Here is a 144179-nt window from a genome sequence, read left to right as displayed (position 1 = left end):
CTCGCACTTCCAGAAGGTTCTTTAGGGTCGAGCGCTTTAAGCCAATATAGCGCTGTTCCATCTGTGGCTACTCTCATTCTGGATCCAAGGAAGAGGACCAACCCACCACTGCCACCAAATGTGGTGGTATACCCTCCTGAAGCTGTGCTAATACCACCTATGGCCACCCCTTCCTGGTTGTGATAGTTTCAGAGTGACAATGGCTGCCAGTGATTATAGTTATTGCTGAAAGGGTAACCGCAGTATAACCCAAACACGAGCAAAGGCTTAGTGAAGGATGAAGAATATCTGTTTATTCCGAGCCAAATAGCTCACATTTATACAGAATCTGGTACAGTAGACACTACCCCAAACACACCCACAATGTAGCTACAAAATAAATTGTCATTGTGACTTAGCAATAATGTAACAAATATGAAAAACCATAAAAAATATATATTTCCCACATAGGAATCCCCACAGTCTATACATCCTCGGATAGCCTGGATCTGAGCGCCCAACATATTTGAAAAGCACTCAGATCCCACGAACACAGCCGAATCGCCACCGGGGTAAAGTTCTGACAGGATATAAAGTACCGAACGCAGGCGGGATGGAATTTTAGCGTTGTTCGCGAGGTTGAGTGTCCAATTTTAGTTCCATGCACTCGACGACCAAGCACTGCATGCCGTGTTCAGGCATGCGAACTGCAGCCACCCAGATGAACACTTGGAACACTGCTGGCAGAATCGTTACAATAATGTTTAACAAGGTCCTGGGTGGTGTTTAGTTCATGGATCTGTTCGGTTCCCAAACAGCACAGGAAACCCAAACGAGTCTTTTAAAAATATTTTGCAGTTCTTTCTGCAGGGACCATAGTAATGAGGCATGAGGGTAACTGGCAGTCTCCTCCAGGAGCTTGGGGCGAGACAAGTTCGCCACACTGGGTAATCCCTAAATACTGGACTGTTAGGCGTGCCTTGAGGATTAATTTGGAAACCACTAGATTAGGCTGTCATTAATGGAGAAGATGTATTACCAATGGGAGAGTAATTTATATAGATTCCCTTGAAAATACTTTTTATGTGTTTTATGTAGTTTATGTAGTTATGTGTAGTTTTATGATTTGTATCAATTCTGCGTTACCATTGTAATCTTTGCATAGTTTAAACCCATTGGTTCATTAGTGTGATTGCACAGTTGCAGTTAAACTCGCTAATTTACACAATGTCATTTTCTTTTCGCCTTTCAATATTTATAGATTAGATGCAACATATCTTTGGACATTCTTGCTTTGCCATGATGATCATGAAATGCTGTCAACTGTCACCAATCTGTTTTTTAAGACATTGCTAAGCCGCTGAATTTGAAGAAGCTTTACAAATAAAAGAGGATACAAGCTGACTAATAAACACATTTAAAAATAAATTAATCCATCCTTGTTATCAATGTTTTGATTGACAAATAGCAATTGATGAATTAAAAACTGATGACATGACACTGGAATAGCAGAGTCTTTGTGATGTTTGAAGCATTTACACTGGGCAGTGGCAGAGATTTTGTTTTGTACCTTTTTTGAACCTTATCTATGAGTGTTGGGTAGGAAAGTAGAAACTTAACCTTTATGAAGCCTCATTGTATAAACTGAATATAAAGACAGCTGCATATTTATATAAGGACATTTAAACTATGTCATGGTTTTACCAAAGTGTGATTTGATTTTAGAATTATTTTAATTTGATCAAATATAAGATTCGGGGTTATTCACTAAACATTGAACTGCTGGGAATTGACCAGGACATTTCACATTGTAGGCTAAAATAGGCAAACTTGGAGATTCTATACGTCACATATTTCTGACTTAAAGGGACACTATAGTCCCTAAAACAACATTAGTTTAACCCCTTAAGGACACATGACATGTGTGACATGTCATGATTCCCTTTTATTACAGAAGTTTGGTCCTTAAGGGGTTAATATAGCAGTTTTGGTGTATAGGTCATGCCACTGCAGTCTTATTGCTCAATTATGTGCAATTTAGGAGTTTAATCACTTTGGTTATGCAGTCTAGTCACACCTCCCTGCATGTGATTTATACAGCTTTCCTAAACACTTCCTGTAAAGAATCATTTAATGGTTACACTTCTTGTTTAAGTTAGAATGTATTATCTCCTGTGCTGTATATAGCTTGCTAGACACTGCAGGAGCCTCTGGTATATAACTAAAGTTCAGTTTACAGAGCAGGAGATAAAAACTTTTAAAGTCAGTTAAATCTGTTTGAAAGTGAAACCATTTTGTGTTCATGCAGGCTGTGTCAGTCACAACCAGAGGAGGAGTGGCTAGGGCTGCATGGACAGAAACAATAGTGATTTAACTTCTAAAGGCAGTGAATTGAATAGTGAAACTTCAGAGGCATGATCTATACACCAAAACTGCTTCATTAAGCAAAATTTGTTTTGTTGACTATAGTGCCCATTTAAAGGGATCCTTTAAAAAACCCGTTTTCCTGGCACTATAGGCTCTTGGAGTGCCTCCCTCAGGGCCCCCCTCCCTCAGTGCTGACGGGGTTAAAACCCCTTCAACCACTTACCTTAATCCAGCACCAGGCTCACTCGGCGCTGGTGACCTCTCCTCCCCCTCTGACATCAGCTCCCGAGTGGAGCCGAATGCGCATCAGGGAGACAGCCACTAGAGGCTGGATTAACCCTGCAGTGTAAACATAGCACTTTCTCTGAAACTGCTATGTTTTCAGCTGCAGGATTAAAACTAGGGGGACCTGGCACATTGAGCTGAAGTGGTCTGGGTGCCTATAGTGGTCATTTGACTACTTTTGTTGTAAATGTGAAAATTCCTGTTTATATCTCATCAATTAACTCAAATTATTAATTCTGACAAGGTTATTTGCTTTTTAATTTAATTTTCAACATTTATGGATATGTTACTGTATTATTTTTTCTCTTGGATATATGCATAGCAGCTCAACCCACTTGGCTGTTTAAGACAGTAAATAAATTATAAAAATCCCCAGTCTTTTAACAAGCTCAAATGCTAAAAAGGAAAAGGGTGGGGGAACAAACTGATGCTGCCATGGACGGAAAAGAAAATATGGGTAAGAATGATGAAATGTTCCATATTCCTTGCTAATCCATTGCAGCATCACTACATGGTAATACCCACGCTAAAATAAGGGAGGGAATTGAATAAGCTCAAAATAATTCAAAAGAGACCCAAAATATAGAAAAAAAATATTATAGAATTAATATACTTCTCCCCAATTTGAGAAGATTTATAGACACAGACATCCAAGGCATAATGCCTATTGTTAAGTTACAGCTGCCCAGGATGAAGACAAGGATCTCGTAGAATGGGCTCTTAAACCAGGAAGGAAATAAATGCTGCTGTCTGTTTGAGCTCTGAAAGTGAATTCATGTAAAGGACCTACAATCTCCTTTTTAAATGTCTTCTTTAAGATATAGTCACTTCATAAGGGTCTTTGTCAACAATGTTAGGCCTATAGCTGGTCTACAAACTGTAAATGCAACAATGCCGTTTTTACATAAATTCATGTCAATGCAACAATCCACAGGTTCCTTGAAAGAGGCTTCATCCAGAAGTAAAGCAGTATTCCTCCCTAATCTAATAATAGCAAGATCAATTTTGGGCCATGTTCCCAGAAAGATGAATCCTCGTCTGTGAAAGGATATATTCTGGTCACCTTCTCTTGAATGGTTACTTTCCTATGTGTTTTTTTCCCATTCTAAGGAGTAAAGGTCTTTTGCCTCATGCACTGGGAATGATGGTCTTTTCTTCTTCAGTTCCAGGAAATATGCGAAAAGATGGTTTATCCTGAGACGGTTCTTCCAATTTTCAAATATATCAGACATCCTTGATTAATCTTTCCACTGTCTTTATGTCCATTAAATCCTTTGCTTAATCCAATTCATCAGAAGAAGACAGACCTTTAAATTCTTCGCTGGTGAGATCAGAATCGTAACCATCAGATAGAGAGTCATCCCATTTCTTATGTATCACACATCTAAAACGTCTGCAGGACCTATGGAAAGGAAATAGAAATTACCTGATCTAACAATTTACAAAATCCCAGAGCAAAGAGTCTAATGAATTGAGGACATACAGAGCAACAATGATGTGTATCCACAATAATACCGCTACCCATAGGATCACAGTGTTTAATAAGGATCCCGTAACTGAGGATAAACCTATCCCCCGGGGGATTTTCCTAAATGGGGCTACATACTGGGGGGTTCCAATAGAGAGAGGCTTAACTCTCTTAGGCAATGCTAAATAAAAGTTAGCTAAGGCAAGCTAAAATACAAAAAATAGGTAGTAATACATTTACTGTCTACAGCCAACACGACAGGAAAAAAAAGACTGGAGCCATAGGGAAGGGGATGTCCTATTTAAAATGTATTTCCTGTCCTCAGCCAAGTGAGCAGAGCTAACCTTGTAGTGATGCTTCCATGAATTATCCAGGAATTACACTTTACAGAGTTATTCACTGTAACGGATCGACGGGCACCCCGACTGGGTACCTCCGTTGAAGGATACTCCTAGCGCTTCCTGAGGACTCTAAGCACTGCAGCAGACACCACAACCACCGGAGAACCGGAGAAGCATACGAATGCTCTCAAGCATCTGAATGCTGTAAACAGCTGAACAGGAAAAGCATACAATCAGCTTACACTCCTGGCAATCAGCATACAATCCAATTCCCCTAATAACGAGACGACACTTCGTTTTGAAGTCAAGCAGAACTGACTGTACTGGCACATACAGCCTCTTTTATTCACAATCCACAAACATAGTACTGCCCACAGGGTTTTGAAATACAACCAATCAATCCATACAATACACACAGACACTCCCACACAAAATCCTCCCCTCTGCCTGTGATATGATTATTGAACACAATGGGTAATATAATTATCACAGGCAGAGAAATACAGTTTTTACAAAATAATAATAACTTCCAAAATATACATGCCATTCACATACAACATACATTTTCAGAATCAGCATGCTTGAAATATACACATACTCAAAAATCAGGGCAATCGGTTCAGGGCTTAAAAGGTTAAGGGAAAGTCCTATTTGACCAAATGAAGCATGGCTTTTCTGCCCCAAACCAGTTCCACAGAGTCTTCTATCCTGGAGATAATTGGGAAGTAATCCCATTATCTCCAAGGACAGAGGCAAAACTCAATTAGCCACATGGTAGCAAAACACAATAAAATACATAAAAATATATAACTGTGCAGCTATTGCATAAAACAGGTACATTCAGGTACATATCCCCAGATTGCTTAGATCTGAGCGCACATTATGACTGAATGGCGCTCATATCACATACATACAGTTCAATTGCCATGGAGCCAAAGTCTTTCACATAGTCTTTCGTTATACAAATGGGCTCCATGGCATAGCTATCTGGGGTAACACTGCTCACATAGGGAAAGTACAGAATGACCCGGCTTTCGGGTCTTTGCAGGGGAAAATCCAGCATTTCAACATGGGGCCATAGTCACAGGGCAGGAGGCTGGCAATCAGTCTTCTCCAATGCCCAGTGGCGAGGCTGGTTTCACCACATTCACTAAAATGCAAGTGAATTCAAAGTGCATTCAAAGTGAATTTCAACTTTAAGGCCAAAGTAGCTTAGCTGGAAGCATAACTGTCTCAGAGAATGTTTACAGTTTCTACTTTGAAGTTGAAATTTACTTTGAATTCTCACTTTGCTAACTAACCCTGGAAAGTGTTAATTACTGTGAATTTTTTTAGTGAATTCAAAGTTGAATTCATTCATTCATTAATGTACTACGAGACACAGATGGAGCTGTAGTTATTGTTTTAAGTGTCAAATATTGTACCCTGTTTGTTAAATATAAGTGATGTTGGAATCCATGATTGTTTTTTATGAATAATACCTGTCAACCAAAAATAATGAAGAAAAAAAAGTACATTTCAAATTGTAGCACAAAATGGCTGAATTGTTGAAAGCTTTATATACGTTGGTATTTCAAAAAAGAATATCGGAATATTGAAAGCAAGTTAATTTTTTGCTGTAAAGAGTAATATGTGCAAGCCAAGGTGCACACACACACATCTTTCTCTGTCTATCTCTCTGTCTGTCTGTGGGCCACCGTGACCCTGAAGTTATGCTGGCCCACGGTGGCAGGGGTCAACAGGGTGTGTGTGTTAGTGTCCTCTGTAAGTGTATTTGTGTGTGTGTGTCAGTGTCCTCTGTGTGTAATTACATATTACCTGGTCCTGCTCAATGCCATTGTGTGATTCTTTAAGTTGCTGTGATGACTGTTCCTGTTGCTGTTCCTGTGGTGACTCTTTCTCTCATTGCTCTGTTGTGATCCTTGTTTTTTAATCTTTATCATTTTCATGTGTACATAACATATAATGTATCAAGTAGAAAACAGACACCGCGATTGAACAGTGTCAGGATCGGGACAGGGATCCAACACGCAGAGTACAAACAGTAGCCAGATACGTATACCGGACCTTAGAATGGCCGGACTAACGTAAGTAGTACAGTAAAGAATGGTCAAAGACAAGCCGAGGTCGAGGGTAACAGAAGACAGGTAAGCGAGAGACAAGCCGAATCAAGGGTAACAGAGATAAGCAGAGTAAGGTAAACAAGCCGGGTCAAAACCAAAAGGGATAATAGAATACACAAGCACTGAGTGACTAGAACAAGCTAGAACCACGACAGGGCAATGAGCTAATGAAATAAGCTATGTTAAATACCCTGTTCAGAGCAGTAACCACGCCTCCGAGGCTTCCTGATTGGTCCTGCAGCAATTGAGTGACAGGTCGTTCCGGAGGAGTGTCCTGATGACAACTTCCTGCCTAGATGCTGTAAAAGGCAGTCACTCCCTCGCGGCCGGCCTTGCATGACCGGATAGACCGTGGGGAAGGGAGCCATCAGGCCGTCTGGATGGAGGAACAGCTAAGTCTCTACCTATTTCGGAGGTAGAGACCACAGGTACCCTGACAGTACCCCCCCTCTCAGATACGCCCACCGGGCGGAATACACCAGGGCGAGAAGGGCATCGAGAGTGAAACGCCCTGCGGAGACGGGGAGCATGCACCTCCTCCTGAGGTACCCAACTTCTCTCCTCAGGACCATATCCCTTCTAATCGACCAGATATTGCAGTTTCCCCCGGGAGATTCGAGAATCAACGATGGAATTGACCTCATACTCCTCCTGACCCTCCACCTGAACTGAGCGGGGAGGGGCGATCGTGGAGGAGAACCTGTTACATATTAATGGTTTTAGCAAGGAAACATGAAATGAATTAGGAATGCGTAAGGCATTAGGCAACGCTAAACGATACGCAACTGGGTTAATTTGAGACAGTACCCTGTAAGGTCCAATATATCGAGGAGCAAACTTCATGGACGGCACTTTTAACCGAATGTTTCTAGTACTTAACCATACTCTATCGCCTGGAACAAACACCGGTGCTGCCCTTCTACGTTTGTCAGCGTGTTTTTTAACCAGCGTAGAATTGTGCAGAAGGATTTGTCGAGTTTGATCCCACAACTCTCTTAAATTGGCAACATGCACATCCACCGACGGTATCCCTTGAGAAGAAGACTCCGAAGGAAGGATGGAAGGATGAAAGCCATAATTCAAGAAAAAAGGGCTAAAATGCGTAGAATCACAAATGAGATTGTTATGTGCAAACTCCGCCCAAGGAATCAAACCGACCCAATCGTCCTGGTGTTCTGAAACGAAACAACGTAAATATTGTTCAACTTTTTGGTTAGTGCGTTCAGCAGCTCCATTGGACTGAGGATGATAGGCAGAGGAGAAATTCAATTTGATGCCTAGTTGGGAGCAGAATGATCTCCAAAAACGGGAAACAAATTGGGAGCCTCTGTCAGAGACAATCTGGGAAGGTATCCCATGCAAACGGAAAATCTCCCTGGCGAATATCTCCGCTAATTCGGGCGAAGATGGGAGTTTAGGTAAGGGAATGAAGTGAGCCATTTTAGTAAATCTGTCTACCACAGTGAGGATGACAGTCTGCTTTTTAGAGATAGGCAAATCAACAATGAAGTCCATTGCCAGGCAGGACCAAGGCTTTTCAGGAACCTCTAAAGGGTGTAGAAATCCGCATGGAAGCGAATGGGGTAGCTTGGTCTTGGTACAAACTTCACATGCCCCGATGAATTCTTTAATATCCTTGCGTAAGTCAGGCCACCAAAAATCTTTAGAGACCAGCGCATAAGTCTTGCGGATGCCAGGATGCCCAGCCACCTTACTGGTATGGAGACAGCGTAGCACCTCCAGTTGGAGAGCGGCAGGAACGAAGTGTCGATCCCCAGGGGTCTGTTTAGGTGCCAAATGCTGAAACTTCATGATCTCAGAAAGCAATGGAGAGTGAATCCTGAGATTCGTGTTCGCGATGATATTCCCCTTAGGAACTATGGAGGACAGAAGTGGTTCAGTTATAGTGGATGGTTCATATTGACGAGACAATGCATCGGATTTAGAGTTCTTAGAACCAGGTCTATACGTAAGTACATAATTAAAGTGAGTGAGGAACAAGGCCCAGCGAGCCTGCCTGGCGGACAAGCGCTTCGCCTCCCCAATATAAGACAAGTTCTTATGATCCGTTAGAATAGTAACAGGGTGTAGTGTCCCTTCCAGTAAATGTCTCCACTCCTTTAAAGCCTTAATGACCGCTAACAATTCCCTCTCCCCGATGTCATATCTGCTCTCAGGCCCAGAAAATTTTTTAGAGAAGAAACCACGGTTTATCCACCCCTAACCTTTGAGACAGAACAGCCCCAACTCCTGTCTCAGAAGCATCGACCTCGAGCAAGAAAGGCAGAGTCGTATCAGGATGAACTAGAATGGGAGCTGAGGCAAAAAGTTCCTTGAGAGTCTTAAAAGCACCAAGAGCTTCCTCAGACCAGAACTTAGTATCAGCCCCTTATTTGGTCATATTGGTAATAGGCGCAATGATAGAGGAGTAACCCTTAACGAAGCGCCTATAGTAGTTGGAAAACCCAATAAACCTTTGGATAGCCTTGAGTCCTTTGGGCAAAGGCCAGTCTAAAATAGATTGGAGTTTACCAGGATTCATTTTAAAACCTTCCCCAGAAATCACGTACCCCAGGAAGTCTACCTGAGCCTGATCAAAACTGCACTTCTCCAATTTGCAGTATAGACCATGTTGCAGAAGTTTGTGTAACACCTTTCTGACCTGTCTATGGTGAGTCTCAATCTCCTTAGAGTGTATTAGTATGTCGTCCAGGTAAACAATAACACAATCATGCTGAAACTCCCTAAGTACCTCATTAATCAAATCTTGAAATACTGCAGGAGCATTGCATAGTCCAAATGGCATAACAGTGTATTCGTAATGGCCATACCGGGTATTGAATGCCGTCATCCACTCGTGACCTTGCTGGATTCTCACCAAATTGTAAGCCCCTCTGAGATCTAACTTGGTGAAGATTTTGGAGCCCTTAAGACGATCAAATAACTCGGTAATCAGTGGGATAGGATAGGCATTTCTGACAGTTATTTTATTCAAGCCTCGGTAATCGATACAAGGTCTCAGCGTGCCATCCTTTTTCTTAATGAAAAAGAACCCAGCCCCGGCCGGAGAAGAAGACCTCCTAATGAATCCCTTTTCTAAATTCTCCCGAATATACTCCTCTAGAACCAAGTTTTCCTGAACAGACAAGGGATATACATGACCCCTCGGAGGCATAGTCCCGGGTAGAAGCTTAATTTTACAATCAAATGACCTGTGGGGCGGTAAAGAATCGGCATTCTTCTTGTCAAATACTGCCTTTAAGTCCAGGTAAAGGTCTGGTATCTGTCCTTCTGTGGACTGAGTAGGATTCTCCGGTATGTTAATGTTAGCTAATGGAGAAACCTTGCCTAAACACCTCTCCTGGCAGCCCTGGCCCCACGAGAGTATCTCCCCTAACTCCCAATCGATAATAGGGTTATGTTTCTTCAACCATGGGTACCCCAGAACTATGGGAACGGAAGGGGACGAAATCAGCAAAAGAGATAAATTCTCCACGTGTAGGATACCAACATTTAAATTAATGGGTACGGTCTCACGAAAGATAACAGGATCTAGTAGTGGTCTACCATCTATGGCCTCAACGGCCAAGGGTGTCTCCCTTAGCTGGGATGGGAAATTGTTTTTAATAGCAAAGGCTTGGTCTATAAAATTCTCAGCAGCACCGGAATCTATCAAAGCCATAGCCCTGACTACTTCCTTCTCCCAAGTTAAGGAAACTGGTAGCAGAAGCCTGTGATCTTTATAATTAGGAGTAGAGGACAAAATAGAAACATCCAAGGCCTGTCCTCTAGAGAGACTTAGGTGCGAGCGTTTCCCGGACGGTTAGAACAGTTCGAGAGTAAATGCCCTTTGGCTCCACAATACATACACAGACCCTCTCTTCTCCTGTACTGTCTTTCCTCCTCAGAGAGGCGGGTATACCCTATCTGCATAGGTTCAGGAAGCAAAGATACTGTGGAGTCAGGACTTGGAAAAGCGGGGGCTAACCTAAAAGAAGGTCTCCGATTCCTCTCTCGAGTGTTCTGTCTCTCTCTTAAACGTTCATCTATCCGAGAGATGAACGAAATTAAGTCCTCTAAATTCTCAGGGAGTTCTCTAGTAGCAACCTCATCAAGGATTACATCAGATAGTCCATTCAAAAATACATCCATATATGCCTGCTCATTCCACTTGACTTCTGACGCCAGAGACCTGAACTCTAGTGCATAATCCACAAGTGTTCGGTTCTCCTGTCTCAGGCGCAACAGTAATCTGGCTGCATTCACCTTTCTACCTGGAGGGTCAAATGTTCTTCTAAAAGCAGCTACAAATGCATTATAGTTATACACCAATGGGTTTTCGTTTTCCCATAATGGGTTGGCCCATCTCAGAGCCTTCTCAATAAGTAGGGTGATAATAAATCCTACCTTAGCCCTATCTGTAGGATAGGAGCGAGGTTGCAATTCAAAGTGGATACTAATTTGATTTAAAAAACCCCGACACTTCTCAGGAGCCCCGCCATAGCGTACTGGGGGGGTAATGCGAGAAGAAGCACCCACTGTGGCTACCTCTAGACCTGAACCGACAGGAGAAATAGGGGTATTATGTATCTCCTCTGGTGGGTTATTGGCACGAGATAAAAGTGCCTGTAGCGCAAGCGCCATCTGATCCATTCTATGATCCATGGCTTCAAACCTAGGATCAGGAGAAGCAAGCTGACTGTTTGTACTTGCAGGATCCATTGGCCCTGTCGTAATGTCAGGATCGGGACAGGGATCCAACACGCAGAGTACAAACAGTAGCCAGATACGTATACCGGACCTTAGAATGGCCGGACTAACGTAAGTAGTACAGTAAAGAATGGTCAAAGACAAGCCGAGGTCGAGGGTAACAGAAGACAGGTAAGCGAGAGACAAGCCGAATCAAGGGTAACAGAGATAAGCAGAGTAAGGTAAACAAGCCGGGTCAAAACCAAAAGGGATAATAGAATACACAAGCACTGAGTGACTAGAACAAGCTAGAACCACGACAGGGCAATGAGCTAATGAAAGAAGCTCTGTTAAATACCCTGTTCAGAGCAGTAGCCACGCCTCCGAGGCTTCCTGATTGGTCCTGCAGCAATTGAGGGACAGGTCGTTCCGGAGGAGTGTCCTGATGACAACTTCCTGCCTAGATGCTGTAAAAGGCAGTCACTCCCTCGCGGCCGGCCTTGCATGACCGGATAGACCGTGGGGAAGGGAGCCATCAGGCCGTCTGGATGGAGGAACAGCTAAGTCTCTACCTCTTTCGGAGGTAGAGACCACAGGTACCCTGACAAACAGTAGATGAAAATCATTCCCAGTCACAAAGCAGCATTGATCACAAATGGAAGAGCATGCAGGAATAACATTCCTCTCTCTGTAGTCCCAACTTTGAATATAATATAGCAGGAGTGTGGAACTGCACTCAATCCCATTTGACATGCATCTGGGTGCAACCAGACCAGTCCCAGTACCAGGAACCAAATACTTGATGAGGAAAAATAGAAGAGAAGTCCAGGCACTCCAGGATATAAAAAGGCAAATTTATTGAATCCACTGCCACTCACAACGTTTCAACCTACAAAGACCGTGTAGGTTGAAACGTTGTGAGCCCTTCCAAGTGTCTCAATCCTCCCTCTATCTCTTCCATGTGTCTCATCCCCTCCTGCACCTTCCATTTCTCTTAATTCGCCCATGTCCCATCCATGTGCAATTTCCCCCCAATACCTTCCACGTGAGAAGCCCCCCCAGTCCCTCCATATGTCTCAACCACACCCGAAGTCCCTTCCATGTGTCAGTTGCCCCAGTCCCTCCATGTGTCAAATTCCCCCTGTCCCTTCCATGTGTCAATTTCCCCTCTATGCCTTCCATGTGTCAACCCCCCCAATCCCTTCTATGTGTCAATCCCCCCCAGTCCTTTGCATGATTCAACCCCCTTAGTCCCTCAATGTGTCATAATTCCATCCCAGTTCCTTCCATGTGTCTCAGCCCCCCCGTCCCTTCCATGTGTCAGTCCCCCCCAAATCTTTTCCATGTGTCAACCCCCCCAGTCCCTCCATGTGTATCAATCCCCTCCATTCCCTACCATGTGTCAGCCCCCCTAAATCCCTTCCATGTGTCAATCCCCCCTCAGTCTCTCTATGTGTCTAAATTGCCCCCAGTCCCTCCATGTGTCAGTTTACCTCCGTAGTCCCTCCATGTGTCTCAATCCCCAACAGTCCCTTCCATGTGTCAATTTCCCTCTGCGCCTTCCATGTGTCAATTCCCCCCTGTTGTGTTAATCCCCCCAATTATTTTCCATGTGTCTCAATCCCCTCCAATCCCTTCTATGTTTCAATACCCCCCCCCAGTCACTTGCAGGAGTGAACCCCCTTGGTCCCTCAATGTGTGACAATTCCATCCCAGTCCCTTCCATGTTTCTCAGCTCCCCCTCCTTGTCCCTTCCATGTGTCAATCCCCCTCAGTCCCTCTGTGTCTCAATTGCCCCCATTCCCTCCATGTGTCAGTTTCCCTCCCTAGACCCTCCATGTGTCTCAATCCTCCCGTAGTCCCTTCCATGTGTCAATTCCCCAACTAGTACATTCAATGCTTCAATTCCTGCTCCAGTCCCTCTATGTGTCTCAATCCACCCCGTCCCTTCCATGTTTCTCAATTCTTCCACAGTCCCTTCCATGTGTCAATGTCAATCCCCTCGTACCTTACATGTATCAATTACCCCACAGTGCCTTCCATGTTTCTCTTCCCCATCCCACAATGTACCTGCTCTCGCCCATGTAGAGTGGCTGAGTGGATCTCAGTGAACACTTTCTGTCAGAGCAGTAGAGGAAAATAGAGGCCCCTCTACCCAAAGTCTGCTCGGCTATGCTACATGCTGTGACTGACAGGAGGGTAGTGCTGTGCTGTACTCTCCCCTCCTGATGGTCACCCAGCAACTGTGCCACCCGGGCCGTTGCGGCTGTGTACCGGCCCTGACGTTATACTGGTCCACGGTGGCAGGGGTCAACAGGGTATGTGTGTTAGTGTCCTCTGTAAGTGTATTTGTGTGTGTCAGTGTCCTCTGTTTGTGATTATATTTACATTTTCTGATTTTTATACTTCAGATTAGTCGCATTATACACTCCTCCTCCATACACAGTATTCACATTTATTTTTACATTTTTCTTTAATACCTTTAATCAGACTTGTTCTCTAATATGGGATTAACTTAAATATCTGGGTTTACACGTTTCATTTGGAATTTAAATCTATAGAAATTACTTTCTTGAGGCAGGGGTACTTAAGATTTCAGAAAAAAGTTCAGAAACACTGTTGTATGTGATAATAATTAGCATTATACATAAAAGAACAGGTGGTATTCTTAGATTCATGTTCTGTGGGATGGAGAGAGAGAGATGGAACACAGAGTGCACAGAGGGACCAGAAGAGAGGTTGGAGTATCGAACAAGCAATGGAGACCGTGCAGCTGGTATAAGGAGAGACATAGCAGTAAATATATGTTTCATGTGATTTAGAAATTGCAAGGGACTAAGGTTTAATATATTGCAATTTTATCACGATTGCAATAAATCACATTGCCCTAATTCCTGCCTAGGATTTTTATATTTTGCCAAAAATAAAGAAATAAGAATAATCAAATTTACAGGCCAAACAGAGGTCAAACATACCAAATTCTAAAAATATTATGTTTTCAAACAACATTGTGCTTCATGCCATTTAACAATGATGTAACTCTATAAATCAGCACAATTTAAAGCGGAACGGTCACCGCTTGGGGACTTGAAATCATTTACAAAGACCCCCGATGATGATATTGCCACTGGGGTACTGATGGCTGAGGGGACAGGGAGAGGTGAATTTAACTTACTTGAACCTGTCCCTTGCAAATGCCACCATCCTCATCTGGCCAGAACTCTTCTGCTAATGGCGCTTTAGTGCCAGGAGCTGACATCACTGCATTGAGGTCTGTGGAGGAAGAAGTGTTATGCGTAGGAAAAATACAGAGACAAAGCAGTCTCTATTTTGTCTCAGTATAGCTTTTGACTGGGATGGAATTTATTTGATATTTCATCACAGTCAACAAAAGTTTTTCATAAGGATTCTATCTTCATGAAATACTTAAGTGGAAGGGAGAGAGGTGGTAGTGCCACTTTAAATGAATTTTGAAGCACATTTCCTGAACTGTAATATTATTGTACACACTACTGATATTTATACATTGCGGATAATTAAAGCACTCTCTGTCCTTTAAAAATTGCATATATAGTGGGTTCAGTCAACAAGAAAAATGAAAATCATGGTTGAATATAAACGTAAAATAAAATGCCAAAATCATTTAAATGAGGCTGTTTCTCCAAGGAGTTAAAAGGGCTACATAATGGGCAAATCAAATTCAGTATGCGAACCATCAGGGACATCCAGACTTGGGCCTGGTTTGTACTTGTATGAGAGACTAACTAGGAACACAAGGTGCCGTAAAAAAATAATATCACGGCCCCCTCACCTCCATACAGCGTGGCCGCATCCGATCGCTGTCACGCTGTCAAAATAATAAATAACTTACCTAAGGCAAGTCAGCTTGCCATTCAGCACCCTCGTGGCACGGTCCCCGACTGGTGTGGCGTGCTAATGAACGCTGGCTGTTGCGGTCCCACGAAACAATCTAGCGCCGCCTCCGTCCTCAACAAAGATGGCGCTGACGTGCGTGTAACGTCATGCAAAACGACACGCATGCATGTTTTGGGGTCAAAGGCTGTGTACAACCAATCATAGCCTTAGGAGGGTTATTTAAACTTAAAATAGTATTTGGTCAGTGCCCTGTCGTGGTTTCCACTAGTTGGTTAACAGAGAGTGCGTTCCTATTCTAGTTCTTTTCGGTATTTGACTTTGGCTTGTATTTTGACTTTCCCGCATTTCTGGTATCTTTGACTTTTGGCTTGTTTCCTCGTTGTGTCTCTTTCTGTGTCCCTGACCTCAGCTAGTATTTTGACCATTCTTTATTTACGTTAAGTCCAGCCATTTTAAGGCCCGGTATACGGTATCCTTGTTCATTGTGTACTACATAGTTCTGGGTGTTGGGTCATATAGTAATCGTGACAGTTATGTGTGTTTGAATGTATGTATTTGTGTGTAATGTTGGCATTTAAATGCACTTGTATGTATGTACTTTTGCGGAACTACCACGGTCGCATGTTGCACGGTCACTGTGTGCCACTGGCATCACTTTAGGGTTGGTGCAAAGTGCACTGACCCTGGGCACGCAGTCGCTGGGTGACCGGCAGGAGGGGAGAACCCAGCACAGTGCTCCCTTCTAGCCAGTCACGTTGTGTAGCGTGGCTAAGTGGAGCGCGATCTGAAACGGAAGTGCTCACTAAGAGTGGGGAGCCTGTAATCTTCCAATTCCTCACTGCTCCCTTGTGCGCTGTTTAGTGATGCCGGGGCTGAAGTTACATCATATTTCGGCTACTGGCATCAACACATGAAGTGCAAGGGAGCAATGAGGAACTGGAAGAACATCCTCCCTTGCCTTCTCTCTTTCCCCCGGTATATTTCAGCAGAGTAGGCACAGGGCCGGCACGTCCATAAGGCGGCACAGGCATCCGCCTTAGGGCGCACCGGCCCGGGGGCGCAAATGTTCGGGTGGCCGGCAGGAGGGAAGCGCAAAGCTCCCCTCTCCTGCCGGTCACTTCTTGTAGCGTGGCCGAGCGCCAACCTGCAGTGCCGCGGACTGTGTGGAGGGGGCAGGGATATGAACACGTCATATCCCTGTTCCCTCTGTAGCACACAGCGCGGCTGGCGCCCAGCAGGGGCGGAGCTACCGCCGGCCCCCTTCTAATCAACATGGGAGGACTTCCTCCCAAGAAAACTGCAGAGAGCAGGAGAAGGCAGAGAGGAGGGGTGCTGGGCAGGACTAGCTCCAACTCCCAACTACCGCAGGCAGCACTCTGGATCCCAGTTAAGCCACCCTCCTGTGTATGGCTAGAAAAGTGTATATTTTGATCAGCATGTGTGTGTATCTGTGTGTGTGTATGTCTGTCAGTGGGTGTGTGTGTGTCAGTGTGCCTGTATGTCTGTCAGTGTGTCTGTGTGTGTTTCTGTCTGTCAGTATCTTGTGTGTGTGTGTGTCTGTGTGTGTTTCTGTCTGTTAGTGTCTTGTGTGTGTCTGTGTGTGTTTCTGTCTGTCAGTGTCTTGTGTGTGTGTGTCTGTGTGTGTTTCTGTCTTTCAGTGTTCGTGTGTGTATGTCTGTAAGTGTCCATGTGTGTATGTCTGTCAGTGTGTCTGTGTGTATATGTCTGTCTGTCAGTGTGTCTGTGTGTATCTATATGTCTGTCAGTGTGTGTGTCTGTGTGTGTGTGTGTGTGTGTGTATGTCTGTCTGTTAGTGTGTCTTTGTGCGTGTGTTTGTGTATGTCTGTCAGTGTGTCTGTATGTCAGTGTGTTTTTATCTGTATGTCTGTCAGTGTTTGTGTGTATCTGTTTATCTGAATGTGTATCAGTTTGTGTATATGTGTATCTGCATGTGTGTCAGTGTGTGTATCTTCGTGTATGTGTATCATAGTGTGTGCGTGTGTGGCAGTGTATGTGTATATGTGCATACATCTCAACATTCAAACACCAACACTACACACAAATAAACACCTGCATGCAAACTTCAACACTACATACAAACACACCCCTGCATTCAAATGTCAACACTACATACAAACACACCTCTGTATCAGACACCAAAATTATATATAAACACACACCTGCATTCAAAAACCAACACTACACGTAAATGCATGCTTGCATTCAAACGCAAACACTACATACAAACTCACCCCTACATTCACACAAACATACTCTATACAAACACATGCTTACAGTCAAACACACAAATCCTGCTCCGTGCTAAATACAATCCTGCAAGCATGGGGAATCGGTAGAGCCCCAGCTTTCAAAGCATTGTTGAAGTTGCACGACAGATGGGGATCTATCTTTTAGCCATCCTGTGTACATACACAGACCGTCATACAGAGACATACAGTCTGTATGTCTCTGTATGACGATCTGTGTATGTATTCAAAAGGAATAAACGCAGGCAACACTCTAATAGTAATAATGGTATATTTATTGATAGGTGAACAACCCCAAAGAAAGTGCAACGTTTCGGCTCAGCAGAGCCTTATTGCATGATTAAGGCTCTGCTGAGCCGAAACGTCACACTTTCTATGGGGTGGTTCACCTATCAATAAATATACCATCCTTACTATTGGAGTGTTGCCTGCGTTTATTCCTTTTGAAGACTTTACTGGTGGATCCAGCGATGTCTGTTTGACACGGAGCATCTACCACTGTGGATGGCCGGAGCATTTACACGGTATTAGTGTGCAGGGTTCTTTGTTTGTCTGTGTATGTATGTCTCTGTATGCCTTGTCTGTATGTCTCTTTATGGCTGTCTGCGTATGTATGTCTCTATATGCCAATCTCTATGTTTCTTTATGTCTGTGTCTGTATTTTTGTGTGTGCCTGTGTCTGTATGAATGTATGTCTGTGTTTGTACGACAATGTACCTGTATGTGTAGATTGTATGACTGTGTTTGTTTGATTGTGTGCATTTTATGACTATGTGTCTGTATATCTTTGTGACTGTGTGCCTGAATAATTATGTCTGTGTGCTTGTATGGTTGTGTGTCTGTATATTTGTGTATTTGTGCATGTATGTATTTTTGCCTGTATCTATGTCTATGTCTATATGGGATAAAAAGAGAGATAGAAAGGGGCTGACGGGGAAGTAAGAAATACATAAGAGGGGTTGTATGAGACACACTAAAGGGGGGTGTAAGGCACAAAGGGACCAGAGGGGTAAGAGAGTGGATATGCAACACTAATGGGGGTAAAATTCAAAAGGGGGGCTACGAGACACAGAGGTGAAGATGCATTCGGGTTTTTTGGGTTCGGGGGGCGTCAAAATGCATCTTCGCCTGTGTAGTCAAAAATCCTAGCACCGGCCCTAAGTAGGCACATGCTGTCCAGGTAAGCAGCTGTCTATTTTGCCTTACTAAATAAGCGCCCACTTTAGGGTAGCGCCCTAAGGTGGCCAGACTTGGGCTACTTCCTCGACCCCGTTTGTGTTAGTAGCTTTATGGAACATTATACTACTGATCTTTCATTTTATATCAAAAGTTGCACTGAGTACATTTTAAAAAAACACAACAGAAAAAAAACATTAATACCCTTGTTCCCCTCCACAACCTGCAGAGATTAGGGGCTAATCTATGGATTGCCCAAACACCGCCTACGATTTAGAATCCAGCATGAAATAAATACTACTTTTTCCAGTCTAGACAATGTTTTCCATAACTCTCATCTATTACATCTTCTTAGATAGGATTCTAAAGACCTCTCAAGAGCACAGAGATTCCCAGCTTTCATGTAGGTTTCTCAGCTGGCCATGACAGAACTTAGTTATGAGATCATTCCTGTGTCACTGAGATGAGAGACTCATCCATTATATTGTAAAGAACACTCCACTGTTTTGTAGGTGTTCCAGGTTCATGTGTTTTTGTTTTAAGTTTTAAAATTATTTTTGTTTAGTTTCAAATTACTTTTGATCTTTATTAGTTGTTTTTTTAATATATGTTTAGATTGCACTACTGTATTTTTTCTGTAGGTCATTATGTGGGCTTTTTTGTTTTTGTTTGGTTAAGGTGTTAATGTCATCAAGATGGTCACACTTAGGGTGCATAATTCATTGTTCACAATATTGCCATTTAATGTAATTTGTGTAGTGCATATATGAATTGACCACTTGGTAGAGATCAGATGACAGAAGGGGTAATGTAAATTGCATAGGAATGTGAAAGGCTGAGTGACATGCAACAGAGGGTTGTAGTCAATGGAGTATATTTGAAGCATGGGCTTGTCACCAGTGGGGTACCTCAGGGATATGTACTTGGACCCATTCTCTAATATTTTTATTAGGGATATTGCAGAAGGTCTTGATGGTACGGTATGTATTTTTGCTGATGATACTAAGATATGTAACAGGGTTGATGTTCCAGGAGGGATTAGCCAAATGGCAAATGATGTAGGTAAACTAGAAAAATGGTCAGAGTTGTGTCAACTGACATTCAATGTGGATAAGTGCAAGATAATGGACGTAAAAACCCAAGGACCCAAGTGGCAGCCTACAGATCAGTTAAGTGAGAGATGGAGGGCAGACTACAGATCAGGTAAACGAGGGATGGGGGTGGGCAGCCTACAGATCAGGTAAGTGAGGGATGGGGGGGAGACAGCCTATAGATCAGATAAGTGAGGGATGGGGGTGAAGACAGCCTATAGATCAGGTAAGTGAGGGGGGGGGGGGGAGAGAGAAAGCCTATAGATCAGGTAAGTTAGAGATGGGGTGGAACAGCCTATAGATCAGGTAAGTGAGGGATGGGGGAGACAGCCTACAGGAAGGGTCAGCAAGGAGCAGGAAGGTAAAGTAAGAGAAGGAGAAGGAACAGCAATGAGCAGGAAAGGACATCAAAGAGCAGAAAGGATCAGCAATGAGATGGAAGGGGCAGAAGGAGCACAAACGTAAAGTAGGAGAAGGAGCAGAAATTAGCAGGAAGGGTCAGCAAGGAGCAGGTAGGGTCTGCAGGGAGCAGAAAGGAATAGAAATGAGCAGGAAGGGTCTGCAAGGAGCAGGAAGGGTCTGCAATGAACAGGAAGGGTCTGCAAGGAGAAGGATGGGTCTTCAAGGAGCAGAAAGGGATCAGAAAGAGAAAGGAGCAGAAGGGGCGCAAAATAATCAGAAAGTAGCAGAAAGGTAAAGGAGCAGAAGGAGCCAAGGAGGAGAGAAGACAGTGTCAGAAGAAAAAGAAGACTGTGTGAAATGAAGGAGAAGAAAAGAAGATTGTAGCAGGAAGGACAAGTGAAGTGAACCCTCCACCTTATTCTGGACACCACATCATAAGGCTTTGGTACCTGGGCCTGGCAGGGAAACTTTGGACCTTCTCATCTCCCCAGGTAAAAAAAAATATCAGTGTTAATGTGTTCACTTTTATTTACTGAGTGTCAGGAAGCACAGAGTGCCGCTGGGTAGGGGTGTCGCAGATTGGCTAGAGCGGTCAGCTGGCACTCTAAGCCAATCAGTAGCTCCCCATTCATAAAAAAAAGTAAAACATTTTTATGAACCGGGAACTAGCGATTGGCTTAGAGCATCAACTGACCACTTGTCAGGATCGGGACAGGGATCCAACACGCAGGGTACAAAGAGTGGAAAGGTACGTATACCGGGCCTTAGAATGGCCGGACTAACGTACCGAGAGTAATAGAGAATAGTCAGAGACAAGCCGAGGTCGAGGGAACGAGAAGACAGATAAGCGAGAGACAAGCCGGGTCAAGGGATAACAGAGATAAGCAGGGTAGTACAACAAGCCGAGTCAAAACCAATAGAGCAAACTAGAATACCAGAGCACTGAGTGACTAGACAAGCTAGAACCACGACAGGGCAATGAGCTGAAGAGAGAAGTAAGCTTAAATACCCTGGCTCCGGATGGTAGACACGCCTCTGACAAGTACCGATTGGATATCGGACACTTGAGTGGCAGGTCGCTCGTGATAGCGTCATGACGTCACGTATTGAGCGTCCCGCTAGAAAAGGACGTGGATTCCTCGCGGTCGGTGTTTAAGTGACTGGATGAACCGCGAGGAACGAAGGAAACAGCTCGTTTGGAAGGATAAACTACTAAGTCTCTACCTCTTTTGGAGGTAGAGACCTCAGGTACCCTGACAGTACCCCCCCTCTCAGATACGCCCACCGGGCGGAAGGAACCGGGACGAGATGGGAAGCGGAGGTGAAATGCTCTGCGAAGGCGGGAAGCATGAACGTCCTCCTGAGGTACCCAACTCCTCTCCTCAGGACCATATCCCCTCCAGTTGACCAGATATTGCAATTTTCCCCTTGAAATTCTGGAATCAATGATGGAGCTGACCTCGTACTCCTCCCGACCCTCCACCTGAACAGGACGAGGTGAGGAAACCTTAGAGGAGAATTTGTTGCAAATAAGAGGTTTCAACAAGGAGACATGAAAAGAGTTAGGAATGCGTAAGGCAGGTGGCAGAGCAAGGCGATACGCAACCGGGTTGATACGAGTGAGAACCCTGTAAGGACCTATGTAGCGAGGAGCAAATTTCATAGATGGAACTTTCAGGCGAATATTCTTAGTACTCAACCACACCCTATCCCCAGGAACAAAGACAGGAGCCGCTCTTCTATGCTTGTCAGCGTGTTTCTTGAACAACGAGGAATTATGTAACAGAATTTGCCGAGTCTGATCCCATAATTTCTTCAGGTTGGCGACATGATCATCCACCGACGGTATCCCCTGAGAAGAGGAGACCGAAGGAAAAATTGAAGGATGAAAGCCATAGTTCATGAAGAAAGGGCTAGAGCGAGTTGAATCACAAACAAGGTTATTGTGTGCGAACTCCGCCCAAGGAATCAAACCGACCCAATCGTCCTGGTGTTCGGAAACAAAGCAACGTAGATACTGCTCGATCTTTTGATTGGTACGTTCAGCAGCTCCGTTAGACTGAGGGTGATAGGCAGAGGAGAAGTTCAACTTGATTCCCATTTGAGAACAAAAGGATCTCCAGAAACGTGAGACAAATTGAGAACCTCTATCAGAAACAATCTCCGAAGGAATCCCATGTAGGCGAAAAACCTCTCTCGCAAAAATTTCTGCCAATTCAGGAGAAGTCGGAAGTTTAGGTAATGGCACGAAATGGGCCATCTTAGTAAATCTATCCACCACCGTGAGAATAACAGTCTGTCTCTTGGAAGCAGGCAAATCTACGATAAAGTCTATGGACAAACAGGACCAAGGTTTCTCAGGAATGTCCAAGGGGTGTAACAGACCACAAGGAGATGTATGAGGTTGTTTAGTCTTGGCACAAGTCTCACAAGCTGCGACGAACTCCTCAATATCTTTTCGTAGTGAAGACCACCAGAAATCCTTGGATATCAGGGAGTATGTCTTGCGAATACCAGGATGGCCAGCTACTTTACTTTCGTGAAAACATTGTAAGAGCTCCAGTTGGAGTTCAGGGGGGACAAAGTTTCTCCCCTCAGGAGTGTTTCCAGGTGCCAGATGTTGTGACTTCAAGATCTGGTCAAGTAGCGGAGAATGGATTTTGAGGCTGGTATTAGCAATAATATTGCATTTGGGTACAATGGAGGACAAAAGTGGTTCAACAGTAGCAGAAGGCTCATATTGGCGAGATAGCGCATCGGCTTTAGAATTTTTTGACCCAGGTCTGTAAGTCAGAACGTAATTGAAATGGGTAAGAAATAACGACCAACGAGCCTGCCTGGAGGACAAACGCTTGGCCTCTCCGATATAAGACAAATTTTTGTGGTCCGTTAGAATGGTAACAGGATGTAATGTACCTTCCAATAAATGTCTCCACTCTTTCAAAGCCTTGATAACCGCTAGTAATTCTCTGTCACCAATGTCATATCTGCTCTCTGTACCAGACAATTTTTTAGAGAAAAATCCACATGGATGTAATGGTTTATCAACACCCAACCTTTGAGATAGGACAGCACCTAAACCAGTCTCTGATGCGTCTACCTCAAGTAGGAAAGGCAGGGAAGTGTCGGGGTGAACTAAAATTGGAGCGGAAGCGAAAAGCTCCTTGAGAGTTTTGAACGCAAGAAGAGCTTCAGTAGTCCAATTCTTAGTATCAGCCCCCTGTTTGGTCATATTGGTGATAGGCGCGATAATTGAAGAATAACCCTTAATAAAGCGCCTATAATAATTAGAAAAACCAATAAATCTCTGTACGGCTTTAAGACCTTTGGGTAAAGGCCACTCTAGAATGGACTGGAGCTTATCCGGATCCATCTTAAATCCCTCCCCAGAGATCACATAGCCGAGAAAGGTTACCTGGGTTTGATCAAAGCTACATTTCTCCAACTTGCAGTACAAGCCATGCTGGAGAAGCTTGTGCAAAACCCTCCTGACTTGATTGTGATGAGTCTCAATCTCACTAGAATGTATGAGTATATCATCTAGGTATACAATGACGCAATCTTGCTGAAATTCCCTAAGAACCTCATTTATCAGATCCTGGAATACAGCTGGTGCATTGCATAACCCAAAAGGCATAACTGTATATTCATAGTGGCCATATCGAGTATTGAATGCCGTCATCCACTCATGTCCCTGCTGGATTCTCACCAAGTTATATGCCCCTCTGAGATCTAACTTGGTGAAAATTGTAGAGCCCTTCAAACGATCGAAGAGTTCGGTGATCAAGGGAATCGGGTAGGCATTTTTAATGGTTATCTTATTTAGGCCTCGATAATCAATACAAGGTCTTAAAGAACCATCTTTCTTTTTAACAAAAAAAAATCCAGCCCCGGCAGGAGAGGAGGACCTCCTAATGAATCCCTTGTCTAAATTTTCGTGAATATACTCCTCTAGAACTGAGTTCTCTTTCGTAGATAACGGGTATACATGACCTCTGGGCGGCATGGTACCAGGAAGTAGGTTAATTTTGCAATCAAAGGACCTGTGTGGGGGTAAGGTATCGGCTTTCTTTTTGTCAAATACTGCCTTTAAATCTAGATACTGAGGCGGAATTTGTGTCTCTGTAGGATTGTCAGAGTTAGCCGAGGTATTGGTTAAGCCGAGAGGTGAGACCTTCCGCAAGCATTTCTCTTGACAATTCTGTCCCCATGAAACTATCTCCCCTGACTCCCAATTAATAATAGGGTTATGTCTCCTCAACCAGGAGTACCCCAGGACTATGGGAATAGACGGAGAAGAAATGAGCAGTAAGGATATGTCCTCTCTATGTAGGATGCCAACAGTTAAGTTAATCGGTATGGTCTCACGGAAAATAACAGGCTCAAGTAACGGTCTACCATCGATGGCCTCAACAGCCAGTGGTATCTCTTTTAACTGGGATGGAATAGCATGCTTGGCAGCAAAACCCTGATCTATAAAGCTCTCAGCAGCTCCAGAATCGATTAGTGCCATAGTCTTTACTACTCCCTTTTCCCACTTTAAAGAAACGGGTAACAGAAGCCTGAGCTCTTTGTAGTTGTGAATAGAGGACAAAGTAGAAACACCCAAGGCCTGTCCTCTAGAGAAACTTAGGTGCGAGCGTTTCCCGAACGATTAGGACAATTTAGGCGTAAATGACCTCTGACTCCACAATACATACATAAGCCCTCCCTTCTCCTGTACTGTCTCTCCCTCTCTGTGAGATGAGTACTGCCTATCTGCATAGGTTCAGAAATACGTAAGTCCTCGAACTCAGAATTTTGAAAGGTAGGCGCTAGTTTAAAGGAGGGTCTACGGGTCCTATCTCGAGTGTTCTGCCTCTCTCTTAGGCGTTCATCAATACGAGATATAAAAGAAATTAAATCCTCCAAATTCTCAGGGAGTTCTCTAGTAGCGACCTCGTCAAGAATTACATCTGATAACCCATTCAGAAACACATCTATATAAGCCTGTTCGTTCCACTTAACTTCTGCCGCCAAGGACCTGAACTCTAGTGCATAATCCACAAGTGTTCGATTGTCCTGTCTAAGGCGCAACAGTAATCTAGCTGCATTGACCTTTCTACCAGGAGGGTCAAAAGTTCTTCTAAACGCAGCTACAAAGGCATTATAATTATAGACTAGTGGATTATCATTCTCCCATAAAGGATTGGCCCATCTCAGAGCTTTCTCAATGAGTAAAGTAATAACAAATCCAACCTTCGCTCTATCTGTAGGATAAGAGCGGGGTTGTAATTCGAAATGGATGCTAATCTGGTTCAGAAAGCCACGACACTTCTCCGGTGACCCGCCATAACGTACTGGTGGGGTAATACGGGAAGAAGCACCTACAGTGGCTACCTCTAGACCTGAGACTGCAGGAGAAATAGAAGGAGTACGTGTCTCCTCATGTGGGTTACTAGCACGAGACAAAAGTGCCTGTAGTGCTAAAGCCATCTGATCCATCCTATGCTCCATGGCGTCAAACCTGGAATCCGAAGAACCAAGCTGACTGTTTGTACCTGCAGGATCCATTGGCCCTGTCGTAATGTCAGGATCGGGACAGGGATCCAACACGCAGGGTACAAAGAGTGGAAAGGTACGTATACCGGGCCTTAGAATGGCCGGACTAACGTACCGAGAGTAATAGAGAATAGTCAGAGACAAGCCGAGGTCGAGGGAACGAGAAGACAGATAAGCGAGAGACAAGCCGGGTCAAGGGATAACAGAGATAAGCAGGGTAGTACAACAAGCCGAGTCAAAACCAATAGAGCAAACTAGAATACCAGAGCACTGAGTGACTAGACAAGCTAGAACCACGACAGGGCAATGAGCTGAAGAGAGAAGTAAGCTTAAATACCCTGGCTCCGGATGGTAGACACGCCTCTGACAAGTACCGATTGGATATCGGACACTTGAGTGGCAGGTCGCTCGTGATAGCGTCATGACGTCACGTATTGAGCGTCCCGCTAGAAAAGGACGTGGATTCCTCGCGGTCGGTGTTTAAGTGACTGGATGAACCGCGAGGAACGAAGGAAAGAGCTCGTTTGGAAGGATAAACTACTAAGTCTCTACCTCTTTTGGAGGTAGAGACCTCAGGTACCCTGACACCACTCTAGCCAATCTGCAGCACCCATGCCTGACGTCAACCTGCACTTCCTGACACTCCGTTTCAGAAGCCGAATACCACTGAGCGACCTGGAGATCTGGAGCTGGAGGAAGTCTTTAGGGTTAAACTATTTGAGAGGGGTTTAACCCCTTAAAGGAAAGAGAGCACCCAAGGGCTTCCTGGCATCATAGCATTTCCATTTAGATGATGGTGACCATCTTGCTTAGAGGAACACTATAGTGTCAGGAATACAAACATGTATTCCTGACACCATAGATGTGAAAATGTTATTCATCCTGGCTTTATGTGATAATGACTATGCCGCTTCCCATTCGTGACACTGTCAAAAAAGCATGGATGTCATTACAATTATGCCCCTCCCCCCCTGGAAAAATTCCTGTGGATGCCCATGAATGTGACGGCAGATAAAAACCATTCGGCATAATCTAGTCTGCCAAATTTTCTAAATACTTTAATTAGTCCCGGGCCTTATCTTAAGTCTTGGATAGCCTTTTGCCTATCCCACATATGCTTTAAGGACCACTATAGTGCCAGGAAAACAAACTCGTTTTCCTGGCACTATAGGGTCTCTAGGTCCCCCCCCACCCTCAGGGTCCCACTCCCGCCTGGCTGAAGGGGGAGGAAGGGGTTAATCATTTACCTTTCTCCAGCGCCGGGCTCCCTCGGTGCTGGGGAAATCTCCTCCCTCTTCCGACATCAGAACTTAATAGGCATGCGCTGCAAGAGCCGCGTGCGCATTCTACCAGTCCATAGGAAAGCATTTCTCATATTTGCAATTTCCTAACAATTCTAATTTTATTTAATTATTATTATGTTATGTAATAAACATGAATAGAGCAATGAAGTACTAATAGTCATGTAAGTGGCTTTTACTTGGAAAAGTCTTATAATATAGCTTTCATGAAATTTCTAATGTAATTTATAACAAACCAGTGTTATCATTGCTATCACATCTTTCTCATTATGCATCAATTATTATTATGTATTTATTTGTTTTGTTTTTTTAAGCAAATTCCAGTTATTCATGCTGACACACTCCACAACAGCCGATATAGCCATGTAGGACACACATACAGGGAATGCTACACTCTGGGTGTGAAGGCTGAACCGAGTCTGAATTGCCAGATACAAACATGGCCGCCTCGCTGCCTCTTCCCTTCTGCGGCGTCACGCGCAGGTCCCGTCACCGCGCTGGGCTGTCACGCTGTCAGGATGACGCGGTGTTGGAGGATGCCGAGGCCGTGTTCGGTGGTGTAGCTTCCCGAATCCGACCGAGCCGCCCGTGCCCGAGGGATGGCGGACCCGGAGCAAGCTGCCCCCATGGACGGTGAGTCCTTAGTGTTCCTCAATGGCTCCCCTGCCAGCGGGGAGAGTCGGATAACGGTGCGGCCTGAACGCACCCTCTCTGTGTACCTACCTCCTGCTCCACTAATAATAATAATAATAACATGGGTAGAGTGGGGGCTCCCTGACCCCTATACATGGAGACCTGGAGATACGCCCTCACACCTGTATGTGGGAGACCAGGTGAGCCTGGGATACAGCGCCCTGCGTGTGATGGGGATTGGGCTCATTAAGTGTAATGATGCTTGACTTGGCTTCTTCAATTCTTCTTTTTAACAATAAATCTATTTTAAGATTATTTATATATATATATATATATTGTTGCATTGCTTCTTAAATTTAATATTCTATTTTATTTTTCTTTTAGAAACAAATGTTGCCATATTGGACTGGGCATTTTTTATTTTTTTATAAAGTTATATGTAAATAAAAATGAAACCTTTTTCTTGGAGAGTTTTATTTGAAAGGGGTTAAAACACAAACCCTTCACCTGCCGGATAAGACCAGGTGTGGCTCATGCTGCCCAGACGGCCAGCAGTACCAAGGTTAGTTGTCAAACAGTGCTGAAACTGTTTGGCGTCTTACAGTGGAACGTCGCCAGGGCACTACAGGCAGTATAACCCTTACAGAGTGCTGTAGTGGCTGTGGTGCTTGTAGTGTTCCTATAAGACTGACATAACCTCGTAGGTATTGTATTTTTTATAACCGCTGCCTCGCTACCTTTTTATACTTACCCTATATATAACCACACTCAGATCTTTGTCTCCTTAAAATCATCACACTGGATGTTATGTCTTTTTAAATATGAGTAGATCTAGCCACTGATTGTTTTTGTGTGACTGCTATTGCAATAGTGGAAACTGTAGAAGGGAGTAAAAGTAGGTGATAATTTATTAAAGGCTTCCTGACAAATGATGCGTGTATCCTGAGGCCATGAACAAGTAAATATATGAGGAAGACAGTAAGCTTTTTCAGTAAATATTGAATTATCAATAGACTTCCTGAATGATTGGTCCAATGCTAAAACCATTTGATATAATGCATCACTAATTGTCAAAGTATTTTTGGCTGACTATTAAAGTATTCCAGGCAGGCTAAACCTGTCTAATTCAAAAGCTGTGTGAGCTATCACACCTAGGGTGGTTTGTGGCAAGATTGGCATGTAGTTAATAATACACATAATATTATGTGTTAATAATTATAGCTATGGTAATTGTCATCTGGCGTGCGTTGTTGCACACATGAATTTGTCATAATGCTTTAGCAGTATGGGGTGCAATGGTACGTTATTGGTACATGTGTACCTATGCTATAAGTGTTCTAAATTTCAGGGTTGTGTTTTTTTTTTTTTTTATTTGTGATTAGCATTAGTCCGTTACATATCGACTAGATATAAAAAAAAGTCTTCCTTTAAAAGAAACACTCTAATCAATCCAGCTCACGTAGAGGTTATGGTGCTGTTGGTCCTGTGCCATCCCCTCTCTTTCTAAGCAGTCAAACTGTTTTAGAATAGTTTTACTTATTACATGGAGTCTGCATGATGTTCACATAATGTATGAATGAACTGTAATTCGTAATGTAAAAAACAGGTTGCACATAATAAATGGTATACAACACTTGACAATTTAGGGAAAATTAAATACGATTTAAAAAAAATGTATGTCCTTATTTATAATGGTCTCAAATAGGTCCATATGAAGAGAAAGTTCCCTATAGGATGAACTGTTCCAGTAACAGTCTGATATCCTCAACTGTTCAGCGAATGGGATATGTAAAACAAATAAACACAAAATAGGCCTGTGATAGTGTAGTATTTTCAAAAGTGGAGCATTAATATAAAAGGAAGAGGAACTACACTCTAAAAAGGCTAGCGCGAGATCAACCTGCATGTGGTGGCATAATCCTTGTCAAGGATGTAGCAGATGAGTAAACATGCAGGACATGCAATGAGTATGGTTGTAGTCAGTCTGGAGCATCTCACAGGTTAAATGTGAAGCATATAAAAAATATCAATAGTGTACTTTTTTTTTGTTTCAGGTGGTCTAAATGAGACCAGTCAAAATCACTTAAAAACGCAAAGCTTCACAATCCGCTCAAAGAAAACCGCAGGGAGTGGTACGATTCTTATGTTTTTTGGAGGATTTTACTTGCCATGTGAAATTAGCATGGGTAGTATAATCCCCCACCTAGGATACTTGGAGATAGTACTAGATGATGTAATGCCAGCGGAAACCTCAAAATAGTGATGCCAGAAGAGACTTCAGTACCAGCAGAGGAAATGTAAATTGTAGGAATGACAATATCCACGTGAGGTATACTAGTGAACACTAGTATTTAATATGGGTAAATATAGTAGACATAAAGGAATAAGAACATTAAAATCAAAAGGATCTGTAAATTCACAATGACTTTTGTCCACAGAATCTTTTTCAAGTGAAGCAGTTTGCTTTAATTGTATCGTAGTCCTATAATCACAGTTTTGACTGCTCATCATGGACAATGTAGTTTTTTGTATAGGAAATAGTTCTCAGTACAAAATATCATACATTTCCCATATATGACTGGTTAAAATCTAATTTCTTCCCCCAAAATTAACACAATTTTTTAAATGTATTTTTTTAGGCTTTTTAAAATATTTTTCATGTGTCAGTAAGGCTGTATGTATCATGAGATTCGTATTAGTTGGTCACTGACCATGTTTTTTTTTATATATATATATATATATATATATATATATATATATATTTTAACATTTTTTAGATGCCCTATAAATTTTCATTCTCCCTCAGGACCTCTGTTTCTTCACTTAAAAAAGCCTATTTGGCGAAACGCGTTGTGAATTTACGGAACCTTTTGATTTTAATGTTATTGTTTTGTCTATTTTGCCCATAGAAAATACCAGTGTTTGCTGCTATACCCTCTGTGGATTTACAATATTTAGGCTGGTCTGGAAGTCTTCTCTGGCATCACATACTATATTGACAATTCCTCTAGCATTACACCTGGTTCTATCTTCATATATCCTAAGTGGGATTACACCACCCAAGCCGATTTCATAGAGCAAATAAAATTGCTCCAAAAACCCTAAGTATATTTAAAAAAAATTTCCTACACATTGGTATAAGCGAAAAGCCCCATATATTTTTCTCTTTTTAGGTTTGCAACTTTTGTCCTTCTGACTATTTTGGAAGAAATCTGTCTACCTATATCTGAGTTGGGGGTTTTACCACTCAATGCGGTTTGCTTAGAGCTGATTGTAGGGCATTGTGTGCTTCTCGTTTGTGAGCGGGTCCCTTGCCGGGTGATCGGTCGCCTCCCTCATGCTGCAGGCTCTGCTTAGTTTTAGGCTGCATGGCCGGTTCAGGCTCTTGTAGTGCGGATCGGCACGGGACAGGTATCATTCTGTTCCCTGCTGGGTCCTATGTCACCTTCCAAGCTCCTTAAGTTTCTGGCTTCTGTTGTTTGGGCAGGATTAGTGGGATTGTGTCTGCTGGTGCTGGAGCTTTCAAAAATCACGTCCGGCTATCAGGCCCTGCCCCCATTTTCTGTTTTTTATATTGTGAATTTTGCCATCTGTTGGGGTTTGAGGGAATCCCAGTCATCAGTTGCTGTCCCACAAGATAGTGCTGTATCTATTTTTTTCTTTTTTTAAAGTTCAGTTTATTAGACTCTTTGGAGTAAAATAGATTTACTGCTGATGACATTTTATTAATAAGGTGGTATTTGTAAAGGATGTTTTACACTTTGGATAGCACAGTTTCTGTGTTTGTAGTCTGGCTGGTTAGGGGGATGTCAATGGAGAAAGATCAGAGCAGGTCGGAGCTAGGGATTATACTGCAGAAGATGAACATTCAGGGTATTGGATGGATGGATATATATATATATATATTATACAGTGGAACCTCGAAACTTGAACTTAATCCATTCCAGAAGGCTGTTTGAGTTCCAATTTGTTCGAGAACCGAATCAACATTTCCCATAGGAATTTAATGTAAATTTGTAAAATCTGTTCCAGACCCCCAAAATTACATGGATGGGGATAGGTAACTGTTCTTCTGACATTACATACAAAAGCATATAAAATGGCTGTATCAGGTTCAAAATATCTAATACCCCTCTTTCCTCTCCTTGTATCCTTATGTCCATAGTCCCTCTTCCCTTACTTGTGTCCCTTTGTCCTCTGGTATCCTTCTCATATTTTCCTCTTTCTCCTTGCATAATAATTCTGTCCATATTGCTTCACCCTTTACTTGTGTCCCTTTGGTTTTCCTCTCCCTATATTCCCCTCTATCTCTTTACATAGTCCATCTGCCCATATTTCCTCATCTCACACTAGTATCCTATGCTGCTTTAGTGGTTTCATAACATAAAATCAAAGTAAATTGCACTTTGTTTTAAAACAGCGCGGGGTGGAAGAAATTACGGATCCCTTCACTTCTTCCTGGTACACCGGCGCTGTGTGGGGTTTGAGGAGGGAACGGGTCGACCAATCCACTCAATGAACATTTTAAACTACTGATAAGTCTTTGTGTGATGTTTATATTATATTGGGTGGATTGACTCGTTAATCAGAAAGCCATGGGAACATTTGGCCTGTGAACAGGAACACCGCATGAGGGATGTGACCCCCGTTTTTAATGCATTATAAAAAATATGGTATTAAAACAAATGATGAAAAATTGTCTTTCGTACTCCTGAAATTGCAGCACTTGCACAGACCCTTTCAAACTCCACCTATCATGATTCTCTCATTCTGTTCTATGCTGGGGGGGAGGTTATTTGTTTTCAATAACTAGATGAGTGGCACTGCAGAACGAGGGCTGTGGCTGTTGATTCACAGTATGCTTTGGTTTTGTCTGTATGTAGAGAGGGCCTGAGAATCTGACTGCACATATAAATGGGTTGGTCTATCTTCAGAGCCAGGGAGTAAGATGTCCATACACATTTTGGATGGATCGTGGGTGTCTGTGTAGAAAATAAAATTCCTTCTTAAAGGTCATAGAACCAGCCATATTTTGCATAGATGCCTGAAAGAAACAGATTCAGCCTGGTGACTGTGGGGTGCAGGTAAAGGTTAGTTTTACCTGCCTGAAACTGTCCCTTGTGGCCTCCACAATCTTTGTCTTGCAAGTCCTCTTCACCACCTAACTCTCTTTAGTTACCAGGAGCCGCATCAGTACTGTATTCTCACTCACGCATGAGAGTAAGACACTTAGGTCTGAATGATCCTGCAAGACTGGTATCCTTCATAAATCGATACCTGAATCACACATATCTGTAACTGTTGTTATGGGAAAAGAAGTTGACGACAGAGCTTCGCATTTTGGCAACTTTTGTCAAACTCATAATTTACCATAAGACAAGGTAGTCCCCGCTTTCTCTCATGGGATCTTTGGATTGTGTTGGCATTTATTTTAAATACCAGTGCAATCTTGATGAGTATTTCATAAAGAATGTATATTTATAATATACTAGAAAAATGACAGATCTGCTTCAATAAGCTGCATTTATAAGCCACTGTGTGCTTCATTGCAGGAGTAGGAGGACTCTGCACCATAACATTTTCAATGATTCAAAGTTATTGAGCTTGGTGAACTTTTTATCTGATTGACACTAATCTACAAGGGAGATTTTGCAATCTCGTTTCTACAGAAATTTCTTGATGTACGTTTTCCATATACACCCCCGCATATTACTTTGAGTGACTGAGAATGCACTGGAAACATTTAGGAAATTTTATTTACTAATATCGTTTAATTAAATCAGACACTCCAGGCACCATGATTCCCTATGTTTCTTGCATAGGCTATGGTGAAACTCTTTCTCCCATTGTCCTAGTTATTATAACTGCACCAATATGTTCATACCTAGGATCAACTGATTGCACATATCTGCGCAAATTCTTGTAGTATTATTATCGCCATTTATATAGCACCAACAGATTCCGTAGAGCTTTACAATATTATGAGATAATTACAAGAAAACTTACAGAAACGATAGGTTGAAGAGGGCTCTGCTCAAACGAGCTTACAGTCTATAGGAGGTGGGGTATAAAACATATTGGGACAGGAAATAGCAATCAAATAATGTGGGTGTGAAGCAGAGCTGGAGGAGAGAGTAGAGTGCTGCCCTATAAGAGAGAGCAAGAGACAGGTATGTGAGGTAGAGGTTAGTCTGGGAGGCCATAAGCTTTCCTAAAAAGAGGGGTTTTAAGGCACTTGTACAAACATTTGTTGTTTCTTTCTCTGCTGGGAATACAGGAACAGAAATCTGAATGAAAAGCAAAAAGCAGTGAGTTGTGAAAATCTTTACTACTTCCTGTTCTCACAGAAACTGCACATTTGATCCCCCTCCCCTTTTTGTAATGCATTATCTCCATAGCGCTTGAAAGTATGGGAGATTAGAGTGTAATTTAAGTCATTGGTTACAGTGACACGTTAACTTGTTTCTTAAAGGGATATCCCGGGCACTATAACCACTTCAACCCAGTGAAGTTTTAAGGTGTGATGAGGTGCCACTTACCTTCGTACCTGAGGATATTAAACAATTAATGAACAAACACCAAAGTTTTGCAGATGGTGCCCAGCTGTTTCCTTTGTTGGTCAGGCGTCAATCAAGAAGCCTTCTGACAGGAAAGAGAATGCGAGCCGACACTCTAAACCTATCACTAGCACCCTGTTCAGCAAGGTGGATTTGATTTAAATCATGTCGCTTTATATCACTAATCCATAAGACTCTATTTAAATGATTTTGAAAAGTGCAGACTAATTCTTTTTTCGTTTTTTTGTAAATATGATTTTTATTTGCGTTTGCAAAGGTGAAAAAGTACTGAGCAGTGAGACTCGCAGGTCTCCATTGACAGAGTTAGTTTGATAACGAGTAAACATCATGCGATAGCAAGAGTTGGTAACAGTATTGGGAGCAGTCGACATTTGGGCTCGCAGGCCGTGCAGACTAATTCTTAATGGTAGTTATACATTTTAACGGGACACTCTAGGCACCCAGACAACTTTCACTCATTGACGTGGTCTAGGTGCAGATTCCCTATTGCACTTGGTCCTGCAGTGTAAAACATTGCAGTTTTAGAAAAAACTGCACAGTCGCTGTCTACAAGAACAAATGCAGCAACAGTAATGGAGATATATATATTTTATTTTTAATATAAAAACAGTTCAAACGTTTACTGTCCTAAAGCCTTCACAGCACTTCTAATGATGTTTCATTGGCCTTGCATTTATGTGCTTTACCCATATTTAGAGGAACATCATTAAAATAATCACAAGCTGTGTCTCTTATGGCCTGCTGCCGTTTTGCTCCTCAAGGGAGGAAATTAAGCACCTAAACCTATGTGAACCAAGATCCCAAGGTTTGTAAGCTGCTCAGGTTTAAGTTTCATTCTACTGCTTGCCCCTCCCTTCTCACACTTACAGCCTGGTACAGATGCATTTCACTCCAAACAATCTTGAAACCTAGTACTTAAGGTAATGTGTTCATTGTTTGAACAATGGGATTAAGGTCTTTTCCTGAACTTTTTGTTTATTTTATGTTCGTTTTACTTGCATGTTATCTTAGCTTGAATACCTTAGATTAGTTACCAAAAATGTAAATATTGCATGGATATGCAGTCCTATACTGCATAGCTCTATTTCATTCTGAATAACCTTTGAATTATAATGTATTGAATTATAAATATGAAACTATCTTTAATTTTTTTTCCTCCAAAAGCTTTTCATTAAAATATAATTGACTAAAATAAAAAATATCCAATTAAAATCTTTTTTTTTTTCTTCTTTAAATCCCAGTTTCATCCACACTTGTAGTCATTATTTCACTAAATAAATGCATATATTTGTAGAATAATTTTTTGGGGTTTTCCCGTCCCTGTTTCATTTTCCTGGAGAATTTCACTAGCCACGTATGTCCCACTGCGGCAGTCCAATTGCAGACTTTCTGCGGTGGTCCAATTGCAAATATTTGCAAAGAACTTGCTCTCAACATTTGCTGACTCTTAGTTTAGCTTCACAGAGCTAAACAAGCTAGGAAGTAACATGACCAGTTGAATGATTGAAAGCTAGCTCTGTAACAATGTTAATTTATAAAAGTGCCAATTTCTTTTGAAATCGGCACTATTTGTAAAATGCAAAACAGGATAAACTTTTCACACATAAAACATTTCAGCAAGCTATAATGCTTTAGGTGTCTGGAGTGTCCCTTTAAGGGATGGAGTTAGGATGGAGTTACCAGATCTAAAATTCATTGAACTTTTTGTATAACATTTTGGAGCACAGAGTGTAAACTATGTTTTGAACTGCTCAAGTTTCTTCAAGGAGCTGGAAGCTTTACCTTTCTAAGAATGTTGCAATATGTTGAATGTTGCCTTCACAGTTAAGGACTTGTATGACAACATTCCAAGAACAATTATTGCTGTTCCTTAACCCCTTTAAGCCAGTGCGCATACAATGCCGTCCTATACTAAGTGGATTTAAATTTAAATTTGATGTGTATATTCATGTTATACTTTTTACATAATTGTGTGATTTTATTTTATTATAAATTACAGTTTGAGGGACCTAACTGACAAAGCCCAGATAAATTAATTTGCAAGCCCAATATTTAGCCCTGTAACCTTTCAAGACGCCATAAAACCTGTACATGGGGGGTACTGTTGTACTCGGGAGACTTTGCAGAACACAAATATGAGTGTTTGTTTCAAAACAGTAAAACTTATGGCGATGATCTCATCAGTAAAGGTGCACTTGGTGTGAAAAATGCAAAAAACTAATCTGAACGCTAACTTTGGCGAGGTGTTTGTGACTCAGTGGCTACTTAAAAATAAAAATAGACATACTCCATGAATGCATGGGCTGTCTACTTTTGCAAATGGTATGCCATGATGGGGGTAATTTTCATTCCTGGGCTGCCATACGGTCTCAAAGGCAACATAACCAAATCTGTCAAATTTCAATGTGTAAATACTTAAAAGGGGAAAACCCTATACTAGACATGGGGGTACTGTTTTACTTGTGAGACATGGCTGAACACAACTACGTTTTATTGCAGTACGAATATTATGACATTTACAGTTAAAAAGCCATGCAGAACTAGGAATATAAAATGTCTTATTTTAAAGGCTTTTGGTGCACCTTTTTTCACACACAAAATCGATTTTAAAGGGAGAGCCTCCACAACATAACTACTAACAGCTCAGTATAGTGGTTATGCTGCCATTAGTATGACAAAGGGGCCCCCTGTTCAGCAGAATCTATATGATTCCTACACCTCTCTGTCAATGTTAAACACAGATCTGCATACCAGTCAAGCCATAAGACTTGCTTTTCCCACAGAAATCTCAAATTTGTAGTGATGTTACTACTGCAAGAGATTTTGGGTGGGCATATGCAAATGAGTTCAACAAAGAATCAAATCTTTGCCTCAATATTCCATTTTAAACATTGATTTCTTGGAGTTTGTGTTTTCTGTATACAACAGCTTTGAAACAACTCCTGAAGAGATGCAAAGCCAGTGAACCACTCATGGACAGCTGTTTCTTTGCTAATGCAACTTGCCAGCATGAGGTTGGTTACTGACTTGCGGCTTTGTTTAACTAATTTGCATATACCCATCCAGAATCCCTTGCAGTAGTAACATCAGATGACCACTAGTGGTGCTTCACAATGTGCAGCGCAGAATGTTTCTCATAGCGATGCATTGATTCAATACATCTCTATGAGGAGATGCTGATTGGCGCAGCACAGCAGCCTCCCAATGCTTTTCTACTGTAAAGCATTGGATTGGCTGAGATATTTTTGCTGTTCTCAGCCAAGGAGGCAGAGCGGGGACGAGGCCAGCCATGGCAGACCTGTGCACTGCTGGAATAAAGGTACGTTTTTATTACCTTTTCACAGGGGAAAAGTGGACTGGCTACGTAAATGTGTTTTGAACACTTTTAGTATCCCTGATACTGAATGGTTCTTTAAAGGATCACTCTAGTGTCAGGAAAATAAATTTGTTTTCCTGACACTATATAACCCTTATTTCAACCCCTTCCGCTGGGCTGAAGGCCCTTCAGCTACTAACTTTAATCCAGTGCCAGGCTCCCTCGGCATTGGTGACCTCTGCTCCCGAGTGGAGCGGAATGCGCATGCACGGCCAGAGCTGCGCACGCATTAAATACGCCCATAGGAAAGCATGAGGAAGACAGCCACTAGAGGCTGGATTAACCCTGCAATGTAAACATAGCAGTTTCTCTGAAACTGCTATGTTTACATCTGAAGGGTTAAAACCTGGGGGACCTGACACCCAGACCACTTCATTGAGCTGAAGTGGTCTGGGTGACTATAGGGGTCCTTTAATACTTGTCTATCAAGCTTATATTTACGCATACCCTTGTCCACATAACTTCATAGTGTGCAGATACCACACTACCACACTCTGTTTGCTTACTTTTAATACCCCCATTCATAAATTAATATTCAACTTTATAGCAAATGTTGTGCAGATACTTAGCTTGGTTTGCTTATTTTAATATACCACTCATATACACCTATAATTATCCTTTTATATACTATTACTTCATTGCTAGAGGTCAGCGTAGTACTACTGTTATTAATAATTGCATCATTTTATATTCTTGGGAACTCCGACTTCTGTTTCTTTTAAGCCACGTACCTCTAATTTTAGATGTTGCTACAATTCTAATAAAAAGGTGGTGTAATCTTGACATGTACTGCCAACTTTTCATAGCATGCTTGTTCTTGTGGTAATATCTTTATTATATATGCACTGCAAAATAAAAAAATGTAAAAAAAACAGAGAAAAAGTTTAGATGCACAAATCGTTACATTTTTTTAAATGTATTTATTACTTTTAATACAGTTTTTTTTTATAGTTTATACAAGGCCAGCTTGAGAGCAGCAGATCTTTTATTTCTACAAGTACAGATGCAGCCTTTCATGAACAAACCTTAGATTCAGACCTTGGAAGGCAGTCTGCTATAATGAAAAAAACATGCAAACGTAATGATACGTACAAGTTAGATGAAAGTATATTGCTCATTAAAACTCTCTGCATGAAAGAGACAAGGCATTATTTGCCCACATTGTAACCACATTGATTAATTCATTATACAGAGGCTATGCACATATATATATATATGTGTGTGTGTGTGTGTGTGTGTGTGTGTGTGTGTATAGCCTCTGTACAATGAATTAATGAAATATATACATATATACACACACACTGAAATAAAGACTGTTTTTGCCTCAATTTATACAGTGCGCTTTTTATAAATACAGGATTAGCCAAACCAATCCTGCTACTTTTCAATGCTCTAATCATAAAACGGACACTCTAAACACCATAACAACTACAGCCCACTGGCCATAGTCATCTCAATTTTTGTTTTAGAATGGTCCCATAGGCATCCATGTATAACTTAATGATCTCCAGCAGGAAACTGGAGCTAAACTTCCAGGAAGTAACAAGAGCAGTTGTCTGACAGCCAGACAGTGTCACAAGGCAAAAGGGAGATTTTAAGCTCCCTTAATTACTAATACTAAGCAATCTGTACTTAGTACTAGTAAATTTGTCTGAAAGACCTATTTTGGTCTTTCAGCCTTTTAGTAGGTGGCTCCCTATATTCTGAGAGAGGAAGAAAGGATGAATCAATAGGCAAAAGGTAAATTTGGCATGACAGTGCCGCTTCAAAGAAGCATGTAGCATGTGACCTGGTTTGCGATGAATGTGCTTCTGTCGCAAACTAACTTGGTAAGCAGATTATAATTTTAGGATCTACGGCATTCTACTGCTCTTCCAGTCAGTCAATCCTCGTCTCGTTCCGCTAGCAAAGAGAGGTCTATATTTAGGATTGAGTGACATGTGCCGGATTGGCCAATTTTTTTTAAAGTAGTAGTACATTAAATATATAAATTTCAATTAGATTTCAGCTAGCACCTGTATAGATGAAATGCAATGTATTTTAATCTAATCCTAAACAGTGTGTGTCATAACTTGTGCACTTTAAACCTCTCATGAAAGAGTATGATTAATGCTGTTTTTCATATCGGAAGAGAAGTACATACCTTCTACATTTTACACATTAATGTTATCACTGCTAAGACACATAAAACACAAAGACCTCTGTATTCTGTCACAGTTAGTGTTCCCTGCTGGTATTTAACATAGCTTTCATTCTCAGACTTAATCTCAATTTATAATCCGCTTTGGCTGTGGATTGTAAATTATAATAAACCAAGGTAATTGTGACTTTAAAAAACGTTCTCCTTTTCATCCAACTTATGTTTATTCACTTGCATAAAAATATTTTTTTTATATTTGTAACTTAATTTTTTCCATGCAGCAGCTTTCTCAAACTCCTACCGAGTCATTTACTAAAGTAAGAATTGAATGCATTCTATTATTGATGCAGGCCTGCGAGCCTAACCTTTATTTTTTGTATGCACCCCAATAAAAACTGATTATTAAAAAAAAAAAAAAGAATTGAATGCAAAATTAATTTCAAATTTAAGGCCAAAATAGCTAAACTGAGAGCTCCACTATACTCCAGTTTGGCTGCTTCTGCCTTAAATTTGAAATTCACCTAATTCCTGACGACTCTAACTTTAGTGAATAACCCTACTAGTGATTCCACGGCTATAGCCTCTAACAGCCATACAAAGCACAGCTGCATGATGTTCTTTAGCTGGCATAAATCAACACAGCTCCCATGCTGGTCAAACTGAAGTGATGCAGGATGATGAGGTGTTGTGGCATGCATCCCTGCAGAGTAAGTTGCTTGAGAACTGTGCTGATTAGTATTAGTTAAAGAACAGCACCATATATGACTGCTTCATAACATTTGACACCAGAAATGATACTACCACCAGCTGACAAAGGTAAACGAGCAGGAAAGGCCTCATCAAATATTAAAACGTGGAAAGAGATGGCTATGGAAAATGGGACAATAATGAGTACACAGTGACAGGTTGAGAAAAAAGGGTGAAAGCAATATACAGAGAAATGAGTAGGGGATAATGTTGCCATTTGCCAACTTTTCCTTGTTGTTAATACGCATTTAAGGTGGCAGATATTAAGAATTTCAAGTGCTAACCTCGCCAATCCTTATCTATTATTTATGGGTCTTTTTTGTCAATGCATATAGTATATGTGCTCCCTTGCAAAGTGGTCCTTGGCTGTGTCAGCATTGAACTATATTGTGGCATTGATAGCCAAATCATTAAAGGGATACTCTAAGCACCAAAACAACCTTGCCTTAATGTAGTAATTTTGGTGTATAGACCATGCCCCTGTAGTCTCCCAGCTCCATCTACTGCAATTTAGGGGTATACCTTGTTAGACAACTTATTCTCTGGGAACATTCCCCGAACATAGATTAGAGCAGGGGTGGGCAATCTGTGGCCCTCCAGATGTTTTGGACTACATCTCCCTTTTTGCTTTGCTAGCATTTTGGCCCTAGGAGCATTGTGGGAGATGTAGTCCAAAACATCTGGCAGGCCGCAGATTGCCTATCTCTGGATTAGAGGGATTCCCTGTTCTGATGCGTTTTTTTTGTTTTTGTTTTTTTATGTTCAGGGAAATTTACGTAGTCAAACCAACCAGCTCTCTAACATGGGGAATTCCTTGAATCCCAATGCTAGAGAGCTGGTCATACGTGTGACACATCGTAAAGCAGGTAGGTCATTAAGTGAGGGCCACCTGTACTGCCTAATAACACCTCTAGTGGCAGCCACTCAGACGGCCACTAGAGGTGCTTCCGGGAGCACTGACGTTCAACATTTCCTTAATTATATTAAACTTAAGTTTCATTTGTGTGTTCAGGTGTGTCCTGCATTTCGAGGTGTAAGCTATGAGGCAAGCAATCTATTGTATAACAGGTGTATGGCTAGTGATTCACACCTAATAGAGGGCAGGGTGTCTTCAGGCTCCATTAGGTAATATAAATATATTGGTGTTCAGGTGTTGGGTGCTTTTCACAATGACATAACAGATTAATTGAATAGTCAGTTGTTTAGATCTGTGGTATCTGCAGAATTAAAATTCGTAACCCGGGGGCGGGGCCTGGCTGCTGAACTGAGCGGACGCTTGATGCTCCAGCTCCTGCTTGGCACGACAAGTAAGCAAAACTAAGGGCACAACACAACCTCGAAACGCCAAATAAAAGACAGATAATGAGAGGGGAAGCACTACTGATCACCCTGACACCAAACACGCTAATCTTTCCAATGACGGCACTCGAGGGATGTGGATGGCCTACAAACGTGGTCGGTGCGGAGGAGGCGGCCGCTCCTCCGCCGCCATATAAGCCTGCAATCCTGAAACAAGGCTCTTGCCCCCCCCCAAGGACCGGTGGGGGTTATCCCGGTCGACCGTCCTGGTGCCCAACAGCGACATCGTAGGCCCACAACCCACGAGGGCAGTGGAGGCCATGGGCGGGAATCCGGGCGCTACACAGACACGCTCACTCGACCAAAGGCTGGATGAAGTGTTTGCTGCCTTCTGGCTTCGCATAGCTGAGAGACAGAAAAGCTCTCCTCCTCTTCCTCAGCAATCCACGCCGTCACAGAGCCGTGTAGGGGACCCACTCACGCTGCCGACAACAGCTGTACCGCAGGGTCGGAAAGCTGAGCAAAGACCTTCTCTGCCGGGAAACAGAGATTCCAGCGCCAAGCACGATACCCCTGCCATGGAGTCAGCCCCACACTTACCCTACATCAATCCCGCACTGCTGCGGCCCAGGGGAACACAGCGGGGAATTAAGCGACAAGCCTTGCTGAACTCTGACTGGATCCCTGCATCGACGGACACTAGCCCCCTGCCGCACAAACATGGCAGATCCCATCGTGGATCGCTGCGGCCCAGAGGAAACCAACATAGAGACGAACGGCAAGCCTTCCTGGACTGTGCTCGGATTCCTACATCGGTGGACACTCACTGCCTGAAGCTTCAACAAGGCAGATCCGGCATCGGTTAAGCCTGCTTCATCCTATGAGGTCTCACGCTGGCCATAGGGACGGCGCCTTGTTTTACATTTAATTATATAATGTGTTACTCAGGTGCCATCTGTGGCGATATACTCAACTGTATTCCTCACCAAAACGTGTCCCCAACTAATACCTATCATTTATCAGCAACACGAGCATCTAGCCATGTTTGCTTAGCTTGTTGCCGTCCTAGTTTAAAAAACAAAAATGTGCAGAATTATAACGTGCCTAGTTCAGGACTATTATTTTGTGTTTCATGCTTGACTCTGATGTCTGATAACTGTCTATCTTTACTACACTTAAACTTTAAAAATGTGCCTTTATCTCAAATATAGATGGTACAATGTTTTCCTCAAATATTATTATTGTGTCATAGCATGTTCCTGTGCCACACCATATATTTGTGATGCTTCCCTTTACCATGCATTGTTTTGCTTTGCTCTCGCCTGTAATTGTGAACGTAACTTCTCTTTTAAAAAGGTTAACTTAGCCTATACCGCACGTACAGAACGTACTTATATATAACGACCAATCTAAGCCTACACCACACAGATTGCATATTTTTTTTCGGACGCCAAAATGTTTGAATTGTTATAATTCTAATAACCTCTTAATTTTCAAGCCTTTTTAGTAAAATGTAAAATTCCTGCTTATAAACATGTTATACATCGCTTAGACAGGACCGCTAAATCTGTCTATGTTACAAAAAAAAAAATTGGTGCTGATTTTTCCTCATGCTGACCAACTGTTAATGAATGTCTGATTATATACTTGTCACTGCTGTCGGGGCATGACGAGCCCTCTTGTTATACCTTCATGCACTTCAAAAATAAAGAATTAAAAAAAAAAAAAAATTCGTAACCCACCGTATACATGCTCCATTTAATTTATGATTATTGCATTGAGGTTCATGTGATATACTGATCCACTACAGCCTGACAGCTACTTACTGATCCCTGGTTAGAGTATTGATTTAAAAACAACAGTGCAAGTTTAGATCAACGCATAATGTGTATGTGAGATTATAAGACTAATTGGCCACGTGTGTTTTTAAATTGCAAAAATATGGATTTGAGGACTGACATTAGAAATTTATGTGATGCCTTTATATATTATACATTTGTTTATATGTCCTGTGCAAATACATATTAATTGTTCTGATCCATACATATTTATCCTGATACATGCTTTCTGGATACTTGTGTTCAGTATCAGACAAGTGTTTTGCTTTTGTGTTTTATGTTTATTTAATTTTTGGAAATGTTCGGTAAAGTTTAAATTATCAAATGTGGCTCATTCAAAAGTACCTCCTGACTAATGAGTAGCCAGTCTACTTCAATGTCTACTTTTATGTTGGAATTCCAGTTAAGTTCCAATGCAGTAAAAGCGTAATACAAAGTAAAAGATGAGGTTGACTAAAGGAAGGAGCTTCCGCTGTCAAATTTAGTCGATTGTTGAAAAGAGGCATATTTTCACAAATTGCAAGATTAGATATCAGGAGGATCACTTACAAGATTGTCCATAGACCTCTGTCCTTACTCTTGCACAGGAGTACAATAGTGCTCGGGATTGATGCGGAAGAAAGATTAACCCAAGAGTGAGCCTTTAGATTATGTTAAAGGATGGTGGATGTTGCAGTTCTCTAACATCTGGGGATTTATCATTTGCCCACTCCCGTTCTATACTTCTTTATGCATACTGTTCTGACGTGGACATTCAAGTAATTGCAGGGCTACATGCAGCTACTAAATCTGAATAAGCAAACATTCTATGTTGGCATACAGTCAGTGTGGCACTGCCATTTCCCTCACCTGCAAAATTAGTATTTCGTAAAGATAGAATCATTCTGAATCCTATTGACTGTGTTGGAATATCACTGATATTCCAACCCAGATGGTGACTCATTCAAAATTAGATGTTACAGTACAATACACATTTCAATTTCATTGGTTATATACCCTGTGTTCCAGGCCAACATCAATCCAAATGGAAAGTTTGGTCCTATCTCCTTTTTTGTACTTGCCACCGAAATAATAATTGCATCTATGAATTTACCATTTTCCCATTCCATAGATGTCACACTTCTTACTTGTGACCCAATTATAGCGGACATCTCAATCCCTTCCCATATAGCTTAAGTTACGCCAATCATGTTTAGGCTTGATTAGAAGGTTGTGCTTGTCCCGTTCTAAATATAATAAAAATGAGGCTTAATTATTAATCTGTGGGTAAGTATTATGTTTCTTTTGGATATGGTACTGGAACACAAGGGTTTTATTGAAGACTAATGGCTATTAACATATCGATTAAGTTTCAAGCTATGTGGTCGAAGTCAGTTTACATTGGAACTAGACATACAGGCAGCTCATGTGTGGACTTTCATACTTTGCAGAGTAGTTCTGTTGGGGTAGCAGCTTCAAAGAGGAATTAAGCGTGTAACCCTTCTGACCTCCAATACAATCAATTCAAAATTGTAACTTTTGGTCTTTTAAAGTGTTAACACATTACAAGTGTATATTGTGTGTGTGTGGGAAGAAAATGTGATTTATTGCAAGTTATGGATCCACATGCAATTCCCCTTAAATTTATTTATTTTTGTTTTGTTTTTCTTTCATTTAGCAGCTTCTCTCCTTGAACGGGTAGCAGAACTAGAGAAAAACAATGCAGAATTTCTACGCACTAAACAGCAACTTGAGCAGGAATTTAATCAAAAGAGGGCAAAATTCAAAGAGCTGTATTTGGCAAAAGAAGGTAAGTAAAGTTTTTTTTAATTGGGCTATGTCATGTTTTATAAAAAAATAATCTGAATAGTTATGAGCAAGCAGGGCCGGCGCGTCCTATAGGCTAAGTAGGCGGCCGCCCAGGGCGCCTACTTGGGGGGGGGGGGGGGGGGGGACACAGGCAGTGGTTTTACTGCTTGTCTGGTGGCCCCCCTATCAAGTGGGATTGAATATATATAGCAGGTCACGTTACCAGGCGCTAGAGAGCACTTACTTGTAGAATAGCGCTTTGTAGAATGTCGGTCCTGCATTCACCACAGCCTGCTAAGTCAGGACCCCTCTCCCAGTCAAGCAGCGGAAGGGCGCGTAATTCACTCGCTCCCACCCCTTGCCCTGTACGTGGGAACAAGGGGGCGGGAGAATAACGGGAAATGGGGCTTGGAGAAAAAGTGTTGGCCACCGGGCGCATTAAAGAAGACAGGAATGAAGAGCAAAGTGCAATAAAGATAAGAGAGAATGCACAGTGTTTCATAGAATGTGTGTCAGTATGTTTCAGTCAGTATGTTTGTGTATGTCAGTCTGCTCGGGTCTGTCTGTCTGTCTGTGTGTGTGTATGTATGTATGTATGGGTCTGTGAGTGAGTTTTTCCCAGTACATTTGGCCGCTCACCTGTCCTGCTTACTGCAGTTGGCTGAACAAGAAAAATACATTTAAAAAAGAATATTATATGAGGATTAGTCTTCCAGTCATGCCTTGTTGGCCTAGTGTCAGATCCAGTGGTCAATAGTGCATAGAGTAGTGATGGCTAACCTTGACACCATAAATTGTTTCTGGACTACATTTTCCATGATGCTTAGTGTAACGGATCACCTGGCACCCTGACTGGGTACCTCCGTTGAAGGATGCTCCTAGCGATTCCTGAGGGCTCCAAGCACTCCAGCCGACACCATAACCACCGTAGGCTCCTTCAGAGAGCTTGACAGGAACAAGCTATTACAAGAGCTTAGGAGTGATATAGCAAGAGAGTATGACTAGCATAGCAATCCCTTGTAGCAGATTCCCCCAATAAGAGACGGCACTCCAAATTGAGGGTGATGTAGAACTGAAGTTTTAATGAAAATGTGCTTTTATACATAGTACCGCCCACAGGGTTTTGAAGAACAACCAATCCAACACGTACAATATAGTAAAACACTCCCATTCATTCCCAACAAATCCTCCCCTCTGCCTGTGATATAATTACTGAACACAATGGGTTAATGTAATTATCACAGGCAGGAAAAATATACTTTTCATACATGTACTGTAACTTTAAAACTATACATTCAATCTTCAAATCTTACAAATTACATATTAATAATCAGCATATTTTAAATATAAACACTCTCAAAAATCATACAAATCCCTCCAGTAGATAAAAAGTTAGACGGAAGTCCTTTATGACCGACCTCAAGCACATTTTCCTGCCCAAAACCGTTCCATAGATTTGGCTGTGCGGTCGGTCAATTTCATGCTGAAAAAATGACTAAGTCCCATTCGAATGAGCGTTCGAATCGCTGAACGGGACTTAGTCTCTGTGGCTGAAAACTCAGTGGAGGAGACGGTAAGGGTCAACGGTGTTCGGCTAAATGTGTAGCAGATTTCAGTTCCATGAATTTGGCTGCACACACTGCTGACCTCGTTCGCCTGAATAAAGATGGCCGCTACCACGTGTACGAACGGCGGCCCCCCAGCGGTTGGTAATTTACCTACAGCAGCCTCCCAGCCTGGGAGGTAAATTTAGCCGCACACTTCCACTTCTGGGCGGTCCGCCTGTGTGGTACTTGGTTCAGTATGCCCCATTTACTGAACCAAGTGGGAGAAAGCCAGGCACAAAGGATTTTAAAGGTCTGGGGACATAGTCTTAAAGGGGCATTGTCACACAAAGTCTCAATATGTCCCCAGACGGTTCTTAAAGGGCCAGCACGGTCCAATACAAGTCCATAAGCCCCAATGCTGTTTTTAAAGTGTCAAATCTCCCAGGGGCCATAGTCACAGGGCAGGAGGCGGGCAAGCAAGCCCCTGCAAAAACTCATGGCAAACTCCCTTAAATGGGTGAGTTTGCCACACTTAGCTAGCGTATAGAGTCTAAAAGCTAGCTGAGCATCATGGGAAATGTAGTCCAGAAACAATTTATGGTGTCAAGGTTAGCCATCACTGGCATAGAGGGATGTAATATAGTATCTGTTCATATTCAGTGCACACTACACACCATCACCTGGTAGCTAAAACATGCACACCTATTCTTTCTCTCAGCACTTTGAATTCGCAAGGTGTGTACCCGGAATCTTTTAGGAACACGTGGCTTATATACCTTGTATATATTTCACTTTCATTTGATCTACTTTTGTCATTGATCCATTATTTGACTGGTCCAAAATAGTTAAATTACAAAATCATTGCTATCAAGCAAGGAATGTTTGAGTCTTGTCAAAAAGCTACGAGAGAGGCCATACCGTCAGCTGGTAGAGACATACTAGACACGGCACTCACCAAATAACCCAGGTGCTCTGAAGCCAGGGCTGGCCAGGCCTCCCTTGCAAGATATGCAGAATAAAAGTTCAGACACTCCTGGAAAACAGAAATAGCAGCTTTATTGGGGCAAAAGCAGAATGGGTCTTTATCAAGTTTGATAAAGACCCGGTTGGGTCGAAACATTGCTGCTTTTGCTCCAATAAAGCTGCTATTTCTGTTATTCGGCGTGCCTGAACCGTTATTTATTCTGCATACCCTCACCTTGTAACACATATGCAATAATCACATGTATCTATATTACTAAAAAATTCTAAATGCTACCGATATGGAAGGGTATTAAAAATCTTTTGCTCCCTGTAAAGTGAACTTTGAAAACCCTGCATTCTCCTCCTCCTTTTCTTTTTTTTCTTCCCCCCCCCCCTTCCATCCTGGCTTTGAAAACTGTTTTTCTTCACTTTGAGATGACAATAATTAAAATAGCGCTGACTCTGATAAATGTCTGTGGTAGCTTCCTCTAGCAGATAACAACTTGCAAGTCAGAGAAAATGAAGATTGAATTTCATTTGGAATTGTCACATCCTGTTTACCTAATAAGAATGCTTTCTGCACTCACGGGGTTAACTTATTTCCAGTCACAATTTACTCAAATTAAAGGTAGAAACTGAATGATTTAGAACCAGAGTCTCTAACCTAATGTAACTTGTGCACAGATACAGGGATATGCCATTCTGTCATGTTCCTGTGCCCATTACACACTGTAGCTGTGTCCCGTCCCCCGGCCCCCAAGACTCTGCTCAGGCACCCTACATTAGTGGGAAAACAGCCATGAACAGAGTTGCCAGACTGTTCAGTTACACACTGGACATCTTCTAGTTGTCAGGTGTCTGGTTAATTTTTATATTGCCTGTTTCTATTGAATTCTTGTGTCCTTCCACTTGTGTTTAATTCTGTCTGGATTGGAAGATGTGTTGGTAATGTGTATTTTCAAGTACAAAGTGTACATTTTACTTTTTTTTTCTCTTTCAGTTTTGAGCAGTATAGAATATGTTTCAGAAAAGCAATTTAACTTTCCAGACCACTATAGCACTTTGGATTGCTGAAGTGCTATATATGTGAAGACTTGTTGTGGGGGGGGTTTTTGTGTGTGTTTTTTTTTTTTCGTTTGTTTTTTCATTTTACAAAAAGTGCAGATTTCACTATAGAGTGATCCATTTATAAAGTTACCTGGTTACATCCCCTGGCTTTCCGACAGCTGTTTCTGTTACTTTCTGGTTGTTTAGCTTAGTGAAGCAAAACTCAAGAATTTGCAATTCCTCAGAGCACGTACCTTGCAAAGACTTCTAATCTCATTGAACTGCATTGGGAAGTCTGTGATTAGACTGCTACAGAAAGTCTGGGGATCTGCCTATTTTGCAATAAGTTTGTTTTTGTTTTTTTAGATATATTCCAAATGAAAAACGCCTAAATGTGAATTTTTTTTATTTTTTTTTTATTTTTTTCACATTTCTTTTTATTTTTTTATTTTTTTTATTTGGGCAATGGAGTGTCCCTTTAATATAAATTTATTGTGACCCTTTAACTAGCTCTGTGGCACATTCATGTTTTAAAGGGACACTGACTGTAAAGCCACAACAGCCATTGTAGTGTTTATAGGGCTGTAGCTCCATGTCTAAACAAGACCTTTGCCAATAACCAGTACTCTTAACAATGGTGCACCGCTCTTAAGCCACACTGATAATGCACAAGTGTATTAAAAGTAGTTCTTAAATTATGAAGCCTCATTATGTCCTTACTAATTATAAGCTGAAAGCATGAGCTAACCTTCTCCCAGCCTATACTTGCCATCCAGAAAGTGCAAGTGTGGTTTCCTGCATTATCTGTGTAGCAGAAAAAGAAACAGGCTTCAGGTGCCAGGGAGAGCTTGAGTTTTTGACAAACATCCAAACTCATTTGACATGGTATAGTAGGAAAGGGATTTAGGGGTGATTATTTCTGATAACTTAAAGGTAGGCAGACAATGTAATAGAGCAGCAGGAAATGCTAGAAGAATGCTTGGTTGTATAGGGAGATGTATTAGCAGTAGAAAGAGGGAAGTGCTCATGCCATTGTACAGAACACTGGTGAGACCTCACTTGGAGTATTGGACGCAGTACTGGAGACCGTATCTCCAGAAGGATATTGATACTTTAGAGAGAGTTCAGAGAAGGGCTACTAAACGGGTTCATGGATTGCAGGATAAAATTTAGGAAAGGTTAAAGTATCTTAACATGTATAGCATGGAGGAAAGACGAGACAGGGGGGATATGATAGAAACATTTAAATACATAAAGGGAATCAACACAGTAAAGGAGGAGACTATATTTAAAAGAAGAAAAACTACCACAACAAGAGGACATAATCTTAAATTAGAGGGACAAAGGTTTAAAAATATCAGGAAGTATTACTTTACTGAGAGGGTAGTAGATGCATGGAATAGCCTTCCAGCTGAAGTGGTAGAGGTTAACACAGTAAAGGAGTTTAAGCATGCGTGGGATAGGCATAAGGCTATCCTAACTATAAGATAAGGCCAGAGACTAATGAAAGTATTTAGAAAATTTGGCAGACTAGATTGGCCGAATGGTTTTTATCTGCCGTCATATTCTATGTTTCTAGTACAATGAAAGAAAACTCAACTGCTGGAGTGAACCAGACTAGTCAAGTGTACAACTGGATATGGTGAACGAAATAATACTGATAATGTGACAAATACCGTCTAGTGAGAACACCAGTAAATAGTAGTGAAAATCTAGCCAAAATGGCTTACCTCTATGTACAAAGAATGATGCCTATGAGCCTACAGAGCTCCCGAATAGCTAACTGGCTAGTGACTTTAATAAGTAGAAAGAAATGGTCAAGTCCAGAGCTAGGGGCCCATAGAGTAGGTATAAGTCAAATGACGAACATAGGTATCTGGGGTGCTGTCACGTCCAGCTAGACACGGTGCTTAGATCGTGCAACTGCAAGAGGGTCTATGAACTTGGTAACCAGTTTAGTGTAGTATCTGGTCGGCGGTATACCAAGCGATAGTCCCACTGTCAAAGGGGGTGTCATAAATGAGTTAATGAATACTTAGCATAGATGACATAGGGAAACAGGCATGTAAATAGTACCTCCCCCTATACAACTCGATAACTGTAACACTGAACAAATAATGGTTACAGTATATAATCGAGAGGCCCCAATTAATACTACTGAGGTATGCTCAGCAGATACAAAGCGTGACCCAAACCCTAGTACAAATAGGAGGAATAAAACACACAATAAGGGTGACTACATGTGCATAACCATACTTAGTGTGTTGGTTGCCTACACATGGTGATAGAGATCCCTAAGTGAAAAATAGAGTGAGTAGAACAAAGAGCCCTTAGAGCCCAAGGGCTCTAAGGGCTCTTTGTTCTACTCACTCTATTTTTCACTTAGGGATCTCTATCACCATGTGTAGGCAACCAACACACTAAGTATGGTTATGCACATGTAGTCACCCTTATTGTGTGTTTTATTCCTCCTATTTGTACTAGGGTTTGGGTCACGCTTTGTATCTGCTGAGCATACCTCAGTAGTATCAATTGGGGCCTCTCGATTATATACTGTAACCATTATTTGTTCAGTGTTACAGTTATCGAGTTGTATAGGGGGAGGTACTATTTACATGCCTGTTTCCCTATGTCATCTATGCTAAGTATTCATTAACTCATTTATGACACCCCCTTTGACAGTGGGACTATCGCTTGGTATACCGCCGACCAGATACTACACTAAACTGGTTACCAAGTTCATAGACCCTCTTGCAGTTGCACGATCTAAGCACCGTGTCTAGCTGGACGTGACAGCACCCCAGATACCTATGTTCGTCATTTGACTTATACCTACTCTATGGGCCCCTAGCTCTGGACTTGACCATTTCTTTCTACTTATTAAAGTCACTAGCCAGTTAGCTATTCGGGAGCTCTGTAGGCTCATAGGCATCATTCTTTGTACATAGAGGTAAGCCATTTTGGCTAGATTTTCACTACTATTTACTGGTGTTCTCACTAGACGGTATTTGTCACATTATCAGTATTATTTCGTTCACCATATCCAGTTGTACACTTGACTAGTCTGGTTCACTCCAGCAGTTGAGTTTTCTTTCATTATTCTAAACTATAGGGGTTAAGCCCCAGGACACCCCTGGAGTGTCCCAATAGGTGCTCCTCCACCAGTGAAACGGTCCATAGTTGTTTGGACCCTCCTCACAGGTGGAACATTTGGTATATGTTTCTAGTACCTATAGAGTTAAAGCACTATATTGAGCTGTTGTGGCTATGGTGCTTGGAGTGCTCCATCAACCCCCCATCTGTGGAATTCTGCACTAGTTCTAAAGCAAGTTTTCTAATATTTGCGCAGAAGCAGAAACCATATCAGGAAGATGATGACCATGCCATTGGGTCATATCACTTCCTCTGGTGTTGAGTCGGGATACCATGCAGATGCGTAATGAATTCATGCCAGAACAGGGGCATTTCATATGAATTTAACATTGCATTCTATTTTTAAACTTGGCATACTGAAATGTCACATGAGGTAAGAGCCTATGCAAAGTTACTTGTCCATATCTTATCTATTTATGAAGTTATAGGAGTGAAAAATGTGTGGTCTTGTAAATGTTTTTAAAATGTATCTCATTATTTCAGTAACCAAGGGATCAGGAGTTATAGTAGATTCAGTAAAACTGGTATTCCTAATTACAGTAATTTCGTTACCACAGACGCAGGGTGCAAGAGAATGAGAACTACAACAGCTCAAGTAGCTTGCCTTTTAGTGGGTCCCCGCTCAGATCTCAAGCTGGTTTTAACTCCTCTTGTGCCATTTCAAAGTCAGCCTAGGCCATATTCATGCCAGACTGATTCAATAAAAAAGGAGGACCAGATCCAAAATGCAGGCTATCTGTTTCTCCACGGGAGATACAGCCAGCCCAGATGATCATTTTGGCCTTTGTTAGGCCTCATTATTGAGGTATAGCTGATACCCTTCTAAGCACAGTGAGCATGAGGTCCATGTCTGGATTAAACTTTAAACTTGGGGAGAGCAAAAAACAAGATACAAGACAATACTGAGAAAGAATCTTAGATTTATTACATCACAGATCAGAACTTTTCTCAGAATGACATGAAAATTCAAACATTTGTAAAAAGTGCCTTAAAGGGACAATATTGTCACCATAACCACCACAACTGCTGTCTATAGCCTGTACCTGCAGGCTGAGCACTGTAAACACTCCCTTTCCAGAGAAAAGGCAGTGTTTCCATTGATGGCTAGTAACACCTCTAGTGACAGCCCCTCAGGCAGCCACTAGAGGTGCTTCTTAGTACAATGCTGCATGGAGACGCTAAATGCTATCCATAGGGATGGATTGATTCAATGCATCTCAATGAGGAGGTGCTGATTGGTGCAGCTTTTTGCCGTACATGCACAATAGCTTCCCACTGCTTTCCTATGGGAAAGCATTGCATTTATTTATTTATTTATAAAATATTTTACCAGGAAAGATACATTGAGATTTCTCTCGTTTTCAAGTATGTCCTGGGTCCACAAATCATTGCATTGTTACAGTTAGTGTACAATAAAATACAAATACAATATTAATATACAATATATACAAAATTTAACATAGAACAGGTAGGAAATATATAATCAACAATGACAGGTACATTCTGTTTTCAAGTATGTAGAGAGGGATCTCTTAAAGGACTTTAAGCTTAGGGAAGATTTTAATTTGTGTGGGAGGTCGTTCCACAAATGCGGTGCTCTGTAGGAGAAGGAGGATCGGGCTGCTTTCTTTTTATATTGAGGTAGACTAAGTAAAGTGTTGGTACTGGATCGGAGGTTATAGGAAGTGGGAACAGCCGGGGAAAGCATTGCGTTCAGGTAGGGTGGGAGTTTCCCCGAAAAGCTCTTAAACACAAGGCTGGAAAGATGAAGGGTGCGTCTGGATTCCAGCGACAGCCAGTTTAGTTCTTTTAGCATGTCACAATGGTGGGTCCTGTAATTACATTGTAGCACAAATCGGCAGAACGAGTTATACAATGTGTTGAGTTTATTAAGGTGGGATTGCGATGCAGACAGTGGCGTACACACAACCCATGGGGCCCCGGAGCGAAAACTGATCCGGGGCCCCCCCTCCCCCTGTGCGAGCGCTTCTCTACGCAGGCTGGGGCCGCAACACATGGCGGCGGGCACCTGGTCGCAGGGCTGCGACCCGTGCGACCGCGGTATGTATGCCAGTGCATGCATAAACACATACACTTAAAGGACCACTACAGACACCCAGATCACATCAGCTCAATGAAGTGGTCTGGGTGCCAGGTCTCTCTAGTTTTAACCCTGCAGCTGAAAACATAGCAGTTTCAGAGAAACTGCTATGTTTCACTGAGGGTTAATCCAGCCTCTAGTGGCTGTCTCATTGACAGCCGCTAGAGGATTTTCTGCGATTCTCACTATGAAAATCACAGTGAGAAGACGCTGAACGTCCATAGGAAAGCATTGAGTAATGCTTTCCTATGGGCGGTTTGAATGCGCGCGTGGCTCTTGCCACGCATGTGCATTCGGAGCTGAGAGGCGGATGGGAACGGAGAGATCCCCAGCGTTAAGGGAGTCCGGCGCTGGAGAAAGGTAAGTGCTTAAGACACACACACTCTCATGAACAGACGCACACATTTACTGACAGACACACACTCAGTGACAGACGCACACAAGCATACTCAGTAACAGACACACACACTAACACACACACTCACTAACACTAACACACTCACTAACACTAACACACTCACTAACACACACACTCTAACACTAACACACACACTCTAACACTAACACACACTCTAACACTAACACACACTCTAACACTAACACACACTCTAACACTAACACACACTCTAACACTAACACACACTCTAACACTAACACACACTCTAACACTAACACACTCTAACACTAACACACACTCTAACACTAACACACACTCTAACACTAACACACACTCTAACACTAACACACACTCTAACACTAACACACACTCTAACACTAACACTCACTAACACACACACTCACTAACACACACACTCACTAACACACACACTCACTAACACACACACTCACTAACACACACACTCACTAACACACACACTCACTAACACACACACTCACTAACACACACACTCACTAACACACACACACTCACTAACACACACACACTCACTAACACACACACACTCACTAACACACACACACTCACTAACACACACACACTCACTAACACACACACACTCACTAACACACACACACTCACTAACACACACACACTCACTCTAACACTAACACACTCACTCTAACACTAACACACACACTCTAACACTAACACACACACTCTAACACTAACACACACACTCTAACACTAACACACACACTCTAACACTAACACACACACTCTAACACTAACACACACACTCTAACACTAACACACACACTCTCTAACACTAACACACACACACACTCTCTAACACTAACACACACACACACTCTCTAACACTAACACACACACACACTCTCTAACACTAACACACACACACACTCTCTAACACTAACACACACACACACTCACTAACACTAACACACTCACACACACACTCACTCACTAACACTAACACACTCAAACTTTTTTTTTGTTTGTTTTTATTTAATCCCCCCAGCCTCCTTACCTGTGGGAGAGCTGGGGGGATTCCCTGGGGTCCAGTGGTGTTGCTGGCCCTGCTGTCACCCGGCTGGCTGGCGGGCGCGCGAGGGAGCACTGTCCCCTGGGTGCTCCCTCTTCAGCTCCCTCGCGCGCCGCGTACTGATACCGGAGCCGGAAGATGACGTCATCTTCCGGCTCCGGTTTCAGTGCGGTGCGCGAGGGAGCTGAAGAGGGAGCACCCAGGGGACAGTGCTCCCTCGCGCGCCCGCCAGCCAGCCGGGTGACAGCAGGGCCAGCCTCGGGGGGCCCGGAGGTGGCCGGCTCCTGGGCCCCCCAGCAGAAGAGGCTGGCCCTGTGGGTACATACCTGGGTCGCAGGGCGGCCGGGCCCCCTGGTGGGCCGGGCCCGGTCGCAGCCGCGACCCCTGCGACCCTGGTATGTACGCCACTGGATGCAGATGCATATACTACATCCCCATAATCAATGATTGGCATCAGCATTTGCTGTACAATCTTTTCCTTTACTGAAGGGCTTAGGCAGGATTGGCTGAGATCATCAAGATTGAATATCTCCGCCATGGAGGTGGGGCCAGCCACTGCGAGACCAGAGCAGCGTGGTGAAAACGGTAAATTTAGACACCTTTTTACTGTGACCGCAGTGGGACTGGGAACTTAGTTTTACAATGTATTGGTGGACACTATAATGTGCCTTTAAGTTGCTTTGTGTGATGCATAATAAGGAGCAGTCTAAAGAGAACACTTGTTTTTCTGAAGACAATGAGGTTTTAACAGTTGATAAACATACAGCTATGAAATTGTTAAATGATAGTATACGTAATTTGGGTGGAATGCCAGTCAAGAAAAATATTTAGAAAACTAATCAGTGTGAAAAGACACTGCAGAAAGTAAATTAAACTATTAAGAGGACAGTTTATGATGTGAGAAGTGAAGAATCTCCAGTGTCAGTCAGTGCATAGAGTGGGGTGATAAAACAGCTGAAAGAAAAGTTTACATGACATCAGATGAAGCGAATGGGTCCAGGTACTCTGTGTTACCTAAAACTTGGATTTAGGATCAATTCAGAGTTTGGAGTAACTAAATGGCAATAAAATATTAATTTTACATTCCCATGCCCTGTACTACTTAAAGGATCATTATAGGGTCAAGAACACAAACATGTATTCCTAACCCTATAGTGTTAAAACCACCATCTAGCCCCTAATGCCCCCCTAAAAATAGCAAAATCTTACTGTATTCAAGACTGAAGTTGTAACTCTCCATGCTGTTTGACTCAGAAAAACAAGCACTCTGCTGACCTCATCAGAAGTGGTAACCTGATCCAATCACAATGCTTCCCCATAGGATTGGCTGAGACTGACAAAGAGGCAGATATGGGGCAGAGCCAGCATGATTCAAACACAGCCCTGGCCAATCAGCATCTCCGCATAGAGATGAATTGAATAAATGAATCTCTATGAGGAAAGTTCAGTGTCTGCATGCAGAGGGTGGAGATACTGAATGTTTGGATGCAGTTTAGGCAGCCCTGACCCAGGAAGGATCTCTAACAGCTATCTAAGGAGTGGCCAGTGAAGTTATCACTAGGCTGTAATGTAAACACTGCATTTTCTCTGAAAAGACCGTGTTTACAGCAAAAAGCCTGAAGGTAATGCTTCTACTCACCAGAACAAATTCAATAAGGTGTAGTTGTTCTGATGACCATAGTGTCCCTTTAATGCATTGCAACATACACTAGAAACTGTACTAATTTCTGTATCACTTGCACATATTGGAACGCTAATAAAATCCTTATCTCTTCAATTGACTTCAAGGTGCATTTGAGCAATCTTCACTCTGCAAAGATCACAACAGAATTTAAATTTGTAATATGACATGTAAGACAGAGCAGGTTTAAACTTGCTGGGAGTAAGGAAAATACTTTGAAAATACTATGTTTCTGAATTTAACATGGCTCCTGGTCTCTCTGGGGAACACAAAGCTCTTAAAGACCTTTCCAAACACAACTAAATCACTTGTAGAGGTGCCCTGGTTACCGAAATATTGAATGTTAACCAGAGCTTTAAAAAAAAAAAAAAAAAAAAGCAAATATTGCACCTTTATAACTTTGTAAATATAGAAGATATGGACCAGCAATTTTGCATAGACTTATACACCAGGTGGCCCTTTCAGTATGCCAAATAAAAAAACTTTAAAAAAAAAAAATGAGGTTGAGAGCGTTGTTGATTTGTCATGAAATGGAACCAGTATAGACCGCTTGCTCCCTTTTAAAAGGCTCTAGTCACCCAGACCACTTCATTTCATTGACGTGATTTGGGTGCAGTGTCCCTGTCCCCATAACCATGCACTGTAAAACATTGACTGTCACTAGAGACTATTACACAGCACTGACTTAATAAAACTGTCATGTGACCTGGTAGCCCCACAGGGGAAAGCATTGATACAATGTGCATTTGATTCCCAAAGCTCCTTTACAAGATGTATTGGATTGGAACAGAGGTGAGCAGCATGGAGATAGTCTCTGCAGGGATTTTGTCCTTTTGATGATCATAAAATATTCTGCATTAGTGCTTCTAATTTTCCCTTACCTGTGTTTGACTACTTTTCTTGCAGAGGATCTTAAGCAGCAACATGCTGCTGTACAGGCTGCTCAGGAAGAGATTGCTCAGCTCAGTCTTCAGTTAACACAAGCTCAAGCAGACATGGAGCATATCAGGGCCATAGCCACTGTGTCTGAGAACACCAAACAGGAAGCCATAGATGAAGTGAAGAAGCAGTGGCAAGAAGAAGTAGTGTCTCTTCAAGCAATCATGAAAGGTGGTTGTTCTCCGTTGTTTTCTTTGAATTTTTTTGATTAATTTTTTTAAACTTCAGTAGGTTTTCTGGTTTAGCAATAGTTTTTAAAGTACATTTCAGAGTCTTAGAGTCAACCCCAGAAAATCCCAGACATGGTCAGAAACAGATGTGAGATGTCAGCCCATTGTAGTTTTAGTACTATCATTCTCCAGGTTCTGTGTCAGACAATTTTCATGCAGTTTAACACAGAGTATCCCCAAGTGCCTTCAGCTTAATATATCAGGCCCCAAACAGGTGGACACCAAAGCGTGCGCCTGGAAATTGCGTTTCGTAAAATGTATTTATTAAGCTATGTGCAAATGGGTAGGGACAAGACATCCTAATCTATTTTGTACATACTGTTAGTACTTCATCAGAGGCCAATACATACTCCCTTGGTTGCCTTTCAGTCTGCCCCCTTGCTTACTACTTGCTATACTTCTACATTAGCAATTTCTTCCAAATGAGAAAATTTGGACTGCATTGATTAGCACAATGTGTCAGCTGCTGCCATTTGCCAAGATACAATATATTAAAATTATTCATTTGTTAAATAGCGTTTTCAGGAAAGAAGCCCCACATCTTAGTTGTCTATTAAAAAAAAAATGTATCTCAGTTCATTTGCATTTATTATATTTAAGTAGGCTAATATTCATAGTTCTTGAATACCCCCTGCTTTTGGTATGGCCCGAATGTGCTCACTTTCCTCTTTTCCCCCAATGAATTTCCAGAGACAGTGCGTGAGTATGAGCTGCAGTTCCATCACAGACTGGAGCAAGAACGTGCTCAGTGGGGTCAGTACCGGGAATCGGTAGAAAGAGAGATTACAGAGCTCAGGAGGCGGCTATCTGAAGGACAACAAGAGGAAAATCTAGAAAACGACATGAAGAAGGTATGCTAAGTCAGTTCTCAGGCTGTGATGTATGTTTCCTTCAATGTAGTATTATGTTGCTATATTGTAGTATTTTTATGCAATATTAAGATTTGTAATACAATATTTGCCGACAATTCTTCTCATCCGGCATTAAAAACGGAGTAATGCTTTAGCCATAGGTTCCTAGTGTTTCTCCATGATCATCAGTATTAAGTATCTCACAATAGCTGAAAACTATCCTAAAATTGAATTTCATTGTTTTTCATTTATTTGTTTAAAAGGGGTGGAGAGGAAGGATAGTGGTTACCATTTTTTTTACAGCGTAGTAAAATAAAAAAAATAAAAAAAGTGTGCTTGTTTAAACTAGGTGATTCAGAAGTAATGTTAAAGTATAGATATGGTTTATTTTTGTTTTTCTTTTCAGGACTGTGACATTCTGAACTGTTTTACTAACAAGGCAATTGCTCAACATTGGTCCTGAAGCAGTTAAAATGGGAAAACTGTCTGTCACTTATACATCCTTACCATTATAAGTATTTTTGTTTCAGGCTCAAGAGGATGCGGAAAAGCTGCGTTCAGTTGTAATGCCCATGGAAAAAGAGATTGGAATATTAAAAGAGAAACTGACAGGAGCAGAGGATAAAATAAAGGAACTGGAGGCATCTAAGGTTGGATATTAAAATGTACCTTCTGTTATATGCTGCTTCCTGCAAATATCAGATGATTTGCATTTACTCATTGTATTTCAATTGTATGTTCCATAGTGTCCTTTCAATGGGTAGTTTTTAACATAGAACAAGGAACTTAGCTGCTTTTTTGCAGATCACTGGTGAGATGTTGTCATATATATATTTCTGGAAGTCATTTTTGTATTTGCTGGTTAATATATGTGAAACGAAACATCTTGCAGTGGGGATGGGCTACTGGGCATACTTGTTTAGCACTAAAGGGACACTGTAGGCACCCAGACCACTTCAGCTCATTTAAGTAGTCTGGATTCTGTGACCCTTTTGCACTTAGTGCTGCAATGTAAAACATTACAGTTCCAGAGAACTACAATGTTTACATTGCAGCACTAAGTCTGCCCTCTGTGGCTGTCTAACAGACAGCCACTAGAGGGCTTCCAAAATCGTAACAGACTTTTGGTCCGTTATCTGACGCTGATTGAATGTTTTCCTATGGGGAGGTCTAAAGCACGTGTGGGGGAGGAGCGTGGGCGGGGCCTCACCCAGCGCCAAGGGACATCGGTGCTGGATTCAGCTAAGTGGCCGAAGGGGTTTAAACCCCTTCAGCCACGCGGGAGAAGGGCACCCCACGATCCTATAGTGCAAGGAAAGCGGGTCTGTTTTCCTGGCACTATAGGATCCCTTTAAAACATTAAAAATGCCATAATCACTTTAATAAGATAAAGCTGTTACAGTGCCCCTTTATCTGCAATGCTTTTGCAACTTTTATTTATTTATTTTTTATTTATTTTTTTCAACTTTAAATTTTTTTTCTTCTTGTATACTCACTTCTCTTAACTTTTTTTTTTTTTACAGTCGAAAGAGATGAATCATTATCTCGAAGCTGAGAAGTCTTGTCGAACTGACCTGGAAATGTATGTTGCTGTTCTCAATACACAAAAATCTGTGCTCCAGGAGGATGCTGAAAAGCTGAGAAAAGAGCTCCATGAAGGTAGTGATTACTGCTATGTTTCCTTACAAATACCAGATTGTGTTACTTTATTTAGAGCCTGTTTTGAGTCAGGCAATCTACATCTGTCCTTAGTGCCTGTCCTCTACCACTTAAAACTGAACTATCACTTTTATGTAAATTAGAAAATTGAAAATAATGTAACTTGTTAATTTTTTTTTTTCTCTCCATTTTGCATTAAATATATATTAAAGGGATACTCCAAGACGTGTAGTGGTTAGGATGCCAAGAGTGCCTTGAATCCATTTCTTGGTAATGGGGCAAACTATATTGCAGTGGTTTGCCTTCTTATTGGAGTCCTGCTAGGCACCGGGTCTTCTCTACAGGCAGGCTAACTGTGTGCAACTTTGTAGAAGCCACAGAGTTACCATCAGCCAACTTGGAACTCTTGTTCTTTTGGGCTTATGACACACCAGTAATGCTGCCGGAGGTAGAGGTACATTTCCGGCAGTAAACTATGTATGTGCAACACTTCATAATGAAACACTGCACAGACAGACTCCAGGTACCATGACTACCGAACACCACTGAAGTGGTTATGGTATTTATAGATAACCCTTAAAGATATAGCAGTTGATATTACTGTCCAAACCAGAAAGAGACATTGGAGAGGAAGAAACAGAATCATTGTTTCATCATATCTCTTTCTGCTTTTTCTATACTTATTGCCTGATGCGAAAGGCACAGCATATGTGGAGGAGTGAAACGGTACCAAGATTGAGGCACGCATTAGATGGAGTGAGCAAAATGTATTGGCACAATAAAATGTGCAAAAATGCGCTCTACCACTTAGCCCTTGATACTTAAAAGCGTTTAGGAGATCCGATGGCCTGAGCTTGCAGGAGTGTAAGAGCTGAGCCATATAAACAAATATAGTTACATTGTTATTATCTGGTACATATAAAGTGTTTTGTCTTTTTCATAAAATGTTCCTGATAGCTCTAATCTATTCATGTACATTGAAAAAAAGTGTGAAATATTGACACATATTAATCTCATAATTAAATAAAACATTTTTAAAAATCAGTAATAAGATAATGAATATCAAATAAAAAAAAAAGCTATTCAAAGATTTTTTTTCTTTAGAACATAGTTCACTCACAGGATCACTAAACATAAAAGAAAAAATGAAACAATTATATGAACAATTAAAACCTACAATTATCTACAAGTAGATATAAATATCCACTTCAGTGTAAATATATTATTCTACAAAAGCTAAAAAATATAGATATGTGCACCGGTTTCACCCCAAGTTATATAATCATTTTTGTCGCAGAATGGGAATCTAAATAAGTAAGGCTTTTTGACACTGTCGCACATAGAAGGCTTATCAATAAACTTCAATCTTTAAGTTTGGATTCCAATATTGTTTAATGGGTTAGAAAGTGGCTGAGTGACAGGCAATCGAGGGTTGTAATCAATGGAGTATATTCGAAGCATGGGCTTGTCACCAGTGGGGTACCTCAGGGGTCTGTACTTGGACTCATTCTCTTTAATATTTTTATTAGTAATATTGCAGAAGGTCTTGATGGTAAGGTATGTCTTTTTGCTGATGATACAAAGATATGTAACAGGGTTGATTTTCTTTGAGGGATAAGCCAAATGGCAAATGATTTAGGTAAACTAGAAAAATGGTCAGAGGTGTGGCCACTGACATTTAATGTGGATAAGTGCAAGTTAATGCATCTTGGACGTAAAAACCCAAGGGCAGAGTATAGAATATTTGATACAGTACTAACCTCAACATCTGAGCTTGTTTGAGCAGGGCCTTCGTCTACCTATTGTTCCTGTGTCATTATGCAATTGTCTAATTTATTGTACATTTTACCCCCCCTTTATAATATTGTAAAGCGCTGCATAATTAGTTGGTGCTCTAAATACCAATAATAATAATCTGAGGAAAGGGATTTAGTGTTGCTTATTTCAGATGACTTAAAGGTAGGCAGACACTGTAATAGAGCAGCAGGACATGCTAGCAGAATGCTTGGTTTTATAGGGAGATGTATTGGCAGTAGAAAGAGGGAAGTGCTCATGCCATTGTACAGAACACTGGTGAGACCTCACTTGGAGTATTGGACGCAGTACTGGAGACCGTATCTCCAGAAGGATATTGATACCTTAGAGAGAGTTCAGAGAAGGGCTACTAAACTGGTTCATGGATTGCAGGATAAAACTTACCAGGAAAGGTTGAAAGGATCTTAAAATGTATAGCTTGGAAGAAAGACGAGACAGGGGGGATATGATAGAAACCTTTAAATACATAAAGGGAATCAACACAGTAAAGGAGGAGACTATATTTAAAAGAAAAACTACCACAAAAGGGGACATAGTCTTAAATTAGAGGGGCAAAGGATTAAAAATATCAGGAAGTATTACTTTACTGAGAGGGTAGTGGATGCATGGAATGGCCTTCCATCTGAAATGGTAGAAGTTAACACAGTAAAGGAGTTTAAGCATGGGTGGGATAGGCATAAGTCCAGGGACTAGTGACCGTATTTAGAAAATTGGGCAGACTAAATGGGCCGAATGGTTCTTATCTGACGTCACATTCTATGTTTCTAAGAATTTTTGGTCTAATTGCCCATTTGGCGAGATCTGTAATTTTTTTTTTTTTTAATATGTATTTCTTTATTTTTATGTAGTCTGCCACTTGCTAGAGCAAGAGAGGCAGCAGCACAATCAGCTGAAACATACATGGCAAAAAGCAAATGATCAGTTCCTTGAGTCCCAGAGATTGATGATGCAAGATATGAAGCGCATGGAAGTAGTCTTGACCTCCGAACAACTTCGACAAGTAGAAGAAAGGAAGAAGAAAGACCAGGTTCGTAGAGACAATGATTATTATGGTCAGAAAATTGACCAGCTCTAATATTTACCAAAGGGCATAATACACCACAAACATTACACTTGGAAACTTTTGCTAAAAGTCTTTTAAATATACTTTGAAACCATACTTTTATTTACTGTTAAATTACTCGTTTTTGTTTTTCATTGAGGACCAGATGTGAGGCGTGGGCATAGAAGGAAATATGATTTACTAAATATAATAAGCCCCTATTTTACAGTTGCACCATGTACTATTATTGTGCCCAATGTTGAGCAGCCTAGACCCAAGTCATTTACATTCATCCACTCTCTATATCCAAAAACAGTGCCTCCAAGTAATCTCCCTTGTTCCACAACCTCCCAATGACGACTATCAATTAGTTTGTGTCAGGCAGAGTAGAAGAATTGAGAATTACTTTCAAAAGAATGGTTTCTGAAAATAGTGTTTACTTAAAAATAACGTATTATTCCCGTGAAGAAAAATAAATTTTTAATATGTGCCTATGTTATAATTATTTACTTTGGTTCAGATATACAGAGTAAAGAACATTGTATGTACAGTCAAAATCACAAGTGAATACAGATATCCATCAGACATTTCAGTGGAAGAGGAACTTGCAGTGTGGGAGGTGGACATTAACCTTGCAATTTAATATACTTTTCTATATTCATATCTTCAACTCATTTTAGCAAGAAGATGAGCAAAGAATGAGAAGACGAAAAGAAAGGAAACAAAAAAGGGAGGACGCAGAGGCAAAAGCATTCGAAGTGGCTTCCCAGGATGAATCCCTTCCAAATCTTTTAAACCAAGAGGTTAGTTTTTTGTTACCTTTTTATTTATTTAAATTTGACAATTTTATTGCATGTACACGAGGAAGCAATATCATACATAGGAGGTTCCAGGCACATTTTATAATAGATGCAGTTATAGCGAATTTCAGGAGAGCAATACATGCACAACAGTGTCTACATTGTTCTTCGCAATAATCAGAAACCTGTTAGTCAGGTACCTGCTCCATCATCTCATCTCAAATACATGCACATTTTTTTTTTTTTTTAACCATATAGGTATAGTGGAGAGTACAACATAGGAAGTAAAAACAATAGGAGAGATAAGGGAAATGGGGAGGAGAATGGGGTGGTAACACTGGACATATAAAGGGTGTTGGTCCGGCCCCGGCACTTTTTGTTCTAAAAAAAATTTTTAATTGTATAATTTTCATGTTTTCATACGTCCAGGTTTATTTGTTTTATCAGTGTTGCTTTGTCTGGTGGGTGCGTGTGTTTCCATGTTTCCACAGTCTGGAAATCACCAGGAGTGCAGAAATTAGTATGTGGTATAGTAACGCCTGGTTGCATTTGGGTAGTCTATCAGAGGACATGAACAGGAGTCAGAATTAGCTGGAGCTGTATAGTAGAATTTATTATCCGGGAGACCGCCTCCCAGAAGTGCCCTCTTCTGCAGCACAAACCAGACGTGGTTGGCCATATACGGTGAAGCCGAGCCAGCACCATATACCATTTATATAGGATTTTGTACTGATACCTTTATGTATTGACAAAGCCTTGTCTGATTTATTTTTCCCCAAGTCATAACCCAGGTCCCTCGTCCACAAGTCCAATACAGGGCTCAGTGGGGATTTCTGTTTTTTTCATTAATAATGAATAGCTGAGGGAGATAATCTTTCTCAGGGGTTTGAGTTTCAAGCAAGTTTGCTCAAATGATGACCGTTTGTCTTGAATCACTTGGGTCCCCTGTGTTAACCCAACCTTTGTCATATAAGATTTCAGCTGTAGATAGGAAAATAGTGCCCTGCTAGGCAGGTCAAATTGGATACGTATGTCATCGAAAGATAGTAGTTCAGTCCCTTTATAGATGTGGTGCAAATTGGTGAGTCCATGTTCCTCCCATGTCTTATGTTGAAACTTGGTAATTAGGTGGGCCATAATTTTCATTGGTGTTGCCAGGGATATGGGGTGGCATATAATTAATTTGCTCTAATGTACATGGCTTGGCGATCGGCTAACACTCACAGCCAATAAGCTGGCCCAGCAGGGCTTATCTCAGATCAGAGCTGGAGCTTCTGGTTCTCCGTGAAGGAGGTGGGCTGGGCTTGGCATACCCCAGGTAAATTGTCAGACAGTTGTGGGTTAGAGCTCCAGGGACCTCCTGCACTATAACCACTACAGACTTGGAGAATTCTTCAAGTTTGGCACTTTTGGACTAACATTTGAAATTCACATTGAATTACATTAACATTATAGGTACCCAGACCACTTCATCTCAATGAAAAGGTCTGGGTGCCATGCTCCATTTTTTGTTTGTTTGTTTTTTATACTTTATTTTTGGGGTGCAATATCAGTACACAGGATAACAATGACACATTACTGTCTGGATCAGAGTATATAAATAAGAATGTAACACGTCAGGATAATTTGCAAAGTTAAATTTACACAGTTAAAGTTTTAAACAAGAAATAGAGAAGTCAGGCTAGAGATGCATGAATTGACATGTATAAAGTTGACAAGCTTAATATGCTTGAATAAACAAATCCAGTATGGATAACATTAGTAGTAAGATATGCATTCAAGAGAGAGTCAAAAAGTTAAATATTTAAACCACTGGGTGCAGATCATTCACAATCCTATCGCACCGCGTGGAATATGAGTGAATAAGTGCAACAAAAATAATAATAATTTGTGGGGTATGGGAAACAAGGCTGTTTGAGATCTGCTCCTGCTGTTTTACTCCACCACTGAAAACATTGCCATTCTGTAGGGTTGTTTTAGTTGTAATCTTTCTACAAGTTTTTGCTAAATTTACAAGTTTTTGTAGAAAGTGCATTGATGATCTCGATTGTGGGAGAGGTTTTTTTTTTTTTTTTTTTTTTTTTTTAATTTGTAGATACATTTTATATAGGGAGAAATATCTGTCTCTGTCTATATATCTCTCCATGACTGCAGTGCCTGACTTTTGTTTGACGTGGTTGCCATGACTTGAATATCTAGTTTCAAAAAGTGCACCAGTGTTGTAATGCTTACGTTCGGTGTTGGCATGGCTGCCTCGCAATGCAGGAAGCCCTAGGCAACAATGACACTCGGTCATAGTGATATAATTTTAGATTATAAAGTTTTCTGCTTCTAGTCAGGCATAAATGTTACTTTCCACTGCAATCCTGGAGGGCACACAAACTTAGGATAAACTTCTACTCTCCAGGGCTGAATTTTTTTCTTGACAGTCTTTGAGTAGAAATTGAAAGCCCTGCTTATCTGCATTAAAGAAAAAAGGCACCGCTGGTAAATAGGGACAACCAGTTACCCTTGCAACTACCAAATATGACCGAATCTTAAACCCCTGCCACCCATTTATTTATAAACTTGCATTGTGCGTTTGCACATGAATGACACTGTTGCTAATCTTATATTTTAGGAACTGACGAATAGTACATACGGCTCAATTCGTTCCTTGGATGTGGACATGGTGCTGAACGAAGGGGACTCTTTTAAACAGGAAGATTTGTTTAAAGATGGACTTCGACGGGCGCAGTCAACAGACAGCCTTGGGACCTCTGGTCCATTACAGACAAAAACACTGGGATTTAATACTAAAGCAAAATCAGCTGGAAACCTTGATGAATCAGATTTTGGGCCTCTAGTTGGAGCAGATTCTACTTCAGAGAACTTTGACACTTCTTCTATTGGGTCATTACAAATGCCAAGTGGATTCATGTTGACCAAAGATCAAGAGAAAGCAATAAAAGCCATGACTCCTGAGCAAGAGGAGACAGCCTCTCTTCTCTCAAGTGTTACTCAGGTGGAATGTGCATATGTTCCACCCTCTGGCTATCGCATAGTGAGCGAATCTGAGTGGGATTTATTACAGAAGGAGGTGAATTGCACATTGCCTCACTATGCCTATTTATCAGTCACCTGCATGCTATTGCAACTTCTGTCCCAAAATTACTCTTTATACATAGCCACCTTCTAAATTGTTCTCATACATCCTATATGCAATGCAGTACAGAAAGTTAAGCTTATTTGTCATAAGGAATGATCTCAGTCTGTGCAGTTTTAGTCCTACTTTGTTCGTATTTGTATTTTGGCTACACTTTTTATGAGTAACGTCAGTAGGGATATATGTAAATCTTATGAGATTTATGGAGCTATCAGTGCAGTTATTTTTTTATTATTTTTTTGTAAAAAGTGTTTTATGTTAACTGAGAATGCTAATAAAACGTTCCCAGTCAATCTGGCCTAATTAAAGGTAAGGCAGCAATGTACTGTTTATCACAATTCATCGGTATCTCTCATCTGGGGCATTTTTCAGGTGCAAACGGCTGGGAATAAGCTGGGCAGACGCTGTGACATGTGTTCCAACTATGAGAAGCAGCTGCAAGGAATCCAGACCCAGGAGGCAGAAACCAGAGATCAAGTGAGGGCTTTAACCTTAAAACTCTCTGCTGTAACTCAGAGTTAGTGTAATACTATGGCACCTGTGCAATTAGAGATTTCCAACTCCACTCTGTCTCATAGATTTACTGTTCTATTTAAAATATCATACTTTGCATGGCACTGGATAATCTCACAAGGGAAAGACCTGATTTATGTTTGTAACTAATGGCTTAGGTTTTGCTACATATGGATTTGTAGGCCCATGTTCCCTTTTTAGAGACCAATGACATTTCATGCTGCCATCACACCTTGGTTTCTAAACACCCTAAGACAGCGTGGAATGTTAAGATATCAATTATATATTTGTGTTGTGCTTTCAGTGTTAAGTGGAATGTTCGATGTTTGGTATGGATTTCAGGTTAAAAAGCTGCAAGTAATGCTCAGGCAAGCAAATGACCAGTTGGAGAAGACTTTAAAGGATAAACAGGAGCTAGAGGAATACATGAAACAGAGTACGGATGATACCAGCGCTCAGGTGGGCCATCATTCATTTCTTGTAAGGATAAATGAAAATTGGAAATATTTTCCGTGCTCTCTGTTTTAGGAGCTGTCATTCTGTGGCAATTTTGTAGAGATGTGTTATAATGTTGTATCTGTCCTGACAGATCTCTACCCTGGTGCTCCGAGCTCAGGAGTCTGAAACACAGCTTAGTGAATTACAGCAAGCCTTTTCTGCAGCAAAAAGAAGTGTTCAGGAGCAAATGGTAATATCACTGTTACAGAATGTCAATATCTCAAAGGAACAGTTTTTCACTTTCTCACACATTGTTGAAGCAAGTTTAAGCCACATGGTATTTATAAGACCGTTGCAAAAAATATTTTAAATCCATACCTGGATGAGTCAATCCTCCCGGTGTACCTGTGGAGTATTAGAAGTTAAATAAGACTTCACAGGGAAATCCCAGACATCTATTTGTTTGGTGTGGATTAAAAGGAATTTGATTTGGAGCAACCGGCCAAAATTAAGTGTTGCTCAAGTCAAGTATTTATGCACAAATCTGTTGTCCTACCCAGTTGTTTACTAAAGGATTCAAGCATTGGAATTTTTTCTTTTTTTTTTTAAGAAACTTAATAGATGTTTGCGTAACCCAGGATTAGTCGTTGTCACTTGGAAAGTACAGAGTACGTTTTCCTATCTGTGTATGCATGTAGTACTTCTAATTGGTTTTCTGGAATCTTAGAGAAATTCTATAAAAAAATAAAAATAAAAGTTCTTCAAACATACGTGCAATTTAGTTGTAAAGGTGACGGGCCAATTTCATTTTTTTCATGAAGCTGCATGTTTTGTCTTGTGTTAATTGCAGGACTGACATCAGCAGCTGGTGGGGCAGGCTTAAATCACGGCAAGTGATGAAATACCAGTGGGGTTTTATTTTTTTCCTGCTGAATGTTAGATCTGCCTTTCTGTATATGTTGGAGTAGAGATTGTAGCTGTATTCGTCCAGTTATGCAGATGTAAAACAGGTTAATAGTATCTTGTAATTACTTTTTGTTATTGGACTAACAGTATTTTGGAATGACAAGTTTGCAGATAAACCTACCTTTCTCCAGTCTAAAGCATTTTAGAGCAAAAACGACACATAGAATTCAAAGCTGAGTTGTGATGCTGGGGTTAAAGAAACAGGAGTGCAGATAATACACGTGTCTGATAGAAAATAGACACCATTCTCACGGAGGGTCATAAAGCATTTTAAAGCGGGCTGTGTACAAACCAATAATAGCTGTAGTCTTTATTACTAGCTCCGCTGTGGCTTGAGGTTAAAATGGTAGCAGGCACAGCTTATAGGATTAGTCTGGCATAGGCCAATTATCCCATAAAGCCTGTTACCCCCATACATTAGTGTAAAATGTATGGCATGTTTTGACTTTAACATTAAATTATGGTTTAATTTTGGTTATCACAGGCTGTATTAATGCAGTCAAGAGAACAAGTCTCTGAAGAGCTGACAAGATTGCAAAACGATAATGAGAGCCTTCAAGGAAAGCATGGCCTTCATGTGTCTCTTCAACAAACTGAGAATTTCATCCTTCCAGATACCATTGAAGTGAGTTTTGTTTATTATCGCTGTGGAACATTGTTGTAGTATTAGTTTTTTTGTTTTGTTTTGGGTTTTTTATGGTCCCTATTCAAATTGGATTATGATTTTTTAATGCTGCCAAGAAAGTTTAACATTTTTAATTGTTTGGTATCATCACAAAATAATTAAGGCTAATTGTCCATAATATTTCTAAAAAAATATACTCACCAGTTTTGGGATGTAACAATATGAGCAAGCTTTTATTTTTACCGATCATTAGCATATCCACAAAAAAAAACCCCCAAAGAATATGCAAGCAAAAATGCAAAAGAGAGAGAGCACTATATACAAATACTTAGCTCTCATGGACTACATTAATAAGCCTATGGCAGACAAAAAAAAAAAATACACGGAAAATAGAGGTGATAAAGTCTGAATACAAAATGAAGCCAGCAATGTGCGTCTCACTCACAAAATTAGAGCCAATGAAGTCACTTGGTGTAATTGTGCTGCGCAGTAGGATAATTATATGGAAATCCTAATCCCTCTTCAAGATGATATTCCACAGCTGTATGGACAGGAAAGATATCACAGCCTAATACTGTATGATGAATAATTATAACATATACAAGTAAGCATTCACATGATACCAGTTGGTATTGTGCCTATTTCAGCAGAGTAAGGAAATGGTCTTCTATCCAAATAGTGCTGCAATTCTTTATTAAATCCAAACCGGTAAAATATAACAATCACTTTAAATAAAAGCAATAGTGCAATAAAAAAATAAAATAAAAACAAGTTATACTAATAAAAATGTCCTTGGACTCTGCGAAAATGCATTTCACCTCCTGTAGAGACTTTTTCATTGGTCATCATTTTTATGAGCAACTAAAATTGTGTGATGGTATGAAATTATTTATTTTGCTAAATCTTATTCTAATGGTCTCTAGAATTTTTGAACCGGATTCAGTTTGCCAAGGCATATATCAGGCATTAGCCACCTCAGTGATAATTTCCCTTTTCAACACAGGAATTGCATGAGCTGGTTCTAAAGTATCGCGAGGACATTGTCAGAGTCCGCACAGCGGCAGACCACCTTGAAGAGAAGCTGAAGGCAGAAATCCTTTTCTTGAAAGATCAGATCCAAGCCGAGCAATGCCAAAAGGAAAATATTGAAGAAACGCTACAAATTGAAATTGAAAATTGCAAAGAGGAGATCGGTAAGCATCCAGATTAACATCATTTACTTTACTTTGGTAGTTTAATGAATTTTATTAAAGCATTATTCCAAGCAACATTACCACATGAGTGATTGGAAGTGGTCATGGTACCTGGAGTCTGTGTTTGCAACATCATTGGCTTAGAGCAGTCAGTGGATGTTCTCAGATGATGAATGGCAACTCTGCAGAAGCCAGAAGTGTCACCAGACTACCTGAGAGCATCGGAGCCCGGCGGGGACTTGGGCACGGAGTGCAAATAATTGCTAAAAGGTTTACCCTATTACCAGGGTACTGGGCTAGTGTGCTCTTCACATCGTAACCACTACTGCCCACTGCAGTGGTTATGATGATTGGCATAACCATTTAATGAGCTCTAGTAAGCGATTCATTTTGTTAAGTTACCATAGGATGAGAGCGGATTATGGGAGTTGTCACATGGCATTTAGAGGGTGGTGCACTTCAGCACACCATTTCTAAAATATTTAACATTCAATGATTTGTATTGTCCCATTTTTTGATAATGAGGCATTAAGGCTTTTGTTCTAAAAACTAACAAACCTTTGTTTCTATGATGATTTACATTATATTAAACATATGTTCATGTCTTAATTTAATTTCAGTGGTGTTATCTGACAGTTTTTGCATTTTTTTTTTAAATGAAATCATAGTCTCCAGGCATTTCAGTTAAGGCAGAGGAGCTAGAGGACAATTACATAAAAAATAGTAATAGATCATGCAGTATCATTGTTATTCTATAGAGTGGTATTTTTCCTTCCACAGAGTTTTCTAGATATTAATAACTGCTAACTAGCTCTTCCAATATTCAAAATACTTTACTTTTCTATTCTCAGCAGGAAAATGTTTTTCATGAGAGCTCTTTATTTTAAACCCTTCCATTCTTTATGTGGTTCTGTTTTCTTATCTTCTTTTCTTTCCTTCTTTTTCTCACTGATCAATTTACAGACATCTTAGAAGGTAGGAGCAGTTTATGTGCTGGCATGTGTGTCTGTTAAACCCACTAAGTAACTCGCAATTTGCTAGAGATTGTGTGTCACTGCGTCCTAATAGAAAACACTAGCAAAACTACCTTGACTTCCAATGTGGCAAAGGTGAATAATACCAGAGGAGCTATCTATATATAGGAGGAAAGTACTACATTTGAAGCAGTCATTTTGGGAACCGTAGAATTGAATTCCGTACTCCGTTTTTAGGTGTTTACTCTGGAATCCATTTTTATGTAGAAACATGCTTAACAATCCAACAGTCTTATGTTAATATTAGAAAAGTAATTCCTGTACTTTATACATATTTTACTTCATTATTGAGTTGATTCATCCTCTCCCCACCCATTCCCCCAAAATTAAATTGGTTAGGCAACACATTTTGTGGCAACTTGGATGACATTTCTAGGATGCAAAGATAGTTTTTAAATAGTCCATCTAATAAATATATATATATATATATATATATATATATATATTTTTTTTTTTTTTAATAATCCATATAAGCCATTCTCATGTAAGCAAGTGATAGTAAATTTAGCTGAAATTATTAATGTCAAATGTTTCATCACAATTTTGAAACTTTCAATGACAGATAATGAATAATATAAAAAAAAAGAAAGCTTTATTGAATGTGCGATGTTAGCAGCCAGTCAGGACATGTGATTTACCAAGTAGCTCCAGAGTACAGGAAATGATTTTATCCAAATTGTCCAACACAGCATATAAGCAGGGTCTATATGAGGCATAGATTATTTAAGTGTTTAATATGAAAACAAAACTCTTCTGGAATGTTTGGAAGAGGTTTTTGAAGGCAGTGTCTTGAAATGTCAGTTATCATAATTTTCTGTGAGCTGTGGCAGACTTTCTTATAGAAGTCACAATCCAACAACAATTGTCAGGGGGCAGATGTTTGCCACTGTTCTTTTATTGAAGAATTGACATTTCAGATCTTTTGTCTGGCAGCAGTTCCTGGTTACTTCTCTGAGCAAATGAAAATACAATTACAGAATGCCCAGAAATGGCAATACCTAATGGCAATCAGTTAATGTTTCATTAAAATTATTCCTTATTGCTGAGTAATGCATGGGAAATCCACCTTCACTAAACCATAGTGATTATTGGCAATTTCTCTGTTGAGATCCTTGTCTGTAGTTGTTTTGTCTGTTTGGTGATTTGTTTTGTAACCTGTTCTCATAAGTCAGGTTTACTGTCGGCAACCCTGTCTTCATCTGCTCTATTTTTCATTTTACAGCATCAATTTCAAGTTTGAAAACTGAACTGGACAGAATAAAAGTAGAAAAAGAGCAGGTATTTAGTAAAACATAACACTTTCCAATTTTGTTTTGGTTTTGGTTTTTTAAACCATGTTTAGGCTACTTTTAAAGTAAACCTATCATTCACCAATGGCAAGTAATTCAGGTAGTTATACGCTTTCAATATGTACAGTTTGTAGGAACAAGAAGTAGAAATTGTACAGATTCAAAGATAACTTGCCATCAGATGACATAGGAGGAGGCGGAGCGCCGAGGGAGATCAGCGCTAGAATCTGGTGAGTATTGAAAGGGGGGTGAAGGGGTTGGGGGTGCAGAGGGAGCTATAGTGTAAGGAATACAGATTACATTACAGAATCCCTTTTAAAATTACACTATAAGTACTAATCTCATTCAAGTCGCCTGGGTGCCGTGTTCTTGTCCCCCTTAGTCCTGCAATGTAAAACATTACAGTTTTAGAGAAACTGCAATGTTAACATTGATTGGTTAAGATTGCATCTAACAGACAGCCACTAGAGTTGTTTACTGCAGTTTGATGGATTTTGACTCTGTGAAATGGCACTGGACATCTTCATGCTTTGGGGAAGACCTAATGTGCACCAGCTGCACATGTGCTTTAGGTCCCCCCGCCGGCGCACTAGGAGCACGATCCAGTGCGGAATCAGGTAAGTCAATGAACCTTCATGATGGAGCCTAGGAATACAAAGATGTTCCTAAAAACTAAAGTGTTCCTTTAAAAAGACAAGATAGTAACCAGAATAACTGCAGCTTAATGTATTTGTCCAGGTGAGTATAATTGTTCCCTTCAGGAATTTTCATGCAAACACTTTCTTTTCAGAGAAAAGGCACATTTTACATGTCCCCCTAGGGACACCTCCAGTGGCCACTGGAAGTGTTTCCTGGGGCAGTGCTGCACAGTAGGCAGCACTGCCGTTTAGCATCTCCACGCTCTGCATGGAGATGCTGAATTTGCCTCACAAAGATGCATTGATTCAATACATCTCTATGAGGAGGTGCTGATTGGCCAAAACTGTTTGCCCCTGCCTCCTCGACGTTTTCAGCCAATTTCCCTATGGGAAAGCATTGGATTGCCTAAAAATCTTAAATTTTAATATCACCAAGAAGGCAGATCAGGGGCGGGACGAGCGCCTGCGGACCCTTGTGGCGCTGGAATTAGGCAGGCTTTAATCCCTTCTAAGGGGGTGAAGGGGAGGGGGGAGCTTGCCACCTAAATGGTGGTTTTAACACTATAGAGTCAGGAACACATGTAGGTGAAACACCTAAATATTTGCTAGCAATGTTAGAAGTACAATGCATAGACTTATTTGAACTATTTTTAAAGTGACACACAGTCTTGTTGACCACACAAACTTGTCTTGTTTTACTTTAAAGGATTGGGCACAGTTTTTACGGTTATATATTTAGATTTTCAAGTCGTTTGTAGTGTTTCTCAGAAAATCAAAAGGTTCGGTCACACCAAGGCTCACTTGCAGGCAAAAGTATTGAAACTAGTGACCATAGCAACGTTTCAACTTCAAGGAGATCTTTGTCAAGCTAAAACCACAGCATGCAATGCGTATTTCATTATGAAGTCCCGTGAAAACATGATTGTTGTAGTATACATACATTTTAGAAATAACAAGCATTGGTGCGACTAACTAGCTTGCCCATGACAAATACATACATAGACAAAGACATAATACTTATAAATACAATCCAGTGATACATAACATTAAAAAGGGAGTACAAATAATGCAAAATATAAATAAAAAAAATAAAACTCCAGTATTTTAGTAGAAACCTGTCCATTAATGCATAGCATGAGAAATTTATTAGTCTGGAAAATTCATAAAGAGTTAATTATTCAGAAAATCAGAAGTAAAACTCCACCATAACCTTATTGCAAAACAATTGTATACTAATAACTAGATACACTTATCTGTAATCATAAAGCCTTTGCTATAATTAATTGAATGCATTTTACATTAATCAATGGACACATAGGAACAAACCATAAGAAGGCAATACATCTTAATGGCTCAGCTGACACACACAAATGAAAAATCATGAGAGGGAAGTACACCCTAAAGGCTACATAATCCGTTTCAAAAATAGTATTTAAAAGAAGTAAAAAAGCGCATACTTGTGCATCTTCTTAATAGAATTGCTCAGTCAAGTGATCTCGCCGTAAAATAACACACATACACTAATGGACTTACTAAGAAAGTGCAATATTTAATCTGAAAAGCTATAAAAACAATGACTATGCTTCTGTAAAGCATGTAAATAAATAATTAGCTTGATCCTAATGCAGGGTACATACAAGCAAATATAATGGCAACAAAATAATAAAAGTGCCAATGAACAAAAAGTTCTAATTCTCACAACAGAAGGAAAGTACCCTTACACAAAGGAAATTGTGTATTTACTTAGATCTAATAAAAGTAACGTATCTCAATATCTTAGAAAAGTGCCAAGAATGTAAAAAGACGCCAACAATAGAGTACACTGACGAGAGGAAGGAGCTTGCAAAAGATGAAAGGGTGTAGAAGTGAACTAGCACCAGCAATTCAATAACATGTGAAGACGTAATTATTATAAATAAAACCTTATCAATATTGTATCTTATACATACAAACCAATTCAGATCTGTGCTTTCAAATTATATTCTTGATAGAGATCTCTAGGACATATCAAGTTCCCTGACTAAAACTGCTTCCCAAAACAATAATCTCTTTACTCTGAGATCGCTATATATAGATATATATATAATACAATGTTAAACAAAAATATGCACACCAGTCAAGCCATAAGACTTGCTTTTCTGGATGGGTATATGCAAATTAGTTTAACAAAGAATCACATTTTTGGCTCATTCCATTATAAACATGGATTCCTTTGAGTCTGTGTTTGCTGTATACAACATTTTTGAAACACAACTTAGAAAAAGATGCAAAGCCAGTGAACCAGTCATGGGCAGCAGTTTCATTGTTAATGCAAATCATCAGCATGAGGTTGGTTACTGGCTAGCTTTGAGGATTGGAGGTACTTGCGAAGCAACAACCAAAATAGTTATGGTGGGGGGGGGGGGGGGTAGATTGTTATTAAAAACCCCTTGTGATTCTTTGTTGAACTATTTTGCATATGCCTACCCAGAATCCGTTGCGGTAGTAACATCACTGGAAATGTGTGATTTCTGTGGGAAAAGCTAGTATTATGGCTTGACTGGTGTGCAGATTTTTGTTTAACATTGTATTAACTATACAGTAATTTTATTTATTTATTTATATATATATATATATATATATATATATATATATATATATATATATATATATATATATATATATATATATATATATATATATATATATATATATATATACTGATAAATGAAAAATCAAAATGCACTCACAGGTCTTGGTATTAGTGGACAAATTGGTGCTTTATTTGGTCATCAAAAGTGTACAAAAATCAATCGACGTTTCGACCCTGCCGGGTCTTTTTCAAGATCTTGTGAGTGCATTTTGATTTTTCATTTATCAGTTTATATATTTGATGCCAGCAATTTGCACCCCAGGCATATGAGATATTAATTCCATTTGTTTGTGTATATATATATATATAATTTTTTTTTTTTTCTAATTTTTGCTTATACAGTCACTTTTTGTTCACTGGTCTAAAGAATTTTTTTGGCATATTTTTTGTTTGCATGTAAGCTCAAGCATTGTAATAAATCTTCTCTTCGGGTACATAGTTGGAATCTACTTTGAAAGAAAAGCTACAAGAACTTCGGACTGTCACAGAACTGAAGAATTCCCTAGAAGATCAGATTAAGAAAGAGACAGCAGCCAAGGTAAATATTTAATTTGTGAACAGTGTGAGCCTTTATGGGTAGCATATATTAGTGACCACATGCGTGTATGTTTGCTAACAGGTAGATTTTCCAGCCTCTTAATGTAAACTATCTTTTGAATTATAAGAGGGGGGATTTAACTATAAATAGGACAAGTACAAGAAAACCATAGGTTGAAGAGGACCCTGCTTAAACGAGCTTAGAGTCTATAGGAAGTGGGGTATAAAACACATTAGGACAAGAAATAGCAATCAAATTATGTGGGAGTGAAGCAGAGCTGGAGGAGAGAGTAAAGTGCTGCCCTTCAGGAGAGAGCAAGAGACAGGTATGTGAGGCAGAGGTTACTCTGGGAGGCCATAAGCTTTCCTAAAGAGATGGGTTTTAAGGCACTTCTTAAAAGATGCAAGACTAGGGGAGAGTCTGATGGCGGTAGGCAGGCTATTCCATAGGAAGGGAGCCGCCCGCGAGAAGTCCTGCAAGCGTGAGTTGGCCACGGGCAGAGTGGAGAAACAGAAGGGGCATACCTATGGATCTGTGAAGAGATACAAGACGGGCTAGAATTTCAGTGCTTTATAGGTATGGGTTAGCACTTTGAATTGACTCCTATAGGATACAGGAAGCCAATGTAAGGAGTGGCAGAGGGGTGAGGTGTGAGAGGACCGACTGGAGAGGAAAATCAGTCTGGTGGCAGCATTCATTAGACTGTAGCGGGGCAATACAGCTTTTGGGAAGACCAATTAGGAGAGGGTTACAATAATCCATGCGTGAAATTACTAAAGCATGGACCAGCTCCTTGGTAGCATCTTGCGTAAGAAAGGGGCGGATGCAGGCTATGTTTTTAAGTTGGAATATACAGGATTTGGCAACATACTGGATGTGAGGTATAAAGGTGAGGCCAGAATCCAGTATGACGGAAAGACAGTGCACTTGCAAGGATGGATGTGGGGGGGGGTGGGGGATTATTTCATTTAGTTCCCACCCGTCGCTTATGGGGAAGGAGGACAATAGGTCCTCTTCCCCAATTGTAATTTAGGGCCATCACCCGCCGGTCATGGGTGGGGGCCGATGGGGGATAATAGGTCCTCTCCCCCCCCCCCCTCCCCCTTTATTGGGGGAGGGGATCTAGTCTTGAATGAAATTTTGAACAGACCTAAAAGTACCGAATGTCGTCCTAACACGAATGGACAAACTATACTCATTATGTTAGAACGAAATTCAGTAGTTTTGCCAGAGCCCTGTCTGGAATACTGAAAGGAGGCATCGCGAGAACACGGAGGAAACCATGAGTATTGTGTGAAAATTTCTTAGACCACAGGAAATAGGTCAAAGCTGGTAAAACGTAGGAAAAATACATAAGACAAACTAGTTCCTACTTTGTCTTATGTTTTAAAGAAAACTAGATCAGACAGGAAGAAAAGAACAGATCCTGAGAGAAGAAGCGATTGGGGAAAGGTCATTTCGGCGTGACAGTGCTTCTTTAACAAAGTCTTTTGTGAGATGGACTCACACAGACCGCTAACAAATCTCCTATGAGACAAAGGCTCAATGATGATATGAGTCATTGAGATTTCTGGTGAAAAAGTGAATTCAAGGGTTAAAGGGAAACTAGTGCCAGGAAAACAATAGCTCCCTATAGACTCCACCTCCTCTTCTGTCATTTACCTGGGTCCAGCGCCGATGTCTGCTGGCTTAGGTCCGCCTCCACTCCTCTGGGCCACGCTCGCATTAGGATTTACCCATAGGAAAGAATTATTCACTGCTTTCTTATTGGGATTCTGGTGACGCTGGGAAGTCCTCATGCATAAGGAGTGAGGAGGTCCAGCATCAAGCAACCAAAAGTCGCCTAACGATCTGGAAGTCCCTCTGGTGCCTGTCTGATATAGTCACTAGAGAAGGCATTAACCCATAATGGTAATTATTGCAGTTTTGAAAAAAAAACGGCAATAATTACCTTTCCTGGGTGAAGGATGATGGGACACTGCACCCAGACCTTCTATGAGCTGAAGTGTTCCTTTAAGAGCAGACTTTTGGAAGAAAAAAAAATTGAGTGCATAGTAAAGACTAACGAGAAAAGGATAATGAATCATTAAAAGTCCCAGCAGCAAGTTGTAAGTGAGAAAAACAACAAAATAAGTCATTTCTGATGAACCATTCAGTGTACAGAACGGATTTCTAGAAAATGTGATTAAATGAACGTTAGAGTAACAGGTTCTTTGTATGACAATGATATAAAAATTCAAGTGAGTGAACGTGTGTTGATGAAGAAAAAAATGAATCTATTTCCATGTCATAAATTGTAATTCGGAAATGTTTTAACATGTGTTAATTTTGTTCATTAGGAACATATAGATTGTCATTTTTACGGATATAAAATATTTTAATGGAACAGATCCTAAAAGAAGACGAATTTTTTAGAATGGGGGTACAATAATATATCTGAAACGTGTTTCTCAACTTAAATTTTAGATTACTTTCATTCTACTTTATTTGATTCCATGAAACTGTTCTACAATTTAGACTTTCAAAGACTAAATTAAAACTCCAAGCAAGACCTGTGTGGAATTATAACGGATATTGACATCCAACAAATATAATGCAGTCTGTGCATATTACAATTATTTTTTTAAAGACCATTGTTCGTTTGTTTGTTTTTTTTCCCTCAGACAAGTCTTGAACAACAATTTTTTGAAGAAAAGGACAAGGCACAGCGGCTGCAGACAGAGCTGGATGTGAGTGAACAAGTGCAGAGGGACTTTGTAAAGCTGTCCCAAACCCTACAGGTAAATTCACATAAAATCATGATACACACTGTAAAAAGAAAAACACACATTTTACAGGGACACTATAGGTACCCAGAGCACTTTAACTCATTGCAGTGAGCTATGTATAGTGACCCAGACAGCTACTAGAGGGCTTCCTGAATCGAAACAGACCTTTGGTCCGGTACTTGACGCTGGATGTCCTCACACTCTGCATGAAGACATCCTGATTTTTTTTTTCCCCCATAGGAAAGCATTGATTCAATGGTTGGGGACGCGGCGCAAGGGAGAGGGGCGGCAGAAGGAGCTATGGTGCCAGGAATACAGCTTTGTATTCCTGGCACTATAGAATCCCTTTAACCCCTTAAGGACCAAGCTTCTGGAATGAAAGGTAATCATGATATGTCACACATGTCGTGTGTCCTTAAGGGGTTAATAAAGCATGTAATGCTCTGCCCTCCTGGGTTTTGTTTTTTGTTAGTTTGTTTTTTCCTGGCGTTGTGCTTCTCTGAAATGCTTTGTCTTACCTACTGGAAACTACATAGCCGTAAATACCTTATAAAACTGGTGCAATTGTTTACGTTTTAAACATATGTATTCCCATCTACATTTAATAGCCAATACATCAAATGCTTCACCTTAAAAAGAGCTTTCATCACACAGCATAGGAAGTAATGGTTGTGGTGCATAAATGGTTTAGATCCCCAGACCATTTATCACCAAAGCCTCATACAGCAATTTGACATGCTTGATAAACAGAATGCAGCATGTATTCTAAATGTGAAAAGCAATGATGGGTTCTAAAGGCAATCAAAAGGGGGGCGGGGCCGGGCCGCCGAGCTGAGCGGTCGCAGGACAGCTCAGCTCCTGCAAACTGGGTCACAAATAGCCTGTAAAATACTCTTTTGGGACGAAACATCGGCAACTTACCGCGACCCTCAACGGAACCGGGCTGCCTGAGCTGAGGAGAGGCTTGCTATTGAAGTTTTAGTCCCTCGGAGGATGGGGCCCGTCGCAACAGACGGGACCTATGTTGGTGGTGAGTGCAGCGGACGGCCGCCGCAGCGCTATCCCGCCCGAAGGAGCCCGACAAGCATGAAAAGCCCGCGGACCCGGTCCCGTACCCCCCCCCACCGGACCGGGAGGGTGATCCCGGTCCAAGCTGAGTCAAGCAAGGCCTCACAGCTCTCTAAGAAACCGCAGAAATGCGACCTGAGAACCGCTCACAAGATGGCGGGGACCATGCGCGCAGTACATGCAACTTTGAGTACAGGCCTACTAGCGGACATCACTAACTCCGGCACACAGGGTAACACCAAGCAGAGGCCCTCATACCCGGTGATACCCCTGGCATCTGACGCACTCCAAGCACCACACCAGTGGATACCGATGCCGAGAGACCCGCTCACTCTTCTTCTGAGCTGGGCGCTCACAGGGAGGGAATCCCCCCCACAGCCTGCCATACACCCAGGGGAACCCTGGGCCCACGGACCTGATGATGGGCCCAATGGCATTGGACGCGAGCGCCTACACAGGCCTCAGGCCGAAGATAAGCGGCCCTCGGACGCAGAGGAGCCACCACTGGGAACATGGTGCTGGAACACCCGCCCACAGCGACAGCCAGAGGAACCGGGGCACAATAACCCCAGACTCCAGCGACACATGAAACTGTGGCAAGAAACCGCAGGCCAGCATACCAGCCTAGGCCTAGGGAGGCACGCTCACCATCACCTGCAATTCGGCGAGCTACAGAGGCCCAGCAACGGACACGCACCGCACACACACCTGCGAGCTGGCACCGAAATCCTGCAAGTCGGGAACCGGCATGGGCCACAGGGGACTGGATTGTGGACATATAATACCTTCTCTCATTGCCAGGACTCTTGCCAGTTCACGCACTGGTTAGACATAATTTGCCATCCCTTATTGGTAATGAGAGAGACAATATAAAGAAGCCTGCTATCACTTACATCTCCCTATTTACTGAATGGTATGCTATTGTCTATGTTGCTGTATTGCTGTTGCTAGCCAGACTAACGTGGTCACACTTATTTACATGTCTCTAAATTGAATGTAACCCCAGCGTTTTCGTTTTCATTTTACCCTGCCTTCCGCTACCAAGCATGTACAGCTCAGACCTGGCGGCAGTACAGAGAGCATATTAGCTGCAGATCGCATTGTGTCATACAGGCTAAACGAACAAGCATGATTGGATAAGACATAGTTGGGCTAGCATAGTTACCGTAATCAGCCTAGTAACATATTGCTAAGTCTTTGGGTGGGACAATTAGTAGCATTGTAATTTTATCACGATAATATTATGTATGTCCAACCCTGAGAGCCAAGACTGACCAGAAGCTGCGAACATGGGCGCATTCAAACAGATGGTTACTGATTGTACAAATATGCCTACTATACTAGCACTGTTATTCATCAAGTATCCTCCTTGTATTAACATGACTCACTACTGTTATCACTCCTGTATTCCTATGTTACTCATATGACGCTTTAAAACAAAAATATGGCAATCTTTCTTTGGAGCGCACCACGTGTCTTCCTGTTGTAATTGCTTTGTTACCCCACAATGCCTCCTCTCTCTATTCTGTACCCCATAACGCATGTGCCATAATAAAAGAAAGATTTACAAAAAAAAATAAAGGCAATCAAAAATTCTTATGCTGTAGAAGTGAAGAAACCTACGTGCTTTGACAGAACAAACACAAATTAGATTTTTTTTTTTCTCTGAAAAACCTGCCAAAAAATCATCCTTAGGAAATTGGATGCTGTATTTTGCTATGCCTGGCCCTAACAATACTATGTATGTAAATAGGTAGAAGCAAGAGTCTTTAAGAAAGGTATTTCTTCTTAATAGTCTTCTTAATTTAGGACTTTAGTGATGAATGTGAAATGATTTATGTTTTTATTTTATTTTCTTTAAACCTATGTTGCTCCATGCAATATTTTTCACTCTTCCTTTTGGTTACTGTTATCTCCCAGGTGCAGTTGGAACGCATTCGGCAGACTGAGTCTTTGGAGGCGATTCGAGCTATCCTAAATGATACAAAACTGACTGACATTAACCAGCTTCCCGAGACATGACCCTCCCTGTTTCTGTATAGAGGACTTGGGGCTGCAACATGAGGTTTTTTTTTTATTATTAAAAGAAAGAAAACTCAACTTTCTAGTAACATTAATAATTATTTAACTCTTATCCAAGAGGAGAGGACAGTGAATATGTGAAAGGGAGCAGTCAACGAGAACACTTTATAAGGGAAAAAAATCCTCTTTGTGGAGATAGGCAGGCCGGAGAGAGAAACATTTCTGTTGGGAACACTAATGAGACACATTGCTGTGGTTAACTAAATGGAGATTTGCCTCCAGTAATAAAAAATCTATGTAATTGGTCCTTGTTTTGTTTACAAAAAAACCTATGAATTAAGCTGGCAAGAACTAGTCAGTTTGAAAGGAAGATGCTAACTTGAACATTTAGCTTAAACCGTCAATCAGTTTACCTGGCAAACATATTTATTATTCTAATGTTTTGTCTTGCCCATTTTATAACACCTAATATAATAACTGGGGCAGGCCCATTTCTATAATGTGTATAGAGGTATTCCAGTATCTCACACTTGCAACTTTGTTGTAATGCATGTAATACATTTCAGGAGAGTTTGTCCTTCCTCTATCACTAAATGTTATTGCTTTTGAAACCTTCCAATTCTGTCCCTTCAAAAGTATTAATATTTTAAAGTTTTTGGTTCTGTCAATAAACTAACGGAAACTTATCCATTAAACCATCATGGAGGATTCTGGATGATAGTGCTGATTTTTCCTTGTTGATTGAAATTAGTATAAAAGGCAAAATGGAGAGAGAACTCATGCACTTTTAATAATAACTTCTTTAGATATAACAGATATTAAGATGTCAAAATGATTTATAAAATGCTCACATCCTGCGATTGTCTCACTAGAATTCTAACATTTCCATGTGCCTAGTAGCCAGCATCTGGGATCTTTTGCAATACTTTTAATCACAGGGAAGGCTGTAACTTATTCCTCTAAAAAGATCATGCAGACTATTTAGATAAACACCTTCACAAACTGCACAAAAGATTGTTTCCTAAGCATCGGAATCTCTCACTTGTTCCTTAATGGTGAGCTACAGAAAAATTACAATCATTCTGTTGGGATATAAATATATTATCGTGCAACAAATCTCACAAGGGGATCTGGTTTTCTAACGTGCATTATACAGAAATCAGATCCAGCTAATTGTACATTCAGCATTAACTTCCACTTTAAGTAACACAAAACCTAGTATTACGTAATCTTGCAGATAAAGTTATAGCTTATGTAGCTCGGATAGTTAAAATTAACCTTTCCCTTGCTTGAACTTGAAACACTTTCCACAACTATTTCCTTGGAGTTGAGATTTCTCATGTTTAAAATCCATTCTAAAAGAAAAAAAATCCCCTTTGGGAAATGAGAGGAGTGCATGAGGTTCTCTTAGTGTAAAAACACAATATGCTGAACACAAACCATGATAGTGGAGAGCATTGGCAGGTGGAGGTGGTTAGACTGTGGCATTCAGTAATATTTTTTGTAAACTCTAGCATGTTTAACTAGTCTAAATTACATGGTAATGGTAAACTATAATTTCTGTCAGTAGTGTATAACTTTGCACTGTTCATTTCATGTAGCCAGTTTGTTTGGATTTGAGTCAGTTTATATACAGGGCATGCAAGTGCAGATGTTAGTTGGCATATTAAGCAAAGGGCTATAGCACCACATTACATAGTTACACATTACAGACCATATACCATGTGCTTTAAGCTGCAGATTGGTACTTGGTATAAAATGTAGTTTTGCCGTGTCTTTCTTTCATTGATTTTTAGTAGTCACTTAGGGACACTAAGCAACAAAGATCAAAATGTGTTTGAAAGCAGTATGACAAGAAGCAGGGCTTTCCCAGCCACTTACAGACCCCATCCTCATTGACAATGTGAAATTTAATACGAAATTGACATTGAAAATGGTGAAGTGTACATTCCTCTTTGTCAATGGAACAGAGTATTGCAGCGTCTCTGGACTCCAGGACTATTAGCAGCTTAACCATAACACACTTTTATATTCCCAGACCATCTTTTGTAAATGGTTTTGTCCTTATTGAATGTTTGGATGAGGTGATAGGTGTTCATGACACAGCTGAATATGGGAATTATAAACATTTTTTGAATGCGGGGAAACAAAATACACTTAATATGAGTATATGTTATTGGAAAGGAAGCTCTATATATTGCCATAGCGTTGCCACTATGTATACCTGCTTGTTTCAATGTCAATTGAATCTGGGCTTTTACACTTGACGACCATGTTTGTATGGTTATTGACTGTCAGATATATAATTCTCCTATTAGAAGTCTTGCAACATTACACTGTAGAACACGTAACGAGTATGAAACCAAGATGTTGATTGGTTTTTTTCTAGTGGTGCGTAGCAGAAATATTTCTCCTATGTATTAACCCCTTAAGGACACATGACATGTGTGACACGTCATGATCCCCTTTTATTCCAGAAGTTTGGTCCTTAAGGGGTTAAAGTAAAACATTTGGTAAGTGCTCTTTGTAATGCTCTGGGGGTCTGCTATGAATTGCAGACTTGAGCATCTCAGGCCAGCTTCATTGCACACAAATTTTAAGGTAGTTCTTAACCAAGGCGAAAATGTTTATCTAAGGCATGTATGCTAATAGATTAATTACCTCTAACAATAAAATGTATCTTCCAGCTATAGTGAGAGGCTTCTGGCATCCAATTCCCTGTCCCATTTCAGTTAACGGTGTAATCAAATCATATTAGCCAGAGTTCACTATGCTGAACTGTTACCAAAGCATTTCATGGGAATTAGACCCTAAATTTGGTTAATAGGTAATGGGTGCAATGGTACTTTTCTCTGTTTTGATACAAGAACACAGTGGGAAAACAAGATGCTCCTTAGCAACATGTGCCCTGTGTAATTGTGAGTGTAGAGTACTGCTGGTCACTGAATTCTGATATAATTGTTTGTAAACTGTACTGCAGATATGTCTCTTACAAGGAACTTGTAATTAAAAAGCTGCTGAAGAGTCAAAGTTGGTTTCATCTAATTTTGTACGTGATGTAATCAGACTTCTATTTCCTTAGTTTGCAGCCTATATTGGAGGGGGGAAAAAGTATTATTTTATTAATAATGTCAATACATCGGTTTAGCACTAAATACTTGACTTGGCATGTATTTGCCTTGTGGTAGCTTTATGCTATAATTCTGAATGTGGTTACAATTGTTTATGGTAATTCCTCATATTCCATTTTTAAATTTGTCCCTCATATGCATACTAAAAATAGCTAATTTATGTTTTTGGAATGGTTTATATTTTCAGCATTTTTGTGCATTCGGGCTGTTGACAATAACATTTTAGAAATTAATTTTAATTCCATTCCAAAATAATTTATAATAACACGTTTGTATTGACAACTGTTTTCTGCAGAAAAGGCCAGGGAAATATTCTGCAAATCATACAATTTGAATGGATGCTGACATCACATGCTTTCAGTGGCCTTTTTTTTTATTTTTTATTATTATTTAAATCCTTAACCACCTCTGAGCGTTGGAAAATGTAGGCAGTTCCAAGATGGCCACCACTACACTGAAATGCTAACAGATAAATTTACTGTAGCTTTGAATACTTTATTCTTAGACAAAAGTAAGAAATGGTTGAGATGCGGACAGAGCAAAGTTAGTGCAGAATTGGAAATATGTCCTCCTCACACTGACTCCTGTACAACGTGTTGGTAAAGGAATTGATAGGAATGCATGCTGTCAATGATATTTAATAAAATGTTATTACAGAGCAGCAACAGTACTGTGATTAATGTAAGAAAAAAATGGTTTGAAAACTGGGTAATTCAAACAAATTAACAGTCCAATTAGATGTGAAAATTTAATTTCATATGTAGCATAGTTTTCCCTGCTATCCTCCAAGGCAGTATCACATGGGATAAGTGGGCTTCGTTTTCTATTCTGCTGATTTACAAGGAACTTGTATCTGTGAAAGCCATCCCCACCCCAAAGTACACAAATCTGACTTTGAAGGTCTTGGTTCTAACATAGAGCATCGTTTCCCACTGCCTGGTGACCTGCTGCTTAGCAAAAGAAAGGATGAGCGTTAATGTTCCAGTAGTTGTGTGATTTTTACCTTGATGGATGATATATGAAGCAGTTGTGGATCACTGCATGGACCCAGTGCTCAATGTGCCTACATCTTGCTGAAGGCCAAAATGATCATATGAGGCTACTGTATCTCTTGTGCACAGCAAGCCTGTTGGCATTCCGGGCCTGGACGAACACTAGGGGTGGAATTTTATTCGGAACCTAATCAATAGAAAATTACTTTCTCAATGCAGAGGTACATAAAAATGTTTGTGGGTTTTTTTTGTTTGTTTGTTTTTTTTTAGACTTGCAGGAGTACTTCTCTGTAAAAGGTTGAGAAACACTGTGTTAACTTGACTGGGGTTTTGAAGGAAGAGGGACCTTTTCATACCTTAGTCAATTAACTAGTTAATTTCCTGGTCTTGCTGGCAAGGGCTAGAGCAGTGATGGCTAACCTTGACACCATAAATAGTTTCTGGAGTACATTCCCCTTGATGCTCAGCTAGAGTCTAAAAGCTAGCTGAGCAGCATGTGAAATGTAGTCCAGAAACAATTTATGGTGTCAAGGTTAGCCATCACTGGGCTAGAGTTAATCCAGTTCTGCTGCTGTGGATATCCATGACACCATCTTTTTAATTGTCTTGTACAAGTGTATTTAAAAAAATATATATTTTTTTTTACATTTTAAACATATGCAAAAAGATTAATTGCCAACTTCTGTCAGAATCCCACCTCATTAAAATGAGCTAGTTTCCATTGTATGGATGTCAGGTCGGGTCCAAGATTGCCATGAAACAGATCTTTTTTTCTTAATTACAAAGGGAATTCTAAATATATTTAAGCCTCCAGGGCTTCCATTGCTAGATGGATTACAGAGGCTATTCAACTGGCTTATTCATCCCAAGGTGCTGTTCTTCCCTTCAAAGTTGAGGCTCATTCTACTAGAGCTACACTTCATGAGCGGAAAGAGCAACGTCCACTCCAGAGGACACCTGCAAGGCTGTCATCTGGTCCTCATTTCATAATTTCATCAAACACTACAGGCTATACCTCTTGGCCTCAGCAGAAGCTTGTAAAATTCCCACCTATGTGGGAGTTTCTTGCTATCTCCCTAATGTATTGCTGCTGTAGACAGGGGGAAACAGAAATTCCATTTACAGTAAATTCTTTTTTATTTTTTTTATCAGCAGTAGTACAAGCATACCCTCCCTTATTGAATAAATTTTGATCGTTTCGTAGTATTTTTTTGTTGTGTGTATTCTTTTGTTTGACTGATCTGGATGTCTTCAGGAATTTATAGCAAAAGGGGTGGGGATTTCTAATCTTTTTAAGTTTCTTGGAGGCTACTTCTCCCAGTCATCTTAAACACTGCCCCCAGTGCACAGGGGGGAAACTGGCTAATCAAGAATAGAATCACCATTGTGGTTTAATTTTTATTTCCACTTGTCAATGTACATTCATTGACTAATAGACATGCTCTGTCTGGCAAGTTTGATAAGAACATGCTGTGATTGGTAGTCACTCAAAACTTACACACAGGCAGATTCAACAACTGCCGATTGTTGCAGACTCAATAATGAATAAAACTAAAATAGCAAGTAAATGTTAGTAATGTCACCAAGGTAAATTACATAAATACTATCAATACTAAATCAATTACGTAAATAAAATGTATTCAAACTATTTTATTTAATACCAGTTTATAGAACCATTCTAGGCATAGTTTTAAAACGTACATATTAAATATTATATTGTTGAAAAATATTAGAGGTAAAACATCAGATGAATAAAGCTTAAATAAGTCAAATTCTATGTTGAGTCCATAGGGCTCCAATGTTTTAAAATCTATGGACCCACTTCATCTCTTCCTTTCATATACTTAAAATGTGATATTTGTTCCCTCACGCAAGGTATTTTAACTGTTTGAATATTAAGAAAAAACAATCCTCTAGGATCCTTATTGTGGTGTTTCTTGAAATGAGCAGAGACACTATGTTCATAACCCTTTACTATATTGTTAACGTGTTTACTAATTCTTTTATAAAGTGTACAAATAGTACGTCCAACATATTGCAAACCACATGGGCAGATTAAAAGATCACTTACATTTCTAGTAAAATATGTAATAGTCATTGATCTAAAATTTGTTATATTTTTAACATTTATATGTTTTGTTTTTAAAACTTTGTTTTACATTTATTTACACATTTTAGGGTTTTATTTTTAATGCATTTGCGTCCCACACACCTATTGCAGGAATAAAACCATTTTTATCTGTTAAAAATTGTTGTGGTTCTTCACAAGGATAGGTTAATGTAAAATTACTTTTTAAATTGTGACCTCCCCTAGTTATGAATGGCTTATCTGGCAGCAGTCTTAAGAGTTCCTCTATCCGTCTATTTATCCTTTGATCCCCTATCAATCAGCAAGATTTCTGGCCCCCAAGGTGTCTTTTATACAGATAACGAGCTGATACTTAGAGCACTCTCTTAATGAGAGTGCTCCTAATCTCAGCCCATCACCTGTATAAAAGACACCTGTCCACAGAAGCAATCAATCAGATTCCAAACTCTCCATCATGGCCAAGACCAAAGAGCTGTCCAAGGATGTCAGGTACAAGATTGTAGACCTACACAAGGCTGGAATGGGCTACAAGACAGTTGCCAAGCAGCTTGGTGAGAAGGTGACAACAGGTGGTGTGATTATTCGCAAATGTAAGAAACACAAAATAACCGTCAGTCTCCCTCTGTCTGGTGCTCTATGCAAAATCTCACCTTGTGGAGTTTCAATGATCATAACGGTGAGGAACCAGCCCATAACTACACGGGATGACCTTGTCAATGATCTCAAGGAAGCTGGGACCATAGTCACCAAGAAAACAATTGGTAATACACTACGTCGTGAAGGACTGAAATCCTGCAGCGCCCTCCAGGTCCTGTTGCTCAAGAAAGCACATGTACAGGCATAGAATTTTAATGGTAGGTGTTTTTTTACATTGAGAGACATAATAACAAAACAAAATCCAGAAAAATGCATGTCAAAAAAGTTATACATTGATTTGCATATCAATGAGCATATTGACCCCTTTGACTTGGTGGCAAAACCCTTGTTGACAATCACAGAGGTCAGGAGGTCAGATGTTTCATGTAGTTGGCCACCAGGTTTGCACCCACCTCAGGAGGGATTTTCTGCCACTCCTCTTTGCAGATCCTCTCCCAAGTCTTTAAGGTTTCGAGACTGATGTTTGGCAACTCAAACCTTCAGCTCCCTCCACAGATTTTCTATGGGATCAAGGTCTGGAGACTGGCTAGGCCACTCCAGGATCTTAACGTGTTTCTTCTTGAGCCACTGATTTGTTGCATTGGCTGTGTGTTTTGGTTAATTGTCATGCTGGAATACCCATCCACAAGCCATTTTTAATGCCCTGGCTGAGGAAAGGAGGTTCTCATCCAGGATTTTACGGTACATGGCCTGTCCATCGTCCCTTTGATATGGTGCATTTGTCCTGTCCCCTTAGCTGAAAAACACCTCCAATACATAATGTTTCCACCTCCATGTTTGACAGTGGGGATGGTGTTCTTGGGGTCATAGGCAGCATTCCTTTTCCTCCTCCAAACACGGCGAGTTGAGTTGATGCGAAAGAGCTTGGTTTTGGTCTCATTTGACCGCAACACTTTCACCCAGTTCTCCTTTGAATCATTTAGATGTTCATTGGAAAACTTCAGACTGGCCCGTACATGTGCTTTCTTGAGCAGGGGGGCCTTGCGGGCGCTGCAGGATTTTAGTCCTTCACGGCGTAGTGTGTTACCAATTGTTTTCTTGGTGACTATGGTCCCAGCTGCCTTGAGATCATTAACAAGATCCTCCCGTGTAGTTATGGGCTGGTTCCTCACCGTTCTTATGATCATTGAAACTCCACAAGGTGAGATCTTGCATGGAGTACCAGACCGAGGGAAACTGGCAGTTATTTTGTGTTTCTTCCACTTGCGAATAATCGCACCCCTTTATGAGAGTGCTACTAATCTCAGCACTTACCTGTATAAAAGACACCTGGGAGCCAGAAATCTTGCTGATTGATAAGGGATTAAATACTTATTTCACTAATTGACATGCAAATCAATTTATAACTTTTTTGACATGCGGTTTTCTGGATTTTTTTGTTATGTCTCTCACTGTTAAAATACAACTACCATTAAAATTATAGACTGATCATTTCTTTGTCAGTGCGCAAACATTCAAAATCAGCAGGGGATCAAATACTTTTTGCCCTCACTGTATAATACATTTAATCTCTAAAATTATTATTACAATTAAATGCCAAGGATATTGAATCCATATTACCGTTCCTATTATTTTTAGTCTCCCTTTCTCATTTTAACTATATTTTTCTATTTGATTAAAAGCTTCCATAACCAATGTTTTGGGGTATTTTTTTTGGGGGGGGTGGGAGGGTGGGGGGGGGATATTTCTATTAAAATTCCTGCTTTTTCTTTACAGACTCATTACAATTTCTCCTAATTATCTGAAATTGTCCCTTAGGGTTATTATTCAGCTAATGAGTATAATGACCACTGCTATATAGGACATATTTTTAGCATCCACCTTTTTTATTATTATTATTTAAAAAAAAAAAAAACTTCATTTTGAGCTTATGTTCAACATTTAATTTTTTAATCTAAAACAATTATAGTGGTGACACTATACTGTCTGGTTCAATCAATTCCCCAATCATTAATATTTAGTCTTTCCCAAAAGGATTTCAGACTGGTAGTAGAGCCATTCCATATAAAATCAAGTAATCTATATATCTACGGTAGGAGACCAATTATTTTAAATGCAGATTTGGTGTACATTCCACCACTGAAACTAAAAGAGAGGTGCTTATAAAGTAAAGAGTTGGTGATTATGGATGGGTTTGTTTGGGGTTTTCCGTATGTCCAAACAAAGGATACCTGTCCTAGAAAAGTGAATATCCACTTATGAGAACTACCGCTAAAGGATAATATTTTGCTTACTGTAAATTAATTTTCCATTAGTCTTTACAGCAACTTAACAAACTATTAAAATACTTCAGACACAAATACAAATTCGAAGCAAATCTGTGGTGCAATATTCTGCAATATTTTTTGTGTGTGGAATAATGGTAAAGATTTAAGCATGCAAAAAATACAACATATTAATGAGGCCAAATGTATTAAAGTTGTATTGGTGCTCAGAGAGTCCCTTTAATTCCTAATATTTTCTATTATCATCCACAATTGTATTCAAATTACTGTAGGTAAATATAAGTGATGTCATGTTTAGTAAAATGTGTTTATGTTCCTGATGTCTTGTACAAACCAGTCAATTATTTCTGTATAACCAAGTTCTCACTTTATTAATACATATATAACCGGTTGCTCACGTTGCTGCCTTGTCACACAGGGTTTCTTCAGCCGCCATTCCAAATCCCTAGAACATTCCACTAACTAATAGGCAGGACAGAAAGTAGGAAACCAAAAAAAGGAAGTGCATTATCCACAGGCCATACACCCATACATCACAATACACAAACTCATACTCACACACAGTCTATACATCATAATTGTGGATAATGCTTGCAATATGCTTTTGAAAATATATTGAAGAGGAAATTTGTTGGATGAAGTGTTCTGGCTAATATGTGCTGTCAATGTATTTTTTATTTTTTACTTTTTATTTTATATGTTTTTTTTGTTTGTTTTTTAGATTTAGACACTGTGCATTTTAGACACTGTGAATTTGCCATATTGCGACATGAAAAAAACATAAGTGACATAACAAAGAGGCATAAATCACAATAGTGGCAGAGTGTCATAATTAAGTGTAGTCAACTGGGTAAAAAGTACTTGAAATTAAAACAGAAAAAGTCAGAGTAAGTAATAACAGTCATCGTTGCAGGATCCCCAACCCCACCTGAAATTATTATTAATAGACCTGGAAAGTTCCCACTTCAGTGCGTTTTGACATTATTCCAGGTTAGGTTGCATGATCTGCTGAATGACACAATCATCCAGTTGGACGCTAAGTCTATGAGATTTGATCCCAAGTAAAGTGTCCATGGTAACCAGATGTGTCTGTGTTTTTGCTGATTTATAAGAGTGGATACTGTTAAGTACACCATCACTTTTATCTGTTCTACTTTTTTGATCCAATCTGTCAAAAAAGGTGGTGCTGGGTTCCGCAACACACTGGTGTAACAGCTTTTGCTGTATTCAGGAGAAATCACACAAGAGACCTGTGGTAGTTGTGTATTTGCTTGGTTGGGTGGTGCAATAAGGCTTCTGCTGAGGATGTTATTAACGTGGTTTGTGTGATGCTACTGATAAAGGTTCCCTTCTCCTTACCACATTTCCAGCATGCTGAAGAGACATTGGGGAACAGGCTGTGGAGGTAGTCAGGTGTTCCATACCACCTCTATAAGAGTTTGTAATTCAACTCCTGTGTAGCTACATTTGTCGAAGATCTATGGACCAGGATATGTATTTTAGTCTAGTCTACTGTTGCAGTGTGCGGTCGAGGTCCCCTCCCTCACTCCATCAATACTCCCTCCTTCACTCCATCAGTACCTCCACTCCATCAATATCCCCATTCCTCACTCCATCAATACCCTCTCACTCCATCAATACGCCCCTCCCTCCATCAATACCACCCCTCCTTCACACCATCATCACCCCCTCCCTCTGCTCACTGACACACAAGATCACTGACACTTGAGGTCCACTGCTTGAGTGTGGGAGCCGGAGCTTACGTGCACAGGTGGTGCTTCTGAACAGGGACAGAGCTTCCATGCTGGGCCGGGGCATTAGTGCTAAGGAAGGTGCTGGGAATCAGGAAGAGAGAATCAGTGCTCCCTCCCGCCGTCAGCAGCCTAAATGCGGCCGCACCAGCACCTGCTTCCTGAATTCCCTTGGACTGACAGAAGGGAAAAATTATTTAAATAAAACATTAGGGCTTCCCGCCTGCCCCACGTGCCACAGCCCACCGGGAAAATTCCCCGTATCCCGGTGGGCCAGTCCGGACCTGTCTGTAAAATAGCATATAACTGTTATAGGGTCTTATGTATCAGTTGAGGTTTGAGGCAAAGTTGTTCGAATGGTGTGTTTGTATGCACTCTACTACTTCCACCATCACACAAGCAAAGTTTGATAGCTGGTGGAATTGATAAGTCTCCGAGGGTCACAGGTGTAAGTCTACCTAGGCTCTCCACTGTTATAAAGGTGCCCGTTATGTAAAATCTATCATACCGGAATGTATTGGCATGATGCTATATCTGTTCTCAGAGTTGCACAGAGTGTGTCTGTATATTGGGGGTTGTGCAAGAAGGGATACAGGAACTACACCAGGGGTGAGAAGACTTTGGATAGCTTATGCAATCTCCATATTGTTAACACAGTAGTTATGAATGGATGTGGGTGAGGGCAGAAGTCATGTAAGGGTGCATTTTGACATGGAAGAGGGTTCAATGTGGCAAAGACCACCTAGAGGACCAATTCCTCCACCAATTGTGCCCAGCTCTTATTGGTGGAGGAATCTGTCCTCTAGAAGTCTGGTCAGGACTTTTGCCACATCGTATTGATGTGTCAGGCATACCCACTGCCCCTCCTGATTTGGGTTTAGAAAGGGTTAAAGCTATCTTTATTTTTTTTTCCTGTCTAAAGAATGAGTCGGCTTCTGTCTGAGAGAAGGGAGGCGGCCAGAATGTGCACAGGTAATACTTGCTATCAGCAGAGTTGAAGTCCCACGTCTTGGCCCTGTGTATGATATTGATGGCCCAGAATGAGTTCTCTTTTGCTTCTCTATGAGGAGCAAACCCTGATTTATAAGATTGGGCAGTAGTGGTTGCAGACTGTTTGCCAACACTTTTGCATGTATTTTTATATCATTATAGATCAGGTTTATAGAGCGGGGATTACTGCATTTGCTATGATCCTTTCCCAGTTTAGAAATCAGTGTTATGATGGCTTCTAATGAGGATTGTGAGAATAGAAATGTGCTAGAGACAGAATTGAAAGCCACACGCAAGAATGTACTGAGGCATAAATCGTATAGTGCTGGTTGGTATATCCTTCTTGGTCTGGTAGTGATTTTATATTTTTATTATAGCAGTCATCAGTTCATTATGTGTGAATGATTGGTCCAAAAGATTAGATGTATGTATGGGAAATTAGATTCCAAGTATGCCAAGAGGTCTTGTGGGTTAAAAAATAATCTGGGGATAGGTATTATAATATGGCGTAGTGCTGCTGGAATACTTCCACTATCTTTCCTGTGTCAAGAACTGTGCTACCATGGTTGTCTGTATTACTCAATAAATGCTTACTGATGTTCCTTCAGCACTTTTTCTAGCAGAGCCCAACATTTATTGCCATGCGAATAAGAGGTATGTTTGGTCAATTTATATTTCATAAAATATTTACACTGGTTTAAAGAAAGAGTAAATCGTATAACAGGGAGGACCAAGAATCTTCAATATTTATTTAATACCCGATTTGTAATCAATGCTATTGAGTGAGATATAGCTTATACTACATTGCGTTGAAATTTGTTCCTACAGTGTCATACCTGAACCCCCCTCTGCACATGCACTCCTGATCTTTTTGGTTTGCTGTTGACAATTTCTTGTCAAGGAGAAGTCAGTTTACAAAGGGGTATGTAATTATATTTTGCACATGTAGCTTATTTGTAGTATGGTTTATAATATGATAATGGTGTTTGATATGTGTATAATAAAAAAAAAAAAATTATTGAATGATTATTGTAGAGCTCGCAGCCACTCTGTTTGCAAGGAGGATTAACCCATTGTGAAACAGCCACAAAAGGAAACCACAGCAAATAAGGTAATGCCAATTTGATTCTCGGAAGAATGTGCAGTCAGTGATGCCCAATACATGAAGTAGGAGAGACAGGTGAAAAATGACTAGTTAAATTATGTCCCATAGCAAAGTGAAATTGTACTCTATGTAAAACAGCTAGGGACAAATTCTTTCTTCCTCAGGTTTCCTTCCCAGCTGTATAGTCTTACCGCAGTAAGAGTTGTTCTATTCAAGCCTGTCTAAGAATACATTTACTCAACAAAATAGTTGTTCTAGCTACAAACTAAAAAAAAATAGTGTAATATTTAGAATCTTGGTTTTATGGACAATTAAATTGGACAGTCCCATTAATAAAAACAAGAATACAATTGCATGTTTCCTTTTACAAAATCAAGTGACCAATATGCATTTTTACATAAATGTTATTTTAAGCTCAGAAGAACTAGTTTTCCAAATCATATCCAGATCTGTCTTTTTATATACAACAGTCATTTGTTAGTCCATATTTCCTGTTGGTTATGGCCGCATTGGCGAAATGGTGTCTTCAATAAACATCGTCTGATGCAATAATAATGTGTAAACAATGTCCTGCATTTCTTGATTAGAAATTCACATAGTTTCGGATGTCATTTATCTGCTTCACCATTGCTTGAATATTTTCACCCCTACAAAGAGAAGAAAAAAAATCTGTTACAATAGAACGGAAGCAATTCAGGTTGGAAAAATTATTGAATTAATCTTGGTTCTTGTGAAGAGGATTCTAAAGTCATAAAGTATTTTTTTCACCTTACAAAACATATGCAGGCATCTGAACAAGGATTCCCTTTTACATGATGCCAGATGCACAGTTTTCCTGCACGTGAAATGGATGGTGAGAAGGGATTAAGAGGTGTGCCAGCTAATACACTTGGAGAAAATAATCTAAAACCATAAAGAAGAACTGTTTTTGCATGTTACTTGCCCTATAAATTATCTGGAGTGTGGGTGTTTTTAATTTACTCAACATCTTACATGAGTGTATGCTGAGGAGGTCAACCATAAAAAAAAAAAAAAAATTATGGTGGAACCTATATTAGCTGAGAGATTCTATTAGATGTTTGCTGGTCAGGGGATCTTTGTTAAAAGTCCATCTGGGCACAACCCCCTGATATTTAGGCAAATACCTTTGCACAGAAAACCAAATATTTAAAGAAACTGGACTTGGAAACTACAGGTGATGCTCGAAAAATTAGAATATCGTGCAAAAGTTCATTTATTTCAGTAATGCAACGTAAAAGGGGAAACTAATATTTGAGATAGACACATTACATGCAAAGCAAGATAGTTCAAGCCGTGATTTGTCATAAGTGCGATGATTTTGGCTTACAGTTCATGAAAACCCCAAATCAACAATCTCAGTAAATTAGAATATTGTGAAAAGGTGCAATATTCTAGGCTCACAGTGTCCAACTTTAATCAGTTAAGTAAGCCATAACACCTGCAAAGGGTTTCTGATCCTTTAAATGGTCTATCAGCCTGGTTCAGTAGGAATCACAATCATGGGGGAAGACTGTTGACCTGACAGTTGTGCAGAGAACCATAATTGACAGCCTCCATAAGGAGGGAAATCTGCAAAAGGTAATTGCGAAGGAAGTTGGATGTTCCCAAAGTGCTGTATCAAAGCACATTAATAGAAAGTTATGTGGAAAGGAAATGGGTGGAAGAAAAAGGTGCACAAGCAGCAGGGATGACCGCAGCCTGGAGAGGATTGTCAGGAAAAGGCCATTCAAAAATGTTGGGGTCTTTCACAAGGAGTGGATTGAGGCTGGAGTTAGTGCATCAAGAGCCACCACACACAGACGGATCCTGGACATGGGCTTCAGATGTCGTATTCCTCTTGTCAAGCCGCTCCTGAACAACAAAACGCCAGAAGCGTCTTACCTGGGCTAAAGAAAAACAGACCTGGTCTGTTGCTCAGTGGTCCAAAGTCCTCTTTTCTGATGAGAGCAACTTTTGCATCTCATTTGGAAACCAAGGACCAGGATTGAAACTGACAGCACACTTCCTTGCTTTAAAAACCAATGAAATAGTTTTACTTTTAAAGTACTTTTTTCTGGGTCAGCCATAAAATCATATAATTGAGTTAATAAATAATTCTAGATTATGTAGTCAAGGTTTGTTTTAAAAGCACCTTTATCACCTTCAAGGAATGTGACATTAACATTTGAAGTGCAGATGCCCAGGGAAGCTATCCTTATCTGAATTGGTGTCCAGCTGGCACAGACATCTTCAAAGGCATTTCATCCTCCAAGAACAGTTAGAGTAAAATACAGATTATGGAATTAAAGGAAAATTATAGCGTTAGGAATACAAACATGTATTCCTAACACTATCGTTAAAATCTACCTACGTCCCTCCCCACTGTGCCTGTGAGTGTTTGCCTTAACTTGCCTTTCAGCCCTCGCCATCTACTTTCTGCTGCTCTCTCAAATCCAGTGTTCCCCATAGAGAAACAGTGAGGCTAGTGCACATGCATGGCAAAATGCCATGCTGTGCCAATCAAATGCTGCACCATAAGTAAACCGTTTGTAAAAACTGGGTGAACACATTACTTACTCTTCTTTTAGCACAGACTGAATATTTTTTCTTTGACTTTCATTAAGAGCAAAGCTGGATTTCCTTGGGCTATTCTTATTTTCCATCTGTTTCTCCTGATAAGACATTTTCATCTTGACCTGTTTGAGAAGAACAGACAAATCTTGATAATGCATGCACTGTGTACCAGGGAATTGAAACAAGATCAAATTAAGTCATGCATAACATTAGATTTGAACAAACCAAATACCTGTTTAATAGCATTGCTCAAGTACTGCAGCTGTTCATTAGTGGACTGCAATTCTTTCTTTGTATCTCGCTCACTGTCGGACAACACTGGGAGTTGAGTGTGGAAAGTATGCAATACCTTTTTAAATCTATTTAACAAAAGGGAAAAAAAAAATATATGTATATATATATATATATATATATATATAAATATCCTACTTATGATTGCATCTTCTTACAAATAAAATAAAAATACAACCATGTTGTACACTGCATTATCATATGTACTGTATGTTTATAAACCGATTTATTTTTTACACGCAGAGCAGGGAGATACTTAACGTCTGCCCCCGGAAGCACCTCCAGTGGTCATCTTAGAAGTGGTCACTAAAGGTGTCCCTAGGCTTTTATGAAAAAGGTAGTGTTTATTAGGGACTGACTATGCTCACCAGAACAATTACATCAAGCTGCAGTTGTTCCGGTGACTCCAGTGTCCCTTTAACCCCTTAAGGACCAAACTTCTGGAATAAAAGGGAATCATGACGTGTCAGACACGTCATGTGTCCTTAAGGGGTTAAGCTTGCTGCAGGTTTGCAATATAACCATTAGTCCACCAACCTATTAAGTAAATCATCTTGTTTCTCCTTGGCTTCTTCAAACTTCTCAGCAAGACGTTCAGCCATATCTTTAAGTCTTTTCCTAGAAGCAGAAAGTAAGCAGTTAGTATAAAATGTCAGTTTCATACAAGATAACCACAAAATTCATATGCATTCATACTCTTCAAAGTGGGCAACAGGAAAATTTGCACCAAAAAGGTAATTGTTATAATACTATTTTATTTATTTTCTTAAACATGTTCAAAATATATTTTATTAACTGTACCTCATGCACAAATATCAGAACACAAGTATTTTTACATATAATGTCAGTGTGAGACTCCCTCCTTCCCCAATATATTTTGTGCAATTGTAATTATAAATATTGGAAACATTAAAAAGTGTTCTTTTGCACGAGTTACCCAGTGATCAAGCACAAAAAGAGCAAGTTTTCAATCCATTAAACTCAATGGAATTTGAAGGGCATCGTAACCTACTGTTCCCATATGTCAAACATGTTTTGAAAAATTGTTTTAAAGAAATAGTGGAAGTGCACTGAACCCTTCATCAAGGAATCCAGGGTGCTCCAATGGACAAGTCCCAGTACCAGAATGGACCAAATGTAAAATTATTAATTGTAGAAAATAATCCAGGCACTTTACAAAGGTCCTAAGGGGTTGAAACGTTGCTGTGTAGTTCCTGGTTCTAATAAAATTGACAAAATTGTTTGTCTTGATTACCTATTTTACAGCTCTGCGAAATATGTTGACACTATATAAATTGTATAGTGTACTACCCAGGTGGGTACAATTCATCAAAAAGCTCTGACATAGTGATATGTATCCAAACTCAAGGAGGCATTCAATATAATGCATTCATCTTAATAGTGCCTACAATACAGATTGTGCCTGTCAAGATCAGCCATTGTCACTGTCCTTTCCCTCTAGTTCTTACCAAAGTGTTGCCACTAGGTTGTATTAAGGACACATTTGCTACGTAATAAGCACCAATTATAATATGATATATTCTATGGTAAAATAACTGGACACCGCAGAAGAAAAACTGACTTAATTTACAAGACATTGTTTAATGTTGGCACATCAGATTCCCAGCTGAGAATCTTGACAAATGTAGTCAACTTTTAGCGATCACTGTCTTATGCCATAACAACAAACTGCCACTACTAATGAATTACCAATATTTTTAACACGAATAACAAATCAAATAAAAAATAAATAAAATTACCTTTCCTCTTTACAGTACCACAGATCTTTAAGTTGTTTCTCTTTTTGCACCATCAACATCTTCACTCTAAAATAAAAAAATAAAAAAAGAGAGAGTAAAAAAATACATTTTAAAACGTTTATAGTGCACTGATGTATGTTACTCCAAAAATAAGTTAATTTACTCTGGTCTAGGTCTACACAAACATCTAATTGATATGATTTTATTACTAGTCAACGTCTTATGGAAATGCATAGGAACTACTGCTAGTGTGATAGTATTTTATTCTACACCCTCAAGGTAATATATTTGCATAATCTTCAAATTATTTAATATTTTTTGATAAACTTAAAAAAAAAAAAAATTCAAAATCCTAACATATACAAAAATTTAATGTATAAATATATCACAATATTAAATCATTTGAAAAGCTTATCCAAAAAGATTAAGTCTAGGGCCACATTAGGTTAATTAAAAACAAGATAAATATGACACTTTGAACAATCATTATCTGATTATTTGCTTAGGACGATGTTACAAAGCAGTTAAATCAGGCTGCTGTATTTAATGGGGTATGTTACGTGCCTGAGGGAAAACAAAAATGATAAACAAATACATTACCCAGAGAAGAGAGCCAGATTCAAAATATGCACAAACAAAATATGTACAATAACAGAACAAAAAGGATCATTACCGTCTTTGTATCTCTTCCTTGGCTAGATCTTGTTTCAGTGCATATTCTTCCCGAAACACTTGGGTAGCTCTGCTCACCAGCTGGAGACATTCCTCAGGTGAAGGAGATTTGTCTTTATTTGAGGAGCTACAAAGATTGCATGCAAATTCCCTTAATACACATTACAAATAAATATACAACTATCTAACAAAAGACATTACTCAAATAGCAGATTACTACCCACACACACTAATATAGAGCCCTAATAAATTATGATAGAAAAATATATACTGTTCTATTATTTCTTGTGCCCTTATGCCAAAAACAAATACAAGTTTCATGTATACATTGTACTTACTTTAGAAGCAATGGGTTTGTAGCTTTACGGCTCAAAATGCCTTGAATGTGAATTTCAAAGGACTCCCTGGCATCTGCTGCAGAACATGGCATGGACGTTGTGGCACTACTGCCAACCTGAGAGTGGAGAAGTGGGGGAGATGGTGGATGGGCATTTGTACTGGAAGAGAAGAAAAAAAAAAAAAAGATTTTATTACAAGTTTCTAAAAGGGAGGGAGGAGGAAAAACAAACCAAGAACTCCCCAACTGAAACATGCAAAGATGGAACTTAATGACTAGGTTTGTAAGACCCAAACTGGCTTTTATTTTATTATATATACACATACAAAATTATATACACATACATACATGCGCGCGCATCCACACACCTATTTTATAATTATACAGAGCTATTCTTTTAACAGTTTTCAAGAGTCAAAGAGTTTCATTTCAAACCTTTCATTTTCTCATTCCACACAATTCACAATTTATGGGAAAATTATGATGAGAGGATCTAGAAGTATACACGCACACACACTTAAGTGTGACTTAATTCAATAACATATTCCCAATTCAAACTTTATATGAAATGTATACCAATATACGTTTATCCCACACCCATCAATATTACTAAAAGATATACATACAGCAGTGGTCTAGTGATGCATTCAAAGCCACATGTTATGCAGATCATTGATGTTCCAAGCGAAAAGTCAGATATAATCCAAAATCCTTGAATTGGAGAAGGTTCTCTGAATTTAAACAAAACAAAAACAGAAAAAAAAAAAAAAAAATCTGTTAAGTGACTGGACAACAAAACAAAAATATTAAGAAATGCTATACATGATAGAACTGTAAAACCTATCCAGTTAACATAATAAACTCTCTACAAAAAAAATATTTAGCTATATTGTTACCATAATTATCCAAACATGTTTAATGCAGATGCATCAGGGCCACAAGCTTAGGGGTCACACATTGTGCATCTCTGAACAGCACACCAAACCAGGCACCTAATAGAGCTGCAGTTTGGTCACAGTGCAGGGAGGAAGTGAGTACACAGCACTTCATCCCAGCATACAGAGAGCCGCATCTAAAGGCAGAGAGGCCTGGACCAGCACCAGACTCCCATCATGCGTAGCGAGCAGCTGCTGCAGCTAGGGACCCAGAGTAGTCATCCTTCTGAGACCAAACAGTATGGAAACAGGCTGGCTAAATATATGTAAATTAGATCATAAATAATGTATATATATATATATATATCGTAGCATTCAAATAATAGAAATATATATACAAATATACCTCTACAGTGGTTATGATGCCCTGGCACCATTTTCTAGTAATAGGGCGAACAGTTTTCCCTCTTATCTGGGTCCCCACCAAGCGACAACTGTCCTCCAGTGGCCAGTGATGACCTTCGGCTCCTGTAAAGCTGCAGAAGTCAGAAGTTGATCTCATTAGCCATTAATTGACTGAGAGCAGTCAGCTTATGCCCTCCGCCCATAAATAGATGGTGTGACTGACATTTGGCTTCTGGAGCTCTGCAGAAACCAGATGTCATTATGCGCATAGTAATATGCACAGAATTGACATTAGCCACCACAGAACTCTTCTTTAGGCTGGCTAATGATGCCCAATGACACTACCAGGGGTGGTCTCTAGCAGCAAAGGAGTTAAACTTATATGCAGCATTTCAAAGCTAAACACCACACATACAGACTCCAGGCACTGTGACCACTTCAAAACACTAAAGTAGTCATGGTGCTTGGGGTGACAAAATTTGAAAAGAACACTATAGCATTCTGAATACAAATCTGTATTCCTAATGCTATAGTGTTCCTGTCGCTACTGTTTTTTCAGCAACTAGATGGGCCGAATGGTTCTTATCTGCCGTCACATTCTATGTTTCTATGTTACTTAATTTTTTCCAGCACCAAGGCTCCCTCGGCACAGCCTCCTCTTTTGATGTCCAATTCAATGCTCCTCATACAGGAGCATCTGGCACCACATGCATGGCAAGTGACACACGGGTGTAAACTTTCCCATATGAAAACAAGGAATACTTTCCAATGGGGCTTTCGCGTCACGAGTTTTATTCTGTCAGTACAGTGTTAAGAGTCTCTAGTGGCTGTCTAGTAACTAAAACTGCAATGTTTCACTTGGATGAAATGGTTTGGGTGTGACTATAGTCTACCTGTAAAAGGAATACTCCAGGTAACATAACTTCATCAGAATTAAGTGGTTATGGTTCAAGGAGGTACCCTTAAGCCATGAATCTGTTGCCTGATTGTTCTGCCAAACCATTTTCACCACTGTCCTAGAACTTGAATAAGGAAGCATTGGACTAGCAGTCACTGATGAGCTGAAAGCATCAGCTGATGCTTTCAGCGGCTCCCTTTCACTTTTATTCAAATGGCATGAGTAACATATAACGTATTTTTCTCACGCCTTTTTGGGAATAGGGAGCTAAGAAATGGCTAAAAGCATCAGCTGAATTCAACTTATCAGCAACTTCCAACCAGATTCAAACCTCAGGTTGCAGTGGAAATAGCAGGGCAGAGTAACTGGGTGACAGATCCAGGACTTTGGCGTTAAACCATTCATTTTAACAGTAACCTCTTGAGATAAGGTGAAATCTGGGGATCTCCTCGCATCATAACTTAAATCTGATGAAGGTATAATGGTACCCAGAGTGTTCCTTTAACTTTAAAAAGTTATCAGGGTAAGACTTGCTAAAGGGACACTATAGACACCCAGACCACTTCAGCTCATTGAAATGGTCTGAGTGCAATGTCCCATGTTCCTTAACCCTACAGTGGTAATTACTGCAGTTTCTGAGGAACTGCAATAATTACCTATCAGGCTTAACTTCACCTCTAGTAGCTGTCTACCAGACAGCCACTAGAGGGACTTTCGGGTGGTTAGGCGACCAAAAGTCACCTAAATGACGCTGGACGTCCTCACACTGTGCACAAGGACATACAGCGTCAATCAAATGCCCATAGGAAAGCATTGAAACAATGCTTTTCTATAGGGAATCCTAATGCGTGTGGGGCACTTGGGGGTGCAAAGAAGGGGATCCCTGTAGGTAACTATAGTGCCAGGAAAAGTGTACCTGCACAAATGTTTCAAAACGCTGAGTATTTCAGGGTTGTATAGAAAAATAAAAGTGCACACATAGGATTGCAGATTTACATTTGCACAATTTTTTGTTGAGTTACTTTGAACACAAACACTTTGTTAAGGTGGAATCTCAAATGTGTAAATAATTAAATTTTCATTCTCTAGTGGTATAATATTTGTTCCTTTTTTCTTGTTCAAATTTGGTGTTTCCACCATAAAGGTTGGTCATTTTCACTAGGACCATAGAAGCTTAAAAGTTAAGCTACTTTCAGCCTTATTAAACTCAAGACAAAACCCAGCTAAAGCCTTACCTACCTCTGCACCGAGCAACTACCGAGGGCAGAAGCTTGACCGAAGCCAACAAGCGGCACACTCTGAGCCATGCGGCCCGCTGACCGACGGGCAGGGTGGACGACCTCCCAGCTCTGAGAGGCACAGTGGCATATACAATAGGGCAGGTACCCTGCAACTCCCCCCCACCCCTAACTACACATCATCTACCATGTTTAAACTACCCTTACAAACAAAGCTTGACTGACCTACTTTGATAATGTTTCCAACAATATGCAACCTTAAGCGTGTTTCTTATACTATAAAATAGTGCATGTTACTCTAATACACTGTTTGTTAAGCAAGATAAGAAGCCAGAGGACTGCCGTTGGGATACCTTACCGTATGCACTGCAAAAATATTAAATAAATAAAAAGTTAAGCATTTACCAAATACAGTTTTTACTTTCACTCCAGAACCGTATCCTCAATTTATTTATGGGTACCGTCATTTTTTCAGATCCACACCTAAATGAGTGTCCCGAAAAGAGGTTATAGTCTAGTTCATCCCTGATAACAGAAGATGATCTAAACACCAAAACCACTTAATTAACCTAAAGTTTTTGTAAGGTATTTAGAGTGCACCTTTAATAGAATGTGGACAGCATGGAGTTTAATCTGCAATTACCTGCAGGGTAGTGGCTTGGTACATAGAATATGCTCCACGAGAGACTTTTGTTCTGCTGCCAGGTCTTGTAAACTATCCCTTTCTTCCTCTCCTGGGGGGCAGGGGGAGAGGAAAGAAAAAAGTTTTACATTTAGCAGATTAAAAAGAGGTACTGTGGCATTTGTTCCCATCTGTGGCAGAGCAGGTATAAATAAACTCACCTCCACTGAGAAATTTCTGCAGTTTGCTAAGCCAGGTCAGTGCTACACTGTGAACACCTGCCATGTGAGTGCAGTGGTACTGGGATAAGCTAACATCTAGAAATGGAAATAGAGAGTATGTTAATATTAATATATATATATATATATATATATTATTTTTTTTTAAAAGCAGTTCTAAAAGACCAAGTGCAAAACCCAAATATAAAAAATTAAACTACGGAGCCAAATATGTAAACTATCCAATAGAACATAAAAGTAAATATGGGATAGGTGCAGTAAAACATTTGATACATGCACCAATCACGTGTGAGAGTATGTGTGTGTGTTTTAAATTAATTATACCAAAAATCTGTTTTAGGATGAAAATGTACATCATATTTCCTCTACAGTGTGCAAACGCCACATTTTTCCACATTTGTATGTTTCACCATTTAAGTTTTTTTTTTTGGAAAGGCCTTCAATACAGTGTTCTATGCCTGTTTATACAAATTGATTATAACTGTTATAATTAGAATATCTACCTCTGTGTAGTTTGATAGGACACGCAAAGTCTGATTCAGTTGACTCCTCCTGATTTGTTGGAAGCTTCAATGCCAACTCTAGTTCAACACATTCAAACACATACAGTGAGGGGATCAGGTCTGAGCTGGAATTCCACGACTTTTCCAACTGCAAGGAAGTTTAGAGAGAGTACTGATGTAACTTCTTATCAATATAATTTGTTTAAAGTGTAAGCCCCAATACAATGCTATTTAGCACAATTTGCAGTTTAGGAAGTAAAAAAAAAAATAATAATAAATTAGCAAACTGATTAAGTTAGGTGGGATTTTTTTTTTCATACCATCTGATCATCATCTTCTTCCCCTTCCAGCACCAGACAGTGGTAGAGGAGTCCTGATTCTGTGGCAATGACCAATATGTTGGGTACACAGGGTAAGCAAAGTACAGCACAGGCATCATAGCCATAGTTATCTTCAGCCGCGGGATGCATAGGAAGTGGGCCCAGCAGTTTGCCAACATTAGTAGCACTGGAATAGAAAATGGATAGATGGCCTTATTATAAAAAAAAAAAGAATATATGCATCTAGTCTACCAACAAAAAATATTTCTAGAAATAAGAGACTTTTGATAATATCCCACCAGTTAACATGTGTTTAAATTAATACTTATCTTCATATTTCCAGCATATCCTTTATTATACGAAAGGGCTGTCTATTCATAATTTTGTTTCATTATATAGATAATGCAAACAATTTATTGGTAAATAAGTTATATCAAATGAGTCACATATATTTTTAATATGCCGGCTGCAGGCAGATTCCACCAGATACTCCAATCAGTCTTATTATGGTCTATGAGGCAGATCGTAATCCATAATTTAAAAATTAGCAAGAAAACATGAGATAAGTAGTTTATCAACACAAAGCAGTTCAAATAATCACATAGGAACTGCACTTTAAACAGATAGCAGCTATAATGTAGCCGCTATCAGTTTATACACAGCCAGAGTTACTATTCAGTAAACATGGCTGCATTTTAGCATTGGCTTAGCCATGGACTGCACACGGCTTTCAACTCATGACAACAAAATGTATATGAACAAACCAAAACAAAGTGTTTTGGGCTGCATGATTGATGGCCCTAGTGGTCTGTGCTTAGCAGAAGAAATTGTTTTACAATAATGCAAATTATTTATGGCGCTTACGGTTTAAACTTCTCTCTATTAATTTAATAACAAAAAACCCTGCGTCTAATTTATACAAATGCTCTAATAAAATGGACAGCACTGACCAGAATGGCTTTCACATACATCTGTAGAATATTATATCCTACCTATTCTGTAAGTCCATGTACAGCAAGAAGGTCTCTCCATTTTCATAAAGGATGTACAGTGGGTAAGCCAGAGTTTCCTGTTTGCTTTTTAGACCAAAGGCCTTAGAAACTGATGTTGGTGGGCCAAAATCAAAGGCAACTGCAGTTTCTCCAAGAGAAGCTTTGTAAGATCGCCTGCAAAAAGAAACTCATTATTTAAGCTTTTCGTCTACACGATAACACATTTTCTTTAAATATTGATCCAAAACATAGGAGGAATAAAAACAGAATTGCCAACAAAGGATTTCAGTTTACAAATACAAGGATATCCTATACAAATGAACATTAAAAACATGAAACTAGAAACATGTGACTTTTCCCAATATTCAGGTGAAAAAAACCTATATACCGTATACATATAGAGGAGAGTGGCCGAATAATTGGTCCCAAAGGACAGAACAGGGGGTAACCCTACGTAGTGAGGAGGAAAACAAGAAGAGAACGGAGTCTGTCCTGTAGTGTATAGGAATATACACCATATGTTCATGAAAAAACAGTTAAAAAGTCATATCTTTATTAAGTAACATAAACTGATTTATGTACAAGGGGGGGGGGGAAAGGGGAGATAGGAGACAATGGGGTGCTAGGCACCTGAGTAAAAAAATAATAACAATAGAATAACACTACCTAACCCTAAAGGTATATGTACAGTACACTAATCTGTACTGTCCAGCACTGACGCTAACTCTAAATAATGACAGTGGCCGCCTGTATGGAGAAATAGTTAATAGTCGCAATACAGATGAGAGCACATCAGGTCTAGATTAACCCGTAAACCACCGCCTATCAGAGTACAGAGATATATGTAGTACTCTGACCCACAGTCCTGTAATCAACTCGAGGCTAAAATATCCGGGGTGTTGCTAGTAGGATCAGTATGTCAGTTACTGTCCAAAGGATGCAAACAGATTCCCGTGTACAGATTAGTAATGCTCGTGGAGAAATATATCCCCCTAGTGAGAGCCTAAAGTGGTTAGGCTGTTACACGGCTAGCCAGTATCAATTGTTGCAGAGAGTAACGGGGTCCATCTGTAACAAGACAAATGCTAAGTGCACAGCTATAATGACGAGAAGGTGTTGCTAATGGAATCAGTGCGTAGTGGGCACTGTCCAAGGTGCAAACAAGTTCCCGTGTAAAGTTTAGCTGTGCTGCTGGAGAAAAAGATCCCCACGATGGGTAGAACGATTGTCACTGAGTTAATACTGACCCCTAATGAGAGGTAGCAAGTTTCAGAGTCCTGTAATCATCTCTGGGCTAAAGTATATATATCGGGGGGTGTTGCTAGTGGGATCAGTATGTTAGTCACTGTCCTAAGATGCAAACAGATTCCCGTATACAGATTAGCAATGCTCGTGGAGAGAGATCCCACTTGTGAGAGCCTAAAGTGGAGAGAATGTTACAGTACACGCCTGCCGATACCAATTGTTGCAGAAAGTGACGGTGTCCGTCTGTAACAAAACAAATACTTTGTGCACGGCTACAATGACGAGAAGGTGTTGCTAGTGGAGTCAGTGCGAAGCACTGTCCAAGATGCAAACAAGTTCCCGTGTTATATTTGGCTGTGCTGCTGGAGATAAAGGTCCCCAGGATGGGTAGAGTAATTAACCCAGAATTAACACTGACCCCTTACAAATAAAGCAGGTTTAAGAGTGACCGGGTTCCCTCCTCCTAGGGGAAAACGATATGTAGAAAATACACTACAGTATTCTATAACCCCCAATCTATGCCTGTTTAGAATGTAGAGAATTGAATATCCCGGCTAATATAATCGAGCCAAGTAGAGGGTGAACCCAGTAACCCGTCCGGGTGATAAGTACAATAAACGTCTGACGGAAAGTCCCAAAAGGGGAATCCATATAGGTGTTAGGTAGTAGAAGCCCAACTGTACGGTCCAGTGGGGCGGGTGAAGGTCTCACCCGAGGTAAGTCCTAGGTCAGTTAAGATCTCGACAGAGTGGATATGATCTCCCAATTGTCTAGCCCGACGCGCGTTTCGCCTGAGTGTCTCAGGCTCGTCAGGGGAAAAGACTTCCCGGGTTGAGAAGTCTTAAATAGCCCACTCCGAAACCTCATTGGTTACAAGAGGCCTAAGGGGGAGGGGTTAGGAAACAGTGGCCGGAAAGGCTCAAAGTTCTTTGCCAGAACGCATTCAAAAATTCCAGAATGAGGTTCGAACACATTAGTGTATGATCAGGAAAAGAGGCTCCACTCCAAAATAGAGTGGAGGGGATTGGGTGAATGTGTCAGCCCAAATAGAAAACCCCTGTTATGGAAAGGAAACCATTCCAATATAGAAAGGAAATGTTAATAAGGATACTTCTAGTGACATCAATGGTAGTGACCTGTGAGGGTGTCATCCCTTAGGGGTTTGGAGTAACAGAGAGTCACTAAATTCAGATGGGGAAAGGGGGGGGGGAGAGTTACACATTCGCTGCTGGAAACACGTAGTAAGTCTACTACTCACAAGTTGTTAAGTCATTTAATTGGACTAAAACTTATATAGGGGTACCCTGGTGAGAGGGGTACCCTGATGAGAGAGGTGCAGGTTAGTAAATGCGTTAATAACAGTCTCAGAGGGTAAGAGAAATTCAGTTCTGTATGGGCACCAATTGTACACACGGGGTGCCAAATGCGAGGGTCCTACCATCGAAACGAGTACCCCTAAGGTAGATTGTCTGATGACTGGCACGGGTGGTTCCTTAGTGGATGAATGGGGTATAGTTGAATTCCTCGTTCAAGCCCAGTGGGGATAAGGTCTTGAACGAGAAGATCCATTGAGATTCTTTGCGTAGCAGAACTTTATTAAAATCTCCTTTCCTCGGATTCGGAAGTAATTTCTCGATGGCTTGGAAAGTTAGATTCTCCGGGTTGCCTCCATGAAAATTCTGGATGTGTCGCGCTACAGGGGTAGGTGTGATCGTATTCTTAACTGACGTTACATGTTGAAGAATTCTACGTTTAAACTGTTGGAACGTTTTTCCTATGTACTGCGTACCGCAACTGCAGGTGATCAAATAGATAATTCTTGTAGTGCTACAGTTCACCAGTGCATTGGTCTCAACGGAGATGTGGGTTTGTGTAGATATAACGTGTTTGGATGGTCGAATATAGCGGCAGGCTTTACAGTGTCCGCACCTGTAGGTCCCTTTTGTCCCTGTTAGCCAATTGGTGGCAAGTGGGGTGGTTGCCAAATGGCTGCGGACCAGTTGGTCTTGGAGATTCCTGGGCCTCCGAGCTGTCAGTGGCGGGTAATCAGGTAGTACCTTGGAGAGTACTGGATTGTGTAAAAGAATCGGCCAGTTAGTTTTGAGAATCTTTGACATGGGTGACCAGCCTTGGTCAAATGTGGCTATACAGCGAGGGGCCTTTTGTTCTTGTAATGGACTGTGGGATACCAATGTGGATTTCCTGTCCAATAGACACACACGATGGAAAGCTTTCTTCAAAACCCTATTAGGGTATCCAAGTTCCCTAAAGCGTAGTCTTAGCATTTGGCATTCGTCGAAAAATCTCTGGTCCACCGAGCAGTTCCGTCTAGTGCGTAGGTACTGACCGTACGGGATGGAGGCTTTTAATTTGAACGGATGATGGCTGTCCCAGTGAAGTAAGCTATTCGTTGAGGTAGCTTTTCTGAATAGCTTGGTTTGTATAGTGCCATCTAGTGATAGCAAGATTTTTAGGTCTAGGAAGACAAGTTCATGTTCGTCAATGACATACGTCAGTTTCAAGTTTATGTCATTGTCATTAAGTAGCTTGACAAACTCCTGGAACAAAGACGGAAGTCCCCGTTGAACCGGAATACGGACCGTCCCAGAGATACAAGTATTCACAAGAACCTTACTAATAAAAGCATCCTTAAGGCTACAGACAAGATAGTTTCATTTCTGGATATCCCCATACCCACAGACATTAGCAACCCTCAGACATCTACAAACTCCTCACTCAATCCTTTTTTAGACCAGGACCAGTACCGCCAACAACGGGGCCGTCTGAGAGACAGGGATCGGTGGGGATACAAGAACCAGAACCGGTCCCAAAGACAGTAATGCCCAATAAAGTAATTAATTTATCTGACTTCCACCTCGAACAACATCACCTCACGCTACTCAATAGAGGGCTGTCTTTTGTACCCACCCCTAGCTGCGATAAATTCAACTGGTCAAAGGATGTGAATTTATTTGGCCGTAAATTAGCCCTTAACATTCTCCATGCCAAAAAGGACCAATTGCTTGCCAATGAAATGGGCCTTACCCTGGAGGATTTCGAACTCTCAAAAACTTTAGACTCTCTCCTAGTTGACAATGATCTTTCTAGACCCCTGACGGACTTCAAACCCTCAAGTTATTTCACCCCTAACTTCGTGGATACACCCCACGTGGATCTGTTCATCCAAATGTCATTAAAAGAATTAGAAGCTACCCCATACCAAGCTCCAGTTCTCTACAACCTGAACTTTATGGAACGTAAGGCATTAAAAGACCTTAAACAACTGACCACGGTGGTTATTAAACCCGCAGACAAAGGGGGCAACATAGTCCTCATGAACAGACCAGAGTACGTTGAGATGTGTATGGCACACCTTGATGATTCACTTCACTATAGGGCCCTACCCTCTGACCCCACTAAGACCTTCACCAATGAGCTGGACAAACTTCTTAATGACGCCTTGAATGACCAAATAATTAATAAAGATGAGTTCCGTTTCCTTTTACCACACAGAAACCCAACCATTGCAACATTTTATTGCCTGCCAAAGATCCACAAGGGCATTCGCCCCCCTCCGGGTAGACCCATTGTCTCCGGCAACAATTGCTTGACAGAATCACCTAGCAAGTTCATTGAAAAGATCCTCCATCCTTTGGTGGTAACACTACCATCTTACCTACAGGACACCAAATCCACTCTGTTAAAACTTCAAGATCTAACAGTCCCACCTTATACACAGTTAGCAAGCCTTGATGTTGTGGCATTATACACTAATATTCCTCATGACAAAGGCTTAAGGGCCTGTAGGCATTTCTTGGAGAACACGGCATACACTGACCGGCAGACCAATTTTATTCTTAACATCCTCGAATTCGTCCTAACTCACAATTATTTCATCTTTAACGGGCAATTCTTCCTACAGGTCTCTGGAACTGCGATGGGGACGGCCTGTGCACCTACCTATGCCAACCTATTCTTGTGGTGGTGGGAGCAGTGTGTTGTCATGACATCACAGTTCCGCCACTTCCATGATTATATCATCAGTTGGCATAGGTATATAGATGACATGCTACTAATGTGGTCAGGATCCGTCCCCCTGTTCCAGGAGTTTGTCAAGCTACTTAATGACAATGACATAAACTTGAAACTGACGTATGTCATTGACGAACATGAACTTGTCTTCCTAGACCTGAAAATCTTGCCATCACTAGATGGCACTATACAAACCGAGCTATTCAGAAAAGCTACCTCAACGAATAGCTTACTTCACTGGGACAGCCATCATCCGTTCAAATTAAAAGCCTCCATCCCGTACGGTCAGTACCTACGCACTAGACGGAACTGCTCGGTGGACCAGAGATTTTTCGACGAATGCCAAATGCTAAGACTACGCTTTAGGGAACTTGGATACCCTAATAGGGTTTTGAAGAAAGCTTTCCATCGTGTGTGTCTATTGGACAGGAAATCCACATTGGTATCCCACAGTCCATTACAAGAACAAAAGGCCCCTCGCTGTATAGCCACATTTGACCAAGGCTGGTCACCCATGTCAAAGATTCTCAAAACTAACTGGCCGATTCTTTTACACAATCCAGTACTCTCCAAGGTACTACCTGATTACCCGCCACTGACAGCTCGGAGGCCCAGGAATCTCCAAGACCAACTGGTCCGCAGCCATTTGGCAACCACCCCACTTGCCACCAATTGGCTAACAGGGACAAAAGGGACCTACAGGTGCGGACACTGTAAAGCCTGCCGCTATATTCGACCATCCAAACACGTTATATCTACACAAACCCACATCTCCGTTGAGACCAATGCACTGGTGAACTGTAGCACTACAAGAATTATCTATTTGATCACCTGCAGTTGCGGTACGCAGTACATAGGAAAAACGTTCCAACAGTTTAAACGTAGAATTCTTCAACATGTAACGTCAGTTAAGAATACGATCACACCTACCCCTGTAGCGCGACACATCCAGAATTTTCATGGAGGCAACCCGGAGAATCTAACTTTCCAAGCCATCGAGAAATTACTTCCGAATCCGAGGAAAGGAGATTTTAATAAAGTTCTGCTACGCAAAGAATCTCAATGGATCTTCTCGTTCAAGACCTTATCCCCACTGGGCTTGAACGAGGAATTCAACTATACCCCATTCATCCACTAAGGAACCACCCGTGCCAGTCATCAGACAATCTACCTTAGGGGTACTCGTTTCGATGGTAGGACCCTCGCATTTGGCACCCCGTGTGTACAATTGGTGCCCATACAGAACTGAATTTCTCTTACCCTCTGAGACTGTTATTAACGCATTTACTAACCTGCACCTCTCTCATCAGGGTACCCCTCTCACCAGGGTACCCCTATATAAGTTTTAGTCCAATTAAATGACTTAACAACTTGTGAGTAGTAGACTTACTACGTGTTTCCAGCAGCGAATGTGTAACTCTCCCCCCCCCCTTTCCCCATCTGAATTTAGTGACTCTCTGTTACTCCAAACCCCTAAGGGATGACACCCTCACAGGTCACTACCATTGATGTCACTAGAAGTATCCTTATTAACATTTCCTTTCTATATTGGAATGGTTTCCTTTCCATAACAGGGGTTTTCTATTTGGGCTGACACATTCACCCAATCCCCTCCACTCTATTTTGGAGTGGAGCCTCTTTTCCTGATCATACACTAATGTGTTCGAACCTCATTCTGGAATTTTTGAATGCGTTCTGGCAAAGAACTTTGAGCCTTTCCGGCCACTGTTTCCTAACCCCTCCCCCTTAGGCCTCTTGTAACCAATGAGGTTTCGGAGTGGGCTATTTAAGACTTCTCAACCCGGGAAGTCTTTTCCCCTGACGAGCCTGAGACACTCAGGCGAAACGCGCGTCGGGCTAGACAATTGGGAGATCATATCCACTCTGTCGAGATCTTAACTGACCTAGGACTTACCTCGGGTGAGACCTTCACCCGCCCCACTGGACCGTACAGTTGGGCTTCTACTACCTAACACCTATATGGATTCCCCTTTTGGGACTTTCCGTCAGACGTTTATTGTACTTATCACCCGGACGGGTTACTGGGTTCACCCTCTACTTGGCTCGATTATATTAGCCGGGATATTCAATTCTCTACATTCTAAACAGGCATAGATTGGGGGTTATAGAATACTGTAGTGTATTTTCTACATATCGTTTTCCCCTAGGAGGAGGGAACCCGGTCACTCTTAAACCTGCTTTATTTGTAAGGGGTCAGTGTTAATTCTGGGTTAATTACTCTACCCATCCTGGGGACCTTTATCTCCAGCAGCACAGCCAAATATAACGGGAACTTGTTTGCATCTTGGACAGTGCTTCGCACTGACTCCACTAGCAACACCTTCTCGTCATTGTAGCCGTGCACAAAGTATTTGTTTTGTTACAGACGGACACCGTCACTTTCTGCAACAATTGGTATCGGCAGGCGTGTACTGTAACATTCTCTCCACTTTAGGCTCTCACAAGTGGGATCTCTCTCCACGAGCATTGCTAATCTGTATACGGGAATCTGTTTGCATCTTAGGACAGTGACTAACATACTGATCCCACTAGCAACACCCCCCGATATATATACTTTAGCCCAGAGATGATTACAGGACTCTGAAACTTGCTACCTTGCTACCTCTCATTAGGGGTCAGTATTAACTCAGTGACAATCGTTCTACCCATCGTGGGGATCTTTTTCTCCAGCAGCACAGCTAAACTTTACACGGGAACTTGTTTGCACCTTGGACAGTGCCCACTACGCACTGATTCCATTAGCAACACCTTCTCGTCATTATAGCTGTGCACTTAGCATTTGTCTTGTTACAGATGGACCCCGTTACTCTCTGCAACAATTGATACTGGCTAGCCGTGTAACAGCCTAACCACTTTAGGCTCTCACTAGGGGGATATATTTCTCCACGAGCATTACTAATCTGTACACGGGAATCTGTTTGCATCCTTTGGACAGTAACTGACATACTGATCCTACTAGCAACACCCCGGATATTTTAGCCTCGAGTTGATTACAGGACTGTGGGTCAGAGTACTACATATATCTCTGTACTCTGATAGGCGGTGGTTTACGGGTTAATCTAGACCTGATGTGCTCTCATCTGTATTGCGACTATTAACTATTTCTCCATACAGGCGGCCACTGTCATTATTTAGAGTTGGCGTTAGTGCTGGACAGTACAGATTAGTGTACTGTACATATACCTTTAGGGTTAGGTAGTGTTATTCTATTATTATTTTTTTACTCAGGTGCCTAGCACCCCATTGTCTCCTATCTCCCCTTTCCCCCCCCTTGTACATAAATCAGTTTATGTTACTTAATAAAGATATGACTTTTTAACTGTTTTTTCATGAACATATGGTGTATATTCCTATACACTACAGGACAGACTCCGTTCTCTTCTTGTTTTCCTATATACCGTATATACTTGAGTATAAGCCGAGTTTTTCAGCACATTTTTTGTGCTGAAAAACCCCAACTCGGCTTATACTCGAGTCAATTGTCTGTATTATGGCAATTTACATTGCCATAATACAGACTGGGGCTGTGGGGGCTGCAGAGAGCGTTACTTACCTTTCCTGCAGCTCCTGTCAGCTCTCTCCTCCTCCGCGCCGTCCGTTCAGCACCTCGGTCAGCTCCCAGTGTAAGTCTCGCGAGAGCCGCGGCTCTCGCGAGACTTACAGTGTGAGCTCACAGAAGAGAGCTGACAGATTTGATAGGTTATCCCCTCTATCAATGCATGTCCCGAAACGTGCATTGACAAAGGGGAAAACCTGAAACGTTTGTACTTAATGTCCTTGTAAATAAATCTTTTTGCAATTGTTTGTGCTGCACTCTTTTTTTCTATTTTGGTGAATGTTTAAATGTGCATGTTACACTCTTTTTAGAGATTGTGTCTGCTACATTTATATATGTAGATTACATCAATTTTACCTTTGTATTTATGTTTTTATCCATATAAGGTTACCACATCTTGTTTGCACTATATAGTGTATTTTATTTATTTTTTTACATGGTTTTCAGCATGTTGGAAGATTTTGGACACTAAAAAGTACAATTTTGGGAAAAGCACCCCTATTTGTTTTTTTATGGTATTATTCGACCATTTAGAGAAATTAAAGTTTCTAGGGAGTCTTTGCAGCTATTTTTCGTTTTCATTTTTATATAATTGTTTCACATTGAGCGCGTTTTCACATTGTTTTTTTGTTTTTTTTTACGGTTTCTCTGTAGTTGCTGACCTGACTGGATCAAAAATGACTGAAATGTTTACATTCAAATCTTACAAACACATTTACCAGTTGATTTAGTGTACATTTAAGTATGCATACCCATTATATGGAAGGTCAGATTCTTCATCAGAATTAGAGAGGATGATAACCTTTTCAGGAGTCAAAGGATCTTGAAAATTGTATATTCTACGAGACAAGATATATTTAAATGCAACATATCAGTCAAGATATTCTTACGAAAATCATGGCATATTAATTATGTAAACTGCTACAACAAAACAAATTTTAGTTTCCCACAAACACCCACTATTGGCCCAATATCTTGCGATTAGTAAACAAACTGCAACGTATGAGGTTTTATTGAAAAACACACAAAATATAAATAAATACTGAAGTTTTTAAGTAAATGTCATTAGCGATATAATAATGATTTACATATTTACCTTATTGTGTTATCTGATGCAAGTAAAATTAAACGAGGTTCCTGTGCCTCATTAGGGTACCAGGTTGCCTGCTTTAGAATTAGGGATGTGGAACAGGTGAAAATTCTTTCTGCTACTGGGATTGTCCTGGTGAAAAAAAAAAAAAATACATAAATTAAAGTATTCAAACACAAAATAAAAAACCTTAACATTCAACTTTAGAAACACAAGTGTTACACTTGCAAGTATATCTCGTAGGCTAACAACCAGTCAAAAGTCAAAGCAAATTACCTTTACTTTTCTAAAGTGCAAAAGTTAGTAGGGAGACAAAAAAAAAAAAAAATACAAGTCATTCTGTTGAGAATTTATGTTCCATTAATTTGAGTTCAATGTGTTACCTTTCTTACCTGTTGGACTCCTATAATGCTCAATGTAATTTTGTTTGTGGCTGGTGCGAGTAAAAATAGACATTAATTAAATTGGGTAGTGGGGAAACCACGTCCTAAAAAAACCTCATTCAGTGGCTGAATAGACATGGTAAGCATTTTACCAGGTAGTGGAGTGCTACACACTGTTATCTTGATACATCGGAGCTCTGCTAACCCCCAATATAAATCAAGAAGAATAGAGTCACAGGCTGCACAGTGAAGAATGTATATTTAATTATGGTCCAGGAGACAAAACAAAAGATGCGATGTTTCGGCCGGGAGGCCTTAATCATGTATGATAAGCATTTTATAGTCTAAAATGGCTTTGTAGAGCATGTCACCATTTAATGGACACAAAAATTTACTTGAAATGGCAGCTGAACTAACATGGCCCTAAATGGGTCTTGATCCTAAATAGTTCATGATTTTTTGTGGGGTTTTATTTTTTAATAAGAATTCCTATATTTCAGTAAATTATTCATCTCTATGAAAAGCTTTGGAGTGGAGATTTGTCATTAAGTGTTAGATTGAACAATACCCAACAATAACAAGGAACTAAGAGCTGGGCAAAAATGGGTGGATTAGGTGAAGAGGCGAGTACTGAAGCTGATGAAAGGTCATTTGTTTTTTTTCATACCAAAGAAAATATTTGTGACAAGTGTTTTACAAAAAAAAAAAAAAACAACACTTCTCACAAATATATGCGTGGCCTTTTACTGTGGCCAGTCTAAGGCACACCTGTGCAATAATAATGCGGTCTAATCAGCATCTTGATATGCCACACCTGTGAGGTGGATGGATTATGTCGGCAAAGGAGAAGTGCTTACTAACAGATTTAGACAGATTTGTGAACGATATTTGAGAGAAAAAGGCCTTTTGTATACATAGAAAAAAAGTCTTAGATCTTGAAGTTCAGCTCATGAAAAATGGGGGCAAAAACAAAAAAGTGTTGAGTTTATCATTTTGTTCAGTGTATATACACACATTATTGAATCTAGAGGTTCACTTTAAGACAACTCACTACAGCTCTAATGTAGGCACCTGAAATTCTAGTTTTTTTCTTGGTTATCTGTGTAAATTGTGTCCAAGATGTGTGTGTGGTATGGGCATGCCTCAAACATGCTATGGTTCAGTTTAACAAGACACAACGTGGTACAATATTTGTAAACTGTGCTTTGGATAAACTGATAGCTGCCACTAGTATAGCACTTCCACTTTTCCTATATGAAAGTTATAGGAAAGCTGCTGAAAGATAAAATACTAATGCCATAAACACCTGCTAGACAGGGACTCAAATTATGGAAAGATCACTGTCGAGTCTCTTCTTAGTCATCAGTTGGGTCTGCCTGTTAAATGACACTTGCAATGTTATTCACTAAAGTGAGAATTATTAGGAACTCAATGTGGATTTCAAATTTAAGACCAAAATAACAGATCAGCACTGATATGGTTATAGAGAGGTTAATTTAGTTTGGGTTGTTTTTTGAAGCATATTTTTTTTGAAGAAAGTCATCTTTCTAAAGCCCGGTGCATGAATCTCTGCGCAAAATAACGGACCTGGAGATATCGAAATTAATCTCTCGACTGGAACGTAGCTAGGGAGCGCAGATGTTCGTATGTGACAATGTCTTTGTTAACATAGAGGTGGACATATCTCTGGAGTCCCTTAGCCACTATTCCTTTGTAATACCTGGCTCTCATTCCAGGTGGAAATTCATTATTGCGAAGTAGGGGTGGGAAGTGTACTGAGCTCATATGTCTGCCTAGATTGATCCCATATGTGGAGTAAGTTAGGTATAGCCGGGCAGGACGTTTTCAGCAACTGTGTTTTTTTTGGGACCCACATTAGGAATTGGGGGAGATCCATACCTGTGATTAAAGATTCAATGTCGAAAAGGAAATAATTTTTGTATGTTCTTTTACATTAAAAAAAAAAAGATTTAAAAACGGTAAATTTTTATCCCATTGATTCCCTTTATACATCTGTAGATTTGTGAAAGGCGCAATATAAAAATACTAGTTATTTTTATTATAGTAATTCACCTGCAGTTTACAACGGTTTTACCACCTTCAAATTCAGAGTTCTTTCCCCAGCGTTCAGGAATCTCAAGAACCATCACACCTTTGGCTCCAATCAGTGCAATATGATGATGTGTAGGGCTTAACAGAACATCAGTGACATCGAAGAGTGGGGGATTTATGCACATCAGTTTCTATAAAAATTAGGGGGGAAAAAGTGAGTTTTCTGAAAGTGTACATACTAAATTATCATGAATAAACACTTAAAATTTACATTAGAAATAATTATTATTTATTAAAAAAAAATATGTGTAGGTGTGTAAAAATATATCAAACAGCAAAAAAGAAAAAAACAGTCTTAGAGTGTATCACTCCGAGGGCTACACCAACAAACAGCACGCACAAATGGCGGAATACAACATTTGTGGGTGTTCCTGTCCTAATGTGTTTTACACCCCACTTCCTATAGAATGTAAGCTCGTTTGAGCAGGGTCCTCTTCAACCTATTGTTCCTGTAAGTTTATTTGTAATTGTCCTATTTATAGTTAAATCCCCCTCTCATAATATTGTAAAGCGCTACGGAATCTGTTGGCGCTATATAAATGGCAATAATAAATAAATAAATAAATAAGATATAGTGCCTTAGTAACAAATTACGCAGGAGACTGCTATCCTCCTCTGTGCAGTGTAGCCAGTAAATACAGACTAGTGAACTGCAAACTGCTTTGCAATACAGTGTTCTATTCACTACAAATTGCTGAATAACTTCAGGATTATTCACAGATATGTGAACTGTCAGGAATTCAAACTGATTTTTTTAGATTTAAGGCCAAAGGAGCCCAAGTGAAAACAAAGTCAGCTTGAAGAATTTTTAGGTTTTAAAATTTGCAAGAAATTCTCATCATTTAGTGTCATTGTGGTGGTTGTGATGACTCTGTAGGTGAAGACTTTAAATTACTAAAAAGTCTTTAGTGTGAAGTGCCTGACTGACAGCCTTTAGAGGCATATTATTGCAAAATAATGGAGTTGCCACACTAGAAGTATATTAAGGAAACATTCAAAGCACCATTACCACAACTAAAGAAAGCGAGAGCTGTAGTTATTTGTGCATGGGGTGTTCCTTGAACAGTGGGTGCTTACTCCAAAGTTTGTACTCAAGTGCAATCTTCCATTTTGGGTTATTCACTAAAGTTAGAATTGTTGGGAATTATATGTAAAGTTAAAAATTGAAGCCAAAGTAGTCAAACTGGAAAAAAGTCAGATAGGTTTCCAGTTCTTAGTGTCATATGATCTTTCAGTTAGGCTACTTTGGCCTTAAATGAGAACTTTACATTATATTCAACTGTTCTTATATTAGTGAACAAGCTCCTGATTAACTGTAGCCTGTCCCTATCAATGAGAAGATTAATCATGCTCCCATTAAATAATTAATCATGAAAACAAGCTGATGGGGGAAAAAAATGAAACCAGAACATCATGGAAACCCATTTCTCTGCACCCTCTCACTTGCTCCCCCATCCCAGCTCTTCCCTCCCTGCTCCTTCTCCCCAGCTCCCCTTCTCCCCCTCCCTGCTCCTTCTCCCCAGCTCTCCCCCTCCCTGCTCCTTCTCCCCAGCTCTCCCCCTCCCTGCTCCTTCTCCCCAGCTCTCCCCCTCCCTGCTCCTTCTCCCCAGCTCTCCCCCTCCCTGCTCCTTCTCCCCAGCTCTCCCCCTCCCTGCTCCTTCTCCCCAGCTCTCCCCCTCCCTGCTCCTTCTCCCCAGCTCTCCCCCTCCCTGCTCCTTCTCCCCAGCTCTCCCCCTCCCGCTCCTTCTCCCCAGCTCTCCCCCTCCCTGCTCCTTCTCCCCAGCTCTCCCCCTCCCTGCTCCTTCTCCCCAGCTCTCCCCCTCCCTGCTCCTTCTCCCCAGCTCTCCCCCTCCCTGCTCCTTCTCCCCAGCTCTCCCCCTCCCTGCTCCTTCTCCCCAGCTCTCCCCCTCCCTGCTCCTTCTCCCCAGCTCTCCCCCTTCCTGCTCCTTCTCCCCAGCTCTCCCCCTTCCTGCTCCTTCTCCCCAGCTCTCCCCCTCCCTGCTCCTTCTCCCCAGCTCTCCCCTCCCTGCTCCTTCTCCCCAGCTCTCCCCTCCCTGCTCCTTCTCCCCTCCCTGCTCCTTCTCCCCAGCTCTCCCCTCCCTGCTCCTTCTCCCCAGCTCTCCCCTCCCTGCTCCTTCTCCCCACTCCCCCTTTCCCAGTTCCTTCTCCCCAGCTCTCCCCCTCTGCTACTTCTCCCCCTCACTTATTCTCTCTCTGCTCCTTCTCCCCAGCTCACTTTCCCCTGTTCCTTGTCACATTCTCCCCTTCACTTTCTCTCTCTATGCTCCCCCTCTCCTCCTTCTGCCCAGCTCCCCCTCCCCTGTCACATGCTCCCCCTCACCTGCTCCCCCCTGCTCCCCGAGGAGTCTGTTCCCAGGTCCCGCAGTCTGACAGTCCAGAAGCAGCACTCCTCCTGGTCCCACACCAGCAGGTCCCCGTCCACGCTGCAGATAAGGTTTCTGAGGTGTGCCCGGTTCCTGGCCTTGCCATTCTCCTCCGCCGCTCGCAGCCTGGAGAACAGGCCATGCTCACTCAATGCGGCCTGCCACCGGTCAACGTTTCCCTCTGACGCCATGTTCGCGCTTCCTACTGCACTCCGTCCTCCGCTAGTGACGAAACTGCGGAATGGCAGCCAATGGCAGGGCGAGCTGCCCTCAGCCAATCACAGACCGCGCCGCGGAATGACGTCACTTGTAGAGGCCGCCAGCTGTCCTGTGTGTAGCTGTTGGTTTCACAATGCAGTGTTATTTGGCAATGGGTGCTGCAGCTGCCATGGAGTCTTCACCTTTCATTTTAGTTTCAGATGTACAAATTCTTTTACAAATATATGTAGTAAAAATTAGAAGAAATCATATAAATTATAGTTAATTTGGAAATGGTCATGTCTCAGAGGTCAAATGTTGTAGTACAAACAAAGTTACATGGTTTTGTATTATACATTAGGTTATTCAATATTTTTGGCAAATTAATTACTTGTCAAGAATTAAAAATGAAAGGTACACTGTAGGCACTGTAACTAATTCACTTAATTTAAGTGGTCATAGTGTCTGGACTAGCGACATTCCTCTATAATGTTTTAATGCTAGACACAGGCCCCCCAGCAGCCCAACCTTTCTCTGCTGCTTTGAATAATGAGGAAGCTTAAAGGGATCCTATAGTGCCAGGAAAAATAACATGTTTTCCTGGCACTATAGGCTCTTGGAGTGCCCCCCCTCCCTCGGCGCGGAAGGGGTTAGAACCCCTTCAGCCACTTACCTTAATCCAGCGCCGGGCTCCCTCGGCACTGGTGACCTCTCCTACCCCGCCGACGTCAGCTGATTTAGAGAATCTTTCAAGATTAGATATCTCAGATTCAGTTTTGTCACTTGAATTTTAAAATAACACTCCATGCACCATAACCACTACAACATGTTTTAGTGGTTATGGTGCATGGAGTGTTATTGTAAAAGGAGTCACCTGTGACCTCCTAGGGTAAGTAATAAAACTGTTTGTGAAACTGTAGCATCCTCCTGGGAGGCAGACTTCTGCAAGAAACTTCTGTTAGCTCCACAGTGCTAATCCGTGCCATGCAGAGCTGGCTCATTGTTTCCATGCTGCAGAGGGGAATGAGACCACACCATGCAGACCCCAAATAATTGTCAAATTGTTTGCAAATAGTATGTCGGATTACACTGGGTGAAAGGGTGCAAGATATTCCTGGCACCATGACCACTATAGTAGGTCACAGTGGTTATGGTACTTGGAGCGTTTCTTTAATTTGCTATATCTTAGAGTGAGTAGTCATCAATGTGAGAAAAGTTTTGGTCCACTGTTAATCTCTATATACTCTCCATATACATGAAGATACAATATGTTGTCTTCTCAGTAGCCACTAGTATGGTGTCTATACTAAAATTGAAGCTCCTTAAAGTGGGTTTTATTTTTAAAGTTTGTATCATGTAGATTTATTTTTGCCTACTTTTCCAACTCTGTGAATTGTTATGTATGTATGGTCCTCACTTTAAAACAGCTACCTGTTTTATGATGACTCGCACTTACGACCAGCTCTCTAGCGTGGGGATTCAAGGGATTTCCCACGTTAGAGAGCTGGTCTATGTTCGGAGAATTTTCTTCGAACATAGATTGGAGGGATTCCCTGCTCTGGTGCGTATGTCTACGTTCGGGTAAATTTCCTCGAACATAGATAAGCGCACCAAGGCAGGGAATCTCTTTAATCTATGTCCTGTAGCGCATCCTTGCTTACCGACCAATTCGTTTTTTTACGACCGGGTCGTAAGAACAGAACCCGGTCAGTAAGTGAGGAGTGCCTGTTTTATGTTTTATTTTGTCTTTATTTTTAAGAGAGAATCAGTCAGTGTGTGAGGAAATAGTGCATAATTGTTTATGACTTACCTCCTATGTAATACACAAAACAGTGCAAGCACATTTAGTGGATATTACATAAATTATGAGAGAATTAGTTAACACAATTCAATGACACATTGAATAGCAAGTGATCATGTTGATAATCTATATCTGATAATAGAGTAGGGCCCTGCACAATTGGGTAATTTGCTGATGTAGTAATGGTAGACCAAGCAAGGTAAAGCAAAATTAGTATATATTTATTTGTGTTGCTGCTTAGTATCCTAAATGTAGTTTAGAAACATCTGCATGATAGAGAGAGGTATATCACTTAAATAAATAAAAAAAATCTTTACATAAATTTTTTTGTATATGTTTAGATATTGATGAAATCGTGCAATGCTAATTTTTAACATCAGTCAGTAACAACATAAAACATTTTCACGCAATAACTAGTTTATATACTTTTAAAAACGTTCTTACGGGTAAACTAATTATCGGTGAGACCTGCTACAGTTGTAAGCGGTTTAAAGGGCTCAGTGAGCGCTCCGAAGTATTCTGATCGTGCATTCCATCGTGGTACGAGGTTTATAGCCTTAACTACAGAGGTCAGTTCTAGCTGAACTACAACTCCCGGCATGCATTTTTGTTATAAGCTGTGTTTCGTCATTTGTAGGAGGTATTTAAAAACGGCTTCTAGGAGGAAGCAGGCTTCTCATGGCAAAAGTGTTAATTCCTGTAGTTGCTAATTATGGAGTCGGCAATGAGACATCGCGCCCTGTATAAGGGCACTACACCTCCATGGAAAGAGACTTACAGAAAGGTGCCTGAATGCGTGTTTATTTCTTATTGAAAGATAATTTATTGGCAGCCATGATGTGTCATATTTTTTGTGCTATTAATTATGGAGTGGATTGTTAGTTACATGCGTTTGCTGCCCCTGATTTAGGGATTGTCTTATCATGGGTGCTATGTTTACATAGTTATATAAATCCGCTTTAACTTGTGTTTTCCATGTGCCGCTCCTCTGTTAGATGTACACGAAACATTTGGAAATTGACATAATTCAGTTGAGGCACCACCAGGGCACACATTAGAAGAGGAGCCGTGGAAAGCATTGGAGAGATTTATCCTAAGTGTTCTGTTCTGAGAAGTGGTGCAAAGGTCACCAAGAGTGACAGTTACCATGGAAGCAGTGCAGGCATATTCTATTGGTGACTTTTAATCATTTATTTCTTTCAGTACACAAATCATTGCTACATTTTTCACAATGTTTGTTTCTGTGCCTCTTACTGATGGACATGAGCAGAGCTTTGTATAATTCCAACCTGGCTGTAAGACTTGATCATCAGCTGTTCCTATTCCCTTTATCCTGTGTTTGGTATGCAAGTGTATTTTGTGTTTTCAGTTCTTTCAACTTATTTACGTTTATTGGGTTTTGCTTCATCCTTTTTTAATTTTCCCTTAGAGATGTGTTGAAAGGCTGAAAAGTAACCGCTCTAAGCTCCTGGATAAGTTTCGACAGGTGGGGGATCGGCTGCTTTCTGGCACTGGTAACTCCTTGCTAGTGGAAGAAGTGATGGAAGAAGAGTGGGCAGCGATGCAATCTGATCACAAAGGATTTCCTTCCCTCTGGAATGACGGCACGTTTTCCCAGGTGACTCCGTTACGTGTAGAACATTGATTTTTGGGGGTTTATCACTGTAGTTAAAGGAGCATTAACTTTAACTAATATTTTCATAACCATTTGTTTAGATTTATGGAATGCCCTTAAATAACGTTTTACTCTACCTTTTATTCCCTTGGCACACCTCAGTCTGAGTTCTGGGGGCGGGGGAAATGCAGGGCTACATTAGGAAGGCCCACTAGAGGAAATCTTGCAACCCAGAATAAACTCTGCCTTTCCTCAGAAAAAGTAATGTTTGTATTGCTCAGCCTGCAGCCATATGTTGGATGTAAAGGGCCGCTCCAGCACCATAACTTCAACTCTGGTGCCGTCTTCCTTATCTTCACCCTCTTTTCTAAATAGGGTGTTAGTTATAGACTGACAGTGCCAAATGATGCTCTCAGCGTATTGGCGGTGCTTGGTCCAAGGCTTCCTGATTTAAAGCGTTGAACCTGCATAGGTAGTGAAGGGGCAGAGCGATTGGCATTTGTGTTCCCGATCGCATTGGGAATGGTGTTTTTACACTTTTTTTTTTTCTTTTTCTTTTTTTTTCTTAGGCTCTTGGCATTCTTACAGACCCTGATGAATTGGAAACTTTAGAGGAAATTAAAAGAGAACTCCGTGTGGAAGGTAATGCATGGTTCTCACCAATGTGAACATAAGCAATAAACCTAGCATTCTACCCATCTGGCATATTGGTAGGCTGCCTTACTGATGAGGACATAAAAGGGTGTACCAGCAACAGAGGCTGTGTCCAACTCTGCACCATGCTTTGTAGCATACTGTCACTGACCATATATATTTGCAATATGTCTGGGGCAGCCTCAAAGTGAATAGCTGGACTATATCACTCAGAGCATCCAGCAATGCCTTAAAGTATGCTTCCCCAAACTCCAGCCCTCCAGATGTTGCTGAACTAAAACTCCCTTGTTTCTATGAATGGGTGCAAATTTGGGGAAGCCTGCCTTAAAGGAACCATATAGGTTTTGAGGGAGGGGGGGGGGTGTTGTTCGTATAGTATTGTAACTCTAGACATGTCTGTCTGTTAATTGTTCAATGCTGGATTTTATAAAAACATGCAAGATTCCATTTATCTACCATCTTTATTCAATTTGAATGTAGTATTTGCGAATGACTTAACCTGCACTTCTTCTTTATCCTGGCTTCCCTTGCAGAACAAGCAATGATTGAGGAAATTGAAAACATCCTTCAGTTTGAGGAAGAATGTCTTGATTCTGTAGTTGGGCTAAATGTGTCAAACCAGATAGTGTGTCCTGTATGTAACCGGTAAGTGACGTTTTACTTTTATTTTTTTTTCATTATATTTTACAGTTTGCCTTTGTTTTTTGGAATACCTTGTTTGCTTTATTTCTATGTGGAGAAAATATACTGTTTGAAACAAATCAAAGAGCTTAATTTGCACTTGGAGTTGCCCCCAGCACTGTGATCGCATCAGATGATTATTATTTATTATTGCCACATATATCGCGCCAACAGATTCCGTAGTGCTTTACAATATTTGAAGTGGTCATGGTGCCTGGAGTTTGCATGTGCAACGTTTACGGATGAAATGCTGCACCTTACTACCTTCTGGAGGTGTAACTCCAACCAAGGCAGTCATTGAGTTATCATTAACCAGCCAGGAAGAAGAATTCCAGGCTGGCTAATTTCAGATGTCCAGTATGCACAGAATTGACATCCGCATGCTGGTGACAGGTGTCCAGTGGCAGCACGGTATACCTGCCTCCCATGTTATCTCCTCTGCCTCATTCTTCCTATATCGGTGGAGGAGGATTGGTTTGAGGAGAACTTGTCCACCCTGGAACAGAGGTAATTTTAAGCTTTAGTTTGCTGTGTTGTGTAAGTGTGGCTTTTTTATTTTATTTTTTTAAACTTATAAATATTTACAAAAATTTAGAGTTTTTCATTAACTTCATAAAAATATACTGTAAACATTAATTTTATAATTGTGTTAAATCTGAACAAAGTTAGTAAGAAGCATGTAAATAGTAGAGCAACCAAAGAAGAAACAAGAATATATAGAAAAACAAATCACAACACACAAATTGCCTTACTTGACGGACCTATATAACTGCGTCATCCAGAGAGTTAATTTGCTTGAAATTGGAATACAATTCCATGCTAATGAGGGAGATGGTTTATCGAATGATTCTACTTATTATATATTGTCTATTGAGTGGAATCAAAATTCAGAGCATGGGGTGGTACAGTTTTCGTGCCAACTTGACAGAATTTCTTCATACATTTTCGCCCTTAACTCATCCATGTTATAGAATAAAAAAAACTATTCTGAGGAAGCCTAAAAATTGAATTTGAGATTGAATCTCTAGCCACAATGGTAGCTATGATTATATGAGTCTGGCACTCCTCCTAAACCAGCAAAATTTAGAAGTAAACGTACCAAGATGCTGCACTGCGAAAAAGGATATATCCAAATACAAAAAATGAGCGCACTCACTGCATTCAACAATGTGAATAATTATTAAAATTCGACAAATCAACGTTTTGACCTTACGATAAAGACCATAAGGTCAAAATGTTGCGTTTTTTTTTGTTTGTTTTTTTTGTCTAAAGTGTTTTTTTTTTTTTTTTTTTTTTTTTTTTTTTCTCTCGACCCTACGGTCTTTAATATATATCTATATCAAAGAATTGAAGTTTTATTACTGACCGTGAGTGCAGCTTAAATCTGTTACTTGAATACCCTTGAGCCCTGGCTGGCACCGGGAAATTTATAATACTTTGAGCTCGTGTGCAGGGACAAAAATTGTGTGTAGAAAAGGTTTCCTTTATTCAAACATATAGATCAATATTTCAGTCCACTCGGGGACTTTCCTCAGGATCAAATCATACAATATTAATAAAACAGTACCAGAATTATATATAAAATAATATTTAGAATAAGTGACTTACCCCATATGAATGGTGTTGCTCCCGGTGTCTCTGTGCTCACCGCGCATGCTCGTGAGGCCATCCGTAATTATGCGACAGTCACGTGATGATGTCACGTACCGCCGTAGTCATGGCAACGTGGCAATCATCTCAGTGGTTACCGCATCTAAAATGTGATACAGTGATCGTGGTGCAAACCAAAACATGTGAAAGATGAGGAATTTGTTATCATACAAATTAATAAAAGTGGATATATCTCTATCGTAGTAGCTTGCACTCCAAGAAGACTTTTGTAATGCCCGGTGCTGGTTGAAGCAAAGGTAGATCTGGGTGTAGAAGGATCTCTGACACCAAGGAGCATATTGATGCATCGATATTTTGTAGATTTGTCTATAATTCTGAAAATTTCAATGAAATAAAGTGTGGGATTATCTCTTAATTCTGGTTTAAGATGGTGGTAAATATTCCTGATTTGTTTTAATTTGGGCACGATTGGCACATTACCAACAAGTATAAATTTTGGGTGGCATTCATTATTTTATTTTTTTTCCCCAAGGACCTCTCCAACATGGGTTTCATATCATCTGATCAAATCTAGATGGTGTCTGATACCTACCTGCATAACTCTTAGGAGTTAACTTATAATATTGTTCTTGTAAGTTTACAGTATGTGTTGCTTTCCTAGTAGCATGCCATGGTTTATATCACATTTGTAAGGAAAATGAATGAGTATCAAATCTATGAAAGAAATGGAAACACGATATTACAAGTTCCCTGGTATTGTAAAATCACTCATTTTGATATACGATTTGTTGAAGAATGACTTAATATATCTATTCCGGGTATCGATGCCCTTAAAGGAAAGATTGGATAGTTAAATAGTTCACCTGTAACCCTTTACGTTTTGGTGCCAAAACGTTTTATTTTGACACTAAATAACAATATTAATGTTTTGCAGACATAACCTGACTGTAACCAGCTGTTTTATTGTTTGTCAGTGTGGAGTGCATATTAACACACAAGTAAGTATCCTTTTATACTTTATTCCTAAATAGTTCACTTGTCACAGTTTGTGCATGATAGATCATGTCAAGCATCACATATCTGACAAATTTTCATGCAGGACATTATTTTCAGTCCCAAGGTATGAGCATAGAAAAACTGCGTTCTCTACTGGAAACCAATCTAACTGCACACGGGTATAATTGCTGTCATCATCCAGTGTTTTCTGTTGTCACCGGCGTGGAAGGAATGCACAGTATTTTTATGAGTTGCCATGTAAGTTTTCAGGGGGATGGTGTGAGGGTTTTTCTTTTTTAGAATTATGGGGAGTGGGGGAGGGGGTGTGAGAGAACCAGGCTATAAATTTGTGCATATTTATGATCCTTTTTAATGCAGAAATGTTATCCTCTTATCCTTTACTTCATTAAAAAAAATATATATTTTTTCTCTTTAAGGTGTGTGACGCAATGACATTTGTAGTGTAATGGGATTAGAAGAAGTAACATTTTGCACGTGTTCAACAGAAGTTTGTGATTTTCTTACTCTTTGCTCTATGTAATTTCAATGTAAATACTTTTTTAAATTATTTAAATAAAGATTAATTTATAACTGTCTGGTCTTATGGTTTTGAAAGTCACGTGCACAGGTGTGTTGGGTGTTTTTGTATTTATTAATTTTAAATCCCAATTTAGGGAACAGTTTTCCCATGCAGGGGAAGCAATGCATACTTGGCAAACCGTATTGATCAGTTTCCGACTTGGTGTTGTCGGTTTCTCTTTTTTTTTTTTTTTTTTCTTTTTTTTTCTTCCATTTTGTTTGTTTATTTCAGTTGTGCAACATATAAACAATACTGAACATGCTGTAAACCATGGCAGGTAATATAGCAATGGAAATTGGCATGGGCAGTGTGTTGGGTTGTAGCATGTATTAGAATGTAAGTGGTTTGTGTGTCCTTGAGATTTAGATGTTTGTAGAACAATGGTGGTGTTGTATGGACCACCCCTCTGGCGTTGTGAAAGTGTGGTAAGACTAGGTCTATGGGCTGGATAAGTTTGTCCCAGTCGGGTGCTTTAGTATGTTGGGTACGTATCTGTATTGCAGGGATATGGAAAAGATTTTGCTTTTTATTTTATGTTTTTAAAGCATCGTGGATGGGAAGACTGGATGAAGAAGCATGTGCAGCTTAAAACTTGTTCTTATAAGCCCTGTTTGTTGCAGTGCAGACTCCACAAATGACCTTTTTAGCTGGAGAGGGCAAGTCTTTGAGAGACTTACTTAATGGACTATTTACTCAAAGGGATATGTTAGAGCCACACAAAGTACCATGAAAACTTGCTTTCAAAGTTCTATTAAACATTTAAAAAAACAAATACTGTAAATACTCTAGTATAAGCAGACCCGAATATAAGCCGAGGCCCCTAATTTTACCCAAAAAAACTGGGAAAACTTATTGACTCGAGTATAAGACTAGGGTGGGAAATGCACTAGCTACTGGTAAATTTCTAAATAAAATTAGATACTAAAAAAATTATACAAATTGAATATTTATTTACAGTGTGTGTATATAATGAGTGCAGCGTGTAGCTGAGCCTTGGTGGGGGGGTGGGCAATTTTTTTTTAAATTATTATTTTTTTTATTTAAATTTTTTTCGTCTCCCTGCTTGATACATGGTAGGGAGGGGGGCTCTCCTTCCCTGGTGGTGCATTGGCAGTTCAGTGGGGGGGACGGGGGCTGGCAGAGCTGTTACTTACCTCTCCTGCAGCTCCCTCCTCCTCCGCGCCGGTCCGTGCAGCTTCTCTGTCAGCTCACACTGGAAGTCTCGCAAGAGCCGCACTATGACCCCGCGGCTCTCGCGAGACTTACACTGGGAGCTGACAGAGGTGCTGAACGGACCGGCGTGAGGAGAAGGGAGCTGACAGGAGCTGCAGGAGAGGTAAGTAACTGCTCTGCAGCCCCCAGTCTGTATTATGGCAATGTAAATTGCCATAATACAGACATTGACTCGAGTATAAGCAGAGTTGGGGTTTTTCAGCACAAAAAATGTGCTGACAAACTCGGCTTATACTCGAGTATATACAGTAATAATAATCTTCTCCCTAATGTCAGTATGATTTAAAGAAATTACATTTTAATGTGTGGGGTGACTGGGGTCCATCCTACTATAACCAGAGAGGCAGAGTGAATGGCCTTCGCCTTCCTCATCAATTCTAGAGTTATTTGAAGGTAATATAAAAAGGAGTCTCCAAGTCTTCTACCCTTAAAGATCATTCCATTTTGATTTTATTTTTTAAAAACCAAACCACAGTTTAGTAGATATTCCCTCATGCATGTATTAATTGGGCTAAATCTTATAAGAGTTGTCAAACGCAGGAGGTCTTATAAACTGTAGTTCTTGAAAACGCTGGTCTGGAGTCTGACAGACAAGAGGATGTTGCATGATTTAAATAGTATCTCATACTTCTGCAGCAAACTGAAGTGTTTCATGGGTGTGGAGTGGTCCTTTTAATATAATTTGGCCAGAGGGAGCCTGAATACATCAGTAGCATAACAACTTGCTAAAGTTTTATTTCGGTCTACAAAAGCACTACTCTTGCAGCAGAATGCTAACTTCTGGTTTAGGTGAAATAAATTCTATGGAAAGTGATTTCCTGATCAATCCATGGCAGCATTAACTACTGGATAACTACCCACTCACAGCAGAAAGGACAGGAAACAAAACTCTGAAATTAGGAAAAATAGGACTGGCCCTTCCCTAACAGACAGCGATTATGCTTCAGAGTTGAAGTTTGTACACTGCTATAGCAGGCTAAGTGTTTACATTCTGCTTATTGTGCAATTTATTTTATTTTTTTATATATTTTTTTTACGCCGCCAGTGGAGTTTAGGCTCTCCTTCTGTAGTGGTAGTATATGCAGTTATTTTAAAAACTCTCTTGGGTTGTACCCCTCTTACTCAAAAGCCAAAATCAATTCATTGCTCAAATCCTAACACCCAAGTTTCAACTATGTAGGTTAACAATAAACAGGCATATTACAAATCCTAAAGGGAGCACAAAAAAAATACACAAATTGGGTAAAAAGTACAGATCTTAAACTATATGAACTACAATTATTAAGCAAGTGTACAATCGTTTCTAAAAGAAACACTCCATGAACCATCCCCACTACAGCTTGCTGTTAGGTGGCTGTTGTTCAAGCAGAATTTCAGGAACCTTTTGTACTCTGGCTGTTGGTATGTGAAAGGAGGATGTCCTTGATCTACCGAAATGAGCCAATCTCCTGGAGAAACTACTTTCACTATGGAATTTAAGGATTCCATCCTGATTGTCTTATCCGCAAGAAGGTATTCAGGATTGGTCTTCAATACTTTTTACCCTTGAGAGCCAAGAACAGACTCAAATAGAACCCCAGAAACAAGTCCCCTCACTGAACTGGACAGATCACACCTTGGAGTAGAAGAGTCCACAAATTCCAGAAGCGCGTCTGATTTCTGTCTATCCTCTGGAAAGCTCGAGCGGAAGAAGGTCCTTGGAGGAAGATCTTGAAAATGTTTGCAACTTGTGTTTATCCAGTTGTCAATGACTGTACGGCTCCAAACCCCCCAGAGGGCTTGAGCAACCTGCCTCCCATTTCCTGAGATTGGTGCATACACTTTGGGAGCTATGACCCACCTGGCAGAAGTAGATTTTTATTTTTGTTTTCTCTTTAGACTTTCAAACAGTTTGCTGCAAGAAGGCTCTTGTGCTGATAACCCTGTTGTGGGCTAAAACGTTACCTTCATCTGCTAAAAAAAACCTTCTCATTTTGGATTTATTTCCTTTCAGAGGCTTTATGGTTGCCTCAGTTAGGATTTCTGTCTTTTTCTTATCAAACCCTCCTGAATGAGACTGTTCTGCTTCTGCAGAATCATCTTCTCGAAGCATAGCTCCTCTATCAATAACTATAATCAGTTCTCTTGCTCGGAATCTTCACATCTCAAGGGTTTGGATCTTTTGGTAGCTTCCTTGATACCTTCTGCCACGGCTTGTCTGATAACCATAATATCAGTGGAGCTGAAACTTGCAGTGCTGGCCAAAGTAGGATCTGATTCACTGAAGGCACAATTTCTTTCTTTCTGCAGCTAGATTATCAAGCTTCACAGCAACAGAAAAAATAGACATAAATATAGCAGCACATCCCGATAACCATACACACACCCACTAGCAAAATACAAAAACAAACCTCCTGCATATCTGAACTAACTACATGTGTGTAACAATAGGGGAATAAAAGCGATAATGTCACTTTAAGACCAGAAAACACAGGCAGGAATATGCATAAGACCCCCCAAAAAACAACAACAATCTTTGAGGCTTGATGCTGGTCACGTAACTATTAGGGAAAGGAAGCAAATCTCCAAGGAGTCCCCAGAATAGGAATCCCCTAGGACAGGGATAGGCAACCTTTGACACTCCAGAAGTTGTGGACTACATCTCCCCTAAAGGTTTTATAGCTATAATTCTGGCAAAGCATCATGGGAGATGTCGTCCAAAAAATCTGGAGTGCCAAAGGTTGTCTACAGCTGCCCTAGGAAGAAGGCAGTAAACAAAAAGTGCAGAAATAGCATTTAGGCCTTCTGAAAGCGTCCATTACGATGGTGACCACGCAATCCTGGAAGTGCACCGTGCAACAAAACTCGTTAGGCCCAACCGAGAGGTTGACCTCCAAAACCCAGAACAAATTGCAGAAGAGGATTCAGACTACTTCTGCTCTCCCAAGTACTAATAGCACTTGGAACTGCAGGGGGTTGCCCTTAATGAGGCGTCATATACAGGGCCGGCCTTACGGGTGTGCGAGCTGTGCGGCCGCACAGGGCGCCATGGTGCAGGGGGCGCCCTGCGGCCGCATAGCTCACACGGCATGTCTGTTAGCCGCAAGGCTAACAAGACATTTGCCTTGGGCGGCATTTTCCAGGGGGCGGCAAAAAAAGCCGCCCCCAAATGCCCAAGGCAAATGTCTTGTTAGCCTTGCGGCTAACAGACATGCCGGGCTGCTGGGCGGTCGGGCGGCGCTGGCGAGGGAGCACTTCCTCTGAGCTGTATGCTCAGCTCCCTCGCGCGCCGCAGAGTGAGGCTGGGAGCCGGAATATGACGTCATATTCCGGCTCCCAGCCTCACTCTGCGGCGCGCGAGGGAGCTGAGCAAACAGCTCAGAGGAAGTGCTCCCTCGCCAGCCGCCCGCCCAGCCCAGCAGCCACTGGACCACCAAGGAGGAAGAGACCCCCCCCCAGCATTCCCAAAGGTAAGGAGGCTGGGGGGGGGGGTGTCTAAATAAATGTTACAAAATGTGTTAATGTGGGTCAGTGTGTGTCTCTGTCTGTTAGTGTGTGTGTGTGTATGTTAGTGTGTGTCTGTGTATGTTAGTGTGTGTCTGTTAGTGTGTGTGTGTGTATGTTAGTGTGTGTCTGTGTATGTTAGTGTGTGTCTGTTAGTGTCTGTGTATGTTAGTGTGTGTCTGTGTCTGTTAGTGTGTGTCTGTGAGTGAGTGTGTGTGTCTGACTGTGTGTGTGTCTGTTTGCCTGTGTGTGTGTGTGAGACTGTGTGTGTGTGTGTGTGTGACTGTCTGCGTGTGTGTGTGTGACAGGGTGTGTGGGAAGGGGTAAGGAGTGGGGAAGGGGGGGCGCTGTGAAGATTTTTTGCACAGGGCGCCCAAATGCCTAAGGCCGGCCCTGGTCATATACTGCAGCTTATGGGACGAAGAGAGGATATACTTCTCCTAGGAATGGGAAACAAATAGATCCCAGTATGTCCCCCCAAAAATAATAATTTCAGGTTTAAAAGGGGAGTCCAATGTGGGGGGGGGGGGGCTAAGCCAGTGAGCCGAGCGGTCGCACGTAAGCTGGGCTCCCGTCTAACGGGCCACACTACTGCTGATCCTCGCCAAATCCGAGTCGAAAACCAAACCGGGAAGCGCTGACTGAGATAAGCGAGACCTGGTGACAAGCCTGATACCCGTTGTAAGCTCCTCGGAGACCGGGAACCTATGCTGGCCAGACGCGGCCTAGCGGCCGCTCTCCACAGCCCTGCATCGGAAGGGCAGCTGTCCAATCACCCTGTTCCCAACCCCCGGACTGGTGGGGGTTATCCCGGTCAAAGCTTGACAGAACACCTACCTGCTAAAATCCCAAAGAGGGAGCTCCATCGACGGCGGGAAGAGGCGAACTCCGGCAAAATGGCTGCCGCCACACACAACCGACCTACGGAGAGGCCTGACTTCCTTGCCAAACTAGATACGCTATTTGCAAAATTCTGGGAGACGATGGCACTCAGGGAGCAGCAAGCCCAGGCAAACAAATCTAATCACCACACTCTCACGGCAGAGCTAGCAGGCATCCAACAAGAGCGCACACCCTCCCTGGCAACCACGGGCCAAAAATGGCGCCGAAGGAGACGGCCTGCAAGAGGAGAACACAGATGCACTAGGAAGCGGCCTGGGCGGCCTCCGAAAAGCCGACACTCAACCCAACAAAGCCCGACAATCATGAAGCGACGAAAGACGCGGAGACTAAACTACCGGCTGAATAGGCGTGCAACGGACAGACATCTCGCCCATCACAGCAGCGCAGACACAAGCCTTCAAAAGCCAACTTACCTAAAGCACCTCGTCCAGCTACAACCCGCTAAGCGAATCCCTACAACATCACTGAAAACAAAGAGGCCTGCTGAATACCGCCGGCTAAGACACACCTGGCAATACAGAGCACGAGCACTGAGAAGACCCTGGTCCGGTAACTGGACTATGCCGCTATGCAGCCAGAGCAAGGCGGGAGCGCACAGGCACTTGGGGCTGGTGGCTTCCTTCCAAACAAAAAGGTGGACTTGTGGGTTCCAGTCTTAGCAGCCTGCCATTAACTGGCATAGGTTGAGCAGCCCTATACGAAGGCCACAGATACCTTAATATACAGCTTTCACTGCTGCATGGGTTAGACTTAAGGCTCTGTGACAGGCAACAACTCCCCTGGAACATTCTTACTCTCCCTCTGGTTGTCCACATGTGGTAGTGCAGCCCAGAGAACGTTTTATTTTTCTCTCTACTCTTAGCCCTACCAGCTACACATACTCTGTGACTAGCCTAGGATCAACTTGCTTTATACCTGTTCAAAGCCTTGATAAGACAGTGCCGTGGTACAACAAGGACCAAACTCTTTTGTTTGTATGCCAGTTAAGTTAATACAAAATGCTATCTATTTAATGCACATAGATATCTAATGGCAAGCATAATATATTACCAGTGTGATCAGTTAACATGATGTGATGTTTAGCCGGCCTAAACGTGTAAATTGCACTGAGTTATGAAGCTGTGCTGAATTGCAACGCTAGTATTTTCACATCATAACAAGAGCCTAACCTGTACACGTTATAATGCAATAGCCAGATCGGCCAATGCGGGATACCTCCCTAGGAGGCATAGGAGCTCCTCCCGCAGCTGTGGATAACTCTTAGCTCGGGGTGGGCATGACACTTCAACCAATACCTTTAAATATGCTTTTTAAACAAGCCCCAACCCTGGGAATAGTACCCAGCGGATACTAAGAGATGGAATAATGTCTACCTACCCACCCACCCATGCCTTGATAACACTGTCTCACCAGATAATCTCTCTCCTGATGCCCATAGCAATTTGTCACGTGCCTCCTGTACCTAACCGCATAGTTTAAGCTACCGTATTATTCTTATTATTTAAAGGAGCTCTACATTAACATTTTGTGTTACTCATCATTATTTTATGCCTAGCGGGACTTTTCAGATGCAACTAAATGGTTAAAGCTTGTTTAAACATTAATATAAAAAAATGTGCATGTTCCTCAAATGTCACTTCCAGTTTTAAGCATATAGTATTGAAGCTTGTTTATGATGCTGTGACCTATAGAACGCTTGTATGTTATTTTCATAAATGCACAACCAAAATAAAGATTTTTTTTAAAAAAGGGGGAGTCCAATGTAATGTCAACCGTAAAAGAACAAAGGGAGAATCTAATCCAGGAGCAATGCTGTCATGGCCGGGAAACGTTGTTTCCATGCTGGTATGAGAGAGCCCAGTCTTTGCATCCTAGGATGTACATACCAAATTTATGTAAGAAGTGTTCCCAACACACAGGCATTTACAATGCAGCTCAATGAGAAGTTTGTGCAGGGCAGGTGCTCTGAGCAATTGCTGCCTCTTGAGTTTAGCTTAACTGAGCTAAACAAACCAAGAAGTAGCAGGGCCGGTTGCCTAATTGACACCCAAGGGGTGTAATAAGGTTAATTTATAAAAATGCCAATTTCTATTGAAATCTGCACTTTTTGTAAAATGAAAAAGAACACGTACTTCAGCAAGCTAAAGTACTTCAGGAGTCTGGAGTGTCCCTTTTTAACCCTCGTACTGACAAGGATATTTTTGTTTGGACATTTAAAATATGGGCATTTGGGACAGATTTCAGCCTCTTGGACAGGCTAAAATCCTGACATTTTTCTGTTCTATTTGGAACAGGGTTGTTTTGCCCTATTCAGTACTTTGCCCTAAGCTTAGGACATGGGACATTTAGGGTTAATGTTAGGGTTCAAATTAGGGTTAGGATTAGGGACTTGTTCACATTTAGTGATATTTCACAATAGGGGAATATCACTAAATAGTGATTTCTCACACTTTATTTTAACCCTTACCCCAAGGGTTAGGGTAAGAATAGAGAGTGAGAGTGAGAGAGGTTAGAAGCACTTACCTAACCCTAATTTGAACCCTCACTTAACCCTAAATGTCCCGTGTGCCTAAGCTTAGTGAATGCACTAACTATAATGAAAGTGTAAAACTAGTTTTACTTACCTTCCAGGACCTGGCTGTGGAGGTGTAGCAGGAGTGCTAGCACGCATGTGCAGCACAGGATCCAACTGATTCCCCTCCCCGGAAGTGACGAGGGTATAGAAATCTGACGGGGTATAGCACAATGATAGAACACCGGCTCTAAACACCACGCCGTCCACGCCGTCCTATTAACTTACCTGCTCGCCGGCGATTGCGATGGGGGGGACTTACCTTTTAAACACAGTTTAAAATTAAATAATATATACTAAGATCACATATATATATGATCCAAGTGTGTGTGTGTGTATATATATATATATATTATTTATATAGCGCCAACAGATTCCGTAGCGCTTTACAATATTATTAGAGGGTGGATTTAACTATAAATAGGACAATTACAAGAAAACTTACAGAAACGGGTTGAAGAGGGCCTTGCCCAAACAAGCTTACAGTCTATAGGAGGTGGGGTATAAAACACATTAGGACAGGAAATTGCAGTCAAATTAGGTGGGAGCGAAGCAGAGCTGGAGGAGAGAGCAAGAGACAGGTATGTGAGGTAGTCTGGGAGGCCATAGGATTTCCTAAAGAAATGGGTTTTAAGGCACTTCTTAAACGATTGAAGACTAGGGGAGAGTCTGATGGCGGTAGGCAGGCTATTCCATAGGAAGGGAGCCGCCCGCATGAAGTCCTGCAAGCGTGAGTTGGCCGTACGGGTGCGAGCAGCGGACAGAAGAAGGTCAAGGGCAGAGCGGAGAGACCGAGAAGGGGCATACCTATGGATCTGTGAGGAGATATGAGGGGCTAAGATTATTCAGCACTTTATAGGTATGGGTTAGCACTTTGAATTGACTCCTATAGTATACAGGAAGCCAATGAAAGGACTGACAGGGGTGAGGTGTGAGAGGACCGACTATAGAGGAAAATCAGTCTGGCGGCAGCATTCATTAAAGACTGTAGCGGGGCAATACTATAGTCCATGCGAGAGATTACTAGAGCATGGAAAAGCTCTTTAGTAGCATCTTGTGTAAGAAAGGGGCGGATGCGGACGATGTTTTTGAGGTGGAATTGGCATGATTTGACAACAGATCGGATGTGAGGCTCAAAGGTGAGGCCAGAATCAAAAGTAACACCAAGACAACGTGCTTGTAAGGATGGGCTGATATGGATAAGACCAATCGGAAGGGAGAGAGGAGGATTAATATTAGGAGGAGGAAAGACAAGAAGTTCTATTTTGGAAAGATTGAGTTTCAGAAAGCGGGAACACATCCAATCAGAAAAAACATGTTTTTCATTTTTCTAAGGGTTAACCCCTATTATTTCTGTCCAGTCTATTATTGCTTCATCTTTTTGAATTCACATCCAATCAGAGACAGAAGAAAGGCAAGAGGTGAAATGTTGCAGGACATCAGGGGAGAGCTCCATGGAGGAGAGATATATCTGGGTGTCATCAGTGTACAGGTGGTATTGGAATCCGAAAGAGGTAATAAGTTTGCCAAGAGAGGCAGTGTAAAGAGAAAATAGAAGGGGACCAAGGACAAAGCCTTGGGGGACTCCAACTGAGACAGGATGAATAGTGGAGGTATCATTAGAAAAGGAGACACTGAATGAGCTTTGGGTGAGATAGGAGGGAAACCATGAGAGGACAGAGTCACAGAGACCGAGTGATTGAAGAGTTTGGAGGAGGAGAACATGATCAACAGTCAAAAGCAGCGGAGAGGTCAAGAAGAATTAGTATGAAGTAGTGACCTTTGGATTTAGCTGTGATAATGTCGTTGGTGGCTTTGATAAGTCTCAGTAGAGTGGAGGGGGCGGAAGCAGGACTGAAGAGGGTCAAGGAGAGAGTTGGAGTTGAGGAAGCAGGCCAGACGGGTGAAGACTAGTCTTTTAAAAAAGCTTTGAGGAAAAAGGGAGCAGGGATATAGGACGATAGTGAGAAGGGGAGGATGGGTCGAGACATGGTTTCTTTAAGATGGGTACTACAGTAGCATGTTTAAGGATAGCAGGAACAGTTCCAGAAGAAAGAGAGCAGTTGAAGATGTGTGTTAAGGAGGGCACAAGACAAGAGGAGAGAGATCTGATAAGGTGAGACGGGACAGGATCAAGTGGGCAAGTGGTGGGGTGAGAGGAAAGGATAAGCGCAGCCACCTCTTGTTCAGTAGCCTGGGAGAAGGTCGGAAGGGTTGGAGAGGCATGATACAGGTGAGGTTGAGAAAGTGAGGGGCAAGGTGGTGAGAATTCTTTCCTTAGCTGTTCAATCTTGTCAGTAAAGTAGCATGCAAAACTATCGGCTGTAAGGTTAGTATGGGGGGTGGCCGCAGCAGGGCAAAGAAGAGAGTTAAAGGTATAAAAGAGACGCCTGGGATTGCGAGAGCATGAGCAAATAAGAGAAAAAAAAGTATGACTGTTTGGCAAGGGCAAGGGCAAGGGCTGTGCTGTATGAGCACAATATGAATTTGTAGTGCAGAAAGTCTGACTCGGTGTGAGACTTCCTCCAGCAGCGTTCAGCAGAACAGGAGCATCTTTGCAGGTAGCGTATTGATTTAGTGAGCCACGGTTGGGGGCGTATTCTCCTCGAGGTGCGTATTTGGAGAAGGGCTGCAGCGTCCAGGGCTGAGGTGAGGGTAGAGTTATATGAGGAGATAGCCAGTGAGGAACATGAGTAAGCAGGAATGGATAATAATTGGGAATTGATATCAGCTGACAGCTGCTGTAGGTTTATGATACTCAGATTCCTCAGTTGAGGGGGGTTAGGATGAGGTTATATATATATGTATATATGTATGTATATATATATATATATATATATATATATATATATATACACATACACTGTCTAAGTGTATTTTAATATATATATTAATATCAATATACATGTAGAATGATATTAAATATAACTATATATAATATAAAATATATAAATACGTAAAAAATTAATAAAAAAAATATTTTAAAAATGTGTGTAATTTCGTTCTAACTGTATTTTGACATTTATATATATATACACATACATACATACATACACACACACTTACATACACATACACTGTCTAAATGTATTTTAATAAATAAATACACTACACTACATACACACATGACAGCTCGATACTATAGCTCCCTACAGCGTTCGAAGGCCTTTTTCTACCAACATGCCAACAAGGGAGGGAGACTGTTGGCCAGGAAGATCAGAGGCCCCCAGGGTATGACCCAAGTCCATAAGCTATGAACCTCAAATGGCACGGTCACGCAGTTCCCAGACAGGATAGCATCGGAGTTTCGCTCGTTTTACACTTCACTGTATAACATCCCGAGGCCGACAATCCCGGAGGAGGACAAGTCTGACAGATGTGACAAGATACGGAGATACGTTGAATCCCACGTGGGGACACGACTACAACGAGGTCCTGGATACACCGATCACGGAAGCAGAGGTAGCGGGAGCAATTAAGGCCGCCAAAACGGGCCGCACACCGGGCCCTGACGGCTTTACTCTAGACTACTATAAGAAATTCCAAACCATATTGCTCCCGAAACTCACCAATGCGTTCAACGCACTAGTGGACGGCGCTCAGTTCTGACACGAGTCCCTAGCGGCAACTATAACAGTCCTCCCGAAACTGGGGAAGAATCCTGAATTATGCAGCAACTATAGACCAATCTCACTGCTGAATGTGGATGTAAAGCTTTTCACCATGATACTATCTACTAGAATTGGGGGAATACTCCCAAAATTGGTCCATCCTGACCAGACTGGATTCATTCCCGCGAGGGAGGCAAGGGACAGCACTATTAGGGTACAGTCCATCCATCATCTGGCGAAACGGTCAAAACATAAACTCCTACTATTATCAACGGATGCGGAAAAAGCGTTCGACCAGGTGGACTGGTCGTTCCTTATGTCCACGCTTCAAGAATTGGGCTTAGGCGAGAACATGATGAAGTGGATTGGTGCGCTGTACCAATGCCCCAACGCGAAGGTGAGAGTGAATGGAGCGCTTACGGAGTCTTTCCCGATTCACAATGGGACGAGACAGGGAGGCAGTACGTTCCTAGAGGCAGTACGCAATTCGGATGAAATCCCGGGCTTCAAAAGTGGTAATACAGCACACAAAGTGGCTGCATATGCAGATGATCTTTTATTATTTATCACAAACCCGGAGACAACAATGCCCCACCTGGTAACTATGCTCAAAAACTACGGGGAGGTCTCAGGATTCAAACTGAACATGAACAAATGCGAAGTACTCAACATTACTGTCCCGACGGCCCAAGCAGATGCATTAAAAAAAACAATTCCCATTCCGATGGTGCGCAAATCACATGCAATACCTGGGAATAGCACTCACCAGAGACCTGGGAGACATGTACCGAACAAACTGCTACAACGAGTACAACAAGATCTGAAGACATGGGCGTACCACCACATATCATGGTTCGGCCGGATTGCGATCCTCAAAATGAATATACTACCGCGGATCTTATATCTATACCAGACGATCCCTCAAGCCCTGCCAACAGCATACTTCACGTTACTCAGATCCGCGATGGTGAACTTCGTTTGGAATGGGAAACGGGCAAGGCTCCGACAGGATGTTCTATGTCTGCCGCGAGCATGGCGGGGGACTAGCGCTCCCTGATTTGCGCAATTACCATCATGCGACAGTACTACAGCGGGTACTGGAGTGGCATACTCAACCGGCACTCAAACAATGGATCGGCCTAGATAAAAGCCATATTGGCCCCTCCTTTCTGGCGTCGGTGTGGAGTTCAAAGAGACTGCCACGGGTGATACTTGAACCAACCTCTACCGTAGCGCAGACCCTGAAAGCATGGGATACTATCAGAAGAGCTCCACACGTATCTCAAA

General features: G+C 40.9%; 3 protein-coding genes and 1 long non-coding RNA gene across 5 annotated transcripts; 3 read left to right on the top strand and 1 right to left on the bottom strand.

Annotated features, from left to right (window-relative positions):
- The first annotated feature begins 27404 nt into the window (after nt 1–27404).
- RABEP1 (rabaptin, RAB GTPase binding effector protein 1) lies at nt 27405–84175 on the top strand. 2 transcript variants are annotated; one of them, XM_063457437.1, is made up of 18 exons: nt 27405–27539; nt 45178–45306; nt 58167–58370; nt 59120–59280; nt 59811–59930; nt 60804–60939; nt 63603–63781; nt 64477–64599; nt 67217–67675; nt 68114–68218; nt 68597–68713; nt 68844–68942; nt 70143–70283; nt 71287–71476; nt 73733–73788; nt 77509–77607; nt 80271–80387; nt 83364–84175. In XM_063457437.1, the coding sequence occupies exons 1-18, from the start codon at nt 27506–27508 to the stop codon at nt 83463–83465; spliced, it is 2571 nt and encodes an 856-aa protein (XP_063313507.1). In that variant the 5' UTR covers nt 27405–27505; the 3' UTR covers nt 83466–84175. The 2 variants fall into 2 exon arrangements, with proteins under 2 accessions (XP_063313507.1, XP_063313506.1); XM_063457436.1 differs by having other exon boundaries at nt 45175–45306.
- Nucleotides 84176–84875: 700 nt separating this feature from the next.
- On the top strand, nt 84876–86970 carry LOC134613608 (uncharacterized). Its single transcript, XR_010091237.1, has 2 exons — nt 84876–85882; nt 85959–86970. It is a non-coding gene; the product is annotated as an uncharacterized LOC134613608 (long non-coding RNA).
- A 9716-nt stretch (nt 86971–96686) lies between these two features.
- Nucleotides 96687–123179, bottom strand: NUP88 (nucleoporin 88). Its single transcript, XM_063457435.1, has 17 exons — nt 122912–123179; nt 120532–120701; nt 118082–118207; nt 117738–117824; nt 108132–108305; nt 107140–107326; nt 106820–106967; nt 106299–106394; nt 106099–106189; nt 102666–102770; nt 102041–102199; nt 101704–101829; nt 101031–101096; nt 99808–99888; nt 99212–99338; nt 98983–99101; nt 96687–97052 (listed from the first exon to the last, which is right to left on the bottom strand). The coding sequence occupies exons 1-17, from the start codon at nt 123143–123145 to the stop codon at nt 96989–96991; spliced, it is 2160 nt and encodes a 719-aa protein (XP_063313505.1). The 5' UTR covers nt 123146–123179; the 3' UTR covers nt 96687–96988.
- Nucleotides 123180–125613: 2434 nt separating this feature from the next.
- RPAIN (RPA interacting protein) lies at nt 125614–131101 on the top strand. Its single transcript, XM_063457441.1, has 7 exons — nt 125614–125737; nt 126383–126571; nt 127138–127210; nt 127756–127867; nt 130449–130512; nt 130628–130768; nt 130948–131101. Exons 1-7 carry the CDS (start codon nt 125666–125668, stop codon nt 130975–130977), a joined length of 681 nt encoding a protein of 226 aa, XP_063313511.1. The 5' UTR covers nt 125614–125665; the 3' UTR covers nt 130978–131101.
- The last annotated feature ends 13078 nt before the right edge of the window (nt 131102–144179 follow it).

Source organism: Pelobates fuscus, chromosome 1, assembly GCF_036172605.1.
Source record: "Pelobates fuscus isolate aPelFus1 chromosome 1, aPelFus1.pri, whole genome shotgun sequence".
NCBI classification, from domain to species: domain Eukaryota; kingdom Metazoa; phylum Chordata; class Amphibia; order Anura; family Pelobatidae; genus Pelobates; species Pelobates fuscus.
The sequence above is the reverse complement of the archived record's forward strand: the minus strand, read 5'-3'. Positions and strand labels throughout refer to the sequence as shown.

Excerpts from the sequence above, each read along its gene's own strand:
- NUP88 (XM_063457435.1), bottom strand. The coding sequence starts at position 123,145 with ATGGCGTCAGAGGGAAACGTTGACCGGTGGCAGGCCGCATTGAGTGAG. Across the intron at positions 108,306-117,737 it reads TCTGACCTTCCATATAATGG|GCGATCTTACAAAGCTTCTC; the intron begins GTATGCATACTT and ends TTCTTTTTGCAG. Across the intron at positions 106,395-106,819 it reads TCCTATCAAACTACACAGAG|ATGTTAGCTTATCCCAGTAC; the intron begins GTAGATATTCTA and ends TTCCATTTCTAG.
- RPAIN (XM_063457441.1), top strand. The coding sequence starts at position 125,666 with ATGGAGTCGGCAATGAGACATCGCGCCCTGTATAAGGGCACTACACCT. Across the intron at positions 130,513-130,627 it reads GAGTGCATATTAACACACAA|TCCCAAGGTATGAGCATAGA; the intron begins GTAAGTATCCTT and ends CATTATTTTCAG. Across the intron at positions 130,769-130,947 it reads GTATTTTTATGAGTTGCCAT|GTGTGTGACGCAATGACATT; the intron begins GTAAGTTTTCAG and ends TTTCTCTTTAAG.
- RABEP1 (XM_063457436.1), top strand. The coding sequence starts at position 27,506 with ATGGCGGACCCGGAGCAAGCTGCCCCCATGGACG. Across the intron at positions 67,676-68,113 it reads GGGATTTATTACAGAAGGAG|GTGCAAACGGCTGGGAATAA; the intron begins GTGAATTGCACA and ends GGCATTTTTCAG. Across the intron at positions 68,943-70,142 it reads GAAGTGTTCAGGAGCAAATG|GCTGTATTAATGCAGTCAAG; the intron begins GTAATATCACTG and ends TGGTTATCACAG.